At 37.2% G+C, this 141,767-nt stretch overlaps 13 protein-coding genes and 1 non-coding gene across 23 annotated transcripts in view; 8 read left to right on the forward strand and 6 right to left on the reverse strand.

Moving 5' to 3' along the window:
* LOC127790026 (uncharacterized) overlaps positions 1-4,163 on the forward strand; it is a 25,925-nt gene extending 21,762 nt beyond the window's left edge. Inside the window, 4 exon segments of the mRNA XM_052319249.1 lie at positions 2,074-2,130; positions 2,250-2,343; positions 2,517-2,657; positions 3,668-4,163. Coding sequence (XP_052175209.1) covers positions 2,074-2,130; positions 2,250-2,343; positions 2,517-2,657; positions 3,668-3,754 — 379 coding nt within the window. The 3' untranslated portion in view covers positions 3,755-4,163.
* Positions 4,164-6,493: 2,330 nt separating this feature from the next.
* Positions 6,494-13,641, forward strand: LOC127790080 (arginine biosynthesis bifunctional protein ArgJ, chloroplastic). Of its 2 annotated transcripts, none has more exons than XM_052319357.1 (17): positions 6,494-6,655; positions 7,063-7,188; positions 7,264-7,387; positions 7,584-7,657; positions 7,965-8,009; positions 8,219-8,269; positions 8,365-8,433; positions 8,577-8,635; positions 8,870-8,939; positions 9,376-9,456; positions 9,538-9,624; positions 10,311-10,433; positions 11,065-11,127; positions 11,581-11,658; positions 11,748-11,893; positions 12,510-12,580; positions 13,299-13,641. In XM_052319357.1, exons 2-17 carry the CDS (start codon positions 7,099-7,101, stop codon positions 13,379-13,381), a joined length of 1,314 nt encoding a protein of 437 aa, XP_052175317.1. In that variant the 5' UTR covers positions 6,494-6,655; positions 7,063-7,098; the 3' UTR covers positions 13,382-13,641. The 2 variants fall into 2 exon arrangements, with proteins under 2 accessions (XP_052175317.1, XP_052175316.1); XM_052319356.1 differs by lacking the exon at positions 6,494-6,655 and adding an exon at positions 6,662-6,826.
* Positions 13,642-13,858: 217 nt separating this feature from the next.
* LOC127790081 (uncharacterized) lies at positions 13,859-24,892 on the reverse strand. 4 transcript variants are annotated; one of them, XR_008020728.1, is made up of 5 exons: positions 24,371-24,892; positions 19,233-19,754; positions 14,511-14,882; positions 14,251-14,376; positions 13,859-14,148 (listed from the first exon to the last, which is right to left on the reverse strand). XR_008020728.1 is itself a non-coding variant. In XM_052319359.1 (4 exons), the coding sequence occupies exons 2-4, from the start codon at positions 19,689-19,691 to the stop codon at positions 14,365-14,367; spliced, it is 843 nt and encodes a 280-aa protein (XP_052175319.1). In that variant the 5' UTR covers positions 19,692-19,754; positions 24,371-24,892; the 3' UTR covers positions 13,859-14,364. The 4 variants fall into 4 exon arrangements, 2 of the variants coding, with proteins under 2 accessions (XP_052175319.1, XP_052175318.1); XR_008020727.1 differs by having other exon boundaries at positions 14,251-14,882; XM_052319359.1 differs by having other exon boundaries at positions 13,859-14,376.
* A 3,580-nt stretch (positions 24,893-28,472) lies between these two features.
* On the forward strand, positions 28,473-29,646 carry LOC127789528 (histone H2A). Its single transcript, XM_052318412.1, has 2 exons — positions 28,473-28,760; positions 29,245-29,646. Exons 1-2 carry the CDS (start codon positions 28,551-28,553, stop codon positions 29,482-29,484), a joined length of 450 nt encoding a protein of 149 aa, XP_052174372.1. The 5' UTR covers positions 28,473-28,550; the 3' UTR covers positions 29,485-29,646.
* Positions 29,647-32,286: 2,640 nt separating this feature from the next.
* On the reverse strand, positions 32,287-45,642 carry LOC127790857 (uncharacterized). The gene is made up of 2 exons (XM_052320582.1): positions 44,961-45,642; positions 32,287-32,681 (listed from the first exon to the last, which is right to left on the reverse strand). Exons 1-2 carry the CDS (start codon positions 45,545-45,547, stop codon positions 32,672-32,674), a joined length of 597 nt encoding a protein of 198 aa, XP_052176542.1. The 5' UTR covers positions 45,548-45,642; the 3' UTR covers positions 32,287-32,671.
* A 1,618-nt stretch (positions 45,643-47,260) lies between these two features.
* LOC127791230 (soluble inorganic pyrophosphatase 4-like) lies at positions 47,261-53,587 on the reverse strand. The gene is made up of 9 exons (XM_052321084.1): positions 53,412-53,587; positions 51,588-51,732; positions 51,459-51,487; positions 50,485-50,550; positions 50,294-50,401; positions 48,454-48,519; positions 48,232-48,352; positions 47,984-48,065; positions 47,261-47,776 (listed from the first exon to the last, which is right to left on the reverse strand). Exons 2-9 carry the CDS (start codon positions 51,721-51,723, stop codon positions 47,734-47,736), a joined length of 651 nt encoding a protein of 216 aa, XP_052177044.1. The 5' UTR covers positions 51,724-51,732; positions 53,412-53,587; the 3' UTR covers positions 47,261-47,733.
* A 4,243-nt stretch (positions 53,588-57,830) lies between these two features.
* Positions 57,831-64,922, forward strand: LOC127791118 (ras-related protein RABE1c-like). 2 transcript variants are annotated; one of them, XM_052320901.1, is made up of 8 exons: positions 57,831-58,132; positions 61,285-61,357; positions 61,457-61,557; positions 63,158-63,254; positions 63,516-63,606; positions 63,681-63,743; positions 64,026-64,118; positions 64,491-64,922. In XM_052320901.1, the coding sequence occupies exons 1-8, from the start codon at positions 58,069-58,071 to the stop codon at positions 64,572-64,574; spliced, it is 666 nt and encodes a 221-aa protein (XP_052176861.1). In that variant the 5' UTR covers positions 57,831-58,068; the 3' UTR covers positions 64,575-64,922. The 2 variants fall into 2 exon arrangements, with proteins under 2 accessions (XP_052176861.1, XP_052176862.1); XM_052320902.1 differs by having other exon boundaries at positions 57,832-58,132; positions 63,158-63,223; positions 63,509-63,606.
* A 6,650-nt stretch (positions 64,923-71,572) lies between these two features.
* LOC127790458 (WAT1-related protein At2g37460) lies at positions 71,573-73,872 on the forward strand. Of its 2 annotated transcripts, none has more exons than XM_052319985.1 (8): positions 71,573-71,835; positions 71,910-71,972; positions 72,135-72,251; positions 72,339-72,579; positions 72,672-72,833; positions 72,918-73,069; positions 73,218-73,405; positions 73,557-73,872. In XM_052319985.1, the coding sequence occupies exons 1-8, from the start codon at positions 71,624-71,626 to the stop codon at positions 73,640-73,642; spliced, it is 1,221 nt and encodes a 406-aa protein (XP_052175945.1). In that variant the 5' UTR covers positions 71,573-71,623; the 3' UTR covers positions 73,643-73,872. The 2 variants fall into 2 exon arrangements, with proteins under 2 accessions (XP_052175945.1, XP_052175946.1); XM_052319986.1 differs by having other exon boundaries at positions 71,594-71,666.
* A 1,675-nt stretch (positions 73,873-75,547) lies between these two features.
* On the reverse strand, positions 75,548-88,992 carry LOC127790459 (diaminopimelate epimerase, chloroplastic). Its single transcript, XM_052319987.1, has 9 exons — positions 88,619-88,992; positions 87,929-88,096; positions 86,946-87,016; positions 86,506-86,563; positions 85,912-86,091; positions 78,425-78,509; positions 76,533-76,592; positions 76,286-76,359; positions 75,548-75,923 (listed from the first exon to the last, which is right to left on the reverse strand). The coding sequence occupies exons 1-9, from the start codon at positions 88,901-88,903 to the stop codon at positions 75,807-75,809; spliced, it is 1,098 nt and encodes a 365-aa protein (XP_052175947.1). The 5' UTR covers positions 88,904-88,992; the 3' UTR covers positions 75,548-75,806.
* A 2,685-nt stretch (positions 88,993-91,677) lies between these two features.
* LOC127790600 (F-box protein At2g39490-like) lies at positions 91,678-94,250 on the forward strand. 2 transcript variants are annotated; one of them, XR_008020797.1, is made up of 4 exons: positions 91,678-92,162; positions 92,298-92,749; positions 93,410-93,587; positions 93,732-93,880. XR_008020797.1 is itself a non-coding variant. In XM_052320171.1 (4 exons), exons 1-4 carry the CDS (start codon positions 91,772-91,774, stop codon positions 94,155-94,157), a joined length of 1,428 nt encoding a protein of 475 aa, XP_052176131.1. In that variant the 5' UTR covers positions 91,684-91,771; the 3' UTR covers positions 94,158-94,250. The 2 variants fall into 2 exon arrangements, 1 of the variants encoding a protein (XP_052176131.1); XM_052320171.1 differs by having other exon boundaries at positions 91,684-92,162; positions 93,429-93,587; positions 93,732-94,250.
* Positions 94,251-94,374: 124 nt separating this feature from the next.
* LOC127790601 (60S ribosomal protein L23a-like) lies at positions 94,375-97,822 on the reverse strand. 2 transcript variants are annotated; one of them, XM_052320174.1, is made up of 4 exons: positions 97,731-97,822; positions 97,547-97,601; positions 95,499-95,865; positions 94,375-94,649 (listed from the first exon to the last, which is right to left on the reverse strand). In XM_052320174.1, exons 2-4 carry the CDS (start codon positions 97,560-97,562, stop codon positions 94,565-94,567), a joined length of 468 nt encoding a protein of 155 aa, XP_052176134.1. In that variant the 5' UTR covers positions 97,563-97,601; positions 97,731-97,822; the 3' UTR covers positions 94,375-94,564. The 2 variants fall into 2 exon arrangements, with proteins under 2 accessions (XP_052176134.1, XP_052176133.1); XM_052320173.1 differs by having other exon boundaries at positions 97,715-97,817.
* Positions 97,823-99,263: 1,441 nt separating this feature from the next.
* On the forward strand, positions 99,264-100,910 carry LOC127789600 (protein SLOW GREEN 1, chloroplastic-like). The gene has a single exon (XM_052318535.1). The coding sequence runs from the start codon at positions 99,361-99,363 to the stop codon at positions 100,453-100,455; it is 1,095 nt and encodes a 364-aa protein (XP_052174495.1). The 5' UTR covers positions 99,264-99,360; the 3' UTR covers positions 100,456-100,910.
* Positions 100,911-122,916: 22,006 nt separating this feature from the next.
* Positions 122,917-129,825, forward strand: LOC127790618 (uncharacterized). 2 transcript variants are annotated; one of them, XM_052320197.1, is made up of 5 exons: positions 122,917-123,254; positions 124,536-124,624; positions 124,776-126,929; positions 128,258-128,468; positions 129,020-129,825. In XM_052320197.1, the coding sequence occupies exons 1-5, from the start codon at positions 123,206-123,208 to the stop codon at positions 129,628-129,630; spliced, it is 3,114 nt and encodes a 1,037-aa protein (XP_052176157.1). In that variant the 5' UTR covers positions 122,917-123,205; the 3' UTR covers positions 129,631-129,825. The 2 variants fall into 2 exon arrangements, with proteins under 2 accessions (XP_052176157.1, XP_052176158.1); XM_052320198.1 differs by lacking the exon at positions 122,917-123,254 and adding an exon at positions 123,345-124,323.
* Positions 129,826-138,044: 8,219 nt separating this feature from the next.
* On the reverse strand, positions 138,045-138,118 carry TRNAR-UCG (transfer RNA arginine (anticodon UCG)). The gene has a single exon. It is a non-coding gene; the product is annotated as a tRNA-Arg (tRNA).
* Between the last annotated feature and the right edge of the window lie 3,649 nt (positions 138,119-141,767).

The following is a 141,767-nucleotide window of genomic DNA, read 5'->3' on the forward strand; positions in this document are numbered from 1 at the left end:
GCTTCTTCTTCTTCCTGTGTTTCTTCTTGCCGCTTTTGCCGTGACCTTGTGGTTGTCTAGTCACCGGCTTCTTCTTCTTTGCCTTCCCCTTCTTCGCCATTGCTTGAGCAGAGACGCGATGGCGGCGCCCTATGGCTTCGTCTTTCAGGTTTGCTTTCTTACCCACATGAATCTCTCTTCGTCTCCTTCGCTCCCACCGGGACCACAAAATGGCCCCTCCTTCAAAACCTAGGGTCGCGGACTCCCGTTTCTCTGTCTTTGTCACCCCTCGGCCCACTCCAACTCCAGGCGTCACCTCAGAATCCTGGGTGAACTTCAATGGCCGATCTCCATCCTTCCCCTTGCTCTTGCTCGCCTGCTCCTGTTCTTCCCATCTTGCTCGCATCCTCGCAAACTGCTCTAGCAGGTTCGCTAGGTGTCTCTCCATCGTTTGAAACCCACTCCTCACGGCATCATCTTCCAGTTGAATGCCTTCCATCCTCATCTCCAAATCACCGACTGGATCAGTCAAGTTCACCATTAGGATCGAAATGCTCTAATACCAAATTGATAGGAACCAAAAAAAGAAACACTGGAACTTCTATTCAATTCACCAACTCAATCTAATTACAAGAAGAAAACTGGGCATTTGAGAGGCCCTTAGCTCTCCCAAGAACTTAATACCAAAATCTCTCCCCCCATATTCTCCTAGCCTCTCTTATTTATAGTTTGTTATCCAGCGACACTCCCCTCCAACGGCCTCAGCTATCAGCCATGCTCCCTTGGCTGCCCTTCCCCCGCCCTTCAACCGTTTTTGTCACTTTCCCCCTCTCCCAATATCCTATTCTGCCCCCTGCTTCTTCCCTCATATTTCTTTGCTGGTACATATGACTTAACAAGGGTCCTATCAGTTTGATTGGGCACCTTTACTTGTACTGCAGTGACCTAATCATTTCTAGCAAAGTTTAGGCATCATTCTTTGTTAAACCATCAATAAAACCAAGGTTCGAATGTCAACCAAAGTATAATACTACTATAATCTATTTAAAAGCATATATTAGTCGGGACATTTTTGGGAGAAAAATTAGGCTTTGTGCATGTGGAATAAAACCGAACTTTTCTGGGTGTATTTGAAAGGTTCAGCTTGCATCATATGTTTGATTTACTTTCTAAGATTGACCACAAGTAATATCTGGAATTTAGCAACATTAAGTTGCATTTGGATTAGGTGAATTTCAAATGATGTTATTTGAGATTTGTAATTTGAAATACTTATATTTTGAATTTAATTATTTAGATAAATATAAGAAATGAAATGATTCAAACCCAGTCATTCTAAATTCTATTGGTTTTAATTGTAAAGACCTTATAAGGAGAAAAGGGCAAAAAGAAAAAAAAAAAAAAAAAGAAGCAAAAAGTATATGCTTAATTTTTATTTTTCACAGTACAGTTCCAATAAACAATATTTTACCAAAATGCAATAAAAAACCAGTATGCAAACAATACTAGAGTTTTCCTACAAGCTAAAATCCAATAAACAGTTAAAAAAGTAAGTTCCAAAAAGCATACATAACCAGTGAATTCCCTAATTTGAAGTACGCAAACAAATATTTAATTTCTTATGCATGTCTTTTATTGTTAGGATTTTAAATATTTTTTATAAGCTGTTAGGTAGGTTCTTTATACACCACTATAAAAGGAAAAATAATCAACAATATAAAAAATTTTAAATATTGAAATTATCATTTCTTTAATCAACATATATTTTAGTATAGTTGTTGGGTTTTTCTTTTGCATTGCATAGTTATATGTTTTATATCTTGTAAATTTATTTTGTAATATATGTATTCAAAATATTTTTAATATTAATTTTACTTTTATCTTTTACTACAAACCATGTTGAATTTCCTTCCGTGAATTCCCATTTCTTATATGTTGTAATGTATGAATTAAAAGCATGTTCTCTTTGATTAATTTTTTGTTGTATTGATTAATCATTTTGTTAGTTCAGTTGGTTTGACTTGTTGGTAGCTGTCTGATTTCTTATTTTTCTGTTAGGCCTACTAAAAATTTCACGTTTTGTTCTTAATGCAGGAGAAATATTTCTGGGCAAGAATTTGGTGGGATGTATTGTGTTGTTTTAATTGTGAAGTAAGCTCCACTTAACTTTTACAATTTATTTTCTTTTATTAATTCTAGTTTATTCTTTACACTTTAATTATTAGTTACATATTGTGATAAATTTTTGTGCCCCCAAAATGCATGCACAGGTCAGTTGTTGTATCTGCTGGTCTCCTGAGGATATTTGGGAGAGAGGTAGCTGAGCTTCCTATAGTAGCTACAAGTAGAGAAAATCAAGGAAAAGTAAGTATATTAACATTGAGCAGATAATTCCTCTTGTGTAGCTGTTAGCTGCACAGTTATTTTATTTTCCCTCATTTTCTGTGCCTGGGTAAGCTGGACTTATTTCTATATTCCCATCTCTGAGTTTGTATTTCTCAGGCATTATAAATTGTTTTTATGTCTTTGATTTGCAGGGATATTTCCAAGCATTATTTGCATGTATTGAGATACTGTTGTATTCGCTGAATGTCGAAAACCTTGTACTTCCTGCTGCTGAGGAGGCCGAATCAATCTGGACAAAGAAGCTAGGCTTCAGAAAGATGAGTGATGAACAGGTAAGTGCATTTCTACAACAAAGTTAATGCTATAAACAGTTTTTATCTTGAACTCATCAAATGTTTAGTTGCGTGGTTAAACAACACTTAATGGGATGTTAATTATCCCGAAATTTGATATGTTTGGGACAAGTGGAATTTCAAATAGGAATGGAATGAGGTATGTTTGCAATAAGTGGTTCATATAGGAACGTGTTTGATGGGCAAAGGAATAGGTACCAGTACCATCTGGTATTAGTATTATGTTGTACCAATGACAAATCCAGTACTTTGGCTAGTATGGTATTGACCTAGTGAATGATGAACATTGCTATGGACCAAGTTGCCAGCGCTGAATAGACCAGGCAGCAAAAATTGCTCAAAGTTGATATATATTGAGAGGTAGCATGGTGGTTTTCTGATCTGGATATGACAATTACCCTAAGTAGTCCATGAGCATGCAACACAATGTTTATGTCCCAACTTTTAATAGTTGGAATAAGGCTTTATTGAGTTGATGGGTCCAACTGTTAACTTTTTAACTAATACTGTGGGCTTCTTTTTGTATTTGTAATTTTAGTTTTTGCCGGCAATAAGGAAGTAGAATCTATAAATAAGTTAGCAAAAATGTGGTACCATTTCTGAAGTCAATATGTTGGCTAATAATGGGTGACTTGGTACCTTCATTGCCTGTAACAATCTATAGAGATTAATATATACCATATTCAGGAAAGTTATCTGATCTCATTAAAAGTACTGTTCTGTTCTAGCCTTTGCTATGTTTGGAGATATAAAAGATTCTAGAAAGGGCATTGAGCAATATAATGTGAACGGGGCATGAAGTGCTGTACGAGGAGAAATATAAAAATTGGTTGAATTTTTATTTTTAGTATAAAGTTTTGTGCTTATGTTTCCATTATTGATATTTATTCAGTTTGTTTTCTAGCATCTTGAGCGAGCCAAAGATTGACAGATTTTAGGCTTGACTGGCTGATACTAACAAATAAAACATATTTTTGGGGTTGAAGCAGATGTTGAAGTATACAAGGGAGCTTCAGCTGACGATCTTCAAGGGGACATCAATGCTAGAGAAACGGGTGGAGCAAAGAGCAGATTAGACTTAAAGAGGAAGAAGAAGAAGAGCGTCACTTTGGCCGAATGGGGGGTTCTCATTGCGAGAGCAAAAGGGATAGGAAGTAGGGATCCATTTGTTCATTCTTGTTTGCTTTTTCTGAGTTTTCGTCCAATGTATATTTTGCTGCCAGTTTGTTTGTTTCTTTGATCAGCAGCTAGCTAGCTAGCTAGCCCCGCCTCTGTTCAATGTACAACCTCTGCAAGCTGCAAAAGGGGAGGGAAGAAACTGTAACAGTGCATGCTGGTCTTTTTAATATGCATGCATGCATGAATGAATTCTGTTTTCTTTTCTTTCTTTTTTTTTTCTTTTTCTGGGTTTCCCTCCTGCTTTCGGATCTTCTGTTGCTTTTGGGTGGAATTTTAGATGAAAATATAATAATTGCTCCAGCTCCAGGTGTGCGCGCGCTAGTCAAAACATCAAACGTTACCCCCTGCAGCAGTTGTAAACATGTTGTTCAGCTCACTTTATGAAAGATGAGACTGATATTGTTCTTTTTTTTTATGCATTTAATTTAATGCAACAACAGTTGTTGGAAAAAGAAACGTATAACTAGAGATGTCAAAGGGCCGGCCTGAGTCGGCCCACGGGCTTTATAAAAAGGTCGGGCCTGGGCCCTTTTGCCATTGATAGGGCCCTGTTTGGCCCATGGCCCCCCTAAGGGGCTGGGCCTGGCCAGCCCGTGGGCTAGAGGGCTGGGTCGGGCCCTTAGCCCACAGGGCCTGGTGGGCCGGGTCCGGTGGGCCCAACTCTTTTTTTTCTATTTTTTAAATAATTTTTTTAAAATAATACATATAATATATATATATGAATATCAAAATGATACATATATAAAAATTATTTTTTTCTTTTAAAAATATTTTTCATCTTAATTCTTAAGTTTTAAATATTATTTCATTGTTTTATATTTCAAAATTCTATGTCTTATAAATTTTTTTGTGAATTGATATGAAAAATAATAAATTGATGGTTATTATTTATATATATTGTGAAATTAAATTTTTTAGTATCCAATATCAATAATTATTAAAGAATAACAAAATAAAAAAAAATGAGTAAGGGCTTAAATGATTGGCCTATAAGGGCCTCATGGGCCCGGCCCACAAGGGCCCAACGGGTCAGGCTGTGTGCCCAATTTCTCTAGCCTGGCTCGGCCCGTTTTGAACAGTAACGGGTCGGGCCAAAGCCCAGCCCGTCCCGGGATGGAGCCGCCCGACCCTTTTGACACCTCTACGTGTAACCTTAAAATACCCTAATCTTTTTGACTATTTGTGTACAAATAACAATTTGAGGTTTTTGACAATTTTCAAAATTTGTAACCATTTGTATCAGAGTCGATGATGCTTAAATTTAAAGAATCGGTGATTTTTTTTATATATAAAAATATCACATCAAATGTTATTCTTGAAAGGATTTTAGAGAGATTTTATTTCTAACTATCAATCTATATAATTCATCTGTGTGTGTGTGTGCGTTTGTGGCTAAAGATTTATCTTTAGTAAATAATGGCGTATATTGTATGGAAAAGGAAATGGGAAATAGATTTGATATGAAATAAAAATAGAAAAATAATATTTAAAAAAAAAATTGAAAACATAAAAAAATACGTAAATAAAAAAAATTGTAAATATGATTTTAATATAAAAAATAATTATTTAATTTAAAATTAAACATAAATTCTATAGTGAATTTAAATAAATTTTTAAAAAAATAAAAAATTTGAATTAGATGAAAAAAATTCTTTCTGTCTAACCGACTTTAACCGTGGACGGAAACATTTTTAAATCACAAACGGATTTTTGATATTTTTTAATAATATAAATAATCTTGAAATGTTTTTAAAATTATAAAAATTATTCCAAAATATTTTTCTTATATTTTTTCAAATTTCAAAAATAAAAACATTTCAAAATACCGAAACAGCCTTCAAAACTTTTTTATTGATCATAAAGGATGGGAAATCAATCTTTAAAGGCTAAAGGCATATCCAACTCCTTTCAACTCTCACCATTTAACTATTTAGTCCATTGAACTTAAAGGAATGACTTATTAGTCTCTCAACTTTCAATTTTGAACTTATTAGACACTTAGGTTAGCGCATGAGCTACATACCCGATTAAGATGCATGTAGCATCATCTTTTACTTCCTCTTTCCTAGCCTTTTTCGTTGCTAGAGACCTCTTACCTTTCACATGACCCATTGCTTTCTTCTTCTTCTTTCTTAGTCTTCCTTGTCGTTGTCACTCTCTAGTTCTCGCTCTTACTCTTTGTCAGTGGTCACCAGTAGCGTGAGAAACGACAGTATTGAGGGTTGATCAATAGCAGTAGCTAGATATGGGCGGTAGATCTGGGTCGACAACATAGGAGGTGAACAGTCGGTCAATCCAACAGCGACGTGGACGGGTATTGGAGGTTGCTATACTTTTTTCATTAATTTTCCAACAATTGTCCGTTGCTAGTCTGCTCCTTATATTACTGCGACAAGACACTTAACATGTTTTCATTGGCCTGGTCAATGTGGGGCCCATGTCAAATTACGCGTGTATTTCACGCGCAATATTTATTGGACTGTGGCATGTAATTGTTACAAAATTGGTAGCTAAGAGACACAATAAATTTAAAATTAAAGGAATTAATAGGTCACTTTTAAGTTGGAGAGACTAAATGGTTAAATAGTAAGAGTTGAGATGGCCTTTAGCCATCTTTAAATCTCCTTGGGCAAGTTGGCCAGCGAGATCATTATTTTTCTCTTTCAAAACAGGTGCGGGAAAATTATTCCCTGTCCGAATGGAGTCTGATTCGGAATCAACGAAAGGCCGGCCTCTCACATTGCGTAAAATCGACGTGGAAACCACATGATGACGTGCGATGCCGCCATTGATTTAAGGTAAATGCTACATTCACTTCCCACTCTCTTTGTTTGAATCACAAAATCCAAACCCTAGGGGAGGAGTGCTCTCAAATTCTCGAGTACCGATTCGTGGCTGCCGCAAAAGCGATGTCATATTGCGTTTCGCAGTTCGTATCGATCGGAGTATCTGATCTGAATCGCCACAAGGTTAGTTCAATGTTGACCAGATTGGTGAGTGTAGTTTGTGTGTTTACCGATCAATTTGCGGCTCGGTTGGTTTCCAGCAAACGCCGAAGGAGACTATGCTTCAGGAATTTTTGTTTCGTTTCTCCTTTTTCTCTATTAATTTTTTGTGTTGGACGGATCAAATTAAGACCTTTTAGTTATGAGACTATGCTTTAGAAATATTGGAAAATTCAATATGATCATCTTATATAATGCAGAGCTTGAGATCGTTTGGTTGTTCCGGAAGGAACTTTATGGTGTTTGCAGTTTCACAGACTGTAAATGATGCCTCGAACTATATGCCGGCAGCTCCAATATTTCTGCCTGAAGGGCCGTGGAAGCAGGTGAGAAATTTGGATTGTGGTTTTCCCATTCTTGCGGTTTAATTAGTAATAATGACTCGGTCTCTGCTTGTGTAGATTCCTGGTGGAGTGACAGCTGCGAAGGGATTCAAAGCTGCGGGAATGTATGCTGGGTTGCGTGCCAAAGGAGAAAAGCCTGATCTTGCACTTGTTACTTGTGATGTAGATGCAGTAGCTGCAGGTCAGTTTCCTTCTTCATGAAGTTGTACCAGTTTAAGGTTTTGGATTATGTTTATTTGGTGGTTCCCAGTTATGACGTCCTTTCAGTTTCCATGAATTATGTGGTTTCAAAAAATTGAGATCGTATCTAAAAGTTTATGAGGATTGGGTTTGCTGGAACTAACTGTTTTCATATATTTTTCTGGTCATTGCTCTAGGGGCTTTCACGACAAATATAGTCGCAGCAGCTCCAGTAATATACTGCAAAAAAGCATTAGAGACTTCACCAGTGGTAGGTTAGGGCAGCAAACTCATCTACTAAATCCAAATGTTTATCAAGTGATGTTGAACTTACGCATTAAAATCATCTTCTTACGAAAATGCCTCATAATTGACTCACTCAAATTGAAAGAATGTTTTGTGAATTCTTCAGGTCCATACTCTATAAGCATAACATATGGTTTACAGAATAGGTTACCATTACAATATTTCTTTCTACTATCAGCAACTTAATGTTCTTTAATTCTCAAGTAAATTTGCATGCTTGGACAAGTTAGAAAAAAGCTAATTTACTGATTTTCTTACATTTGACTTCTCAGGCACGTGCAGTCTTAATCAATGCTGGTCAAGCTAATGCAGCAACGGTAAGCTGTGTCAGATCTCAGGATAGCCAGATGTTTGGGATAAAGTTATTGTTCCCTCATGTGCTTTTCTGGGAGATTTGTGTTCCATTTTTCTTTGTTAATTTTTGGTTAGTTATCTTTGGATACAGCATGAGAATGATTGGTGTATGATACTTTTTGGTATAGAGAACTGTCTTATGTTTGCTCTGCAATCCTAAATTGGTTTCCAGGGTGATGCTGGCTACCAGGATGTGATAGAATATTCAAGTGTGCTTGCAGAGGTAAGCAAGTTTCACAATATTGAATGCCTCATTCACACGGGTCTTTCTGTCTTGGCATTGGCTTGTGGTGCTTATTACCATGTTACTTTTATCAGCTACTCAAATTGAAGCCAGAGCAAGTGTTGATTGAATCCACTGGTGTAATTGGTCAAAGAATAAATAAGGTAAATATGGACATATGCTGCTTGTTTATAGTGAATATAGTTGTGGAAATCATATTTATGTTAGTTTCTTGGAAGTCATTCAAGTGAGCTGTGAAAATCATGCCCTATTTTCTATGTGATCTATATGATGATGTCCCATGCAGGAAGCTCTTATCAGTTCACTCCCCAAGCTAGTTAATTTGCGTTCATCAACTGTTGAGGGGTTAGTCATTGTCTTTTCACTTTTTTAAAATTATACATGATTCTGTGTGACTGTGACCATGAAGAACTTGGACTTAGTTATGCCACCTTGGGATTTTGAAAGACAGTTTCATTTTTCTTTTGCTTGAAGTCATGCAGCTTCTATGTTCTCCATCGATATGAATTAATCTTATTCTGAAATTTATGTTTGGCTATCTTTGGACATATTTTTGAATCTCATTAATGGGTTTTGCAGGGCGGACTGTGCAGCGGTGGCGATTACAACCACTGACCTTGTGAGCAAAAGTGTGGCAATCAAGGCTGAGGTATGAAATGACACTTCTAATAATGTGTGTTAGTAATCCTCCAGTTAGTGACTTGGGCTGGTAAATACTAGAATTAATGTTTGGATACAATCTCATACCAGGCCATATGCACCATACTTTTTCAAAGAGTATTGTACAGCTAGAATATCAATATGCTATGTAGTGGTAACTGTATTCTTTAGTGCATTATTAATAAACTGTAGCATTAAGACTTGGTTTGTAACAAAATGATTAAGGGATTGATCTTGGTTAGAGATTTATGCATCTATTCAATATTGTAGTTCATATATTTTTTTAATGCTGCCTTCATGAAACCACCAACAGTATTAATAGTTAATACAATGAATCCAAACACTTATAGCACATAATTGAAATTCACAGCACACAAACCCTTGTTGTCTACACGGTCAACCTTTGTCTGTTTTGTGTTTACCAGGTTGGAGGGACTCAGATAACAGTTGGAGGAATGGCAAAAGGGTCTGGAATGATCCATCCTGACATGGCCACCCTGCTTGGCGTATGTTCTTTCATGATCTGCTCTTCTTGTTCTAAAAAAGGTCATGTCCGTGCTATAATTACAATTCATATTATCTTACAGGTTATAACAACTGATGCTCTTGTTACCAGCAATATTTGGAGAAAAATGGTGAAAGTCGCTGTTAACCGAAGTTTTAACCAAATTACTGTAAGTAACATGCTTTCAAAGGCCTAACTGTTTCGGAGGTGGAAATCACTGGTTGGTGGTGGTATATTTATGTTGCACTTGTACCTGTCTGATCTTGTATGGTGCATTTGATTATAGGCAAAAACATCAAGGTGCATTACTATATTAGTCGAAAACTCCAGAGGAAAGGCAGTTTTAGCTAAAGCATATATGATACATCCATGTACTTCCTTTTCCATCACTTAAAAACTCAGAAGGAAAGATAAGCTAACTACAAATGATGGGTTCATGTAATTTTTGAAACACCTCATGAAAGATCATCTATTCCCTTTGTAGCTCACTCTTTGTATTGTAAATCTGAAGTAGACTGGTCAACTGGCACAGCTTAACAAGTGAACAATGAGATATTTTATTTCCTGAAGTCTGTTAATGCTACTTGGAAATGTGTCATAATTTGAGAATCATGGTGAAAGATTTGCAGATTTGCAGTCACATGTTGATACCAGTGCACTGTAAAATCCTTTTTAACAAATTTTAGTCACAAATATCCAAATGGTCTGATTTATTTCCATAAATTATTACATGTCTGCATTAATTTTGAGGAAAATGTGCTTGTTGATAGCAAAGAGGCATGTAGTTTGTGAATGTTCTAAAGCCTGTCAATCATACTACGGTTGGTATGAAGTTTCTGTTATGGACTGCTGCAGGTAGATGGAGATACCAGTACAAATGATTCTGTTATTGCATTGGCCAGTGGGTTATCTGGATCAGTTGAGATTTCTAATATGGACAGTCCTGAGGCAAAGCAGTTGCAGTTGTGCATTGATGCAGTATGCTCGACTACTTCTTTACATTTATTCTTATAATGGAACAATCACAATATATGGTCCTCAAATTCTATGCAGAACTTCATACTATGGTTCAAAGTTTTCTACATTTAAGCTTTCTTCTTAGTGATATCATTTATGAGTTTGTAACAAGCAATTTTACATGCTTTTTAGTGTCAAAAGCACTTTTATCTTGTTCCATTACTGCCTGCTTACCTTTTCTGCATTTTTAATTAGTGAAGAATCTGTGTATTTCCCCATAATTCTCTTTTTGGTACTTGAAACACACCTGGTACCCCTGTCCGTATCATGTTGTGATTTGAGTGTTCTTCTCTGAATGAGAAGTGGAGCGTTCCACAAGTTTGATGGCACTAGTATTTCCCAGCAAGATAAAGAAAAGATTTTGTCTAACTACCACTGGCAATAAATTGCGTTTTTTCTTTCTTTTGTTTTCTTGAATAATATCTTCAACTGTGTAAAGGGAGTTGTAATTTCTAAAGGGCAGGCTTTAGCAACAATTCTGTGCTGACTATGTTGATTACCATCTAATCTCAAATGCTCCTCTCTTTGTCGATATTGTTTCCCTACTATGGGGCTACAAAGAATTTGGCATAATTTCTTGCTTTCCCCCCAGGTAATGCAGGGTCTTGCAAAATCAATTGCTTGGGATGGAGAAGGAGCAACATGTCTTATTGAGGTTTGCCAAGATGCATTACTTGATCTAATCTCTAACCTATATATGTGTCTGCCTGTACATACATTATGAGAATGGTAACCGGTATAGATTCAAGCATATGCAAACTGACTTATGATCAAATCACAGGCAAGCAGTGCAAAACAAAATATTCACATTACTGAAGCAGTATTGTCTTTATGATAAAGCTTCAGAAGCTCAGTCCTCACATTTTCTTTCTATATGTTCTCCTTGAAATTTCTTCTTTGTCTACTCCCCCTCCAAATAGTTTAGATGATCTTTCTGGAACCGTTATTTTATGTTAGGGCCTAAAGTTATAATACTTTAGAAACTGTTTGTTCTTTGGTCTGGCTGATTTCGGATGTGGTTACGTCTTTTTCTTTGTCAATTGCAAAATGTGAACGGAAGAATTTGATCGGTGCCATTTATGGGGGCGTAAAAGTTCTTTTTTTGCAGGTAATAGTAGCTGGTGCGGGTAGTGAAGTTGAGGCAGCAAAGGTTGCACGGTCAGTGGCATCTTCTTCGCTTACCAAGGTAGGATATCTGTATTAAGAGATCTCTCATGGTTCAACTACTTTATTGCTCCAATTTAGCTAATTCTGTGTGAGCTGTGATGTTATTAGGCTGCAATATATGGCAGGGATCCGAATTGGGGACGCATTGCTTGTGCAGTTGGCTATGCAGGTATTCCTTTTGATGTGAGTGAGCTCCGCATATCGCTTGGGGATATTCTGCTCATGGATAGAGGGCAACCACTTCCATTTGACAGGTAACTAGCAACATACTCATCCTCTACCCCCTATTTTTTTTTTGGTGGTGGGGCAGGGGAGGATAGTAACAATGTGGGATATTCCTAAGGTTGTTGGTACAATCATGTATAATCTTTCACAAGTTGTGTGAGAGAGGATTTAAACCATCTGGTTGTCCCCCTACCTACTATTCGACTTTATACCCCTTAAGTTTTAGTTTTTAACTTTTAACTAATCCTATCTATCTGATTTCGATGTTACTTGTTGGACTGAACATTCCATCTGGAGCTAGAAACTATTCTAATGATGGGTCAATTATTTAAAGAGCAAGGATGAGCTGGTCCTGTAACTCCATGTTATGGTGGATCACTCTTTGTTTTGCTATGTTCATCCAATCTTCTGATGAAACTGGAATTTCACCACTTGGCATGTTATTCAAACTATGAGCTAGTAAACACTCAACTTTTTTCTTTTTGTGCATGGCATTTGCATGCATATATCTGTGTAGTAACATGGAGATTCGTTTCCCTTTCTTTATTCCAGCTCTTTAGCATAGAACACCCACCCAGGGCTCTTTCCCCTTCTTTCAGATGGGTTTCTTTTTACATCAATTTGAGAATCTTATAATCTTTCCAGGGATGCCGCTAGCAAGTATCTTAGTCAGGCTGGCGAGACTCATGGTACAGTTAAAATTCAAGTAACCGTTGGTAAGCTTCCAAAAACCTGTCAGTATGCAAATTCTTTTCTATGTTTTGTTTATCATTTGTCATGTTCATTCAAATTATGGTTTGAACCAAAAAGTAGAAACCAAAAGAACAAAAAAAAAAAAAAGGACCTCATCCAGTGATATGGGGGGAATAGAAATATACACCCAATGAATCTAGTACCCCCAATGGTTGACTTGGTGGTAAGAAGTCATAGTTGCCTCCACAACTAGGGTGCAAACTTTCTTTGGGTGAAGCTCGCACGCAGAATTTTATGTATTTACCTAGTGTTCGTAATTTATGGGCTATTATTACTCTACTGTGTGAGTTTACCAATTCACAAGCCAAAAGTATTATGGTTGCGGATTCTCATGTATCCATGGATGTGGTGTCTGTCAATAGCTGCTTAATTAGTTTTGAAACTGGAGGGCAGTCCGCCATACGCGTACTGATTCCTTTATTATCAACATCACCGCCCTTGTGTGACCAGTCATTTTGCCAAAATATATAGTATGAAAAGCTAGTCAGAGAGATTTCATTCCACTTAAACCTACTGTTTTGTTCCTGGATTACATGCAGTTTGGTTAAATCCTGTGGGAATCTTGCATTTCCTTGTCATTCATTCGTTCCTGGGAAATGCTGATCATCTCTCATCTTGAGAACTATGCTCTCTCTCTCTCTAACTAAAGTTCATTTTTGCATTGCTAATTTACTAAAACAGGTGATGGGCCAGGAAGTGGACTAGCATGGGGCTGTGATTTAAGTTATGACTATGTGAAAATCAATGCAGACTACACGTCGTAGGCTGCGGAGTAGTTGAAGCCGTGAAGAGCAATGAAAATTCGCAGCATTATCTCGTTGCCACTTCTTGTTTACGTCCCCACTGAATACAAGTTTGTCAACCATTAATAAAGTTAACCTAGACCTATACCGACCCAAAATGATGGTTCATGGTTTCTTTAGTCTTCTCTTTTAGGATTACCTGCATTCTCAAAGTTGTATGCATCAGTATCCGAGGGAAGCAAATTGATTGATCCATTGATTATTTATCCATTTGGATATTCGTCTGGTGAATGTTCAAACTTCAAAATATATTTATAGTCTATTCCTAAAAAAATATAAATTTTTTAAATTTATTTAATGTAAATGATCAATAAATACTTACTTTAATAAATATTTAAATAAATAAATGAGTAAATAAAACTTATTTACCCATTCCCAGTCCATGTCAAATAAATAAGATTTGTAACAGGCTAAATTAAATTTCAATTGAAATCAAAGTAAGCAAAAACCAATCTCATTTTTTAAAAGTCGTCATCAAAAAGAACCTTAAAATAAATTGTACCTTAAGAACTTATCACCCCAGTACAAAGGTTATGGGCTTAAACCTTTTGACATTCCTTGGTGCTCCAGCTATCACTTTGTAGGGAGATCAAGTGTATATCATAGAAAAGCTCCCGCTTCTACAACCTATAAAGAAGGGCATCTTCCACACTCGCAGAAGGAAGCAAAGTTTTAATAACAGTAGAACCCATGCAACCCATAACCCATCAGTTGAAAGCCTCCTGTATCTTTAGTCACATACAATAGGCTCTAAAATATTAGTGTATAATAAAACATATTTAATAAATAAAGTACAATTTCATAATATATATGTGCATAAAACCCCACACCTCATGCACCCACTAGCAGCTGGAATAAAAGCAAGGATTGATCAACATGTACCCAATTGAGGTGTCATTGCAGGTAGCCACACCGCCATGCCATAGATTGTAAAGTTTCCAACTTCATGTTACTGCCTGTAATCCAGAAGACAAGACTTTAAACCTATAGTTATGTATCTACACCACTGCCGATTATAAGAAAGAGTGAGCAGCGGTTCAAAGACGGTTCCCTATGCAGCCTCAGCAAAAGATAAGTGCAACTCTCTCACCGATTTCTTAAGGAAACTACTCCCACAATACGAACCAGCGGCAAAATCCCCCAGTTCAGCACAAGGCTCAGCATAATCAAACACATCGTCGTAGTAATCCAGTGACTGGTAACACTTGTTACTCCCACCATGTTTTCGACCTTGCTTTTTATCCTTATTACTGCTGCACCCTTTGGAAGGTTTTCCTTTCTGTTTGCTCTTCCCATTCTTCTTGCTGTCACTCTTGGACCGAGGTTTCTTGTGTCTCAAGATTGTTGATGCTGATGGAGGAGGATCATACACATCAGGAGCCCATGTCACAGTCAGCTTCTTTGGTGGCGTCCCCAGTTTCTCACGGCTGCCTTTCATGGCAGATACAAGTTTTGAAGAAGTCTGCAAAGAGAGAACAAATGAATGTTAACAAATTGAATTGCAGAACTTTTAACAGGAAAACATCTGAATACGCAAGCCCCCCTCCCCCCATCCTATTCTTTAAACCAGCTATTGATCAATGATTGACAACTTTTCACCAAAACTGGTGCCTAAGAGGTTTGTTTGAGAGAGTATAATGGAATGGAAATAAGTAGAATGGAAATGAGTGGAATAGAATTTAAAATAATTTCTCCTTAATTTAGAAATAATAAGATGGAAAGTAACGTAAAATACTTTTTCCTTATTTAGGACAATGGGAATGGATGAAGATAATGATACTAACCCATAATTACCAAGTACGTTTCAGGTTGTGGTACAGAAATAAGTATGGTGTACGTTAGTATGATAAAATTGTGGCATGCAAGGATAGGCTTAATTGGTTTGTTGCTTTGGTCATGGTATGTCTTATAGTTGTACTAAAGTTGAAATTAGATGAATTGACATTTTTTTTGATAACCCAGGTGTTAGAACTTGCGCCCCACTATTCCTGGGGAGATGGGCCTCACCTCAACCCACTCCCAGGTAAATCATGATTTAATCTTCATATAACGCCGGTTTCAAACCTGAGACCTCAGGCATGTCCACCACCTGTGCTTGCCACTAGAGCCACCCATGGGGTGTAGATGAATTGACACTTTGCTATTACATAAGCTTGTGTTTTGTTTTGAAGGTTTTTATATGTTTTTGTGCAACTTATGCATTGAACATTTGGCATTCTATAGAGTCATAGTGAAATAGAATATAATTCAAAATGCACTAGAGTATAAAGTCAGGGAGGCAAGCTCTCTTCACTAATTTTCTTTAAAATTATTGTGACTTAAAGTTTTTTCCCAATTGTTTTAACCGAGTTCATAGATAGTTTGAGATCCCCATTCTTGGGAATCTGGATTGCATTCTGGCCCGCAAAAGAACTATGAAGAATGAACTCAGGAATGAAAAGGACAAACATTACAAGTGTCTTATAAGGAAACAAATTAACTCCGATTTCAAATATCTGCATATAATCTCAAATATATACAAACAATCAAACATATTCAGGTAGAGTTTCCTTGGTGTATGCTATGTGCTGATGACATTGTGTTGGTGGATCATAGATGAGATAAAATGACAGCATGAAAGATCGATATATAGAGAAATACTTTAAAATCTAGAAGTTCTGAGTTAAACCAACTGAAACCCGAATATATGGAATGTAAGTTTAGTAAAAGTATGTGCTCATAATATTATGGTAAAACTTGAAGATTAAGTAATACCAAGAAAAAGATCAGTTCAGATATCTTGCATCAATCATCTAAAAGATAGGGTTTTATTTATTTTTTTTTAAAGCTAACCAATGAAAAGGATGGGTTGATTAATGAGGATGTTACAATATGTTACCCATAGAATTAAGGCAATATAGTTAAAATAAAAAAAAGTGCATCTAAAGTTTTAAATGGTAGTAAGATTCTGTTAAAACTAAAAGGAAAATTTCATAATATAGTTATGAAACCAGCTTTGTTGTATGGCACAGAATATTGGGCAATAAACTACTAACATGAGAATAAGATAGATGTTTGCCCATACAAAAAAAGATAAAATTAAAAATAAAAATTATTCAAAATAAAGTTGAATTGGCTCTATGCATGAGACACAATTAAGATGGTTGGTTATGTGAGAAAACGACCAATAGAGGCTCTTATGAGAATGGATAAAAAGAAACAAGTATTTAGCAACTATGAAGCATGAACATGGACACAAGTACACAACATTTTTCAAAAAAGTATGACGTGACATAATCAAGATACGTAATTAATAAAATAGTTTTATATTTTTCATGGCATAATAAAATATCAAAACTATATTCCAAACTCATAAATATATATTTAAAATTCAGCAGCCAAAATTCCAAATGAATAACTCTAATCTAATAAGTAATCAACTCACAATCCAGTCTTTGTCCCTCACAATCTAGTCAATGTTTGAAGAGCTAGAGAATACTAGTGTCAAGGGAATGAAAATTGAATAGTCATACAATTAAAACATGGAAAAAGAAAAGAATCATGCAATTACCAAGCTGTAAAACTGAAAATTAAAAAGGAAAACCCTTGCATTCTCTTCAAAGTGTTTACAGAAGGGACACGCATGTCCTAAGTGTGTCCCCTCCCTTTCCTTAAAAATAAATTTAAGAAAGTGCCGGACAAGCCATGTGCCCAACACGCCAGTAACACCAGTATGGCAGCCCCTAAGAAGTAAAAGCAGGAAAAAAATTGGTATAGGACTCTTAGGTGTGATATGAGGTTAAAAAGATTGATGGACTAAAATTTATGTAGGCAACCTCAAATAGTGGGATTAATTCTTGATATGTTGTATGTCAAAGTAAAAAAATAAAAGAGGCACATAAATTCAACATTAAAGGATACAAATAAATATAGAAACTATTTGATGACATTCTTACAACATAAGTTACATACTTATCAAAGTTATAACAATTGTCGGTAAGATCTTACCAGAAACCAGTTACAGGTTAATCAAATCTCAGTACCATCTAATATTTATGGAATTTGGCATGATGAGAAGATCAAAATATTTCTTGAGACACTAGATAATATTATACCAAGATACTCCCCAGGACTGCACTGACCAAAACCACCGCCTGCAAGCGCATCCATATCGTGCCCCCCCCCCCCCCCCCCACCCCCCCAAACAGCATTTCTGATCGAATCCGTTCACTGTACAATCGCATACTGGAACAGAGAGGGACACCACTTGGATCAGCAAAAATGGTAATCCCATAATTATGAACAGTAAAGGGGCTGATAAACTGCTTTTTATTCATTCAAATATTTGTCTTCAATCACGGTTTTGTCAGACTCAAAATTATGAAATTGGACCTTATAGAAGATGGGATATTGATCCAAATAATGATAACATAGAGGATTTTGTTACCAGATTGGAGGAGATGAGATGGGGGTTCACTAGATGGTGAATATGTTGAAATGCCAAATAAAGAGGAAGCTACATAAGATTGCTCAAGGACTTTGCTTGCTGCCACATACAAGCCATCATCTAAGATTGCGAAACGAAGCAATTCTAAAGACGGGAAAAAAGTAAATTATAAACAAGGTGGTTAGGGATTTAGGTGCTGAGATGATTGTTAGCTTTAAATTTTTTATGCTAGCATTCATTTTTTTTCCCTTGTTTTGGTTCTACTATCATTGTTTTATGTAATTGCAGACTTGCTTTTAGTTAAGTTACCCAATTTTCATTGCAATATCTTATGAATCTAACAAAATTTTTCCTTCGAATTTTAATAAGCGTACCAATACATTATTCAAAGCAAACCATGAACCAAACTGGTGTACCAACTAATCCTAACCCCCCCCCCCCTCCCCCCCCAAGCATGTATCTAGCTAAGTTGCATACCTCGTACCCAAATACGTACCACGAATAGGAATGTACCACATTCTATATAACTATGAGCATACCTCACCCCTATAAGAAGCAATATCCTTTGTGAAGAAAAAAAATAATGCTTGAAACACTAAAGGTATCTCCCTACTTACCCCTCAAGAGTGCACTGGCATCCAACCAAAACTACCACATGCATATGGACCTGACCCTGTAATAAAATATAGGAAGAGAACTGACATCCTATTTCCCAGTAATACCTCTAACAATCTTTTGCATTACTACCAGGATGAACACTCCAAGCACTTCAAACTAAAGTGACACAGGCTGGACGGGCAGGGTGAACATGCCACGGTCAGATGGCCTGAAAACGGGTTGGATCTGCGTCAGAACTGTCATATCTAGACCCAGAACCGATTATGATATCCATCAAAGACCTAAGTTCCAATCCGGTTAACTATTTATGCATAATATATATTTTTATAATCTATTATATAGATTAAATTTATGCAAAAATATATATATTTATATAATCTATCATATATAATATGTTAAATATATAATATTTAACATTTTATATAATATATTTAATTCTGAACAGTTCTGGGTCATAAATTAAATCAAAATTGGCAGATCCATATTCAGACTGTTTATGTTACATGTAATTGAATCTGGTTCCGGGCAACCTAATCTATGTTTAATACCGGACCCAGTTAAATAGAACAAAATCAGTTTGGAACTGTGTCTGGAGACCCGGTCCATTGTCCATTGACAAACTCCATAACTCACTTTTATACACTTCACTATATTTCTTGGACCAAACCAGTAAAAATCAAATTATAAATTTTTTGAGTACAAGATTATGACATGACAATAAAGAAGATAAAATGGAAAAATATCAAGGTAAAAGTAGAGAAAACTTACAGGCAACAGTGTGGGTTGACGATGGCCTGGCTTAACCAACTCATAGCTATTTCCCTTCAACTTTGAGGCAGTTAAGTCTTCTTCCTCCTCTTCCCCATGCACTTCCTGTTTCCTGTGAATCCCATCAGCAGGCACTGGAAAGGTTTCTTTATCACTAGAGACTGAAAATGAATGGTGCTTGGATAGGCAGTTCTCAGAAGATACAATGGTCGATTCAGTCTGATGAGCCTCTTTATGTTCATCTGCCCCCTTCAGTCTGTTGCTCTTATCCTTCCCAGAAAAATTATGTATATTGGAGCTCAGCGCCACTTTATGGTCATCCTCAATATGTATTTCAGTCAGAGCATTCCCAAGGTCATTTAGAGATACACCATCACATATTGATGACTTTGTATACAACCAATTCAACCTGTTTAGATCTTCTGGACCCAATGCACCCACAGAAGAATTGGCCTCCATTCTTGAAGTCACAAGCTAATAGGAAAATTGCCAAAATCAAGCTAGCCAGATGACCAAGTACACCTGTAAACAAAATTAAATGAACAGAAGAACCCCTCACAATATGAGAAATTACAAAAGATTTTGGAACACAGCTAGTTGAAGCAACATGTGAACAATCAAAACACGTGGGATAACTTGTTGCATAAAATACATTACAAAGTGCATATATGTTCTCACAATGAATTGGCAGATGAGAACATCAATCAAAGCAAAAGACAAGTGAACAACCAATCAGCATGTCATATTTTACAAGCCATGTTATGAAGGGTGTAATATAGTTTTATGGAAGTGAATATTAGGCATTTTTATTGCACAGTTGAAACATCAGATGATGAGATTTTCACATCAAACACAAACTACGAAGATACAAAATGTATAACAAGGAAGTAAGGGCTCACAAACAGCCTCTTCAGAAGAATTTCACATAAATTGGTATAGAGCTGTGCAATAAGACAGCTTCTGCATCTTATGACTTAGTCACAAGATAAAAACACCCTTCTCAAATAAATGAAAAGGAATGGGAAAGGTACATAATGGCAAGAAGTGGAAAGGGAGGGAATGCTTTGTTTAGGGCAAGATATTTGTTGGGGGGGGGGGGGGGGGGTTAAGAAATGGAAGGCGATGAAAAGTAAGATAAAGTTTGTTACTCTCCCCCTTATTAGGAAAGAGAAAAAGGATGGCAATGTAACCTCACTTTATTTAGATAGAAAATGGAAGGGATGGAATAGGAAAATAATAAAAATAAAATGATAATTGTAGTTGTTGTATGCAAAATAAATACATCTATAAATTTATTGGGTGCATCAAGTTTTGAATTTCAATGCAACATATTATCGCTTATTACCAAGTTATAAAGAAGATTAAAAAATTGAATTTAATACCTTCTTCATTCAATTATATACTAGTCTCTAAAAAATATTAGTAACATAATAAATATATTGAAGACCTAATGAAATTATGATCTCCACATTTCATAAAAAATACATCTATGAGAGACCAGAAAAGAGATCAGATAGCATTTGAAAATATATTTGTATAGAAAGATTAGCGGGATATGGATAACGTTAATTTTTTGCAAAAATGGTTAAGGATCAAAATAGTTTGTGTTTCCAAATTGTACAGTCTGGTTTCACAATATTAACTACGTGATGTAATATGATCATATTAATTATCTTCATTCACTGTTATCTCATTAAAATTTTTTATATGAAGATGGTATTGGAACTCTATTGTCAGGAATCCCAGCCTGACTTGTGATTATCTTGAAGATATAATCAAGATAATAGGAGAAATAAGGTAGAATTGGACAGAATAAGGGAGAATAATAGAGAGCAAGGTGGAGGATTAGACAGGAAAGTAGAGAGAGAGGATTAGATGGGAGATGGGGAGAATTAGAGAGAAACCAAGAGAGAAAGGGAGAATTTCAGAGAGAAGGGGATAATTTTTTAATTCATCCAAAAGCATAATAAGCATTGTGGTTTACAACATTTTATAGAAAGCTAACCAACAGTTATTTGTGGCAGTTTTCACTCCTCCATTCGAGGAGCACTACACACTATAACTAATCTGTAAATAACTAATACAATTTTGCAGAAATAAAAAAATATATATATATAACTAGCCTAAATTGTAACATTCCCTCCCCTTTAAAAATTTCTTGTCCTCAAGAAATCTCGACCTCTAGCCCACTACTTCAGCCAATCCCTGCAGCATCTTTCCTTTCTTCACCTTCATCCAACCTTCCATATACAGCAATTGCCTTTTGCACTAACGGCCTGGATAGAATTTTTCTCCACAATTGTAGCACAACCCTAGTTGCCTCCTCTAATCCATGGCTAGGGATTTTGCTGAAGTATTAACTCTAGGATTCCATCCTGATGTTGCAGCCCCCAGATTTACTTCCAACTGCTGACCAGTTGAAGGTTGAATTTCTGTTGGGATGTGGTGCCTTTAAAGATTGCTTCCGATGCCATTTCTCTTGTAATATTGCCTTCTTAGCAACTTGCTTGACAGTTGCAGACTGCATCATCTTAATAACTGGCCTCAATTCATCAGATGAAACTAGAAACAAAATAATCTTCAGTTAAGGCGAAATGTATGTGCATTCATCATTAGAGACCTCAATTCTTCGAAACGGACTTGGTAGTCTATCACTGACCCTTCTTGCTTCAACTTATTAAACTCCTCAATTGCATCTGCCATAGGTTTCTCACCAAACCTTGCACAAAAGTCCTCCACAAAGTCTGCCCAATTTATCTCATCTCTCACTTTGTTCCACCCTTGGAACCATGCATCAGCCATGTCATTGAAGTAGGCTGTTGAAAGGTTTATCCTTTGACTTTCAGCCACATGATAATATTGGAAAAACCACTCACACCTCCTAACCCACCACCTAGGTTTAGCACCCTCAAACATGGGAATTTCTAGTCTAGGTAGGGGTGTGTGTTGGTGATTTGGATACAGTTCCCTTACCTGGATGGCCTGGTCTATTACTAGTTGTTCCTCATCTTGTTGTGACAAGGAAGCTTGCGGGGGAATGCCTGCTCATGTCAAGATCGGTTATGTCACGACTATAGGAGGGAAATCTTCTAGCAGGCTAGCCTAAGTTAGCCACTTCCCTTTCCAGCCACTGCACTGCTTCTCTGGTGGTGTGCTCTTCCCGGCAGCGGCTCAGTTCTTCCTAGGTCTACTGCAAACCCAATTCTATGGTGTCCAACCTTGATTCTGTCTGCTTCGTGTGAGATCCCTCTACCATTGCCTTGGTCCATTTCTTCTATCTTACTCTAACAAGCGATGAAACTACTTCCAAAAATTTAGTAACCACCTCAGATCTTATGCCAAAACTGGTAACTGCCTCTAATCTGTCTCCCAAATTCGGTAATTGTAACTGCTAGGATCGCTAGAGTCCACCCGAAAACTGGGGGCTCTGATACCAATTTGTAAGCAACCCGAGCCTGACTTGTGACTATCTTGAAGATAGAATCGAGAGAATAGGAGAAATAGGGAAGAATTTGACAGAATAAGGTAGAATGATAGAGAGAGAGGAGGAGGAATACATAGGAAAATAGAGGGGGGGGATTAGATAGGAGATAGGGAGAATTAAAGAGAAACCGAGAGAGAGGGAGAATTTCAAAGAGAAGGGGATAACTTTTTAATTCATCCAAAAGCATAAATGGCATTGTGGGGTTACAACTTTATATAGAAAGCTAACCAACAGTTATTTGTGACAGTTTCCACTCCTCCACTAGAGGTAATTGCTCCTAAACACTATACAATTATCACTAATTTGTAAATAATTAACTAATACAATTTTACATAAATAAAAATAAAATATAACTAACCTAAATTGTGACATCTATCTCATAATTTCTTGCTAGAGGGTTGCATTCGATGTAAAATTTTGCCACATTGTTCTTTTACATAGATTTGAATTATCAACATGACTTTTAGAAGTCAACTGACATTATAAATTCCATGCCATTGATGCTAACTTGATTAGGATAAGATGCAGTTGATAATGATGGCAAGACAATAGTAATGAAAAGGTCAAAAGTTATTTCCTATGTTACCACCCCCCTCCTTACACCCTAAATTTGGCTCCCCCTTCATTTAAAAATTGATCTTCCAAACAAAGATAAGGCCTTACCTTTCCTTATCCCCCGATGTTAATACTAACAAATAATAGTAGTGTTTATAAACTATGATATTGATAAACAACCAATTGATGAGTACTAATCACGTGAGATCTAGGTTAGCCAGTTCAATGGCCACTCGAGAAAGAGCATGTGCAGCCCTACCACCAATCAGTGCACCTCTTTCCCTAAATAAACCATCAATTTTTTAAGGTTTACACTGAAACCCGAATTACAAAATTTAGAACTTGCTAAACAAGACGAGCCAGTGGGTGGCATTAAATTGATTTCAAAAGGTTCAGTTTGCAAGTTTGGGGACAGAAGTATATTTGGCAGATAGAGAAAGCTAGCCTCCCAAATGTTGATGGCATCTTAACCAAGTAGTTTTGCACAAAGGGCATCAATTGTGCTAAAGTGACAAGGACTCCCCCCCCCCCTCCCCACGTGATCCCACTAGAAAATAGACGAAATAACAAGCAAGACTTTAACTTCTGATATTACAGGCAGCAAAATATTTTAGAACTTCATTCCACAGCTTTTTTTATAAGGGCCACTTTCATTTATTAATCCAAAAATTAATAAATTAGCACAACAAGTTACAAACATCCAGGAGAGATTATGTCAAAATTAGAACAGTGAAGGCAGAGTTAAATAAGTCTAACAAGAAGGGAGTCAAGTAGCAAATATTATTTGGTTTGGCACAGATACAAAATCAATAATTCTCGTAAGACATTTAACACAAAATCAATCAAAGTATTCCTTTAACTAAAACTGTTACAGATTATAAAGCAGCTCGTTACAGATCCCATTTGAAAACAATGAAAGCAACAGTTGAATTATAACGAGAAAAAAAAAAAAAGGATAATGATCAATCAATTGTGCAGCTCTATATAATCTCAACCGTTTTAAGATCAAGTACAAACTATCATGATTTACCTACAAATTTAAGACGAATTAAAACAGATAGTGTATAATTTCCACAGCACCAAATACAACATTAAATACCTTTTGCAACAAAAAGCAAGCGGAAGCCAAGTCCCAGCGCACCGCCAATATTTCAGAACCAATTCAGGCTTTGCAATGGCGCGCTCGCCGATTGGATACGACTATTTGGCGCTACTTTACTCGACAAACTTAGGTCAAGATCAAACAACAACAACAACGACAGGAAAAAAAGAAAAACGAACAAAAACACGTTAACTAAGGTTACCACGACGATCGCTCTTCTGAAGACGTTTGAAACGATGAAAAGCCAAGCCACCGTTTAAGAATGTCGAATCCGGCGTCATAGGACGAGTAACCAATTGAACGGCGGGTACCGAAGGCATTGTCCGATGATGCACTTCGAAACCCTAAATTTACAAACCCTACAGCTATACAGTTTATGATCGAAGATCCGAATGTGTATTCAGAATGGACTTCGAACTACGAATCGATCGATTGATACAAATTCGCGTTACCGATGCACGATCACCGGCATTCGTCGTCCGAAACCCTAGTCCAGGTGACAGCGGGAACTTCGTTTGTTCAACGGAATGAAAATGACATGTTATATACGCACACGAGCACATATATATATGCCATGCACGCGTAATGCACGTGCAGAATGTCCTAAATAGTAAAATAATCCTAACTAAATACTATTTTAATTATGTGCAAAACCAAATAAATGAATCATAAAATGCATATTTAAGAAGGTGAAAATTTGAAATAAATATTTATTTCTTAAAAAAAAAAAAAGAAACCACATGAATAAGAAAATCCATAAATTATTTTGCATTCTCGGAGAAATTTAAGTAAAATACTTAAATATCTATAAAATAAATATCCAATAAAACAAAAAAAAACTCTTTTTTTTTTTAAAGGATACTTTACCATTTCAAAATTCAAATATCAAAATGAGGTATTTGTGTTATATAATAGTGTTATTATTTAAATATAATAATAATTTTATTTATATGGGAGAGTGTTTCAATTAATTTGAAAGTGAGCAGTTTACAAGTGACCTGTAAAGAAAAATCGATTAAGGGTGTGATGACCTTCCATGCAAACCCTTTAATAATTAAGCTTATAGTCGAATGAGTGTAAAATGCAACGAAAGTAACGTTGTAATATGTGTAGAGTTGTGAGCTATATTCCTCGTAAAACATTTTGGACTCTCTCAGGTGAGGTCACTCATTTATCTCTTGATCTCAGTTATTCAGTCTTAGTTACTCGATTGATATCTCTCAATCATCTTATTACTTATTGCACTTGTGACTTATTTTCGTTAATTTATTTTTCTAATAAACTTTTGAACCTCTTTATATGAGCTTGGACTTCACTTTATTGAACACAATTAATAGAATATGTATTACTATTATATGTGATATCAATAAAATTAATTTTTTAATTTTTGAACGTGCATTGTGCATACCATACAAATTAGAATATAAAGGACATTGGTATAGAAAGATAAAGAGAATGTGCACTTATTTCGAATTATATAAATTAGAGAGTAAAAAAACCAATATACTTTCTTTGATGAGAAAGTCACTTTAATCTTCAATACAGAAAAAGTGCCAATTATAATTTAGTTAAACCTCAATATTGATGAGTTTAGTTTATTCACAAATTTGGTGGAAGCATCGTAATTGTCTATTTTCACTTCAAATAGTAGGTAAATGTACTAAAGATTGGATGATTATATTGGTGACGAACTAATGGTATCATACCTTTATACTTTATGTAAGTGTAAATTATTCTCAATGGTTTGTAGGGATGAACACTTGATCGATGTGATTATTAAACAAATTGAATTGTTCAAATCAAATTGTTTTAAAAAATCGAACCAAATCGACCGAAAAAATCTATTTTTGAAAGTTGAAGCCAAATGAGAACAAGGAAAATGATTTGCATATAAGAGTTCGTCAGCATTGAGTTGTAAAGGTGTAGGTCGAGCCAATCGACAATTGTGAGTTGCCAAGGAAAGAGATGAAAAACAGAAGAAAACGAAAAAGATGACGGTTGACAATTGTAATGGGCGTTGTAAACGACGATCGAGGTTGTGGCTAGTTGTGGGGGTGTGTGGGATGCTCGTAGTGAGTCAAGGTAAAAGGGATAAAACGGAGTCAAAAGACAAAAGGCCAAATGCAGAGATAAGGTGAGAAGGGACAGGTCAAGGTTTATTAGAGCAAATAGGATAAGGAAGGGTCAAAGTCACTGTTGATTGTTGGTCAATCAAAATTTAAAGGCAAAGGGCCATAATGAAAGGCAAAGAGGCAGGGGAAGAGTTGGGGTTAGTTGGAACAAAGAGGAAAGATAAGGGTTGGGGTCGGTTACATGTTGAAGCAAAGAGGAATAAGAAGGGTTGAAGTCGATCTCCAATTGAAGCAAATAGGACATAGAAAAGAAAAATGAAGGGTCGAGGTCTATTAAAGCAAAGAGCAAGGATCAAAAGGGATTGGTTGAAACTTGAAATTGTTGAATAACTTATTTTCCTCTTTTGTTCTACTAAACTATTGGTTTAAAACAATGTAGCTTTTGACATTTCGGTTGGTTCGATTATTTTAGTTTTTTTTTTCAATACAAAAACATAACCTAACCAAAATAACCAAAACACTTAAATTTGGACATTAATTCGAATCAACCTATAATTTAAGTAGAATTGAACTGATAAATTCAACCATTCAATTCGGTTATTTCAGTTTAACCAAAATATTACTCATTTTTAATGGTTTGATAATTATATTTTGTTTACTCATAATAAATGTTGGTGTACTCAAAAGTAATTATGGTGATGTTTCTTTATAACTTGTCGCGTTAATTAGTCATGAAGAATTAACGCGTGTGCATCAATTATAAATGTTTTTTTCTTAATTAATCACATGCTATGGTGGCATGTGTCATGATGCTAAGGGATCAATAATTTATATTGTACCATTTGATTTTGTTACCAAATATACTTTAACAAAATTATCGTATGTTCGAAACATTTTAATTATTTATCTATTTTTATTCGTTATATAAATTAGTTATTTTTGAAAAAAACATTTATGAATATATTTTCTAACCAATACGACAAGTTATGGTACCATGTGTCTTGATACTAAACGATTATGAATTTATACCTAATCTACTTAATTTGTCATTGAACAACTTTTTTTTTTAACATCCTATTCACATATTCGAAACATCTTAATTATTTTCTATTATAATTTCACATTAATTAACCGCTTTTAAGAGAGCTAGCATGCTCACTAATTGGATGTGCAAGTTCTCAATCATATGGTATACGTGGTTGGGCATTTATGGACATCTTCCTCAACTAATCACATGTTATACGATGGTGCCATATATCATGACAGCAGTTGAGACCGTACATGTGTTGGTCCAAAGAGTTTTGGATTCTAGTCGCTATATAGTCGGTCACAAGTCCTGTATTCGAATCTCGTTATTGGGTTTCGTGATTTATCTCTCCTGTAAAAATCTTGGAATTGAGTTGCGGGAGCACTTAAGGTAAGGGATTTCACATTTGGTCCCAAAAAAATCTATGTTGTACAATTTATTTTTATCACGTGTTCTTTTAACATTCTTATTGGAAGCTCAAAATCATCTTAATAATATCCCAAATATCTTAATTAATTAATTATAAATAATTTAATTATTTATTGTTTGATAACATACAAATAGTATGTAACATTTTTATTTCAATTATACTCATTTTTTTTACTAATATTTAATTAATTTTCTGGGTTTAATTTTTTTATATCAAATTAATTTTACATCGAACAAAACCATAATTTTCAATAATTCGATCTATTCACTATTTTTTATTTATTCAATATGACGTAAAAATAATGTCACAATTCAGTTCTTGACTCAGCAGTGACTGAGTTAATACCGGTAACTCAACTAGTTCACTCAACGATTCGAGTTTGTGAACAGTGTGCGCATGCATCGCCGTGTCGTTTGCTTATTGCCTGAATAAAGTGCGCACGGATCATGAGACAAACCAGGAATAGCCGTCGATGGAATTCCAATCCAACGATCAGAAATACACGAGCCACTTCGGCAGCAAGGAGTATTGGATCGCCACCGGGTATAAAAAGGGCATGCCCCCGGCTATCTCAATCACGGCTCTCTTACATTTCTCCGTTTGTTTCTCGGCGTATTTCTTGTTCGGATAAGTCTTTTTCGACTGGAGATGGAGACCGCCGGAAAGCCGAAGAAGGGAGCCGGAGGAAGAAAGGGAGGCGGGCCAAAGAGGAAGCCGGTTTCGCGGTCAGTTAAAGCCGGTCTACAGTTCCCCGTCGGCCGTATCGGCCGGTACCTGAAGAAGGGACGCTACTCTCAGCGCGTTGGAACCGGCGCTCCGGTTTATCTCGCCGCCGTCCTCGAGTATCTCGCTGCCGAGGTAAGTGTGGACACTTCCGTTGTTCTGAATGTGTTTATCAAGGTTGTTATGTTGAATTTCTAGGGTTCGTGTGCTCAATTCTGGTGTTCCATTCGATTCGCTTCGAGTTTCTGCATAATCGTCCGGTTTTGTTGTTATTGTTTCTGGAACTGTTCCGAGTAAGCTTGATACTGTGTCTGGTTTGCCGATTTGATCTTGTATTCCTCTGTGATTGCTCTCTTGTTGAAAATGGGAAACCCTAGCGGTACAACTAGATATAAGCCTAGATCAAGGGGAAAAATGTCCAGTTCTAGCGCTGGAAAACCTAGTAGCCATAGCTGCAACTGAATGTTTGCCCCTCGTGAAAATGCTTCATGTGAATTTCTATTTAGAAACCCTAATTGCATTGATATTATGGAGAAGTACTTCAAATCTTAATATTAAGCACACCAAATTAGTCTTTATTTTTTTTTAAAACAATCTGACGATGATTGTAATGGATTAGGTTTTGGAATTGGCTGGGAATGCGGCTAGAGACAACAAGAAGAACAGGATCATCCCAAGACATGTGCTTCTGGCTGTGAGGAACGACGAGGAGCTTGGAAAGCTACTTGCTGGTGTGACAATTGCTCATGGAGGGGTGCTCCCCAACATCAACCCCGTTCTCCTGCCAAAGAAAACTGACAAGGCGGCCAAGGAACCCAAGTCCCCATCCAAGGCTACCAAGTCACCTAAGAAAGCTTAACTTATCCGTGAACATCAAAAGGGCTAGCTTGGTTTTCCTTTCTGTATCTAATTTCAATTTATGCAGTGGTATGTAGCAAAGTTCCATGTAGTTCAGGAAATGTACTTCGTCTTCCCTACCCCTGGTTGGACACCAACACAGTGAATTCCTTGGTTCATCTTAGTTGTGAATTTGTTGGGTCTCAATTTCATATTCTCACGGTGCTTTGATTGCTTTGGATGAAAGTAAATATTTAACTTGAACTTGGTTGGAAGTGTTGGATAGGTTAGAGCCTTGGATGAAAGCAAATGTTTGGACAATGTTTTGTTTGGCCTAAGGGGGAGTATCCTAGGATTATGGAAACCTATTTAACTTCTTATTGTGTTGCCTCTTGATGGGTATAATGCATTTTATGGGATTTAAGGAATGAATATCTGATTTCAAAATAATTTCACTTTCCAATGTAAATACGTTTTATTGAAGTAAAGAAGCTTAAGCTTTGTCAATCACAATAGGAGTCACCAATTCTATAATTATTCTCAATCTACCAGCACAAACAAAAGGGAGAAATATCTTATAATAGGAAATAAACTTTCATTACCAATGTAAATAAAATTTATTGGAGTGAGCAAGCTTTGTCAATATGAAATCTAAAAATAATGCTCCATATGTAGGTGAAGTTCAGAGGAACCAAAAAAGTCCCTATCAATCAAAACATGAGTTGCCACTTGTATAATTATTCTCATTCTACAAGCATTACAAAAAGGGAAAAAAATGATAAATATGCAATGATAGAAAATAATCTTTTACTACCAATGTAAATAGAATTTGTAGAAGTTTTGTCAAGGTGAAATCTAGAAATACTTCAAGTTTATAAATTTGAGTTTAGAGTCTAGAATTTAGGATAAAAAAAATTTATCAATTGAAACATGAGTCTCTAATTATATAATTATTCTCACAAGCTACAAAAGGAGAGACAAAAAAGGGGAGAATATTTGATGATAAAAAAAATTCTTTCACGACTCATATGGTTAAAAGATGTGTTTAGATTTTATTTCTAATTTTGATTGGATAAGAATTGACTAATTTACTTTTGATTCTTTACAATTTTTGATTTTCTTATAAATTTAAATCAATTTTATTTAAATTTGTATCAGATCACATAACTTAAATTATAATTGTGCAATTCTAACAATTATGACAAGCATCACAAAAATAGGGGGGAGGGGGTAGAGAATATTTAATTATAAAAATATATTTTATTACGTATGTAAATAAAATATATTGAAATTAGTTTTGTCAAGAAAGAAACTAAAAATACTCGATATGAATGTGTAGTTCAAGTAGAACAAAAAAATTCACTATCATTAAAACATGATTTATTGATGAGTGCCTTATGTTGTATCTATCGTGATTTCGTATCCTACAATAAAAGCAACTTAAATCAGCATCTATAACATTTTTTCTAATGACAAAAAATACTCTTGATGTTGGGTTATTGGCCTTGATTGACGGCTACAAGCAAATCATCCTTAATGGCAGGCTCTATGCAAAAGTGAAGCTTGACTAGGAAAAAATTGATGTTTAGCTTATGTGAAAAATGGGAAAAACAAATATTTATATTGAATAGGAATTTCATAAAAGGTAAATTATATTTATATTTACCCTTAGAGATTTATGTAAATTATTTTTCTATTTCAAACATTCCCTTTATTAATTTGTCATACAAAGTTAAACTCAAATTAAAATATCAAAAAATACAAACGAAATGAAAAATAAAAAAAACATATAGAAAAGGAACTTATTCAATCCCCTGTTCAAAATGGCGGATTGTCTTCCTTCCACCTCAATCACATTTTCAAACTCCTTATTTTTTCAATATTTTTCCTATATCTCAAGTAATTTAAGTGTAATAAATAAAACTTAAATTGCATAAAAATATAAATAGAAACGAATACAATATGAAATAAAAAAGGAAATAATATTTTTTTTTAAAAAGTAAAAACTGGAAACATGTAATTAAAAAGATATAATTTTTAATATATAAAATAATTCTTCAATTAAACATAAATATAAATTCAATCATTCAATCTAGCAAATATAAACACAATTTATTTACTTTTGTCTCTAATGTAATTGTTGGAATAACAGCGATAAATAATTTCGTTTTAATATGATCCAAAATATAAAAACATATTTTTAATTTTTATTTTTAAATATTATAAAATTACTCTAAAATATTTTAAAAATCATAAAAACTATTCAAAATTATCTTTTTGAGTGTTGCTTGGCTTTTCGAAACAATAAATATTTTAAAAACAGCTAAACAATATTATTTCAATATTTTCGTGCATAAAAAAACAAAACTATTTTGTTTAAACCATTCTATCAATTGGATTCCACACCATGAATTTCTTTAATTCTCAAAATTATCCTAGTTGAAATTTATCATTTCTTTTATTTAAAAATAAAAGATAAAATCCTTATATTAATGTTATATATGTGAAAAAATTAATCAAAAGATTTTGATAAAAATATAAATTATGAAAGCAAAGGATAATTTTAATAGTGATATTTCCTTATAAATAACTCAAATAACAAAATTCAAATATAATTATTATTTTATAAATAATCAATGTTTAATAAATATTTTTAATAGATTAATATAATTTCAAATAATTTTATTTTTAATAATCAAACTAATTTTACTATCCACTTTCAACCGTCTCATAAAGACATACTAATTTTCTTCTCATGAGATCAAACGATTCAAATTTTTATTCATTTTATCATCGATAAATATATCATCACGAGCTCAAAACATGAATTAATTTATAAATTTTATTATGACAACTAAAGTCACAAAGTCATCATCAAACATGTTAAAAGAGTTCATTTTTCTAATTTAAAACGGAAATTGAACACAAAAAGATCAAAATGCGAGCAGAGGACCCTGGTGAAGGACCCTAAGGCTTTGCTTCCATGAGAAATCTACAACCAAATTCAGCTCATATGTATATATCCTTCAGAATTGGAACTTAAAAAGAGGAATAAGAAGACAAGAAACAAATGGGGGACACCCCCTCAAGCCTTTGAAGTTCAGAAAGGTCCACAAGATAAGATGGAAAATATTTCAATCTTAAAGTTGATGAATCGAGCCAGAATCTGTGTGCATAGCAAGTGCATCTTCATTCTTTCTCATTAGACCTCAGCTAAACCTGGGAATTTTAGAAGAGAAACCAAAGTAAGCATGGTTGTACAAATGCATGCTTAGCAAAACATATGGAGTGATAAACAACCTCAGGAACAACAGAGAGACGCACACATCATGGTGAAAACAATCAAGATGAATGATGATGCACTGATAGATGGAACAAACATGTAGTGCTTGTGCCGGTGCTCTACCAGATTCAAGCGAAGGGTATACTGCATCCGGAAAGTACACGGGGATTGCCATATAGAATCATGCTTCAACAACAACAATGAGAATAACATATCAAGCCTTATTAATCCTACTGTATGGGATCGGCTACATGAATTCTAGATCTCTAATAATTTCTATTTATGGTCTTATCTGGCTGTAAGGCCCTTAGATAAGTTGCTTAGAAACTCAGTTGTGAGATTAACAAAGTTCTTCTACTTAACAAAGGGAAAAACAGAGAAAAAAAATTTTAATTCAAAACTCAACTAGAAATTAGGCGGTAATAATTCATACCTATCCAACTAGGAAAGAAGTCATTTGTTAAGATGCTGTGAGAACATATATATCTTGGAATACCGAATAAATTAGTCACCATTAATTTAGCTATGTCAAGTATCAGGGCCCTGTATCCCATCTGATCTTGACACTATGAGAGCTATAGTCTGGCAAATTACAGCATAAACTTTGTTACCAGAGAATTCATAAGCATACGTCTCAATACATTTTACCAATTAGGAGAAGGAAGCAAAGCAAAGACTAGAGGGACTGATACCAGTGCTCCCCACTGTAACTTTGATTGCCAGAACTGGGTCATACGTGAACAAGCCATGAGACAGTTCTATGGTAACATGTTCAATCATTTATAAGCAGGAAAAATGGTTAGTGGCTTGAGTTTGACTAGGAATGGGAACACATGAAGGCTGCCTTTTATTATTATTAATATTGGATGTCGTTTGAATCTCAAAGATCAAAGGTCCAAACTCCAAACATATCACACCAATTTTAATTCTCATATGCATATAAAGTGCATGTTCTGGAATGCAATGGTAATGTTGAGCTGCCTGCAAGACTGGAGAACAAGGTCAGGGAGAAGATTGGAGCCACAACAAGAGAGTGACAGCATGCACAGAAATGGCAGGAAGATCACGATCTATTTAGGAGGGGGCCACCAGTTCACAAAAGGGGAACCTAAGAGACTAGTGACGCTATGAGATTGCACACCATGCCTTTCTATCCAACAAAATGGAGACTGCTTCTCATTCCAAGTGTCAGCAACCTGTCACTCAGACCACCATCTTTTTTGACGTGGATAGGTAGCCACTATAAATGAGGGTAGTGTCATGCGCGACTTTCTCTTGATGCACAATCTAAATGAGGGTTTGTCTATGTGCAGTGTGCTGCTTTTTCCTCGATGTGAAGTCTATCTCTCTCTAGGCCTGTTTAGCCAAGTCCCTTAGGGGAAGGGAAGGATGCCTTCACAGCACCCTAAATCTCAGACTGATTCGTAAGTTCCTTGGTACCCCAAGCAGAATAGATTAGGCAAAGACCCAAACCCTGGTTCAACCTAGGTTCTGTGTATCTTTAACACATGGCTCATGCGGATCTTTTAATTTCAGAGGAGAGAAGTGCTCGGTTCATTTCCATCAAGGGTGTTGTCCTATGCAAACCATGAATTTCAAGAATCATGCAAGTCATGTGTCACTTCACAAGGCTAACCCATGCTTGCCAGATAGAGATTGGGGACATATCCTGTGGTCATTGGTAGGTTGGTCTATGTGGCATTCAGAGGGTGGCTATCCTCACACACACACACACATATATATATATATATATGTCAGGAAATAAGGAAAATGGTTACAGATTTATAAGATTTATGATTTGCAGTTTTTTGTACAGTTATTTAGTTTGTTTTTCTGGTGTATGATCTGTTAGTGAGCTGGAGTTATGGCCCTCAAGTTGTGTTGTGTGTTCAGATTAGTAGTTAGGTAGTGGATCCTCAATTTACAGAAGTGGGGAGTGGTTTCTCCTAAACTGTATATATATTGTATGCTGGGAATAAAATCAAGTTTTCCTTGCCTATTCTTAACATGGTATCAGAGCCATAAAGGCGTCCGATTTCCGAAGAAACCACGTCTCAGGTTGAGATCTTAAGCCTAGCTACCTTGTGACTCGAGAAGTTGAAGTGCAATTCATCTGGGAGCTATGTCAACCTCAATCGAAGCAAGTGTTGCCTCTGAATCACCAGTTACAGCCACTATGTGTGAGGAGACTAAAAGCAATCCATCACTTGGAGAATTGCAGAATATCCAAGCAACCTATAGGTTGAATGGTAAGACCTATTTGAAGTGGTCTCAATTGGTTAGGACTTTTTTGAAAGGGAGAGGCAAATTGAGAGCCATCTACTCAGTACTGGCCCTAAGCAAGGAAATCCTACCTTTGAAGCTTAGGATGAAGAGGATTCTAGGTAATGTCTTAGCTATGGAATTCTATGCTTCCTAAGATAAGTGATACTATTATGTTTTTAGGTACAATTAAGGAAATTTGGGATGCAATCAAACAAACTTATTCCGAAGTTTGAGATGCAGCCCAAATTTATAAGATTAAGACAAAGATCTCAGCAACCAAGCAAGGAAACCGTTCGATCAATGAGTATTCCAATCTCCTACAAACTCTATGGCAGGAAATGGACCACTACCAGTGTATCAAAATGAAATGTAGTGAGGATGCTGCCCTACTTAAAAGGTTTGTTGAAAAAAGAAAGGATTTATGAATTCCTTGCTGGCCTAAATATTGATTTTGATGTAGTGAGAGTTCAGATACTAGGAAAAGAGGATTTATCATCTCTAAATGAGACTATAGCCATTGTCCAAGTTGAGGAAGGAAGGAGAAGAGTCATGCTTGAGACACATATAGTGGAAAACTCAGCACTAATGACAAGGAAGATCCAACATTCCAGTGCAGAATCCCAAGGAAGTGAGACTAAAAAATCTATACATGTGTCATGGTCAAACAAGGATCTCCTATGGTGCACCTATTGTAAGAAGTCTAGACACACTATAGATAAGTGCTGGAAGTTATATGGGAAGCCACCAACTGAAGGTAAAGCACCAGGCAAACAGAAGAGGCAGGAGCATGCGTATGTGGCTAACACACAACAGGTGAGGGAATTGGAGCATTCAGAACCAGTGATTGTTGAGTTCAAGAAGGAAGAAATCACTAAATTGAAGCAACTGATTGGATCCCTAGAGAAATCTACTAGTTTAGGTACTTGTATCCTAATCTCTTCAGGTATTTCCTCCTTTTCTTATGCACTAAATGCCACAGATACTGCTATCTCAAATGCTTGGATTATTGACTCAAGTGCTATCGATCATATGACCTGCTCTTCTCATAAATTTGTGTCCTATAGTCCCTGTCCTAGCAACTGAAAAATTACCATTGCTGATGGTACAACTACCACAGTAGCAAGCCAAGGGGATGTTTATAACAATGAACATCTTACCTTAAAAAATACCCTACATGTACCTAAACTTTTCACTAATCTTATTTCAATCCAGAAACTTACTTCTAATTTTAATTGTAGAGTGGTTTTTCATCCCTCCTATTGTGAAATTCAAGAGCAGGACACAAGAAAGCACTGTTAGAATCTTACGATTCACAATTCAAATCGTACGATTTGACTCGATTCATATAGAAATCGAGTCGAATCTATAGGGTGAATCTAAAATCCCTTAGAATCGTACGATTCACGATTCGAATTGTACGATTCGGCTCAATTCATATAGAAATCGAGTCGAATTTATAGGGTGAATCGAAAATCTCTTAAAATCATCTATGAATCGGACGAATTGACCGTGAATTGCATGAATAGCACGATTCGTCCAATTTGTGCGACTTCATCTGCATGTGCGCTTTAATCAAATATTTGTTCTATTTGGCTATGTTTGAAAACAAAGAAGATGATGAAAATGATGAAGATGGTGATGCTCTTGAACTTGAAGATGAAGATTATTGATAACTAGTGAAGATTATGGACAATGGAGTTTATTAATAACCTTATAATTGTAGGTTTTTTTTTTTTTTTCTAACTTGTTATTTTAAAAGTGGTTTGGTTTGGTGTAATTTGAATTTAAAGCCAACATGAATATACTTTTGCCTTTTGGTATAATTTTAAACTTAGCAAATATATTTAGAAGTTTATTTATCTATTTATATTTAAAAGAATTGATCATGGTAGGTATATTATTTATTTTCTATGGATATATATTATTTATAGTTGAAATTGAGAATGTGTACCGAATCTTACGATTCGATTCTCGATTCACGATTCATAAAATAAGAATTTCGATTCTCGATTCGAATATCGATTTAACAACTATGCAAGAAAGATGATTGGGCACTAAAGAGAAGGAAGGTCTCTATTTTCTTGAGGCACAAAGCAGTGGACAGAAACCTAGGCTAGCCAAAATATCTCCTATGACATGTATGACCGAATCCTCTGAATCTCACATAGAGAAGATTTGGTTACAGCATTTTCGTTTTGGTCATCCTTCTTTTAATGTTCTGAAAATTATGTATCCTTTATTGTTCAAAGGATTAAATGGACTAGACTTCCAATGTGACACATGTAAATTTGTGAAACATAGAAGGATCTCATTTCCAATGAATGTTAAAAGAAGTTCTTCTCCATTTACACTCATTCATAGTGACATCTGGGGTCCATCTCCCATTCCTAATATCAATGGGGCTAGGTGCTTTGTGTCATTTATTGATGATTGTACTAAAACCACTTAAATTTATCTTTTAAAGAACAAATCAAATGTTAGTTTTGTAGTTCCTATTTTCTAGAATCTGATCAAACCTCAGTTCAATGTTGCTATCAAAAGAGTCAGATCAGACAATGCTAGGGACTACTTTAATCAGTCTCTTACTTCCTACTTCCAAGAAAAAGGCACAGTTCAGTCTTCCTGTGTCAACCCGCCACAACAAAATGGGGTGACCAAAAGAAAAAATGGACACCTCCTAAACATCACTAGAGCCCTTTTATTTCAAAATTTTAAGGGAATGCTCCAAAACAATATTTTTTTTTTTTTTGGGGGGGGGGGGGGACTCATCTTATAAATCAATTGCCTTCAAGAAATCTAAGTTCTAAAAGGGGAGGGGGGGGGGGGGGGGGGGGGGCTATCTTGACTTCTACTCATCTTATAAATCAATTGCCTTCAAGAAATCTAAGTTCTAAAAGTCCTGTTCAACTGCTGTCCCAATTTTTTCCACAAGCTTCAATCTCTAGCGGTTTCATACCTAGAGTATTTGGGTGTGTTGCATTTGTTCATCAGCACTCTCAACAAAGGGGAAAACTGGATCCTAGGACTCTTAGATGTGTTTTTGTGGGGTATTCATCTACTCAAAAAAGGGTATAAGTGTTTTCATCCTCCAACCAATTTTTTTTTTTGTATCTATGGATGTTACATTTGCTAAACAAACTAAGTATTTTGTTCAGGGGGAGATCTTAGTAAGCGAGGAAGATGCTAGAAATTTGTTTTTCCCTGAGTTCCTTCTTTATTGTCTACTCCTATACAACACTTGCAGCCTACTGTTTCATCCCTACAACCAGCATCTAATTCTCAGTCCAAGTCTCAAAAACAGACATAAATGTTAATTCAAGAGGCGAAACCTCATCCACTTCAAGTTTACTCAAGAAGGAAGAAACCTACTACTCATTCAGCACCTATTCAAGTATTTGAATCAGCTCCTAAACCTGATCAGCTCCTAAACCTGACATTGAGCAAGCTGAGGTAACTACTTTTGCTACCATCTACCCTAATGAAATTGAACATGTTTTTTATTTGCCTACTTCAACTGATATTGACTTACCTATTGCCACTCACAAAGGGACCAGAACATGTACAAAGCACCCCATGCACTTATTCATGTCCTATAAACACTTGTCTCCCAATCACAAAACCTTTCTCACCAACATTAGCTCAATTCCTATTTGGAAACAGTATCTGAGGCATTAAGCAATGAGAATTGGAGATAAGCCATGAGGGTAGAGATGTTGGCACTTGAAAAAAACAAGACATGGGATCTAGTGACATTGCCTAAAGGAAAGAAACCAATGGGGTGTAGATGGATTTACATTGTTAAGTACAACTCATATGGGTCATTAGAAAGGTACAAATCAAGGTTGGTTGCTAAGGGTTATACTCAAACCTATGGTGTGGATTACCTTGAAACTTTTGCTCTTGTTGCAAAAATGAATACCATAAGGATATTGCTATCCCTAGCTGCTAATTTTAGTTGGAAATTACAACAATTTAATGTAAAAAAATGTCTTTCTACATGGAGATCTAGAGGATGCAATTTATATGGAGGTTCCATTGAAAATGAGTCAAACAAAGGAAAAAGATGCAGTGTGTAAGTTAAACAAATCCCTATATGGGTTGAAGCAATCCCCAAGAACTTGGTTTGGAAAATTTACCGAAGCCATGCTTGAATTGGGATACAAACAAAGCCAAGGTGATCATACATTATTTATAAGACATTCAGTTGCTTGAAAACTCACTGTCTTGTTGGTTTATGTGGATGATATCATATTGATGGGAGATGATTTGGAGGGAATGGAAAGCCTAAAGCAGTGTTAAGTAAAGGAATTCGAAATTAAAGAGTTGGGTAGGCTAAAATACTTCTTGAGTATTAAAATAACTCACTCTCAACAAGATATTTTTATATCACAGCATAAATATATTCTAGATCTATTAACAGAAACTAGTATGCTAGGATGTAAGCCAACTGAGACTCCTATTGAGCCTAACCATAAGCTAGGGAATAGTCTAGATGATGCAACAATAGATAAAGGTCTCTACCAAAGATTAGTTGGGAGACTTATTTATCTAGCACATACATGGCCAGATATAGCATATGTTGTGGGAGTGGTTAGCCAATTTATGCACAATCCTAAGAAAATTCACATAAAGGCTATTCACAAAATTCTGCATTATCTAAAGGACACACCAGGTGGAGGAATCTTATTCAAAAGAGGACAAGAATTGACCCTTGAAGCCTATACGGATGTTGATTATGCAGGATCAATGATTGATAGGAGATCAACATTCGGATATTGTACTTTTCTAGGGGGAAATATTATTATCTGAAGGAGTAAGAAGCAGAATGGGGTGTCAAGATCAAATGCAAAGGCTGAATTCAGGTTTATGGCACTTGGAATTTGTGAATTACTATGGATTGAGATAATTCTAGAAGATCTGAAGGTCAAATGGAAGGATCCTATGAAGCTGTATTGTGATAACAAATCAATTATTAATATTGCACACAATTCAATACAGCATGATCGTACTAAACATGTGGAGGTTAACAGACACTATATAAAATAAAAGCTAGAAAGTGGTCTAATTTGTACTTCATTGGTGCCTACAAGAAGTCAGTTGGCAGATCTACTTACCAAAGGCTTTCCTGGAATAGCCTTTCAGAGGCTAACAAGCAAGCTGGAAATGGATGACATCCATTCTCCAACTTGAGGGAGAGTGTTGAGAAATAAGGAAAATGGTTAAAGATTTATAAGATCTATGATTTGTGGTTTTTTGTATAGTTATTTAGTTTGTTTTTCTGATGTATGATCTGTTAGTGGGCTGGAGTTATGGCCCTTAAGTTGTGTTGCGTGTTCAAATTAGTAGTTGGGTAGTGGATCCTTAATTTAAGGAAGTGGGGAGTGCTTTCTCGTAAACTATATATATATTGAGTTGTATGCTGAGAATAAAATCAAAATTTCCTTGCCTATTCTTAACAATATATATTAAGTTGTATGTTGAGAAATTGTAACTGCATGCACCAAAATATACTTGAAGTACATGGTTGGTGTCACAAAGTTTTGTATTTCCTCTGTAGATGCAGATAGTCTCATTTCTAGTTTCATGATCAGATAGGACCTCGTCAAATACAAAAGCTACTTCCAATCTCCCAAGTTCATCATGATAATCCACTTTCTTGCCTAGGGAAGACAGGCCTTCCTTTGGCAAAAAGGTCTGCAGCAGCTGATTTTAAGAAGTGAAAAGTTGAAACCTAATGTTCATGTCTTTTTTACAGAGCTTCCTGGAGAATCCAATAGTAGGGAACTAAAATCAGTGATTCATTTTCATATCAAAACAGCAAACTTAGTCATATCCAGTTTTCCCAAGTTTTTGCGAATCTATTCCATAATGTTGCCTGAAACTAGGATCTATCAAATTCAATGGTTGAGAAAATAAATAGTAAATGTAATGACTTGTGCATATATCTTTTATGAAAAACCAAACTATTATCTATTATTTTTCTTCTCATTTTCCAACAAGATCACAAAAAACAGCTACTTAAGTCCTTCAATTTTCTTTCTTATCTTTTTATATTCCTTTCCATTTCCATCTACAATCCTAGTCCAAAAGTATAAATGTTTGTTAGGAGCAAAATTCTCAAACATAATAAACTGAAAGATTTACATATGATGTTTATAGATTTAGAAAAATGCTTACAACAAAGTGTAATGACCCTAGGAGCAATAGAGGGGCAAAATTGTAAAAGGGATATAAATAGTTGTTAGAAGATATTTTGCAATTTGTTAGGATTCCAGTTATACTGCACATGGGTGCATGGGTTGAGGCCAAACGGATTGCACATGGGTGCAAGAGCGGTGAGGCCATAAATAAGCCACTGTTGTGGGAAGAAATTATGTTTTGATTGATAAATGCTATTCTGGTTTCCCACCTCCAAATTCTCTCTCTCGATCTTTCTTTCCTTCACTCTCTATTCTTCTGATTCTTCCTATTCTTCTTCTAGATTTCCCCCTTCATTCTTCCAATTTTCCAATCCAATCCTATGTTAAACCCTAGGTACATGACAATTGGTATCACAGCAATCGTCCTCAGCTGTGATTTCATTTGATTCTAGATGTGAAGATGAGACAGAGGCAATTACGAAAACTGATAGTAGTTAGGCGAGTTCGAGTAGTGAAATTAACAACTCTCAAAACTTATCTAGGTCGATGCAGGTGGGTGAGACGAGCATGAGCCCATCGGCGATCAGTACAGAGGAACGTTCGCGATTGGTGAGGGAGTCCGTCGAAGGTGGTGACGTGGATGACCAGGAGGTTCACGAGTGAGTTGGACGAGGAAGTGGGAGACATGGTCGTTGTCAATTGCGGTTAGTGATTAGGCAAAGCAGGTTCGGCGATTTCAATTGTGATTCCAGCAACTCTTCGTGGTTAGACTCGAATTTTGAAGGTGCAATCAAACAGTTGCATCTTGGTTGTTGCTTTGTGAGTTAGGCGAATCAGGATAGGCAAGCGGCCAGTGACGAGATTCTGGTGACTTGGGACGCTGAGAGTAGGCGACCAGGAAGCCACAACAAAGGTGATCGAGTATAGACCCAGGCGATTTCTGATCGATTCTTGGCAGCAACAGAAACCAATTGTGCTTCCAAAAAGATTGTAGCAGATTAGGTTGGTTTACGGAAGATTTTCGAAGGGAATTAAACTGAGTCGATCAGGTTTAGCTGGTATCAAAACTTCAAATTTGCTATGCATACAGAAAAATTTCAAAACTTCTCCATCCAAGCTGTGGAAAAGAAGGAAAAAGGAATATAGGAAGGTGTGGAGGTTTGGCATTTCTTGGGAACAAGAAATGTTTTAAGGTGAGGGGAATGTCATGACCCTAGGAGCAATAAAGAGGCAAAACTGTAATAGGGATATAAATAATTGTTAGAAGGTATTTTATGATTTGTTAGGATTACAGTTGCAGTGCACATGGGTGCAGGAGCGGCGAGGCTATAAATAAGCCACTGCTGTAAGAAGAAATTATGTTTTGATTGATAAATGATATTTTGATTTCCCACCTCCAAATTCTCTCTCTCTCTCTAGATCTTTCTCTCCCTCACTTTATGTTCTTCTGATTCTCTCTATTCTTTTTCTACATTTCTCCCTTCATTCTTCCAATTTTCCAATCCAATCCTAGGTTAAAACCCTAGGTACACAACACAAAGTTCCTAGAAAAGTCTTACGGAAGATTTTAGAAAAGGGAATCCAAATTGCTTGTATGCAAATTATTAAAAAAGACATGTATCATAGAGCAAAAACACGTCTCAAAACATGTGGAGGAGACATTGAGACTTTTCCAATTATAATTGGATATATCAAGGATATGCTCCAAGCCTTTACCTATTTGCCCTAGTAATAAATGAATTCACTAAACATATCCAAGCAAAGGTGCCTTGTTGTATACTACTTATAGATGACATTATATTGATGGATAAGCCAAAACAAGACGTGAATACTAAGCTCAAGACAGGGATAAACTTTTAAAATCATGAGGTTTTATGTTAAGCAGATTGAAAGAATTTTAAGTTATGAAAAAAAAAAATGTGGATGATGTTATGATGAAATTGAAAGATTAAATCATACCAAGAAAAAGTCAATGTAGATATCTTGAATCCATCATTCAAAAAAGATGGGAACGTTATTAAAGATGTTACCCATAAAATTAAGGTAGTATGATTAAGATGGAAAAGGCCATTTAGCGTTTTATGTGATGGTAAGATTCTATTTAAGTTAAAAGTTTTACAATACAAATACAAGATCAATTTTGTTGTACAGCATAGAAAGTTAGACAGTAAAATACTAGTATGTGCAAAACATGAGCGTAATGGAGATGATGATGTTAAGATGGATGAGTATGCATACAAGAAAAGATAAAATTATAAATGAGGTCATTATAATAAAACCAAGAGTTGCTCCTATTGAAGATAAGATGCTTGAGATATGATTAAGATGGTATTGTAATGTGAGAATGGAATACTTTTATTCATAATTTACACACAAAAATACAACCCTAGTTATAGGGATGAGGAATTACAACATAGGAAAGATCATCTATACAAAGTTTAGGAAAGTATCCTAAACTAGAATTAAGAAAGTATCCTAAACTAATTTTAGCAACTTCTAAAAAACCAAAGATTATATTAGCTTCAAATCCTACTCCTTTTTTATCCTTTCCTCTGTGTATCCTATGGGAATCAACATGTAACGTGAGAAAAAGACTAATTGACAATCTGGTATGGAAGATCAAGACAAATTTTGTGGGAGACATTTATGAATAATATGTATTATAAGGGCATCCCAAAAGGTAAGACCATAAATAGAAATGACTGATGGGCTAGAATTCATGTAATTCACCCCCACATAATATGATAAAGACTTGATATGTTATTACTTATAGTTAGGATAAAGACTTGATATGTTGTTACTTATAGTAAACTAACTCTCTGGGTAGAAAATTTTGGACTGTGACAAAGAAAAAACAAACGCAAAAGAGAGTCATCTTGCTTTTAGAATATATTTTCACAAGGTCAATTTGAAAGAAAAAAAAATCATGTAATTTTAATAGATGTCTAATTCTTAAAACAATATTAGAGTTAGGAATATCTTATATCCGAACATTACAATAAAGAAGGTCAATGGTGCTCATATGAGGTACTGCCCACAAATTGGAAAGATCCACACTTCAGTAATCAGTTCTTGATGTAATATCATTTTACCATGGCAATAAATTAAACATCCTTCCTGACATTACATGTAGTAATAAATTATTGCAATTGCTTATCTTGCCTGCAAATCATAGTTCCAGTAAACATAACTAGCTAATAGAACTGGAAGGAAGAGACAAATAATCAACAAAAGGCATCCAAGGAAGAGACAAACAAATAAGAAAAGTTCATTTTCTCCTCCTAAGTAACCACAAACGGCATCTCCAATGTATGAGACTCTGCTTTGCAAGATTCAAGTGAAGTTGTTTCTAACCAAAGCTAGCGCTCTCTTCACCCAAACAACAGAACCTACAAAAACAGGATTTAAGGCAAAGCACTATCTGCTCCAAGGCTCAAGAATAATGGAATGCAAAACACTGCAAAACTAGTCACGAAATTAACAGTAGAGTCAGACTGATTTCTATAAAAATCTATTTTCTTAGTCCCACCATATCAATCAACTTATAAAACCGAATTTTGAGTTAATATTGAGTTTGATTTTGATCAACAGTCAATGCAGATTCTATTTAACCCATTGGAAATTGTAGTTCAAAGTATCTTCATAATTCACGCTTTTCATATCTGCCTAAACTTCCATCACATATTATTCCCCAGTTTGAGTAAATCATAATCATACATCTTCAACTCATTAAAATTGCACACAAAAAAAGCTAATTATCAAATGAATGTAAAGTTCCACAAATTTCAAGGTTATACTTTCTACACAAACCTGGCAGACCCAGCGTTAATATTCCGGTGAAGTATCCGCCCACGGCCCGAATCACCTGGTTCAATCAACTCCCTCAATCCCAAATTCCCCTTTTCCTCCTCATCACGCTTCTCACTAGTATCCTCACTAGCTACAGTAATCGGCTTCGCTCTCAGCCTCTCAAAGTAATTCCCGTATATATACTCCGGCGAGTACCCATTTTCCTCATCAAACAACATCAGATGGCCATGCCACTCCCAAACCCGGTAGTCCGACCCGGATTCTTGGTGAAACCCAATGCATACGTGGTGCTCACCTATCGCGACAGCCTGGCCAGAGTTAGGTTTTAGCGTTTCAATTTTGCCGCTGAGGATCGTCCGGATTATATCCTTCTCGAGTTTGGATTCCTCCTTGGCCAGCTGCGTTTTTCCGTTTCCGTCCCCGTCCTCCTCGTCGGAGTCAGAGAGATGGCCGGCGGCGTCGAAGAGGAGGTCTTCGAGGCTGAGGAGCGGCGACGACTGGAGGTTCGGTGGGTGGATTTGGAGCCTGCCCATCAGGCTCTGGAGCAGAAGATTGTCAAAGTTGGGGGTGTTACTGAACGAACTCATGGCTTGTTGGGATTAAATTCGAACGAATTTTCGAATTTACACACAGAGAGAGACAGAGAGAGCGAAGATGACGAGGGATGGGACGCTTGGGGGAAGGGTTTAAGGGTGCCTCATATGATACAAGAAGCTTAAATCTCGATCTAAAGTGACCGGGCGTTGAATGGGTTTTTCTGCGCTACATATGTTAGATGGAGACACGTGCCATCCTCGGTGAACTCTTGCTTAAATATCAAGGGGTGCTACTGCTACATGTAACCAATGGGAAGTGGACCAGTGGCACTTTGTATCAATTTAAGCTGACTAATCTTTTTCTTAAAATAAAAATATTTATCCCAAGAATATGAGAACCATAAAATCTTCAAATTTTTTTATGGAAAGATGTTTTAAAAAACAAAAAATAGAGGAGTCCCTTTTTTTATTATTTACATATTTATTTAATAAATATTTAAAATATATTATTTTTTGTTCAATAAATATTTTTATAGGCAGAAGTGTATGCAATCTTAAGTGACATATCTAATTTAAAATGCCATTTGAAACTTTTTCTTCACTTTCTAATTTTTCAATCTCTTTAAGAGTTGGTTTTAATTCACATTTGATATATCCATTTAAAGTGCATTTGATAGAGTTTTTTAGATATTACGATATGAGTTTTTATATTATGAAAGTCTAATATTTTATGTCTCGATTTGAGATAATTTTTTTTTTTATTTACTAGTGTTATCTTTGAGATATGTCTTAATGTTACTTGTGTATAGTTCTTTTTTTTTTGTTTTATATATTTTCAATTATAAAAAAGAAATATAATTTTTTTATATTTATTTTAATTTTAAATAGATAATTATGTCTTCTTTTAATAAATATTAAAATAATTTTTCACTTAGTCTCAAAACATGAATTTGACATAATCATTGTAACTTTTAATAGGTAAGACTCATTTATTGACCTATTACTATCTCTAATCACCAAGGCGACAAAGTGATAAAATAAAATAAATTTGCCCACAAGACCTGGTACACATACTAACACATGTATTTTTTCTCAATAAAAACACAATCACAACATTATATATATATATATATATTAAATAAACCCACCAAACATGCATAATAACTTATAAAACATGCAAGTGAAGTAGGTATATGAAATTTTCCGTGTGAACTCTCTAAGAAATGCTTATACCTCGACGACAAAAGAGACCACCATACCTTGTATTACTGGCCAAATTCATATTTTTGTTCATATACTTTTATATTTTTTTCGTATAATCACTTAAACTTTTCGTTGTTTTTATTATACTAGTATACCTATATTTTTTAATTAATTTAACTTGTATATTTTAAATTTTTTTGTGCGACAACCTAAATTTTTTGTTATTTCAATTACACTCATATATCTATATTTTTGAATCAATTTAATCTTTATACTTTGACTTATAAAAAAAATGTTAAATTGACTTATCTTATCTTTTTTTTTTTTTTTTACACATCAAGATATAAGAGTTAAATTGAGTAAAAAATATAAGTACAAAAATATAATCAAAATAATAAAAAATTTGAGTTGTTGCATGAAAAAAATATTAAAATATAAAAAGTTAAATTGACTTAAAAATGTAAGTCTAAGTACATAATTAAAATAACAAAAGTTTAAATAATAACACAAAAAAAGAGAAAAGTATAGAAACAAAAATATAAGTGTAGTTGTAGACACATGTACAAACATATTAAACAATCAATACATATACCTCTTGAACAATAATCAAAAGGCTTTATCCAATTACCAAACCTTTTACAGAGAATAGAAATTGACAAATAAAAACTCTCTAGAATGCTCTTCCACTATACTCTGAATTACTTCCTCTTCCTTCCATTTGAAACCACAGTGAGCAATCCGCTGTTTACATACCTTAATTTTCACAATCACAACTACAACAAGAACCCCAATTTTCTTTTGTTGTATCTACTATAAAGACTCACACTGCTCTGAGAAATAACGCTTTTCTTCTTCACAAGTTCCATTACAAAACACAGTATTCTTTCCCCGCCATTTTCATGAACTATGTAAGAAACAAGAAGAAGAAGATGTAATATAAGCACGCATTTGGAACCTTGTCTGCAAATGAAGCAAGATGCAGGATTCTTGAAGATAACTGTAGGATTGCCAGCGAGCAGGGGGTCGGGAAGAAACTACCGCCTCAAGCTCTCAACTATATAGTCTGCATAGAGATTCCTTCATGGTAAAAAAAAAACACAAAACAGATTAGCACTATAACCAAATTTGCAAACTCTGGAATTGGGAATGTTTGCAGTAGGTGCCATTAGTTGTAGGACGCGTGGGGAAGATGATCTTTATTGTTATTGGATGGTACATTAAAAGGCATGCAAATGAAGGCGGTAAGAAGAGAAAACAGTGAAGAGTTCAAAATTTATAGCTTACATAGAATGCTGGATTGCTTCGAATGCCTTCGAAGCTGGCAGAAAATCGTTCACTGCGACTTCCTTGTTCTCGTTTTTCTTGTCTAATTACTTGTTAAGAAAAATGACCAACATTTTTGTTTTGTATTGCAAAGACGAGAAACAAATGCATAAATGATATCATATACCTAAAAATGGTTATAGAAACATGTCATGGGCATCATGGGTGATCAATTATTTGATATATATTGACAGGTCTTAGAAGGATACAATCCTCAAAGAAGCGGCGGATTTCAGCCAGCCGATGAGGTGGGAGATTGTGGATGTCAGTGCAGTCTCGGTACTCAGGATCATCAGCACAAACTGCAATTATCTTGTCATCTTTTTCACCCTACATTCAGATGAAGGTTAAAATTCATCCAGGGTAAAAAAAAAAAAAAAGAATCCTTTAAGGATGAAAGAGAATTATCATGGCTGTCAGATCATGTCCACCTGATCAATCATAGGCATGAGGCCAATTGCTCTAGCCCGAAGAAAGCATCCTGGAAGAACAGGTTCCTGTTTATATTTTTCAAATTTGGAAACATTAGCAGCTAAGGTAACATATGCTAACCGTTACAAAATAACTATATCATTGAGAAACAATAATAATTCAAACAATGGAAAGATAAAGCAATGAAAAAATAGTCAGGGCTAACTAGTTGACATTAGCATGTGCTAGATAACAGTGAACAGGCACTACAGTCAAGTCAGTGAAGTTCACCCATAATGAGATTAAATTCCAATGTTACCTCATTTTTTATCCTCCAAATAATTATCCTCGACTGGCTAAGAAATCTCAAGTACAAAAAAACTAGTTGTCAGGTATCTCACCAGATTTCTTCAGTGAACATATTTTGCTTTGCTTGCTTGTTGAACCACAAGAAAGACAATTCTAGAACAGGGCAGCCCCAAGTGACCCATCAAAGCTGATGCAACTCCAGTATTACTCTAGTTTAGATCCTGTGACTCCAGTACTACAAGATTGAAATTACATCCTATCTAAGGACAAGCTACAAGAGATTTAACATGATTGTCTGTTAGGACCCCTGTTAGTCGCACTTACCAGTGACGTAAAAGGAGGGGGGAAGCAGGGACAACCAAGGAAAATGACTCAAGGGAAAAGAGTCACATTTGGTTGGGGAGGGAATAACCACTCACGTGGCTGCAACGGACTAAGGATTACATATAAAAGGGAAGGGGAAGGGGAAGGAGAGAGGAGGCATCTGGAAAATTTTGGAAGAATGTGAAGAAATCAATAACTGGAGAAAGTAAATCTCCTCAAAACAGAGAAGAGAGAAATGAAATAAACTTCTCTGAATCAAAATCCCGTTAAGTGTTCAAAACATGCGCCTACTAAACTATATATATAATATGACTGATCCTCTACATCCGGTTCTATTTAGATACATTGCTGCTGCTGCACATAAACATAAAGAAATCTAACTCTATTTGTCTAACAATATAACCAAGAAAGAAGTCGTGGGAGAGAGAAGGCCCTCTCGAATAGGCCGATTTTGCTTTCTTTTGTTTGTATTCGCTCATAGTTACTGCTGTAAGCTTCTGTAATCAAAGAATCCCTGCTGTTCTATTGCTAAATTCAATCAATTGTAATCCATCATTGTCCTAGACTCTGCATGGAAGCTAAAGCTTAGAGCGCATATCCCAAAATATCACCAATGGATCTGGCTAAGTTGCCTCGATTTGGGGTAATACATAAAAAAATCAGCTGGACACTATATGACAAGAATGAAAGTGAAATTCTCAGCAAGTTACGTACGTAAGAAGAACTCTTCTACAGAGAAATTTGTTAACAATGCCTTGGCTGAAAATCCAAACTTAATTATGACACTAAAACGTGCTAGAAAATGTTAATTTTGCAGGGGTTTTTCCAATTCCCTTTTGATTCTTTATCTTCAACATGGCAAGTTTCATAGTGGGACTTAACCTATCCAGCCACGAGATGATTTGGGCCTTTCAGGTTCATCTTTTGTGAGCAGGCACAATGACAATATTAGAACACCTAGGATGAGAAGGGGCAATTACATCAAACTGAAGTACCTATATCAATGATGGGGTCTCTTGAGAAAGAATATTGCCAAAGAAGTAAAATGATTCTCAAAGTGATCAGGAACAAAGCAAAGCAAATAATTCAATAGCATATGCATGAAACATTCGTTGGCAAAATCAAGGTCATACCAAGGCTCAAATTAATTCTAGTTGCATTTGGAAATGATATTTCAGGTATGCATAAATAGTTCAAAGAAGCATGAAATGCATATAAACAACATACCTGCATGATAACCAAAACATCTATGGGGTCATTATCCTCACACAAAGTTCGGGGGATGAATCCATAGTTATGTGGGTAAACAACTGATGAGTAAAGTACACGGTCAACCTGCACATATGCATTGGTTTTAGCAACTCATTACAAGCAACAAAACATACAAAGATGAAGGGTTATTTTGTATGGCTGAGTACCTTGATCATTCCAGTTTTCTTGTCAAGTTCGTATTTGACCTTGCTCCCCTTGCTAATTTCAACCACCTGAAATAATTAACCACAATCATATAACACTTCTTATCATGGAAGAATGACGGGACTTATGGAACGGCAGAAATGGGAGTTTGATTCAGACAAGGAACGTGTAGAATCAGAGGCAAATGGAACCATATAACTACGGGTAAAAGGCAGGTGCACAAATGTGATAGAAATTCAAGTTGCCAGTTTTAGGTTTTCTCTTAACATATATAACCGATTACTCATTCAACTCCATGATTATCATATGCATATAGGAAAACTTCTCTAAAGATTTAAAGAACCACAACTGCTTTGCGTGGAAGCAAATTTATCCCCTTGTGTTGTGATCCAAATAGGTGAGAGTATGGACAAACGTGTTGACTCTGCACCTATTAACAAAAAATGAGATATAGAGAAGGTACGGCTGAGGAAAGGAAAAACATTATGGTATTGGGAGTGTGTTACACTCATTTCTTGCCATCCCAAATTTCTTAAATGTAGGCCAAGCATCAGATGGAAAATATCACCAACGTCTCCAGACACAGGCAGAGTATATTACACAATTTGTATTGAACAAAAATGGCTTGGAACAGTTTATACAGTTTCTAAAGGGGGTTAATGAATCAGATGGTCGCAGTTGCCAGCTGGTTTCAGATTATTTTCATCAGGAACTATGGCACCCATTCCACCAAAGTGTTAGTGAGATGTTACAATAGCACATATGTGCATGTGATTAGGAGTATAATTTTTACTTTGTATGAAAACAGTATATCACAATATTAAGCTACCACTTCCTCCGAATGTCAGTACCGTGATTAACCATGTTGTTCGACTTGAAACAAATTTACTCTTCCTACAATCTATGAAAAAGAAGATAATTGAAGACAAAGGCGGCCACAAAATTTTGAGCTCTACAACGTTTCAGTATCCCTTACACAGTTGAAAACCACTGGAGCTCCAGGTCCTGTAATGAATCACAAAGATAGTTACATACCAAATGGTTACAAGATCAATAATGGAAAGGCATATTCTAGAAAACAATTCATCAGTTACAAATTAAGTACCTATTTCAAGGTCATGCCAAGGATGTGCAGCAACTGATTTTCTGGTCATAGATGAAAGTGTTCTTTCATTGAGAGGTAGATGCAAAGTTTTGTGAGTGCTGATAGCTTTGTTAGGATTCTCAATCGGTGGAGTCATATCTTCAAGCTACACACAAAATACACTAATAAATTTAAAGGAAGAGACATCTTTCAGTGAACCTACTTATGAATTTTCTGGCATTATTAAGTAACATATTAAATAAAATGTCAACAATTTGCTGTCCTAAACTTTAAAAGAAGTTCAGCTGGAGCATTTTTCCCAGATATTAGAAAACCAAACTGGTTACCAAGTAAAAATGAAAATCAGTGACACGCAAAAGAATTCAGCCTCAATTTGGAGTATGCTAACTAAAACAAATATCAAGTTAAAGAATGAAAAATGCCATGATCTACTTAAAACTGTTGAGCATTCAATATCACATGGATCTAGCATAAAGAAAATAATAAATATAAGAAATATAAGGATGGGAGTTAGATGGGTCCCATGTGGTTTATGAAATCCACAAATTCTAGTCCAAGGGCCATGGCCCCAAGGATTGCTTTGTGTTCTGTGCTTCCCTGACCTTGATATTGTTGTTAATAGTTACCAAGCTCATCTTTCTTAAGAGAGCCCGCCATACATAATAACAACACACAATTGACTACAATGCTTGCCCAATCACTTTTACCAAACTAGGGAAAAATTACATTTCATTTTAAACATCACAACAGTGTAGAAATTCAAATACAGCTTGAGCTCCAGCAACTTGCACAGCGTAATAAAGCAACCAGACACACGAGAAAAAAAAAAGCCTAGACTACAATAAAAATCCCTCAAGATTTAATTATAAAGAATTTAGAAGTACATGCGAGGACATAGCAACAATAAAACAATACCCATTGTGAAGAACATTGGAACACAGTAAAAGCCTCAAAATATTGGAATGTTGGATAGCATGATTATTGCCTAAAAATGCTATAAATTTATTTCGAGAGGTATACCAGAAGCTCACTTTCTTTGACATTTTCTTTGGACCTCTACCCATTTAAAAGTTTCCCTCTTTCAAATTATTGGAGCCAGCCATAGCTAAGGCTACAAGCACTTTGGATTTCAGAGGTTATTTACAGATTTCATGAAAGAACCACACATGATGAAACAGACAAGAGCAGGAACATAAATACCAAATAAATTTTTAACATGACATGCAAAAATGCACATTGCATATTGGAAACTACAGATGTTGTCAAACACAACTAGAAACTAAACGTATCGGTTATTCTCAGGTCATACAAACGTGTGTTAACAACAAAGTGATCTTCAATAGCTTTAAAATAATTATTGTTCTGAAGATATGTTAACAACTATAACCCAATGTAGGAATCTGCGAGCACCATGAGAACCTGCAGTCTGCCTTTTACAGCACAATTTGCTATATGTCAACCTTTTCAGACTAACCCAATGTCGAAATATTAACCCCGACATTTGAACATTGCCTTCTCTTCCCATTCATCCTAGAAACCAAAACTTTAGCGTAACTAAGGAGCGCAGATCTGAAACTCAAAACGTGATGTTGATTCCAAATTTACAACTAAATAACACCACACATACAATACGAACGGCAGCACATCGACAACGACAACATTAATTTCCAGAAACATAGTTATTCCAACATGAAACTATAACAAGCGAGCAAAAACAGCATCAAACGGGAAGAGAAAATACAACTTGAGATACACCAAAAAACAAAAATACACAAGAAAAAACGATCAATCAGTTAAAAAACTTAAAGCTGGCGATGAACGTACTCCGAAGGCTACGATCTCGAGACGATTCAGAGATTAGAAGACAGATGGAGAAAGAAAAAACCCTAGAGAGAGAGAGAGAGATTTCCAGAGGTAAAGAGAAAGCAGAAGCTGTACGCGTTCCCGCTCTGTGTTCGGACATCGCCATTTAAAGGCAAAAAGCCAAAGGAAATGGAAAATATTCTTACGTTCCTCTCTCTGTCTCTCTGTCCCTCTCCCTGCGCAAATAATATGCCATCTGTAATAAAAGCGACTGAGCCTGTAAACGGAACGGGTTTTATTTATATTAATCGGATTTAATTTATTTATATTTACAATTATTTAGTTGATGTGGAATCATTAAAAAAAGACTTATTTAAATGTAAAATTAAAAATTAAAGGGCTAATTTGGTTTTTTATTTTTAATTAAAAAATTAGATTAAATTTATATTCTTTTACGTTTTTTAATGATCACTTAAATTTTTTATTATTTACATTATATTCTTAAATTTAATTTTTAAGTAAATTTAATTTCTTTATTTTGATTTTTTTGTGTCAATTTAAATTTTTTATTATTTTTATTAGATAATTTAATTTTTATTTTTAATTTAATTTAATCATTATATTTTTATATGTAAATAAACAAAATTAAATGAGATGATAACGTCGCATTATATTTATATCAAATTATAAATATTAAATTATTTAAAAATATAAATTTATGAACATAATTAAAATAATAAAAAATTAAATTAACTTAAAAATATAAGTTTAAATATAAAATCTTAAATAACTATACAAACAAATATAAAAATATAAATATAAATTCGACGAAAAATAAAGTTCCAATTACTTCCTAACCCCAAAAACATTTTTAATTTTTTATTAAAATTGAACAAAAAATAAAGGTTGAATTGAATAGTATTTTGTGGCCCCCATTATTAATATTTTTCAACAAGTAATTAGTCCAATAGATTTGGACAGAGTTGACCGGCTGCTTCCGGTTCTAGAATCAGCTGAGACCCTGACCCGGTAAATGACAGGGCAATCTGGCCTGCCTCGCCTAATTAATTAATGATAGAAAATTACGATTCAACCACTATTTTTGGTTGGTTAATATAATTATTATTTTTTATTATAATTTCCTCACTTTATTTATTTTTATCAAAAACATTTGTTAGTTTCGTTATCACATGTTAAACCACCTTAATCATATTTCGTGCTTCGGATCAATTATCTCAATTTGATTATAAATTATCTTATTTTTAATTATTTAGCTGTGCTTACCATTGTCACATTTTTTTAGATGAATTATATTTATTGACTCTTATTTTTAACATTTAAATAAATTTATTAAATGATTCAAAATAGTTCATATCAATCAATAAAATTATTTAAATATTAAAATAAAATATAATAAACAATGTGTATTTATTGATATCTCAATACGTTATTTTTTATATAAATTTAAAATCATCAAAAGAGTCCATAATGAGATATCATTGATCATAAAGAAATTATAATTTTGAGTTCTTTGTATTGATTTAGGATTATTTTTTTTTTAAATTACGCACTATTATTGACGCATTTACTACGCAGCCCCTTGATTATAGTAAAGGGATTAAATCTCGAGAGGCGCGACTAGCTAGAATCAAACACAAAACATGCGGACTTTACATGAAGACTATGTCCCGTGTATAGTCCCAACTATTAGGGTCAATCGGGGCATGATTAACTTATTTTTTAATATTTTTTGAGTATTATGATTTGTCCATCTTTGGGACACATGCTGGGAAGAAAATGCCCTTAGCCCAAGAGGTTGTGATCCTGTGGACCACTTATTGACTTGCCAACAAAGAGTCGTCAACCTTACAAAACTTTTGAATTGTCAAGAATAAACTTCAAACATGTGTCCGTTACACGCTTAAGAATAATGTCACCTTGTCCATATACTTGAATCCAACCATAATATTATTAATTATTTTTGCATGAATGGGACCTATAGTTTGTTCTTGACAAAACGTGACACCAATTAACATGCATTATATTGAAGAATACGTCATGTACTTTTTTTTTTTATTTTAGTGTCCAATTTTTTGTTCAAATGAAAAAATAGACTAAATTAGATCAAAAAATCTAATTTGGTCCAAGACTAAATAAGTTAAATCTTATCTTTAATTTAAAAAATCAATCTTTTGTCCGGTCTCAATTTTAAATCAAAAATCAAATAAATTATTATATATATATAACAAATAACAATATATATCGTTATATTGTTACTGTAACATAATAATATTCACCTGTTATATGTACATATAGATTTAATAGAACCATATCAGATTAAATTACTTTAGTCTAGTCTGATCTTATGCCGTACAATCTGATATTTGAGCTAAGATTTTTATCAATTTCAATATTGGTTTGGTCCATTTTATTTTTAATTAATTGAACATTCTTAATTTTTTCGATTCTCCACTTAATTATTGTGCGAGGTATTGTTTATTTTGACTTAAAAAGTATATGAATGCACTCACATTATTTTTGTCCTTAAAAAACAGGCTTTCAGCATAACCATTGCTAGCTCACCATTGACTTTCACTAATGTTAAATTATAGTTGCTCAACTATGAATGCCCCTTGGCACCACTGAGGTAGTGATCCAGCAGTTGAAAGTGTGCTTGGTGAGCGAGGAGAACCTGTGTTTGAGTCCCTTTAACCCTTAATATTTTTCTTTATTAGTACCATGTAGCATGTCATCATTATTTATTGAGTTTAAGAGATAAAAAAAAGTAAATAATACTATCACTATCATCTGACAATAATATGACTTGATTTCTCGAATATTATAGTTGTGTGTGACACTTTAATTATAAAAATATTATCAATCACAATACTTAATCTAAAATGGTGAGATAAAAGTTGGGATATACTCACAATCAAACGAAAGTCTCACTCTTCCTAGTTGAGAGCGAGTTAGAGTATTGTCAACTCAAATGAGAGTTTTTTGATCCCAAGTTCTACCTTTTTAGTATTTAGTAAAAATAAAAAATTCTCAATCGATGATTATATATTTTCTGAATATAAATAAGTTGTCATGAGATTCCGATCTTGCCATAGATAACACCAAATGATATGGTTAGAATATGATTGATTTATGCTTATGATATATTTTTTTTATCTATATCTTGAATTTTGGACTATTTTTTATTTTTTTTCATTTTGAGAATTATTTTAATTTATGCCTTATACTTTATGGCTGACTTCAATAATATCCAATTTTGCCTAGGTGTACTCCACTGATATGGCGGATAAGGTGTCACGTTGATATAAAGGTTTAAAATGTTTTTATTATAATAATAATATATTATATTATTTTAATAGTATTTGTGCATTAAACTTTTTTTAAGAAATAAAAGTATCATTAAATGGCATATATTCTTAAAGTGAGCATTCGGTTAGTTTAGTTACTGAACTATTGAACAAATAGAAAAATAAAAAAAATTGAAAACCTAAAAAACCAAACAAATATGAAAAAAATTAAACCGACAACCAAAAAAAAATCAAAAAGAATAAAATATAAAAAAGTGAACCCCCACCCCCCAAAAACAACATCATTTTTTACATCTCGATTTGTTTGATTATTTTGGTTTTTTCAATATGAAAATCGAATCGAAGTTAAATAGCTTAAATTGTCAAATTTGAAAACTAAATTGAATTGAATCGAAAATTTCGATTAAACTGAATTTTTCTAATCCCCATATATTCTTTATAGGGATGTGAAAAAAAAAAACTGTCCAATTTGAATTGACCCTAACCGTCAAATTGTGATTGGGGAGTCGATTTTAGTTTTATAGTTTACTAATCGATTTGTAAAATTAATTGCACACCGTTTAGTTAAAACTAAAAAAAAACTCTTCTATAACTATTAGCCCGACACCATATTTAACAAAAAGAAAAAGGGCGATAACATTTTAATTTGAGTGTATGAAATGAAGTGTATTAAACGTATTGATATATTTTTTTAATTTTAAACTTTTATGTGTTTTATGATGTTTAGTATTTTACAGGATTATATATATTAATTATTGAATTTTAGTGACTATATTTTTTATATTAAATTATCGTTAAAAAATTTAATTTGGAAAACTCTTTTTAAAATCCAGCAAGCCAATGCAAATGCCAATTCTTGATAAAAAAAAAAAAAAACATATACTATTTGGCCTGCAATCTTAATGGGCCAGCTGCGCCTTACCGTTTGGCCCCAATCCAAGTCCACACATGTTATAATTAGTTATATTTTAATTAAAAATCAAAATTAATACCACGGGCAAACCTCAAGCGGGATCATTGGGAATGCACGGTTCGGATTGCTGCTCCTGGACATTCACCATGGACACGCCTGTATCCTAACATAACCCTCTGTCACCGAAAATAATAAATTCTTTTTCAACGGCCGACCGGAGCCGACGTCTCAGAGGGTCTCTCTCTGTTGCGCTCTTTCCCCAATTTAGAGACATCTCAGAGAACTCTTCCATCTGCCATTGAATTACCATTTTGTGTTCTTTTTAGCATTTTATTTGTTTATTTTTTGGATAATTTACACTTCGTTGTTTCGATTGAATGTTGTCGTAGAAGGACCTCGTTTCTAGGGTTTCTTCTTCTTGTTCTGTTCTGTAATTCAAATGGCCGCTCGAACCCGGGCTGATTACGATTTCCTCATAAAGCTCCTCTTGATCGGCGATAGCGGTAAGTTTCAGATTTTCTGTTTATGTGTGTGTGTGTGTATCCAGTTGTTAATATGTTTATGGATTTTCTTGTTTAGCGATAGATGATTATGTGGGTGCATTTATGTATGTCATGCTTGTAATAGTGTTATTTATGCATTTGTATAGCCTGGGTGGCGATCTCGTTCTGATTTATACATCTATGTATTATGAATATATACACAGCATGTAGCCAATGTTTGTAAAATGGCTCATGTTAATTCATCTTTATGGACTCTGTTGATGTTGTTTTTAATGCCTAATAGCTTGCTTCGAGGAACTTAGACTTTCCTTTAAGGTCTTTTAATTTCGATAAATAATGTCAGCAAAGATGTATGCATGCTGTTATGCTGGTTTCTATTCGGTTTCATTATAGTTGTTAGGTAATTATTTTCAGTACGAAATTTGAGATCTGATGCATTGCTTTCCGTTATTCCCACATTGAAAAACAGAAATAAAATTTTAAATTTCAAGGACAGAACAAAAAAGTCTGAAAGCTTCATTAATCGAAGTTGTGTTTTGGGTTTACCTTGTTGTTATGGATATGTTTGTTGCAGCACCATTTTTGTGGAAAAGGTGGAGATTGTTAGGATTTGGATGATTAAAAAAACAAATGGTTTTAGGTCATCTATAGTGGTTGATATTAGATTTAGTCCCAACTAGGATTTGAAATTTCTCTTTATATAAAAATTATTAACCAAACTTGAAACAATTGTTTTCTGAGTATTTCTTCCTATTTCTAGCACTAGGAGGAGGTGTTCCTATTTCTTAAAAAGAAGTATGAAAGCATTGATCTTGGGATGGTCCACCAATACTTGGTTTTTATGGGAATTAATATGGAATTTTGGCTTGCTTTATTCATCTAAGAGGACAACTTGTTCATCCACTAGAACACCTGATAAGTAAGGGCTGCTCCCACTATTTGTGATGGACCTAGAAATGTCACTGGGAGGAGGCCAATATAGGAATAATTTAAGCGGGTTAAGATATATATATTCATGTTTTCTGTGGGATGGATGAAGGCCCGTGTTATTATGATTTTTATGTTCTAATTTTTATTTTTGATTGTCCTCCCCCCCCCCGACTTTTTTTTAGACAGGGAACATATTTTATGTTATTTCTTAAATCTATGTGTTTTTAGATAAATTTTTGATTGTTCTTGGAGACAGTTTACTAAATATGTTCTCTTAAGTTTATTTGGTGTCAAAGCTAGAAAATAATTTATGAATTGTGCCATATCAAACCTAAAAGTTTCAAAAAGACCAATATATGAAATTGCATAAATAACTAAAATTTTACGGACATCTTGTTGGAAGATTTGTGCCCTTTTCTTCTTCTTTTTTTTTTGGGTTGTGGGGGGAAGTGTTGTGCTGGTTTCCAGCACAGGTCCACCATCCATTTTCCTTTGATTCTACAGAAGCTTGGGTCTTCGAAATTTGGAGATAACAAGCCACTGTCAGCAAACTTTGAATTATTATGTGAGCAGTTTTTGAGATTCAAGTGCATTAAGTGGTACAACTCATGTTGCTATTGCTTCACTATATTTTTAGTGGTATGAAAATACTCAAAATTTCATTGCCTGTAATAACATCATTTGTGACATTCTATGTTCAATGTGGTTCAGCTGATTATGTATGTTGTGAAACTTCTCTTCTAAGTTGCTATAGCTGGAATTTTATTAGAGCATGGAACTAGCCAAAAAAAGTCATAAATAGATAGGTGTTCAATTGGTTGGAGAAGGCACTAATAGATTGTTCCTATTATGAGACGGGATGAGGAAATTGGGACTTGGGTTTATTATTTCCATCTATGTAGAGCTAGCGGCTGACAGGGCAAGTAATAGGTGGGTTTTGCGGGAACTCTGTCACCAGAAAAAAAATGCAACAATAGTGTTAAAAAGTTGTCTTGAGTATAGGATAAGAAGATCAGTAAAAGCAGTGCATTTTGAGGGCCAATGAAGAATTAAATAGAAGTTTATATCCCAATCTGTAATTAGTGATAGTTGGGGGGGGGGGTTAAACTGTAAATATGTTTATATCTTCATTGGGATATCCGCCTACTCTATAAATAGAGGGCATGAGAATTGTTGCTGGTTTCATGATAAAGCTGAGAGGAAGGGCTGTGTGATTAGTATATAGCTTTTGTAATCTTGGGAAGGGCTTGTAATCGTGAGAGAGGGCAACACATGTACTGATCATTCTTTGAATCAAGGAAGGCTGCTCGTGAAGGTTCAAGACTAGATGTAGGGTTGTCCTAAAAGAGCAATCTGAACCAGGATAAAACTGGTGTTATTGTGGTTTGCGTTTCTGTTTCTGTTTCTGTTTCTTGTTTCTGTTCTGATTTGATTGCATTTATTTTCTGTTGTGATGTTTGTGTCCAAACCGAGAGGATTGTGAGTGTGAGAGTGGCAGAATTCCTGTCCAAGAAAACTGATCCAGTGACCCTAGGTATAACAAATAGGAAGCAACTAAAAGTAGAGCAACATGGAAGCTTGATGGGATTAGTCATAGCAAAGCCAGAGAAAATATAATACCACAACGATGAAGTCCTGACATAAATCCAAGAGAGCAGATGCTGCGGAAGTTTTTCTTGCAGGTGTTGGTAGGGATTGTGATAGATAACCGCATAGATGCGAGTAGTTGGTGAAATTCCCTAGCTTGACTTGGCCAATCATGGTTTTGTGTACTCTGATTTCAGGAGCTTTATGACTCTTATTAGGGAAAGCTCTGGAACCTCCTAGCAATTGATACAAATAAAAAACAGTAGATGCTGCTATCTTGATGGTCTGAGATTAATATTGATTGGTCTTGTTACAATAAGCTATCCTTCCCTAATACTACCAGAGTTTGGTTGCTGGATACTTGATCCAATAAGAAATCCTTGCCTGATGCTAATTGGAGAATACGAGAGTTTAGTCTAGTCAATGTTGATTGAAGTAGATCAGTGTGGCCTTTTGAAGGTAACGTTCAGTTGTTGGTATCATCAGAATTACCTCCCCTTTTTAAATATGCTGCCATGCCATCAGTAACTCTCATTAATTAAGATCTAAATTTAGGTAATTAACATGGGTCGTTACACTTTATCTACTTAAAACTGGAATGCAGTGGTTTATTTATCTGCTTTCTGCTTTGGCAGGTGTGGGTAAAAGTTGCCTCCTCTTGCGCTTTTCAGATGGATCCTTCACCACTAGCTTCATCACAACCATAGGGTAAGTCAGTTCTATAATCAAAATGCCATTATAGGCCCTTTTCCATGTTTTCTTCTACAAACTGCTTATGATCTCACAGGTTTGGACCTTCATATACAGCATTGATTTTAAAATAAGGACCATCGATCTTGATGGCAAACGGATCAAACTGCAAATCTGGGATACTGCTGGTCAGGAGCGCTTCCGAACAATTACAACTGGTATGATATTAGGGATTCCATGTAAAAGCATTTTATTAAGAGTGCTGCTGCTTCTTCTTCTCCTCCCCTTTATTTTCTTTTTGTGTGTTTGGCGTGGAATATGTGCTCATTTAACACAATGAAATCATTATTTTGGTTGGTTGCCATGTCAAACCTCCACTAAAATTGTTTCACTTTCTACTTGAGTGAAACATCTCTGTTTTAGTCTTTTATGCATGTTTTACCTCCCATTTTCTTATTTCTTGACACCTAGCTATTTATTATAAAAAAAAAACCAACGTGTCTTTTAGTGACCCAGTGGCTTAAGCTGTATGTCTCAGGATAGAGGCTCAAGATCATGTACCTATCAATAGTGCATATGCATGCTGCGTTTACACTTTTAAAGTGGGCTTAAAAAAAAAAGGAAACTGGTTGGTCTGCATGTAAGCTATTCTAAAAGATGATTATCTGATTTCTTCTTTCCTGTTCATTTCTTTGTTTCCCTTCCTGTGAAAGCAGGAACTTTTTTCCTTGCATTTTGGTTATTGGAGCTGCAGAGTTAATGGGGTTATTCAAAATGCAAATTTGATCAAGCATGCCTTCTCTGGCAATGCCTTGTGGCCTTGAGCACAAAAAAGACATCTTCAAGCTTGTCTATTATTAGCACCAGCTCTGATGTTATTCCACCATTTTTACCATTCATCATGGCATCCCCATACTACAAGGTTTAAATTGAGAAGCTTAAAATGATAAATAAAGAACTAAAACCGGACATTGGTTGTTAAGAAAATTAAATATATTGCTGTTAAATAGAATTAAAAATCCGATTTGTTTTGCCCTTGTTAACCTGGTGTTCGTCTTCTTCCTTTTGAATCACCATTGATTAAAAGTCTGAAGGATGGTCACACTGAAATTATTCTTTAAACTAGAGCTTAGGCGGGATAGTCTAATGTGCTTTCTGAGGAAGTTTTTGCAGCTAACAGTAAATGAACTTGGGAAAGACGTGCTATTAGCTTAAATTATAATGACTGCTTTTTACCAAAAAAGGAAAAAGGAAAATGGAAAAATTACATTGCTGTCTCTGTAGAATAAGAAAGAAAAAGGAAAAAAACACATGGACGCACTCAAGGGAACAAAGATTAAGTTTCTGATCAGACTTGGGGAAAGAGAATGGTTACACAATTCTTAAAGACCTTGAAATTATTCAGTTTTGTACACCTTTGTCTTTTTCTTGCAAAATTGTATATTGGGAGTTTGGTCATGCATACAGGAAAAGTTGACACATGCCCCTTTATCTATGGATTTGACTGATTGACTCTCTCTCTCTCTCTCTCTTGTGTATTCATGTCAGATGATATGAACCATGACAAATACGTTAACTGGTCTTGATTGCAAGATCACTTTCAGTAGACTTGCCTAGCATTCTCTACTTCACATGCATTGAGACTGCTTTCTTGATTGCGAGATTATGTTTGAATGATGAATTAGTTGTTGCCTTCCTTGTGCAAAGTTTGTCTAGTTCATTTATTTGGCAATAAATGTAGTTGCACTAATTTTTAGAGCATCGTATTCATTTTTTATTGCTATGATTTTTTCTCAAGCAGCTCTTCCTCTTCTGCAGCTTACTACCGTGGTGCCATGGGCATTTTGCTGGTGTATGATGTAACTGACGAGTCTTCTTTCAACAGTAATTACTTTATCCAGTCTTACAATTCAGGGTTTGGACTGCATGCTTTTCTTTCTCTTTGTTTAGTTCCTCTCTTTTTTGTTTTTTTTTTTCACTAGTTTAAATATCTTCTGCCTTCATTGAATATAAGAAAACCGCCCACTTTATTTGATTGTTTCTGATATCTAAACGTCAAACTTCCTTTCCGGAGAATTGCTTTTCTATGTTTAAATATATGCTGGTGGATGATGTTCCATTTGTTTCTTATTCTTTAGTTTATTGAGCTGACTCCTTCCCATGTTTAAGACATTAGGAATTGGATTCGTAACATTGAACAGCATGCTTCTGACAATGTCAACAAGATACTGGTTGGCAACAAGGCTGACATGGATGAAAGCAAAAGGGTGCGCCTCTCTTTTTTTTTCCCCACATACACATATGTGCAGGACACATATTGACCAGACTGTAATCTGTCTAGGCTGTTCCTACATCAAAGGGCCAAGCACTCGCTGATGAATATGGCATCAAATTCTTTGAGACTGTAAGTTTGTTGCAGATTTTGCACTTTGCAGTGATATGCTGGTGATAATGTGATCATTATCATCATCACAAGCCTTAATCTCACTACATAGTGTCAGATACATGAATTCTAGCTCTTCAATTTTTGTCCAGAATTCATGCTATGAAATTTTTATGCTGGTCGAGGTTGGGACCAGTTGTAATACAAGGAAATACCTTCGACACTGAAATTGTTAATGGCATTATGTAATCCATAGGCTGCATTCTAGTGATAATGTGATGCTAAGTTTATTTTATAATGCAGAGTGCAAAAACAAATTTGAATGTGGAGGAGGTGTTCTTCTCAATAGCTAGAGATATAAAGCAAAGACTTGCAGAGACAGAGTCCAGAGTTGAGGTATGGCTCTGCAGCAAACTTCTCTATACAACTTCTAGACGTTTCATGAACACTCATGGTTTTAGTTTGCATGTGTAGCAATCAGGCTGCTCCGGCCCTTTTGATTCTTCTACTTTCAATATATTACTTGTTAAAAGAGAAGAAAAACAAAATTTGTTTGTATGCATGAAAGTGGGCTTTGTGAAATTGTCTTTGACAACCAACTATAAAATGGCAGCTTCTGAACTTGGTAAAATTTCTCTGTTCTAGTAACTCCTTGTATTGTTGCAACAATACAAGATTAGAGAGAGTTTTTTAGGTGCAACGGTTTCTTTATTCTTCTAGTGATTGGTTTTTACTCATAACTCTGAACCACACGGCGCTTGCTCGCAGCCTCAAGCCATCAGGATTAACCAATCAGACCAGGCCGGTGGAGCTGCCGAGGCTGCACAAAAATCAGCTTGCTGTGGCTCTTAAATTTGGCTGTTTGTATCAAACATGTCATATGGGTACGCCTAAGCTTACCCTTTTGGCACAGAAGACTGATCTCATCTAGGTGTTATGCTGTTTCTTGTATGGTTCTTGCTATTATTATTGTTTCCTCTTCCTCCTCCTGCTGCTGCTGCTGCTCATTTTGTGTTTTTGAATGGAAATCGCATTTGAGAAATGATAAGTAATTAGTACTTACCAAACCAAAAACAAAGTAATTAGTACTCCATTTCTTATTTGACATAGGAAGAAGATTTGCTATTGCCAGACTCTCTTGTTCTAATTCTAAATATTTGGGTGGAATGGAAATGTTTCGCAGCAGCATTTTCGTTTGAATGGTTTATACATTTGGGGGATAGCCAAAACTGTAATATTAAGATACCCTTCTCATCAATTGGTAGAGTGTTGGAGAAAATATTAAATGTAATTGTGAAATATCATGGTCTAATAAAATATTGTGACTATATTGTAACGAGTGAAGCTAAAACTCTATTTTAATGTGTTAATATGTCTTGAAAGGCAACTAATGTTAAATAACATGGTAAAATAAACTATGGAAGTTAATGGTGTGATATAATTCTAATAATTGTTAATTATAAAAGTACAAAGAATTAACTAAAGAATTAGAATGCTAACATTAGACAATTTAAGAATTTTCTAATATTTTTCCTTAAAAAATGGATAAGAAATTCTCAAGCAAGACATTGATTTTTGATTATAAATAAAAATAATTAGTGTTAAAAAAGTTGACATCTCTATCTACATGAAGATGGTGACGTCTTTATTTTGTTTCATAATACTATTCTCATCGACTAAAGTTGATTGCATTATTAAGCAAAAGCAATTATTAGACACCAATCCTTTGATTAATCAAATTTTATAAACTTTAGTTTACGTTTGGTTTGGAATAAAAAAACACAAAAAAATGAAAAGAAAAAAAAATGGACGGTGCATTATGCAGGTAATGGGGAAATAATAATATTTTAGACACTAAATGCCCGTCATATTGACTTGCTTTTACTTTCTTGGGGATTTAATCAAATCCATGTACACCTTCAATACAATCCAAAATAGGGGGGAACTTAACATCTAGCTCAAAAAGTTGGCCAAACAATTGGACGGATTGGGTGAAATTAGTGTTTGTAAAATTGGATTGCACCAACTGCTGCTTGATGAGTCAAGATCATGAGTCTGAAAAAAATAGGTTTGATTCAGTTTAAATAAAAAGAAGTGATTCTCAATCGAGCTATAATTGAATTGGTAGTCATACAAAACGGTGTGATTCATTCAGTTCACTTTCAAAGGTTAACAATTACTCAAAACGTTGTCAATTGAGCAATATAAATAATCTAAAATCTCGTCTTTTCTCCAAATCCTAACGCCACAAAGACATTTCGAGAATCCACAACTCTTGAGCTTTCAACTCCCGTTCCCCTCTTCTTTTTTCTCTTCAATCTTTCATGTTTTTTCTTTTTCAATTTTCCTTCTTCTTCTTGCTCTTCAATCTTGGACGTTTATTTTTCTTCTTTCTTGCTCTTCGATCTTCCAATGTTTTTCGAATTCTCCAATCTTCTATTCTTCTATTTTTTATCGTTGTTCTTCTTCTATGATCTTCCCTTTTCTTCTTCCTCTTCCATTGTTCTTCTTCTTCTCCATTAATTTTCAATTGTCGATCTTCCATTTTTGTCTTCCCTTTGCTCGCTAGCCGTTCATCTCTGGCTGTTGCTCACATCTCAAGGATGTAACTAAAATATATTAATATATTATCATTAATTATGCATTTTTTTTATTAATTTATTTAATAAAAAATTAAAACGGCCTGCCCTCTGTTCAAGCAATATTGGACCCTGAACCATTTCCTTTTTTGATTCAATCTGGTTTGGTTATGAAAATATTGGGTAAAATACTCGGTTCTTATTAGATAAAATATGCCCATTTCATCCAATAAAGGTAAAATAATTACTCATTTACTCAATCCAATTTAATCAAACCACTCAAATTGTTCAAATTTAATCGACCCAAATTGCCAAACTACAATCTTTGATTTGGGCAGTCGATGATGGTTTGAATTATTGGAAAAATAGATCATGGCGGTTAAGTTCGGTTTCAAATTTCGATAAATTAACATATGAAATCAACCATTCATATCTTTTAATTTAAACTCAAAAAATCCCTACAATCACTAATTCTTGATGATAATGACACTTTAGATGCATTAATACATGATCGCGTCTTTTAATTTGAAACTCTGTGTCTTTTAACTTTTAGTATTCGATAAAATTGTTTTAATTTCATGTATATATGCGATAGAATGGGATTCTCCCACTCCCCTTTTCCTCCCATCACCACCCACCAGCACTTTGATTTGGTTTTTCTTTTTAGATAACCCAATTTGATTTGGTAACAATAACTTGTCTAAATAAAATATTATTATTATTATTTTGCTATGTACCCAAATAAATTATTCAATAATTGCAGTTGGATTTGGATAAGAAGATAATTTGATTGATATAATCAGCCATCCATGCAAACGTAAAAGAATAGAATAAGAATAAGAGAGCATAATCTTAAAAAATAATAATCAATATGGACAAGAAGTTTGATGCTTTAAGAGAAGTACAACAATAAATGGAATATTAGTAATGCTAATTATTCTTGATATCACTCTCCAATTCGTGTAATAATCGTGCTCTTAATTAATTTTTTATTTTATTTTAAGATATTTTTAATAATCTTTGAGTAAGAAGTTATTTGAGACTCGTTTTATCTACAAAAAGATTGTGGGACTTGGTCTCTCGATGAAAGTTCTGATGCTCAAATCAATTATTGTATTTAAGGCCGAATGATGTAATAATGATACAATTAATGAGATACCTCATTTTTTAAAATTTATGTTTTATACAAGCTTATTGCAAGGTTAATAAAGGATTAAAATTATGCTACGTGGATAGTTGGATTTGATTCCTTGGGTGAGTTTGGTTTGCTAGCGAGAAGATAATTGCATGAGCTTGGAACGAAACCCCTTTATGTCGTCTTGGCTTAGATAACTTTAAGGTTAGTTTCAAATCTTGACTTAAGTTTTTAGATTTAATCTTCTTAGGCCTCCAAATTAAATCTAAGTTAGAGATATTTTTCTATTTATTTCTAAATATGAAATATCGATAATCAATTCTCTCTCTATATATAATAATATCAATAAGGGCAAAAATTGTATTCAAGAAGAATCCCATTACATAATGACTTAAAAATTGAGAGAAGAGCATATTTTACACAATTTTATTTATATTTTGCAAAGTATTACATCTATGATAGAATTAGAAATATTCAATATGGACACGATGCCAAAGGAATGAAATAGGTACTTACTATGTTGAGGGATAAATAGCATAAAAGAAAGCCCTAATCTACAAAAATCATGGAACTGGGGTGGGTAGAATCACACTCCCTAGCTTGTCCATCAAAAGGACATTCATAGCTAAGGATTGGGCTATTCTGGTTTGGATACCTGGCCATCACATCACACATATTCCTTATTATGTATATGTGTGTGGGCATATATTATATATATTCCATGCCCATTATGTAACACATCATTGATGACAGCTTCTGTTTTTTCTTTTTCTCTAACTTATGAGATATGGATGGAGAATGGCTATTTTGTTAGGGTATGATGACCTAATCCTTAACTTATTCCGGTAATCTTTAACATGCTATTAGGATAATTTTTAATAGATTGTAATATTTTATTTAAATTTATAAATTATATAACGTGAGGTTGTTCAAGAAATAATAAAATTTTATACTAAATTGATAATCACTTATAGCTTATTAGGGATCATTTTTATATTTTATGATGTGAGGTTGTTCAAATAATAATAAGGTTCCATATGAAATTGATGGTAGCTTCTACCGGATGAATAAACTTGCAAATGTGCTAAGCAACTCCATATTTTTGTTGTTAAATGTGATTTATATGATGTGGGATTATCCAAAGAGTAACGAAGCTCAACAAGAAATTGATGATAGTTTCTATCATATTAGGAACCCCTTTTAGTGGTGCTGCTTAAAACTCATGTGTTGCATGACGTGGGACAATTCAAACAATGACAAAACTCAACACGAACTTAATAACTTCTATCAAATGAAAAAACTTCCAAATGAGCTAAGCAACCATTGCAAAGCCAAGACTTATGTCTAGCAGAGCCAATTTTTTCATATAATATCATAATATAATAATTAAAAAAAATTATACTCATACCAAATTACCAAAACTCATTAAATTAAGAAGTCTATACAAAATTTTCAATCAACTTTTCATTTTTTTCATATTTAGGTGGGGGCAATTTCAAAAGGAGGGGGGATGGAGGATTTTAAAGAAATTTTAACAAAACCATATCCTAAATGTAATTTTTCAAACTCAAGGGGCAATTGTTCCCTCTCCAAGTCAATTTAGTGTGAGAAATCTAAGCAACCCCCCGCCCCCCTCTTTTTTGTTTTGTTTTAGATTACACGCTATATAACATGAAATGAGATATACATTCTATACCATTAGAACCTCTTTTTTATGATATTATGGTTCTTCTCTTAAAAGTTATATTCCTCAATGACGTAGAATTATCTAAACACTAAACTCTTCACAACCCAGATGAAGAAACTTCCAAAGGAGGTAAGGAAGTCCATAATTTCTTGTTGGATGTAAAGGAATCCGCCTGGACTAGCACCACCACAAAGAGACAGAAAGAGCGAGCTTCCACATCCCCATATTGCTTTGTTGGGGCTATGGGAATCCACCTGGACCCCGATGGGATTGTTTGTCTTTCACATAGCAGCAATGTGGCTAATATATCACAGAAAGGACAATCAAAACTCCATGATTAAAGCTTTTCACCACTAAAAGTTTCCATGATGATCAAACACACATACGTCCCTACCTGTGTGAAGAGAAGCTGTTTCTGTGCTTAAATGGAGTAGCCTTGCTGTAAAACTACTTGTTCCATTGTTGATAGGAAGCTACTTCAATGACATGCTTAGTTAAGTGTGATTATTGGGTTCCTCCTCTTAATTCTTAATTCTTGACATCCTCGTTCAGTTAGAAATCTATATCTCAATCGAATCAAACGAATATCAAAACAGTTTGTTGGTCGACGCCTACTCGGTACTGATCTGTATGAGTTAAAAGTAACTGTTAAGTTTTGTAAGACGAAATTATATATCCAAATAAACTGATGAGGTGGAATTGGGTAATAATAACACATCCAGATGCACAGGCAAACAAACATGATTGCAGCTGCAGGCACTTGAAACAGAGAGTCTAGCAAAGATCAGCCATATCTCAAGAAAAGCAGCTCTTTATAGAAACGGATCCTCAGCAGCAGCCAAAAATCAGCAAGTAAAGTGGCACACAGAAATATGAAAGAAGAAGAAACCCTTTTCCTCTTTTGGAATTAAAAATGGGCTAAATATATTATATATACAAGCAGATGTAATGGATTCCGAATAGGATGTGAGATTCCCGGCGCCAATAATAAAGCATAGAACAGAAAACAATTAAAAAAGTGTGAATTATGGATCTGGAATTTGACTTGTTTCTAGTGCATAATGACTAACGGTTTTAGCCGTCGAATATGGCTAAAAATGAAAGGGGCCAAAGCTACAAAGTAGTTAATAAGTGGGGTTTTTGTATTGGTTGATGTAATGTCAGCTATGGTAATGGCAATGATGAGAAGCTGATGCAAGAGCCTTTTATCCAATCCCCTTCCTCTCTCTTTCCCTCAGAAAATTTGAAGTTGAGATCTTCCCAACATGGATGAGGGTGCTGGGCTCACACAGATGTAGTTTGATCCATATGCTGGATTATAGAAGTAGAGGTAATGGAAATCCAAATTGGAGGTGGATGCCTAGTGCCGATGACAAAGCAAAAGGCACAAAAAAGGGTTAAATAGCATTACTTAGTGGGATTCAAATGGCTAGCACCTAGGATCTTAACCATGGTCCTGGCCTCACAAATAGAAATACCAAGGAACTGGGAGAACATTATTAAGCAGCATTTTACTGTCCATTGATATTTCATCACCTTCAAAAAAATTGTCTATCTTGGGAGGACCGTCCTTGCGCGATCTTCGATACTCGTGCCCTTGATTATGGCAGGAAAAGTAAATTACAGGTGTGAGGTTTTGGCTCACTGCACAAGGTAAAGATCAAACTTATGACCCACTAGACTGACACCAGCAAATCGCTTGTCTAATCGCTCAACTTATGCCCTGGAAGCTATAAAAAAGTCCTTTCTTCCATGAAAATCTACTTAAACTGTGAGATCATACAGAGAAGACAACAAGACCTGTGTGGCTGCATATGAAGACAAAAAACTAGTGTGTCTCTAGTGCATAAGGCTTCTCTATATGCACGGGTTTGACGAGAGTTGTTTTTGTATGTAGTCTTACTATTAGTTTTTTTTTTTTTTACAAAAAGACTATTTCTACAACTCGAATTTATGACCTTTAAGTAAAAAAGAAAAAAAAAAACTACCTTTTTTTCTACTAAGACTCGCTCTCGCTCACATAGTGACTTTGATATGTACTTAATATGTGAACAGTTACAAAGCTATGGAGTTCAATCCCATGCTATACAAGATCTTCAGCACTGGAAATTCAGTTAAGTGGTTTGGTGGTCTAAAGCTTTGCAGTTAAGCAAGAACTTGGTTGACCAATCGCAAATCAATCCAAGGGAATACCCTACAAGTGAATAAACTACTTCATAAACCTTAGTGGTATCAGTCAAACAAATTTGACTCAATAAGTGAACAGATCAATAGATTATTTGTGCCAAAATGTCCCATTTGATATTTATTGTCATACCCATTAATCAAAAAATCCAGTTTTAATTAGTAGTGGAATCCCCAGACACAATGTATGCTGGAAATATTTAACTGCCATGACAGCCTTTAAGAAAAGCCGACTTGACACAACTATAAATTTGGATGCTATGCTGATTGAATTCCCATTTCATTGCTCAAGTTGCCAAGTCTCGAGCATTGAGCAATGGAAAACCAGGAATCCGATCAGCCTATAGGTAAACTCTATGGTAAGTTGAAGCCTTTCTTGGCTGTCATCTTCTTGCAATTTGGGCTGGCAGGGATGGATGTGCTCTCCAAGGTAGCATTGAACGAAGGGATGAGCAATTACGTATTCGTCGTCTACCGCCATGCCATTGCTACCATTGTCACGGCACCATTTGCAGTAGTTCTGGACAAGTCTCTCTCTCTCTCTCTCTCTCTCTGTATTTTCAGTATAAGAGATGACTAAACAATAACTAACATTTCAACAGGAAAATAAGGCCGAAGATGACACGCTCAGTCTTCGTCAAGATCATGCTGTTGAGCTTACTCGAGTAATTTCTCAAATTATTATTCTTGCACAATATGATACAAGTTATAAAAATTTTACAAAAGATAAGATCATAAATAAAAATAACTACGGAGTTAGATTCATGTAGTCAATCCCACATAGTGACAAGCACTTCACTAACTATGCTGTCTCTCTATCTTTGCAGGCCGGTTATCGACCAGAACCTGTATTTTCTGGGGATGAAACGCACAACGGCAACATTTGCTGCAGCCATGTGCAACATTCTTCCAGCCATCACCTTTGTAATGGCTTACATCCTAAGGTAAGTGACAATATGCACCTTATTCATGGATGTACACACACATTTTTTTTCTGAAACATGTCTAGGAAGATGATTTCTGTTGTCTAGGCTTGAGCAGATAAAACTTAAAAGCATCCGAAGTCAAGCAAAGATAGTTGGGACTGTAACTAGTGTGGCAGGGGCCATGCTCATGACACTAGTAAAGGGCCCTGCCATTGACCTGATTCGGACAAGAGGAAGGAGCAGCCATGAAGCTACACAGAGTGGGATAAGTCCTCAACATGCAGTTAAAGGGTCCATAATGATTACGATCGGATGTTTAAGCTGGGCATGTTTCATGAATCTGCAGGTAAGTCACTCTATGAACTGCCAGACAAGAGGATTAAATTGACTAATTGTTGCCTGAAATCATTAACACCCTTTGTTCTGTTTCTACTCTAGGCAATCACCCTTAAGACCTATCCTGCTGAGCTCTCCCTCACTGCTTGGATTTGCCTATTGGGAACAGCTGAGGGAGCTATAGTGGCATTAGTGATGGAAAGGGGAAATCCTGGTGTCTGGTCTATAAACTGGGATACTAAATTGCTTGCAGCTGTCTACACTGTAAGGACAATAAATCTTGCTATTGGTCTTTCACCAAAAGTACTAATATTTTACAGCTATTGCTTAACAAACATGTCTGCGCAGGGCATAGTATGTTCAGGCCTTGCCTATTACATTCAGGGAGTGATTATGAAAGACAGAGGACCTGTCTTTGTCACAGCTTTCAGCCCTCTTAGCATGGTCATTGTAGCGGTCATGAGCTCCTTCATTTTAGCAGAGCAAATGCACCTGGGAAGGTAACTCTAAAGCTAACTTTCAAGCAGATGCTGAGTGTGTGTGCGCGTAGGGGCCGAATGGGGTTTCCGGTTTGCTGCTCCGTCCGAATTTCCGGACCGAGCAGCATTATCCTAGAGCAAATAAGCCAACCAGTGTTATAATGTACAGGGTGATTGGTGCTGTCGTCATAGTCGGAGGCCTTTACCTTGTTGTGTGGGGTAAAGCCAAGGATCACAAGTCCACATCCCAGCTGCCTGAGAAGGAGACAGCAACAGCCAATCAAATGATTGATCCAGCCAAGAATGGAATTGGACTTTGCTGTCATGAAGTCATTACCGTCAATCCACCTAGTGAAGGTAGTGCAACCACAAAAGAACTGAAGTATCATAAAGGAAACTGGATTGTGGGCTATCTTATGAGTCCTCCAAATTGTTAAAATCAGTACATTTTCTGAAGTATTTTTCTTTCAAATATAACCTTCATGAATAGTAACTTTTTTTTTTACAGAGAAACAAGGGTCTGAAAGTGACACAAGGAAAATGATGAAGCAGACAATCAGAGCCAAAGAAGGAGAAATCTGCAGGAAGGCTTAGCTAATTTGTACAATAATGAGGTTTTCCAGATTTGAAAATGTTATCAGATGACACCAATTTTTTGTATTTTGATCCATCAGCTCTAAAGCAATCTTCTCAGTAAGTTGATTATGTGAGCTGTCTGTGAGTGCTTCTGAGTTGCTTACTTGGAACTTAATTGGTAACTAATGTCTCAAGTGCTAAACCATTGAGCAGCCTACAACTATACAACTTTCTGTGTAGGTTTGTAACTTCTCTTCAAGAAAAACAAAATTGTAGCATTCAATGCTTTTATTTTCAAAGCATGTCATACATCCTGTCACATTTGATTTCACAAAATCCTAGATGGATTGATGGAGAATTCTGGTTCTTTCTTGTCCAATGATGTGACACATAAAATTTTTCACTATTTCTCTGTCATTCATTAAATCCATTGCCCATATCCATTCACAAGACAAAGAAAATTTTCACCCAGTCATATTTGATAAAACAGAAGTCTCAAGACCAATCTATTCCCACTGTAAGCTGAAGTTGTTATTGTCCCAAGGATGAACTAGATTGGAATAATACACAAACCTGTGCAGCTAACTTAATGATTTCAATTACCATAAGTATTCAATGAAATGGAGTAAGTGTGAACTTAAAATTTGTGCCAATTGATATTTGATATGAGTAGTTGACATGTGGGGATGAGAATTTGTATCCAATCAATTAATATTTGATAAATTTGATTCATTTAAAGTCAGTATAAACGTAAAATTTTATTTAACAAATAGGGTATAGATGAAAAGAAAAAATTCTTAATCAAGTATAAATAGAATGATAGTATATAGGTCTCAACCCATAACTCGCAATATATATTTAATAAATATATATTTTTTTTATTTACCTTACAAGTTAATTTAAGCATTAAGTTTGGCTTTTAATAATTTCATTTTATAATATGATCATGAAATATTCATGCTAGAACAGTATATAATAATAATAATAATTATCATTTTATTTTTTTTAAGCATAATTACAAACATTGTCATTATTATATTCCCTTTTTCTTATTTTACTGTTTTATCTTTTTATTATTTTTTTTCCATCTCCGTTTTGAAAATTGTTAAATGCTTGATTTTAATTAAGAATAAATTTGAAATATTAGCTACAAAGCAATAAAAAAGGTTACAAAAAATATTATAATGGATCTTTTTTAATTTTATATAAATTAAATAAGGACAAATCTCTACTGGATAATTATTACTTGACAGAGATAATAAAAGAGAACTAAATATGTTAATTAAACATCGTAAACATCACAAATATTAACACACATGTGAATATGCCACTTTAATGCTTGGGCATAAACATATATTAGTAGTTATAAAATTTAGTCGTGCCTTTCTCAAATTTTTTAGATGAATAATCGAGTGTCTATATTACCAATATTGACACTCACATAAAAAACCTTTAAATTTTTTAAAAAATTTGCCTGATAATAATTACAAGTTAACATTTCTGTGCAATCTTTTAAAAATATCCTCTAATTATTGTACATAAATTGTATAATTTTTTTTTTTTTTTTTTGTTCCTTTGCTTAGAGGACCTTTCTTTGTGTGCTTGTTAGTCATTTATTGTGATGTTCGATATGAACATAAAAATGTGGGCACTTTTATAATTTTTTGTTTAATAAAATTCTTATTTACAAAAAAGAAAAAGAAAAAAGAAACATGTTAGCCAACGAGCGAATACAAGCATAAGAAGGGATGTAGGACAAAGATGGAGGAAAGGGTCCTTAAGTCTATATTCATTCCATTGCCATTTATATTGAGATGATAAACTCAACCTAGTGAAATCCTGCTCCTATAACCCTTAACAATTAATAGAAAAAAGTAAATAACGCAAATCAAGAACAATAGAGAGAATTAAAGACCATACCGATCAACAGAAATCATTAAATCCACTTACATTACCAGGTGTTTAAGGAATGGCATGATAATCTAAGGGCCAGAAGGCATTAGTTCAAACAAATCCTCATATCCTTTCACAATTCAAAGAGTATCTAAGATTCTAAAGGCCAAAAATCATAACGGAGCACTACCTCTAGTCAATCTAAGCAAACAAACATACATGTTTTAGTTTATACAAAATTCAGGTGACATATCAATTTCCTTCCTTTGTCAAGGCTTTGAGGAAGCTATTATAGAGGCACTGATCCATAGAACACTACCTCAGCTGGGCCTGTCATATACACACGGTTGTCTTCCTCATTCCACTCAATATCCAATGGCCCTCCAGGCAAATCAACAGTACATCTCTGTTATCACAAAAAAGAAAGCCAGGCTAAGGAAATCTGAAAAGCAGGCAACAGAAAGCCAAAGAAAGGAGCCCGGAACCTAGAGGAAAATGTATAATTTCTTTTTTCTTTTTGGTTTTTTTCCCCCTTTTCCCTTTTCTCTCTTTGTGCATTAGGGTATGAAACAACTATCAATAACCAAAGGCAATGCTAAATTGAAAAATTGGATGGGCACAGAATCATCCATGAAGAGAACCTAGAGAAGCAGGTGCAAGAATATTGCTTGCTTGAAATGCAAACTTTAACACAAGGGATGGTTTCATTTCTCTTAGACCTACACGCTGACTTTTATGCATGAATGCCATGGTTCATCCAAAACTCACCCTTGCAGCCCGACCTTCAAGAACTGCGGCAACAACAACTGCACAAGCTCCAGTTCCACAGGCTAGAGTTGCTCCTACAACAGCACGGCAAAAGCTTCAGCATTAACCAACAGAAAAGCATCTGACTTCCAACGACAATGGGAATATGTGTGAACATGGCTGTGTGTGACAGAAATGTTAATTTGTCTAGATTCAAAATATTTATTAAGCAGCATAATGAATGCACTGAGAAGTAAGAAGCACTAACCCGCCCCACGCTCCCAAACACGCATTTTTAAGTGTGAACGAGAGAAGACTTGCACAAATTCTGCAAAATCAGAAAATAATGAAACCAAAACAGGCAATTAGAAAAACAGTACCAACAAAAAAAAAGGGCATGAACTTCAATTAGAAGAATTATATTATCATTCTCTTAACATTACGTTTTCAATACTTCAGGGTTTAAAGAGCAGTACAAGACAGTCTCATAAGATTAACAAAGGTAACCTATTATATTATGTAAATATCAAAACTAAGCAAGAGATCCATATTAGATCGGTAGATCCATATTAAATAAGTAAGAACAGAGTGGCAACAAACCAAAAAGACAAAACACCTACAAGTGAAGGAATTTAGGAAACCAACTTGTTTTCCTGAGCATTTACTTATATTCTACTAAGTAAGGCCAGTGGATGAAATTAAAGAAGTTTGTAGCAAAAGAGGTAAAGGAAAACTGTAAAATTACTTTATGAGAAATATTTAGATATGACACGTGATATAACGGTCATACAGAAAATATAATCACTGATGGAGAATATGGGAAACTTAAATTCATGTAGCCAACCCCGCTGAATCAGATTAAGGATTGTGATGACGATGATGATCATCATCTTTAAAAAGATCTCAATGAAGTTAACATGCAACTTCAATTTAGTTAGCATTGGATTTCCATCCAGAAAATGTTAAAAAAAAAATCATTACTTTCTACTCTTTATTTCACATGTCATTCAGTCCAAGAAATACTCAAATATGCCAAAGCAAGCAAAAGAAATATAAAAGGTTAATGCCTCTTTAAATTTGTGTTAGTTTAAAAAAAATTTGTTCATTTCCAAAATTTCAACATGAAAACTGAAAGCCATGTTTAAATTTGTGTTTGTTGTTAAAAAAATGACTGCACCTTATTCTAATCAAGTTAATCTTGGTGGCATGATATTCATAATGTCAATTGACTTCTAAAAGTCATATTGACAATACAAATCCATGCATAATAACAATGTAGCAAAATTTTATGCTAGATGTTCATTTTGATGCAACTCTCTAGTAAGGGAATGATGAGATAAAGTTTCAACACCATCTTTATATGGAAAAGTTTCATGAGATGAAAATAAATAAAGATAATTAATATAGTCATGTTTCATCACATAGTTAATATTGTAACCAACCTGTACTTACACCCTTAAAAAAAAAAACCCAAGTCCAAGAAAATGGCAAAAACAGAAATGCCCAAAACTTCTCTCTCTCTCTCTCTCTCTCTCTGTGTATATATAAAAATAATATTTATTTTATATTATAATTTTACTTATAATAATATGATTACAATGATAATATAAAATAATATATTATACTAAAAGAATTCAATCATTAATTACTAATAACATAATTATATTTAAAAAATAAAAATAAAAAATCAAACGGTATTTTCAGTTTCAGTATTTCCTTTTTTGACAACTGATATCAAAATCAAACGGTAGATTCAGTTTCCATTTTTTGATTTAGGAATTAGGACTCCTGGATCATGGAGTGACACAGGCACTGGAGATATAATGAAAACTATACAAGGAAAATGTTCCTGGAAAGTGAAACCAAAAACTCATTACCCAAATTCCTCTAGCATAACAAGTTTAGTTAAGATATGGAAGATTAAGCATGCATTCATGGGATAAAGGTACAGTAACAAGTTTAGTTTAGTTAAGATATAGAAGATTAAGGATGCATTCATGGGATAAAGGTACAGTAACTTTCATGGGTCATTTACTTAATGGATTAGTCTGTTGGCTTCACACACACAGATGACAGAAGGGGGCAGCTAATTACAACTTCATGCTCCTGAAACTGACCTCAAATGCAAAATTACATGGGAGGCAGCGGACAAAATCTGACCTGTGTTAGTTCGGGAAGGGAACATCTCATGATGCTCAAATTTTGGACCAATTTCTGCCAAATTTAGTTCATCAACCTGCAAATTCTGCTTAGAGCAGAAACGCTGAATGCAATTAGAAAGATAAAAATGCGAAAGGGATAAGATTACCACCAACAAGAGTCATATTCATCATTAGTTCTTCTTTATTTTGTACTCAATAATAGGGAACAGTTTCTAATTACTAAAGACATTGACAACAGCAGACTAGGAAAGATTATTAGCTAATTGCAATGTCAAGGAGAATCTCACTAAGATAATTACACCACCAAGTAAAACATACCAACTCTACCCTTTCATAAAATACTCATTTGCATAAACTAATAGTTGAAGCATATACATGTCAGATCCTAAAGAATGATAGAAACAGAGGAGAGGGAGAAAGAAGGAGAGATTGAGGGAGAGTTGAGAGAATTTGAGAGAAAGAGAGGGAAACAGAAATGAGAGAGAGAATGGTAGAATGATTCAATTCAATATTCTTGATAGTTCCTTACATGTGCTCGGGGTCCTTTATATATAGGATCCCGCGAATACATTCCTACCACCAAGCTTATTTACATATGTATCCCCTTCTAGAATTAGCTAACCGCTTCCCTAATTGCCCACACATGTATGCTAGACCCCCTTTACATGGTATATTCTACTTCTACATATTAAGACCGTGACAAATCCCCCCCCCCCCGGCTTGAGACAATTCTTGTCCTCAAGAATGCTAAGTAGGTTGGCTACTTGGGGAAATTGCCTCAGCAAATCAAGCAAGTATTCCCAGGTGCTCTTGTCTTGATGGAAGTTCAACCACTTTACCAACACTAGAATGATAGGAGCCCCATGCTTGTATAATACACTCCAGTCCAGCATAGAGCCGGGCTCTGCTGTGACATTTGCATCTATAGACAACTATGGTAAGTTGGAAGACACATGTTGTGTTTCCCCTGATCTCTTGAGAAAGAGACGCGAAAAACCGGGTGAATTCTAGACCCCTTAGGTAGTTGTAGTTGATATGCCACCCTTCCCACCTTGGCTTCAATCAAATAAGGTCCATAGTACCTAGGGCTTAGTTTGCTCACCTGACCTTTAGCAATTGCCTTAAGGTGTGTTGGCCCGAGTTTTAGGTATACTCTTTCCCCCACGTTGAGCTCCCTTTCGCTCATCTTCCTATCAGTGCACTACTTCATGAGGTTTTGGGCCAATGCCAACTCTTCCTTGAGCTGTTGCAAAACTCTTTGCCTCTTCTCCAAGTATGCCTCTACAATGGCCATTGTGGTGTGCTATCCCACTACTAGAAGTAGTGGAGGCTGATACCCAAATAATGCTTCGAAGGGTGATCTCTTCGATAAATGCATGGTGGCTGGTATTGTACTACTATTGTGCCAGGGAGATCCACTTATGCCACCCTTTAGGATGCAAGAAACACAAACATCTCAAGTAGCCTTCCACACATTGGTTAACCCTTTCATTCTAACCATCCGTTTGAGGATGATAAACTGTAGACATTTTAAGCTTTACCCCTAAGGATTTCATCAATTCCTGCCAGAATAAGCTGGTGAAGATCTTGTCCCTATTTGAAATTATCGACTTAGGAATCCCATGCAGCTTCATCACTTGATCCAAGAAAGTTCTAGCTACTTCTTGGGTTGAGTAGGGGTGGGTTAGGCCAATGAAATGTGCAAACTTAGCGAACCGATCAACCACCATGCAATCATTCCCTTCTAACTTAGGTAGACCCTCAATAAAATCCACGCTTATACTTTCCCAAGCCTGTGCAGGTATGGCTAAGTAGGGGCGAAGCCAAGAAATTTTTTAGTGAGGGCTAAATTTTTTCGAGGGGAGAGCCGACGACTGACGAGGGCGAGCGACGACCGAGGGCGAGAGCGCCAGGCAGATGTGGCGCTAACGAGTGACGGAGCCGAAGAGAGGCAGCAAGGAAGAGCATCTAAGTGAGGCAAGCGACCAAGGAGAGCGAGCGAGTCAACGACCTTAGCGACGATCCGAGTCGTCTGACAATGGCATGGAGGCCGGAGCGAGTGAGAGCGAGAGATAGGCAGCCTGCAACCCACAGTGAGCGAAGCTAGAGAGAGGGAGAAAGGTAGGGGGATGGGCGACTGGGTGAGGGGGCGCTTGAGCGAGAGAGGGACTGAGGGAAGGTTTCCAAATTTTATATCGGGCCTGAGTGCAGGCCAAAATTAATTGTTGGTCAAGGCCCGAACTGGGCCTACACTAGCTCCGCCCCTATGGGTAAAGGCTGTAGCAAACCTGGTTGGGCCACGGTTTCGTACCTGCATCTACTGCACACGTCACAAACCATTACATACTCGGTAACATATCGTTTGAGATGAGGCCAGTAAAAGATTTGTTTCACCTTATGATATGTGTTCTGAATTCCCAAGTCCCCCCCCCCCCCCAATGGAGACTCGTGAAGGGAAGTCAATATCTTCTTCCTCAATATCTCACTTCCACCGATATGACTCTTCCTTTGTACGTCATTACCCCCTGATGCAATGTATACCCTAGCTTCCCATCAGGATTCAAAATCAATTGCTCCAATAACTCCTTTATTTTATCATCTCCCTCATAGCTAACCTCTACTTCCCGACACCAATCAGGGTGATAACAATAAGGGCAGCCGATTCTCCTTCTTCTAGGCACCTAGACAAGGCATTAGCAGCAACGTTTTCTCTCCCTTTCTTATACTATATGTTGTAGTCTAGGCCCATAAGTTTAGCCATTCCCTTCCTTTTGAGGTGTGTTAGAACATTGGTACTAGATTAGTGTAATTAGATATCAGGAAATGTTATGTAAAATTAGTGTTGTTTAAGTTATGTCTTAAAGGTTAGATAAGGCTTCTAGAAGGATTGTTTCTAGAAGGACAGCTGGCCGATTGGTTATGTAACGGTCAATTGTGGGGAGTTTTTCTGTTGTATAACTCCCGCACCTATGGCTTATAAATAGGGGTCAGGAGCGAACTTTAGGAGGCACTTCATTTTATGCTTTGTGCAGAAATTCTATCTTGTGCGAGAAAGGGTATGTGTTGGTTGTGTGTGGAAGAGTGAGGCGGGTATTGCTGTGTATACTCTGTTTAGGAACTCTATAGTTTTCAAGTTATATGGGCTATGTGAGAGTTCAGTCAAGAGCATATGTAACAAACCTATTCAAGATAGTGAAGAAGTGAAGACCAAGCCAGTTTGGATGTAGGTCTCAATTTGAGACAGAACCAGGATAATTCTTGTGGTGTTCTTATTTCTATTTTGTCTCCGTTATTTTTGTGTTTTGTTATTTCTTGTTGCTATGAGGATTTGAGAGATTCTATTTGTATCTTGGTGAGTGCAAGTGTCAAAGAGAGTGTTGCGAATCAATGCTAACAAAGTGGGTATGAAGCTTATGTTGTAGTAATAACTTAAGGTTCTCACAGTCAGTTCTAATTATGAATTGACCTCCTTCCAAATAATACCTCCACCTCTCGACCGCCATTATTATTGCCAAAAGCTCCTTTTCATATATACTTAACCCCAAATGTTTAGGGGACAAGGCCTAGCTAAGATAAGCCAATGGTCTCCCTTCTTGCATCAAACACTGCCCCACCCCCACCCAACACATGTCAGTCTCTAGTATGAATGGCTTATTGAAGTCTAGTAATCCAAGCATTGGAACCTTGCTCATAGCCCCCTTCAATTGCTCAAATGCCTTCTCAACCTCTAGCCCCCAATGAAATCTCTCATTTTTTAATAACTTAGTCAAAGGCTGGCAGATGATACCATAATTCTTTACAGACCGCCTATGGTACCCCATCAGCCCCAAAAACCCCCCTCAAGGCCTTAATGTTAGTAGCCCTTGGCCAAGCCACCATAGCAACCACTTTTCTCGAATCTGTACTCACCCTGGCAACCGAGATAACATGCCCCAAATACTCTACTTACTTCTGACCGAAGGCACATTTGGATTTCTTAATATACAATTGAAGGCACATTTGGATTTCTTAATATACAATTGGTTATTTCTGAGAACCTCAAATGTAGTCCTTAGATGTTTCAAATGTTAACTAAAGGTTGGATTGTATATCAAAATATCATCAAAGAAAACCAGAATAAAATGGTGTAGGTAAGGTTCAAAAACATGGTTCATGAGCGATTGAAAGATGGTTGGGGCATTGGGCAGCCCAAGAACTCATAATGGCTGTAATGGGTTCTAAAGGCAGTCTTATGGATTTCATCAAAATTCATGCGAATTGATGATATCCTAAATGAAGGTCTAACTTGGAAAAGTAGGTAGCATTCTTTAGTTCATCAAGTAGGTCTTCGATTATAGGGACGGAAAATTTGTCCTTTATGGTCAAGGCATTGAGTTGACGATAGTCAACAAAAAAATGCCATGATCCATCCTTTTTCTTGACAAGGAGGACAAGGGAAGCGTAAGGGCTTTGGCTATGTCTGATTAGGGACTGTTGAAGCATGTCCCTAACCATTCTTTCAATCTCAATTTTTTGGTGTGGAGGGTATATATAAGATCTCACATTAACAGGTTTTGAGTTAGGTTTAAGGTTAATTAAGTGGTCAAAGGCTCTTTTGGGAGGTAGGGAGTTAGGTTCTACAAATAGGTTCTCATACTCAAAAAAAGCATATTAAGTTGGTGTAAGAATTGTACCTCCAAATTGCTCTGGTCTGGAGTGTTGGCCATCTACAACTCCCCTTCTCATTCCCTTCCATCCTCCATTTCCTCCACTGTCTAGATATAAAATAATTGGGCTAGTCGAGCCCATTTACTCTTGAGCAATCTTTGACGTTTCCTCCCTGTGATCATCTTGCAAGTACCACTCTCCCGGCTGCCTATAAAGGTTAACTTTTTTCCCTTTTTTTCAAACGTTACTTCCATCTGGTTAAAATCAAAGCTAATAGGGCTCATCTATTTCATCCAATCCACCCCAAGTACTACATCACAACCCCCTAGTTTAAGCAACCTTAGGTTAGCCTAGAACAACTCCCCTTTCTTTTGCTAGCAAAATCTAGTGCAAGTTGATTTGCTTAGCACCTTGTTGCCATTGGCAATTGTCACGGTCAAAGGTTGGGTCCCCGTAGCCTATAGTGGAGCCTTTTAGCAGTACCCTCGTCCAAGAAACTGTGGGTGCTCCCACTATCAATCAAGATCATCAAGTTGCCCTCTTGTACCTTCCCTTCCACTTTAATAATTTTATTGTTTGTTAGCCCTTTAAAGGCATGCAATGATATTTCTCTGTTGTCATCCCCTACTACTTCCATCACTTCTTCTACTCGCTCTTCTTCCTTTTCTAATTCTTCATCCTTCCCTTCTAGCAAGAGCAATTGCCTCTTGCATTGATGTCCTGGGACATACCGGTCACCACATCTGAAACAGAGCCCTGCTTGCCTTCTTTGTTCTATCAGTCTCCCATTCTAACCTGTTGAGGAATTAACAAGTGCAGCTACTTCATACTCTTTTGTCTCGAATTCACCCTTACTATCTCATTACTGTACCCCTTCGCCACTAGTACTGCAGGCCCTATTATATTGACTCCCTTATTCTGCTACCTCTGCTTTTTCATGATGGCTTCTATCAAAATCTTTTGTAGCCTAGCATCCTAGGTAGCTTGTCCACCGTTTCCGAACATAACATCTTGACCATAGGTCTGAGCTCCTTACTTAACCCACTCATGAAGCTGGAGACAAAGCAAGCTTCAGAGAGATGGGGGTTTAGGGTGACCATTATTGACCTTAACTCCTTAAATCAAGCTTGATAAACTTGTACTCCCCCCTCTTGCCTGAGCTTATTGAATTCCTCCACCACGTCCATTTTATTTCTATCTCCAATCCTCTCACACAGTTTATCAACAAACTCCTCCCATGGACATTCTCCTCTAACCAACGACCACCCTTGATACCAGGCATCTCCCGCATCATTAAGGCAAGCAGCCCTTAGTGTTACCCTACCTTCCTTTGAAACAATGTGCCAGCCAAACATTTGCTCACATCTCCTCACCCACCGCCTGGGATTACTCCCATCAAATAGGGGAATCTCTAATTTAGGCATAGGGAACCCTTGTTGATTAACTACAATTGGTCCCTCTCGCCTTAGATCTACTCCAATATCCCCTTTTTTCTCTCAGAGCAGCCTCAATTTAAGAGGGCCCAATATTCCCATTCCTTACTCCCTGACCAGTCATAACTGTTTCTATCTTTTCTCTCAGGGAAAAATCAAGCAATAAACTTACTTGGTTTTGGCATGTAAACATCACTATAAAATTCTGCAGTTAGTCCTTGATTTGAGCTCCAAATCCTGTCCAACCTTCTCTCCAAACCCCCTAGAGATGTGTCCATCTTTTGATCCATCCCCATGATCGCTTCACGATTGCAATTGGATCCAATCCCTAGCAATTTCCATTTGAACTTGTAGATCAGTCACCATCGAATGGAATTGTTGTACCTAGGGGTGTTCAAAAAAACCGGTGCACCGTGGAAACCGGCCAAACCGAACGGTTTTTTTTTTTTGGCGGTCGAAAACGGTTTGGATTCTGTCCAAACCGCACGGAACCGCACGGTTTGCGGTTTGGACAGTTGGCGGTTTGGTTTTAAACCGAACTACCCAAGAAAATAAATAAAAAATTATTATTATAAAAATCTAATAATTGGCAGCCCCATCCTATTTATTTTTTATACTATTTTGTCTTTATTTTTTGCTCCTATTTATTTATATTTAATTGTCTTTATTTACCAATATTTGTGTCTTTATTTACCATTTTTAAATATCTTTTTTAGTGATTTTAAGTAGCATTTTAAACCGCGGTAAACCGCACTAAACCAAACCGCGGTTTGGTTTAGTTGAAAAATCGCACTAGCAGTTTGGCATGCTACAAATGATTTAGACCGGCCAAACCGCACCGCGAACACCCCTAGTTGTGCCTGCGACTCCAAATTCTTCATTCAGGTCCCTTCCTCCATTGCTACCTACCAAATACCCTTGGCCTGGACTTACTCTAATACCAAATTGTCAGATCCTAAGAGATCTTACGGTAACTCTCTAGAATTCGATGAAGAATTCCATAGAATCCTAAAGAATGATAGAAACAGAGGGAGTAAGAAGGAGAGATTGAGGGAGAGTCGAGAGAATTTGAGAGAAAGAGAGGGAAACAAAAATGAGAGAGAGAATGGTAGAATGATTCAATTCAATATTCTCAATAGTTCCTTACATGTGCTTAGGTCCTTTATATATAGGATCCCGCGAATACATTCCCGCCACCAAGCTTATTTACATATGTACCCCCTTCTGGAATTAGCTAACCGCTTCCCTAACAGTCCACACGTGTATTAAGACCTTGACAATACCTCTTTATGCAATTAGCATTATCCAAATTTACATAAAAATAGGTCATAATCAGGAAAAATACAGTTCAATACAGAAATGAACTTCCACAAAAAGATGTAAGAGAGTTGTCTAAAACACATACCTGTATTCCTTTTCCACCAAATGTGACACAATGTGGGTTTCCCATGCTAACACATGTTACATTCCAGGTTACTCCATCTACATCAAGTTCTGATTTTACAACAGAGTGTTCTTTATTTGCAGGAAGTTTTGTAGGGACATCAGAAGCTTTCAATATTGGTTCACCCATATCAACTCTGACCTACAAAATCCAATAAACAAGGTATCAGAAAATATTATTTATGGTGCAAGAAATGATATAGAGCTGGTTTATTATGACAGAGAAAAAAATTCCAATTTTTTATCAAAGTCCTGCCTTTTGGAGGAATTTCAAGCAGCGTTGACAGCATTGTCAAAAGGAATAACACAAACAGAGTAGATTGATGACCATGAGGACATGAGGGAAGGAACTGTATGTGATACGACAGTAGGGACTCGGGTGTGGAAATGCATGAATGAGGTTTTGGGCCTTCAACTAAATGCGTATGTATGAATAAAAAGTAAAAATTATCAAAAAAAGGACTTACATTACATGCAATTAGAAAAATATTAGATTTTTCCTAGCAACAAATCAGGATGAACTCTTATAAATTCCCATAGACTGGGATGAAATTACCTTTCCATCATCTTGAATTTCAGGAACAATCAGACCAGCACCTGTATGTATTGTGAAACTGCAAAATCAGAGAGAATGTCAAAGCACGTACAAAAGTTTATTGGCTGACCATGTTCAACTACATTTTTTTGGGAATGTACACAGATTCATGCCCAAAGAGTCCTAGTATATTCAGCATTCTAATGCAACAAGCCATTGCTGTGTCTAATTAAGGAGAAACAGACTCAATGAAAGATGAAACTTTTAGTAACGAATTAATTAAATTTTTCTAATTGATGAGGAAAATAAGAGATAAAAGAATCCCGTGTAAGAATGTTGAAAATAATTATCGAGTTTCTACAAGGGAAGGGGGATTTGTAAGCTATAGAATCACAACCTAAGCACAAAAAGAAAGAAAATATCTCTTCAACTGCCACAAAGACACTGATAACTGTCCATACCTATGCCTTCCATGTAAATTATCAAGCTCAGCAATAAATCTAGCAAAGCACCGGACTCCATTACCACACATCTACAAGAAAAGATAATCACTGTTTAATCAAAGCACTATTTTCATCTATCAGAGCTAATAATCAAGCTTAACACAATCAAGCACGATTATGTCAAGCGCATGAACAATAAATGACAAACTAGACCAACAAACAACCTAATGCGAACAATAGTAAATGATATTCGAGTCAAGCCCCATGAGCACTTTCTAATTATCTGGACCACATCAAAAGTAGTGAAAGCGTGCATCTATTTCTGTTACTGTTTTGCCTAAAGTAATTGAATGCTGGATTTATCGAAGAAATCAGGAAGATATAAAGATGATTTGGCAGTAGTTAGTTAATAGGACATAAATGTAACTAATTGTTTTATTAAGGGTAGATTTGACTTTTATAAAGTTAGTTATTTCCCCTTAGGTATTTCCGCCCCCCTAGTCTATAAATAGAAGGGTGCAGAGGCCAGTCTTCATCATCAGTCATTCATATCTTTCATTCCTTGGGTTCGGATACAGTGAGTGGCGAGAGTAAGAGCTGTGTGATTCTAGTTCTTGTTGTCTTCATTAGAGTATTGTATTTGAGAGGCAAGGTGGTGTGGAAGAGGGGTATTCTTGTACTGGTTTCTGATTTGTTTCTAGTGGATTGATTGCTTCTTGGATTGCTGGATGTAGTGCCATGTAAATGGCATGAACCAGGGTATATCTTGCGTGCTGCAATCTGGTTTGATTTTCTCACTTTTTAATTCTGTTTTCATTATCTACTTTCAGTATTCAATGTTGGTTTGAATTCGGTGAGGTTCTTGAGTGATTCTTGAGAGATCATAGTCTCGGTTTTAACAATTTCATTTGGTAGAAGAACTTGCTTATAATTGTGCACATACTTGATCAGAATTTCTTAATAACAAAGCACAAAATAAAAAACTGTAGATTAGCACTTACCTCGGGTTCACTACCATCAGAATTGAAAATCCTCATGCTATAATCAGTGCCGTTGATTCCCAGCATAGCAAAGATCACGCCATCAGCACCAATCCCGAAATTCCGATCACATAGCTTCACTGCCTGCTCCGGGGTAATTTTAGGCTCCATTGAATCACGGTTGTCAACCTAAAAATTAACAGCTTACAATAATGATACATTAGGAGTGATCCATTGCATAATGATACATTAGGATTCACATAAAATACAAACTTAAGCTAATCAGCAAAAAATAAAAAGGCAAACACTTGATTGTCAGCATCAAAAGAAAAAGCGTAATGCTTTTGGAGTGCTAATTCAAAAATGTCTCAAAACTCGCATTTCCCATTTCTCTCCTTTTTCATAGGCAACCAAGCATGGTAGTTTCGGACTGCATTGGGTTATTTTTCTCAAACCTGATTTTCATTTCCACTACAGAAAACCAGAGAACGCATCTTGTAAACCATTTCTAGAAACTTCTTCGATCAATTTCTTCTCATAAGACAGTTTTACTAGAAAAAATAAAAGTCAATTTTGCAAAAGCTACAGGACAACAGTGATGCACCCGAAGTTTCTGTTGCTTCCATTCTGAATCCAGCGAAAACGAAGAAGAAACTCAAAAACGAAAACTTCGAAAATGCAACCAAACAGGGCCAAGGATCGTCGCTTTACCAGGATGAAGTCGTTACCGAGGCCGTGGTACTTGACGAAGTGAAGGAATCCACTTTCTTTGCGATCCAGGAAGGAAACTGGAGAGATTGCATCGGAGGCTTCGATGCTCATTGAAGAAGCCGAAATGCGAAGGTTAGGTTTTCGGAGAGCGGTAGCGGTTGACCTGAGATTGGACGGCCGACGAGAAAGAGGAGGAAACGAAGAACAGCACGATCCAGTGCCGGAAGAGGCGGAGCGGCGAGTGGCGGCTGAAAGAGATAGAGAGATGGAGGTGGCGGCCACCATTGCCGTCGACTGTTTCACCAACTTTCACCGCTCTGCGCCGTCTCGGTGGACTGGAGAGAGAGACGGCTTTGAAAGAGAAAATGGAATGAGAATCTGAATAAGGCTGTTTATGGACTTGATGGGCCTGGGCTTATCTTGGGCTCAGAGCCCATCACGGTTAGGTCAGAGACTAGTCCAATTCTAAAACCACCCCTTCAGATCTAAAATTCGAGTTGGGATCTAACTCTCTATATGACACAATTGTGGTCTTCTCCTTCCTAACCTAAGCCTATAAGAAGGAACAAATCTCAAAAGACATGTAGGTCATTTTTATTGTGTACTCATTTGGCCTTGCGAGATAATGCACGAAAATATTTCGAGACGCTCTTTTGACATTTTTGAAAAGTTTTCATTTTCGAACTGTCATAAAATATTTTTGAGCTATTTCTATAATTTTGAAAACATTTAGGGATTTTTTCTAAATTTTTTTTGAATACATGGAGTTCATTTTTATTTTTAGATTGAATAATTATTTTTTTATAATTTTTATATTAGAATTATATTTTAAAAAATTGTATATATTTCTTTTATTTACACTTTTCTCTAGATTTTCATTTTTTACTTTTTTAAAAAATATTATTTCTCCATTTCAATTTTTATCGTATTCATTTTTCATTTTTGTTTCCATATAACCTAATTTGCAAATGTGAGAAAGTCTTGCATTGGCGTGCACTCAAAGATAACTACTGGATGTACTTGATTTTAAATAAACTTGATGTTAATTGACGTTGATCATATTTGATTTGAAAATTTAGAAAAAAAAAAAAATAAATGTTTCTGGTTGTCTAAGTTCATGTCATAATAAAAAAAAAAATCAAGTGCAAGTATTATGAAATTTTGTTAATAAAATGTTTAATTTATGATTTGGTTCATAAATTAGGAAACCTTTCATTGTTTGATATTTTTAGCTGACTTTGTTTTTATTTTGTTATTTTTGCTTGTGCTTGACTTTTGTTATTATAGTTGACTTTTTATCATTTGTTTTAAAATAAATTATATTCAACATTCTTAAAATTTTATAAAATAAAATAAAAATGTTAAAGTTAATAAAAATGACAAACACTCCTTTCATTAAAAAGTAAGTAAAAATGCCACATTACCTTTTTTTTTTATTTCTTTTTTTCATATCTCTCTTTCAATTACAAAGACCATAATTTTTTATGACCAAAGAACCAAACTCTCTCGTGATAAATGATCGTTGGAAATGGATTGCAAATGCCATGTATTTTTCCTCTTTTTCCGTTCTCATTTCATATCAATTATTATATAACCCATTTCACGTATTAACATAATGAATTTGTGCATTTCTTGTTGGTGCTTGGGATTTTGCCATTAATTTTCTTTCTAGGTTGTGTCAACATCATTGAGACTTGAGGGTTGACTTGTAGTTTGAGAAATGAGAAAGATGAAAGGATTGAGGAACAAGAGAGAAATTATGGTAGCAGCGACGATGATAGTATTTTTCTATGACGGCAAAAATGGTGCGTCTCTCATCTTCTCTCTTATTTTTAAACCAAAAAATATATCTTTGTAAAGTATCCAAATTACATTAGATTTGTGTGCAATTCACTATGTTCTAACTGCAATTTACTATGTTCTAACTATAACCACATCTAATTAATGTATGTATATAGCAAAATTGCTATAAATGAATCATATTAGATTGGGTATTGTTTGGCCTAACTAGTAATTCTATACCTTATTTATTAAAAATCAACAGGATGACTCTTAATAATTTAATTTTTTTAAAAATAAATGGATCATACATCTTTAAATTTTAATTTAGGCACTATTTAAATCCTAAAATTGGCCTTATTAATTTTTAAATATTTGAACAACTGAAATTTAATAAATTTTAAAATTTAAATAATGTAGGGATCACAAAGCAAAGGTGGTCCAATCAATTTATTTATTTATCTTTTAAAAGGATAATGTGAAGGAATCAATAAGTTGGGCCAGCCAACCGTCCATTGGCTGTTGGCCAGTTGTGTAAAGCAAAAAGTAGGCACAGATAGGGGTTTTTTAGCCTGAAAAACTCAATTACACTCGGACCATTCTTATCATACATATTTCAAATTTTATAATTTATCTGTTTAATAATTTTAGGTAAACAAACAAATTCAATGCAAGTCGAAGTTGGAGAGTATAATCGATTGTACAGTCTTATAAAAAAAATATAATGAAACTCACAATCTTATAATATTTTAAATTTCTAAATTTGCCCTTAAACATGAGTAGACTAAAGAGAAAAAAAATCAAAACTGAGTGGGACTTTAGAACTACCGTCCGGGGCTGTAGGGTCCCTCTTTCTTCCAAGTTGCCAAGGTGGGCAAACTCCAATTGATAGCATATTGGCTGTTTGGCATGAGAGGCCCACACATCATTGACATGTAGAACTTATATCTTTTTATAAACTTTCATATAAAATATATCTTTCATTGAGGATTGGAGTAAGTGTTCTGAGACTGATTAAGGTGAGTTTATCACGATTCAATTTTTGCTGTACATGATTTGATCATATAAATTTTAAAATTGTTTTTAGTCTGTATTTTTGGGTGAGATCTGAGACCGGTGTTACCAAAATATAATAACTATGCTTTCACAATTATAATAAACAAACTAGTGGGCTGCACTAAGAAAATGGAGAAGAAAATACTAAAAATAAGTAAATATATGCCAAAGTCAAGGACTAAAAGATATATGACACATAATCAGGATTACCAAAATGGCTTGATTAATATAATAGAGCCCCCCAGCCAATGCTATGTCCAACAGCTCAACAAAGCTTGTTTGAACCAAACAGTTTGCTTTGGAAGCTGAAAGGCAGCCATGGAAGAGGAGAGCTTTGCATCTGTGAGCAGCTTGCCAAGAGAGATTCTGCAGCGAATTGTTTCAATGATGCCACTGATAGAGGCGGTAAGAACTAGGGTTCTTTCATCTTCATGGAAGAGCCTGTGGACTCCATTTCAGGTGGGAATGGACTTTGATTCAGACCAAATAGTCTGTAATGAAGCCAGGGAGAAAGTAAGCCAGATCCTGGCTGTGCTCTTGAAGCAGCCCTGTGACAATCCTGAGCTATGGAAGTTCAGCCTCAGCCGGATCGGGTCGGGCGAGGAAGATGTGATTTTCTTGGCCACCAAAGGAGCAGGAAATGAGCTCCATCTTGACTTCCATGGAGAGATGCAAATAAGCAGCAACTTCAACTGGGTTTTGGAGCAAAGTCAGGACTAAGGAGTTTAAGCCGGCTGTTTCGTGCCATTTTAGAAAATCTTTGATTTTGAACGAGTTTTAGAGTTTCTTATTTTATATAGAGTAATTTCCCAAAAAACTGAGACTGTTTTCCACAACTTAATAGGGCCAAACCGACCCACCTCGTGTGGTGCTCTTGTAGAGATGGGTTGGTATTCTTCTCTCAAGAAACTGCATCTGAGATCAGTGAACCAGCTAGCCAAAGACCTGGTTTCAAGCTTGCTGCTGAGCTGCCAGTTCCTTGAAAGCTTGAAGGTGGAGAAGAGCAGTGGGCTGGAAAGCTTGAATGTCAAAGCAAATGCCAGCCTCAAGAGCTTTGCCGTGGTGGACTGTCCAAGATTAGCAAGTTTGAAGCTAGATGCATCTGGGCTCAAGTCATTTTGGTACAAGGGTTTCCTCCCAGTGATTCAGATTCATGGCTGTTCAAGCTTGGTTGATGTGGTGCTTGACTTGAGAGAAGGTTTAGGGGGCAATGAGTTTGACTGTGAGGACATCTTGCCATTTATGGCCTCTCTCAAGGACATTGAAACTTTAATGATCAGTGGCTGGCTTCTTGAGGTACACACTTACATCTATTTATGTGAACATACTATTCTAGCAACCTTCATTTTTTGGACTCTTTTTAGGAAAAAAGCAAATTTTATGGCATTGACATGTTTTAGTCTGCCCTTTTATGATATGGTGACCAACTAGAAAATTAGATAGAAACTATCTTTCGACTAAAACTATGAGGTTTCCACTAAAACTATGAGGATGGCTTGCATTAGTTATCTGCTAGTTGATAACTAGTTTTGGGGTTTCTGACATAAAAAAAGCTTATCCGGCTTGACTTCGCTATCGCTTATGATTTGTATTGTAGTCATAGTCTTATAATCGACTTTGTATAGACCATTTTTACTACCATCAAAATAGATAATTCTTTCAAATACTACCTTACAAGATATCTTGTAGAAGTTTATTATTTAAGAGTTGATCAGCTCGGAAAAATTTATAGTGGTTTTCTATTTATTTAATACACATGACCTGTTAAGAAATTAAATACTAAAGTGAATTATCTAATATATGTTGAAGGTAGTGACAACTGCTTTTCATCGCTAATAAATATACATATATATATATAAATATATTTTTATGTAACACTAAAACTAAACCTGATTTTAATGGGAAGAAAGCAACCCATCTCCTTTTGTTGTTTTGCCAAATGAATTCCTAAAATAGGTTGCTTTCTATCTACAAGTGGCTGTGCTCAGCAGGAGTGATTTTTGGAAGGCTTCAATTCCAATTCAACAAGTTGAAAGAACTGTGCTGGTTTGATTCTTCCATGAGCTGGTCCAAGAGGGATTCCTTGGCTTGCTTCTTGCACATTTCACCCCTCTTGGAAAAGTTGACCATCATGGTAATAATTTTTCTCCCTCTTTATATGTCACTTGATTTCATCTTCAAAACAGCTCATCTTTCCAGAAAGAAAATATTACTATTTTAATTTTTGAACTTTATAACAACAGTAAAATTGCTTCTTTATGACCGAAATTTTGTGCAGATTGATCAGAACCTGGGTACCATTGCCCGGCCATGCTTCTTCCAGTACTGGCATGAGCCACACTTGCTAGTGGACCATGCAGCAGTGAAGGCTAATGCTTCTGAACTTGGGCATTTGAAGATCATTAAGCTGGCAGGTTTCTCAACACAAGATGATGAGCTGCTACTTCTAATGGACCTTTTGCTCAAGATGTCAACTGGAATCTTAGCGTCCATGACTGTAACAACACAAGATAAGCAACAATCATGGGGGGTTTCAAAGATACCCAAGAGCCAGATAAACCACATATCTGGCTGCCCTGCTAATAGGATTCTAATTCCATGTCCAGACAGTGACTACTTTCTTGGACTAACAGAAGAAAGTAACAGTTTTTGCCCAGCCACGTTAGGGATATCAAGAATTGATCCCTGCCAAGGTCAGTTGTAACCAATACTCGACTAACTCCTAGTATTGTTGTACTACAGAAACTAGAGTTGAGATTCATCCAGATTGAATAAATTACTTGGATACCAAAGTGCCTAGCTTGATCTTTCTTAATCAGTATCAAAGCTGAAAAATCTTGTCATTGGGAGTCAAAAACAGCAGAACTGGGAGAAGACATTGCTTTGTAAGAGCACGTTGGGGCAGTCAAAACACAACCAGAAACCAGAACACAGAAAGCAATCCATATCTATCGAAATTAAAAGAGAAAATCCTCCTCACCAAAGGTCTCTCAAAACAAATGGGATTCAAAGCCCATCGAAGACCAAAATCCTCTGCCAAATGTTTCAATTCTAATGAAATTGCTTTAGATAAAATCATACAACTGGGATGTGAAAGGTTGACTACCATATTTAAATTATTCCAATCTTGTTTGCCACATCCAACGCATCATAGTCAGGTGTAAGCCTCACGTAGGCTTTCTTTGTTCCATCAGGCCTGAAATTCAAAAGCAGACAAAATGTTAAGAATAAGTCACCCGAATGCGTTATATTCAATAACACTAGCTGGGCATGCAGATATCTACAGGCCTGGCCACTGTTACACGTATAACAAACAATTAAGATAGTTATATACTCATTGAAGCATTAGATGAATCCCCTAAATGCCACATTTGACATAAAGAAATGGGAGAGAACCAGCCATAATATCAGTGAAAGACAAGTTAAACTGGACAGAACTATAGGAAAATTACAATGACATTCCATTAGAAAAGGAAATGCATTACATGCATCAATGGACAATCACAATATCACGTTTGCCACATCATGAGATCAGAACGGCCCCATTAAGGATTATAAGTTGAAAAATGCTATACAAGTGTATGGGTGTGTGTGCACGCGCTGTGATGACAATGAGGTAATTACATCAGCATTAATATTCTTTTTTATGCAGATTATCAATGCTGATATCTGTAAGCTATAAAAGATAAGTAAAAAATAAACTCTGGCACACCCCAGATGTATGGATGCCATTTTTTTTTTTTTCAACAAACAAGATAGATTGCGAAATAGAGGAAATGTGTAGCAAAAGAAGAAGAGGAGGGCCTAAGAAAACTTGGGAGGAAACCTTTAGACATGACATAATATGATGGCTTTGTATAGGATATGGCCAAGGATAGAGATGCACGGAGATCTAGAACTCATGTAGCTGCCCCCACCTAGTAGGATTAAGGTTTGTGATTGTTGTTGCAGAAAAAGATAGATTGGAATATTTCAATACAAAAGAATGTACTACCATAAATGAATATAATCAATCCCAGAAAGAAGAGAAAAGGTAAACTTTTACCTAATCAAGGTATTCACTTTCTTGGTCTGGATGTCATACATCTTCTTGACTGCATCCTTGATCTTCTTCTTGTCAGCACGGATATCCACGATGAAAACTAGTGTGTTATTATCTTCAATCTTCTTCATTGCTGATTCAGTGGTGAGTGGATATTTTAGGATTTGATACTGATCAAGCTTGTTCCTTGGGGGCGCACTGATGCGAGGGTACTTGGGGTTCCTATCCTTCTTCAATGTCCTCGGTCTATGGAAAGTAACTGATGTTCGTATCTTCTTGGCCTTCTTCTTAAAGACTGATGAACCAGATTTCACAGCCTTGGCAGCTTTCAAGGCCTGGGCTTTTTGGTCAGACTTTTTAGTAGTATCAGCTGCATAAGGAAGTATTGATTTTTAAATAATAATATGACCATATTAACCCCTATAAAAAGAAGATCCACTGCTCGGTAAGATGGACAATATTGAACAAGATAAATATTAGGTGCATGTGACTTATGGAAATATGAACTGTGTGAGAAAATCAGATCTACCATCACATACTAGGTGCAAGACTTAAACCTCTCAGCTTTGATGTCATTCCATTGGTTAGATAATTTTTGCACAAAACTTATTTTACTCGAGTTTTAAGTTAAACGCTATGTACAGCCTGCATATCCCATGGGTGCAGGATGCTAATATGTTGAGGATCAGACTTGCTTGTTATCTGACTCCAAACCTCGGATAGTAAAATCCAGGACAAAGCTCCACAGGCTTGGTGCAAAACATGGCCTCAGTCATTTTTAATTTTTGATAAAGTTCCTGGAATATTGTTACCACGTGGTTTTATTTTGGCAATATTGCCCCCTCTATGTGATTTTGACGATTCGGATATAAATGAGTCAAAAACAGCCAAATTATCCATATAACATTACCAAAAATTTAAATGTGAAAACAGTTCAAAATTTATCGATCCAACTGTGGTCTAACCATTTCAACCATTCTATCAAATTAGTTATAACTTAAATTTTTTATACAATCAGTTGGTTACATATCATATATGGTCAAAGAAGTACAAACCTATATAACTCACTGGACACCACCTATTCTGTCCAAAAGGTCTCTATTTGAGTCTCACTAGGCTCAACAGTTCAAAATGTTGGAGACATCATTGAAGGGAAGCTCTCTTAATTTTTTATCCAGTTTGAACCATTCTCAGAGGCCAACTGATCTGTCAATTTGAGTATGATAACTACCTCCAAAGTTCTGATGGCACAAACAAGCAGCTCTACTCGTCTATTTCTAATCTTAATATTTTTCACAATAGCAATTTAACATGAAACAAAGGTTCCATGAAATGGACCGTAAATATTAACCTTTCATGAAATATAACACCAAAACAAAAGTGTAGGGAGTATAACTAAAACTAATGAGACTAACAAGATGGAGCCTCAGCACTCTTGACACTTTTGAAGGATCAATTATTTCTCCACCTCCAAATACACCACATTAGTCACAAGGTAGCCTTAGCCCAAGCTCACTGAATTCCTTCAATTTGAATTTAATCTCAAATATTTCTTCAATTGTATCATCTTCAATCTCAAAAGAACACCCTATAAATTGAATAGGGGCATGCCCATATAAAGTTTGCTGTTTTTGTTTCTAAAATTTTGAAAATTGAAAACAAAAATCCAAATAAACCAGGCCCGACAAATCTATTTTCTAGATGCCCTACGCTAAACCAAAATGGAGATTTGTTATCTAAGAATCGGATATAATCTTATTGCCACCCAGCCGCCCCTTCTAATTCAGAACTTACATTTGTAAAATCTTCTTCACAATCACACCCCACGTACCAAAAATTAAAATAAGTCGTATAGTGAACTCACAGGGAAAAAAATTCCCTGTGCCACAGTACCCGAAACCATGCTTTATAGTCTCCAAAAGCTCATTCGGACGAAATGCAAACTCTTAACACAATCAAGCAACAAGGAAACGCGCAGTAGAATTTTCCAAATGATAAATCAAACCTTAGAAAGAGGTGTGTATATATATTATGAGAAATAATGTGCGTACCTTTAGCGGGAGCCATTGTTGAGCAAGGTAACCCTAAATCCTGACAAGCCTTTACCTATCAAACAAACCGAAGAATCTCAAAAACAATCCTAAGAAATAGAATTAGCGATGTAAAATTGAAAGATGAATTCGATTAACTGAGGCTCAATATGGCATAATTATCAATACCAGCGAGAGAGAGCACCTGCCGCGAATCGCCGATTTAGGGTTTCCGAGAGGGGAAGTAGACAGAGAGAGAATTTATACGGAGCCTCGCACGCGCCTGTCACGTGCGGGCATTGCCTGCGTCTTTTCTTATTTTCCTCTCTTTTATATTTTCCTTTTCTTGTTTTATTTATTTTTTCATAATTTGATTTAAGAATGAAATCACTAAATATACGTATTTTTTGTTTTATATTTTATTTTTCTCCAGGGAAAAAAATTACAAAAACTATTTAACATTAATTGCTTCAAATATTAATCTTAATAGTAATTAGTAATTTATAAATGTTTTTTAATGTTAAAAAATAATACCTTTAATCACTTTATTTCTTCAAGTAAGAGTTAAATTGATTATTATAATTCAATTTAGGGGCTAAGCATTCAATTAAACTTTAAAATAAGTCATTAGCCTTTCATAAATGGGACTATACTAATTAATCACGAATTATTGTTATACCACAAATTAAGTCTATAACATCTTCAATAATTATTTATTGGCTGCTAAATTTTTGTAAAGAATGTTGTTCATTATTTATTTTTTTTACGTATGAAAACATTCGACAAGGTAAAATATACATTTGTTTATCACAAAAAAATATAGTAAATAATTTATGAGTAATGGGCATTTGAAAAATATCAAGATGATAAAATGCTTGATAAATCTATCACACTAAAGTAAAAAGATATATAAGTACATATATTAATTTATTTAAACACTTGGCGAGTGAAAGTGAATTTCTTTGCATGTTGTAAAAATCTTCTTCTTGATTTTTTTGGTGCTAGCCAGGCATCAACTCCCGTACATGATCTTAAAACTTTACATAAAACTTGTGTTTTTAATAAACAATAGCCCAATTTTAGTCATTGTGATATCTTTTGTGAGGCGCCATCCCTTCTCTTGAAATTATAAGATTATTTTGTTGAGTTTGTTAGAAAGAGTTGTTTTGCACCACTAGATATTCTCTATTTTTTTACCTGAATTGACACTTTTAATTGTTTAGCATCCTTATATAAAAAGAGACAAAAAAAAAAAATGAATAGTAATTTTTCATGTCCATTCCCACTAATTAACCACTACAACTTGAGATTTTAGATTTTTTTAATGGAAAAGTGTTAAATTGGCTTTAAATTTTAAAATGGTCCAAATAAACTTATGATTTTTTTTTATAAATAAAATCACGTACTCGACCATTAATTATATCTAACGATGGTAAAATAAAAACTTGATGTGTAACTAATTTGATCTTATTTATAAAAGTTTAATGACTTACTTGACTTATAGTCTATTTGACATCTCATCTTTTTTTTCCCTTATCAAATAATTTATAAACTACGTGTATTCTTAAAAAACAAAAATAAAAATTTGCATTTAGTTTCTTATTTTAATCGAAAGAAAAAAAATAAAAAGGGGAGTAAAAATAGAGAAGCACATAAAGGAAAATGGGCCTGGCCCGGCCCATGAAAAGGTCCAGGCCCATTTGAGGGTTTAACAAATCAGGCATATTCTTCTTCTTCCGGATCCTTGTCCTGTCTCCGATTTCTCCCCAGGGTTTTAGCGCTCTGTTTGTCTCTTCCCTCTCTACAGCCCTGAAGAAGAAGAAGAAGATCCATCCATGGAAGCTGCTGCTGCCGCTGCTGCCGTCCCCCACCGTCACCGGCCAGTTCACAGCTCGGTTTATCACCAGCGTCCGTCATATTTAAGACCCATTTATTTGCTCTCCTTCAGAGCCCCACCACCACGGCTATCGTCGTCGTCGTCAACGAAATCGTCACTGTCAATTAGAGCATCCTCATCTTCTTCTTCGTCGTCATTTTCGGACTCTCTCTACCCAAACCCGAAAAGCCCTAAACCCCAATTGACAGAAACCCTAAAACCCATACCGGTTTCCATCCTGAAAACCGCCGTTGCAGCTGCGGTCGCCGCCACTGCCGTCTTCTTTGCCCAATTTAACCTGAAAGCCAACGTCGCCACCGCCATTTCGCCGCCTCCCGTCGTCGAGACCGGGAATAAGGAGACTGTTTCGGGCGAAGAAAACGAGAGAGACCTCGAGGAGTATTTGAGTTCTCATCCGGAAGATGTTCAAGCTCTCAGGAACTTGATGGAGGCGAAGATCAAGAACCGGAAGGTCGACGAAGCGATTGGCATTGTGGAGCAGTTGATCAGGCTCGAACCGGAAGACATCGAGTGGCCACTGATGAAGGCGCACTTGCATATCTACAATGGAGAGCTTGAGGTGGCGAAAGTCGGTTTCAATGAGATAATTGAGAAAGACCCAGCTAAGGTCGAGGCCTATCACGGGCTGGTAATGGCGGCTTCGCAGGCCGATTCGGGCCGGGAATTGAAGGAGATTGAGAAGAGGGTTGGGGAGGCAATGGAGGTGTGCAAGAGGGAGAAGAGAAAGGGGGATTTGAGGGACTTTAAGCTGTTAATCGCCCAAATTCGAGTTATAGAAGGGAATTACGACGCAGCATTGAGGGTTTATCAGGAGCTTGTGAAGGAGGAGCCAAGGGACTTTCGACCCTATTTGTGCCAGGGAATTATATACACTTTGCTGAGGAAGAATGACGAGGCAGAGAAGCAGTTTGAGAAGTATCGAAGGCTTGTTCCCAAGGGACACCCCTATGCACAATATTTCGATGATAATATGATTGCAACAAAAGTGTTTGGCCAGAAAGTCGAAAATGAGAGGGCGTCGTCAAAAAGCTGAGAAGATGGGTTACTGAGTGTAGTTTATTGATGTGGCTTGCCAATAGCTGAGTTTCTTCCTTCATTACTCTGCTCCGCTGTTATTTCATATTTGTTCTATACAGCAGTTTGTTTTCGTTAGGTGTTGGTAGGGAGGTTAACAAAGCACAGAGATCACAGGGAAGTTTTGTAGTTGGTTGAATGGTGAAATGCTCTCAAAATTTTGGCAGACCGACTACTTGGGAATTCAGTATGTAATAGCTTTTGTGATGAGGAAATAGTTATTGCCCCTTCATGACACCCTTCAATTTTGTTGTTGGATCCAAATTGTTGAGAGTGAATTGTTGTAATTGAGTAACTAGGGATGCTTGTATCACCCTCAAAATTGAATTGCCTCTCCGTTTAATATGTTGCACTGTATGTTCCAATTTAATTGGTGCTATCACCATGATGTATTGGATGACGATGATTTTCGCATATGGTGTTTAAAATCTACGCAGCTGCTACTTATGTTTGGTTTATTATTATTAATATTGTCTTTATTGAAGGCAGCTGCTTCTTATGCTTGTAGAGCTGCTTATACAGGTCTATACAAGTAAATGAGATAGTATGCCTAATTCAAGCGATAACCTTATTCCCCATAGGCTGCCACAAGGCCCACAACTAACAATCCCCTTCTGTAACTGTGGGATATACCATGGTACATTATATCCGTTTTTCTTTGTATAACATGTGTTGTTTCTATACCCATTGTTCATAAGCTTCTGCATTTAGTACTTTTCATTTTTAATGTATTACATTAGGTTGACTTAGCCTTCGGACCCTTCAAACTAAGTTGCTCCTTTCTTTTGCTTCACTCATGCCATATCCCTTGATAAACTGACTCAGCTGCACGAGGTCTACTTTTTTTTTCTTCTTTGTACAAATTGGTTAGCTGGAGCACTTTAGACAGTTTTCAGCAACTTCCTTCATCATGTCTGTATCAGTGCATGGCTGCATTGTTTCTCAGAGCTATCTGATTTCCTTAGAAGTAGAACATTGAGCAGACGCCTACTTAAATGCTAGATGGACCAACAGCCATCCTTGTTTTGAGTGTTATAACCCTAACAATTCCTCCCAAATCTGACTTGGTTTTTGTTTCTTGCTGCCTTTCCGTTCCTTAATCTTTTAATAACCCCTTTTCTCCCTTAGTTGGCCAATATAGTTGGACTTCTCATTGAGTTGATCTGGGTAAGAGAGAAAAAGTATGTACATATTCCATCCATCAGATAAGCCATTAAAATCCTCAAGTTCCATGACTGTGGCCTTGTAATATTGATTTAGTCAACTGGCTAAGCCTTCTAGCTAGTTTTGGATATTATCAATATTCTTTCAGAAAGCTATAGTCAATCTCAATTGTGTGACATCTGTCAGAAGAATGAATGGCGTGGTTTGTAGTTGTTTTCATATTAAAGCTTGCCTGATGCAACAAATGATGAAGAAATCAGGGTTATTCTTTCTGCTAGATGCAGATCTCAAATTTGTGAATTTTGTATCAGAAGGATGTCCTTTTACAGGTGTTTCTGCATTAAAGCTTGTGCATTCCATCAATGGTAGAGAAGTTGGGATGATTTTTCCCTAGATTTCTGAGTGCGAGCATGTCTGGAAGAAGATTAGAAATATCTTAACGAGGTAAGAGAACTAGCCTTTGATGATTTCTGAAACTGAATTCTGTGTGTTAAGGATTAAAATGATTCCCAAGTCTAGGATCTTGTTAAGTAATAATAGAAGCAATTATGCCATTCTTCTGCTAGGCTTGATATTGAGATTTCTTCTGCTGCCAATTGTTGGACATCCGATGCATAGATTGACAATGCTGAGAGAGATTTTGTATCACTTCTAGCTGAAAGGTTAGGCGGCCGAGAGAACAAGTATGCCCATTATTCCGCAGATTTCACTCGTATTTGTTGTTACACCTCTTTCCTCGGTTATTCAAATGCAAGAGTGACCAAATGTTGGCAAATTTTATGTGTTTGGATTTACAGAATTTTTTTTTATGTGTTTGGAACTGTTGATTATGTTTGAGTTACCAGCTTCTATTTTATTTGCTTTCCTGAGTTGAAGCAATTGAGTAAAAATTAAGTCCAAACCCTTATGCCAATCTCTGCTGATGACGTAATGTCAGTTATGGGGAAGCAACGGTTTTCAGAGAACAACTACCTGGTGGTTCTGTAAGGGCGAGTTTTGGTAACAATTGTAAGGTTGTTTATTTGTGACTGGAAGGTCACAGGTTGGAGTTATGAAAATAATCTCTCTGCAAAAATGTAAAGAGAAAGCTGCTTACAAATACGACAATCTCTTGACCCTTGCGAAGCCGGCAGCTGGGAACCTTGTGTGGGGGAATGCCCTTTTTAGCCACCTTCGGTTCTCTCTACCCTCATAAATACCACTCAGAACTTATGCATGCATGATTCTTGTAGCAAGTGTTGTGAAAATCATGTTCATGCATGTCGTAATTACTCTGTGTTAGGGCTGTTTACAGCTTATTATTTATCTTTTATATATTATTTTTGCAGTGTCTCCCTTGATCCCTATATTTATAATCTCGATATCTCTTGATTATTTCACATTTTCTGAATGTTTATTTTAATTTTAGTTGTAAGGTAACAGAGACATACCAAATAGTATATTCCACCCTCAGGCCTATACCAGACAGAGATTTGCACATGCTCTCAGGATCAAACTTGTTTTTTTGTCCTGTTAGCAGCTCTCGTCATTTGCTTCTTTTTTTTTTTTTAAATTCTTTGATCTGCAATATGGTGTTGTAGTTTCTTAGTGCTTACAGTTGTTTGTATTGACCCTTGGTTTCTGTTTTTTGACAAGTAAAAAACACATGTAGAACAAGAAAACCTCCGCAAGCAAGCAAAACCTAGGTTTTAATATTTTCACTTCTTGTTGTATAATTGTATTGTTAACGTATTTACTGTTATGAAATGTAATTTTGAATAAAAATCATGTAATGTGTTACTCTTATACCGTGTTTGATTTGTATATAAAACTGCTATTTGAAATGATGTGGCAATACACTTAAAATTAGAAGTTTTTTTTTTTTTTTTTTAAAAAGAAAAAATAAGGAGGGACATGTCATGGTTTCTGTCGACGTTTGATTTCGGCCGACCGTGATTCGTTTTGGGCCGCGGTGAGTCAATCCAAAAAAATACCGAGAAGGAAGGAAGAAAACCCCCCCCTCCCCCAAAGTTCCAAGCGTGTACACCAGAATCTTTTACGTGGTTCGGCCAGAACGATGCCTAGTCCACGGCCGCCCTCTGATTATTCTCCCAGAGTGGCGGTATCTGATTATTCTTTTTTCTGTCCCTCCTCTTTGCTCCTCATGGCCCCCTTTATTTCCATTTTTCTTGAGGGACTTTTACAATCTAGATAATATATAAAAATACAGTGTTTGTATAATGGGGGACAAATAGTTCTTACCGCCTTCGCAAGACCGGGAGTGGGATCCTCATTACGAGGGGCATGGGCTGTTACAGATAAAGTGATCGGACCCTACCTCTGACTTCTCAGCAGCTTTGCCGCTCATGCGAGCTGGAGATTTTAGGCGAGCGACCTGGATGGCCCAGCGATCTGGAGGATATTTCAGGAGCTCGTTAGTCGATTGCTCCGAGCTCGTTGGGGGATTACCGGGAGCTCGCCATACGCTCGCTTTATGAGTTCCGGGTCTTTGATGGAGGCTGGACCTTCCTTGACGAGGTCGTCCGGGCCTTCTTGGCCTTGGGTGATTGGGCCGGTCTATCGGACCGAGTCTGGCCCATGCGGGGAGATGCGGGAAATACATATAACATAAGCCCCCCAGTTCGCGGTACGATCTTCGTGCTGGGAACTGACGCGTGCCAGCTGTTCTTCCATCCCTCCAACTTCTGTCCAATCACCTTAAGTCTCGTCGTTCCACGCAGCACGCTTTGTCGGCAGCGCATTTAATGCGCGCCCCCTCCCCATTTCTGCGCATGATTAAACTCGTGGGACCCACAAGCTGTTGTGCGGCCGCTGGATGCCGAGCATGTGATAAGTCGTCATTCGATCCGACGGTTGGGATGCATCAGGCCGTCAGTATAAATAGTGGGGAGTGTCCACCCGCTTCTTCTTTCACGCTATTTTGAAACTCCCTCAAACTTTTGCCTCCCTGCTTTCTTGTTTTTTCTCTCTCGAGGCCTCCGTTATCGCCGTGCTTTCAGACGTCTGCCGTTCTCGTCCGGTGCTTGGTACGAGTCCCCATTCAGTCGTCAAGCGCAGCTTTTAGGTAAGTTTGTCGTGTCTTTTCTTCTTCTTTTAGTGAGGCCGTCCACCGTTGGTTAGCCGTCGGTGGTTTCTCTGGCTTCGTCGATCGATGTCGTTCTCATTTTTGGAGAAACGGCACGATTCGGTTTGTCGTTTGCTGGGCCTTTGGGTCCAATGACCTTAGGATTAGCTTTTCATGGAACACCGGGCTTGCGGCTGCAGCCCCTCCGCCCTAGGCGGTACCCCTTTTTGCGAAGCGCTCGGCCTGGAAGACCTAGGGGACGTTTTAGGGTTTTTCTTCTAGTTTCTTGAGGTCTGGTTCGCGACTTGCGACCTGACTGTTCTCTCTTTTCCTTTGTAGATGTCCGACCAACACCGTGGAAATTCAGGTCAAAAGCGCTGCAATTATATCGTAGGAGAAAACGACACTTCGAGCTCCGAAGATTGTCTCATTATGGAGGGCCAAAATCTTGGGGGTGCGAGCTCGGGGTGCAGGGAGGTCGCCGTCCCGACCTCTCGGGAAACCGAGCTGAAGGTTCAAGATCAGATCGCTGCTGATCTTGCGGTCTTCAAGAGATTCTCGTCCAAGGCCAAGCTTCACGAGGTGATGACTTGTGCTCAGGAGTTTCGTCTCCCCAGGACCTGCCGAGTATACATCCCTGCATCGAGCTCCCATGCAGCCTACCCGCCAGCCAATTTCGTAGCTATTAGCCCCCAACACCTCGAGTCTGGCTTTAGGTTCCCAATAGCCCCGTACCTTATCGCCCTCTTGAACGACGTCAAGCTCGCCCCCTTCCAACTAACACCGAATTCGTATGCCCAACTTACTTCTTTGGCCGTTTTATTCCTTATAAACAAACTTCCTCTCCCTTCCCCAAAACTGATAAGATTTTTATTTTCTTTCAAAAATGCCAAGGACGGGCTGTATTACCTGGCGGCCCGTCCTTCTCCGTACAAGGCCGCCCTTCCTCAGGGTAAAGCAAAGGGGAAGTCCAACGTGGGCGATTACAAGTCCAGTTGGTTCTTCGTGTCTTGCCCTTCCCTTTCTCTACTTAGGAATTGTAGCTTCGCACTGACCCCTGGTAAGAGAAGATGAGCTCTCACGAATCTTTCCTTTGTTCCGAGAGTGCTTGTTTTAACTTGCTCATGTTTTGATGCAGATTTTGGGGGGAAGAAACCGATTTTATCGGCCGAGGAGACTGATATCCTTGGCAAACTTGTGGCTGCGGAGTCGAGCTCGGAGATTCTTGAGCTTTCGGACGAGCTACTTCGCGAATACGAGCTCGCCCCTCCTCTTGGCACCGAGACTGTCGAGGGAGATCATTTCAGGGACTTGGGTGCGGAGGTTCTCTCTTCCGGCTTACAGCTCGCTGAGACGAACAGTTCAAGAGGGGAAGCCGACCAAGACGATAATATGGTTGATCTCGAGCTCCTCCAACCGAAGCGTCATAGGGCAAGGTCGAGCACTACGTCTTCCATAACCCCGAGCTATAGCTCGCGGGATGGCAGGTCGGAGCAGCCGCAGCCGCAGTCACGCCCCCAGCAGCAGCAAACCCAGCAGTCGCGGGGGGGGGGGGGGGGCAGCAGGAGCAGCGGCAAAGAACACTGCCCCGTCAGCCCCAACAATCAAAGCAAGCTCATCTGCAGTTGGGGCATCGGCCACCTGCCTCCCGAGACCATGGTTCGAGTGGAGCCCGTGGGAAGGAGGTTGCGGTGGAGGTTCGAGACGCTCCTGCTGCCAGCTCGAAACGGAGATCGGACCAGCTGCAACAGGGGGAGGATATCAGGGCCAAACGGGTCAGGGTCCGTGAGAAGGAGCTGGCCGTGGAGGCCCTGCCAGGAGGGGTCTTTGTTGGTCCCCTCCTGGATTCCGTGCCCGATTTCCTGGGTCCGAACTCCAAGCCCCTTGACGACCCGAAGTTAAAGGGAATCCCCCTTTGTGATTTTGTCGCCCGTCACAGCCTGGTGGTAAGTAGGAATTCTTCGTACCTTGGTTTCTTAACCTACCCCTTTGGTTTTTTAATGAGCTAACATTTCTTCTTTTGCAGACTTCTCTTGCTGCCGTGAAGCTCCGAGCTCAGTACAAAGATTTTGAGGAGCAGCTTCAGTCGGTGAGCACGTCCCGTCAGGCCGAAATCGCGAAGCTTGAGGACGAGAAGAACGCCCAAAAGGCCGAAATAACGAAGCTCTCGGACGAGAAGAAAGATCTCCAGGTCGAGCTTCTTGCCACTCAAAAGGAGGTGGAGGGTTACTTGACGCGTCTGAGGATGGAGATCCAGAAGAATAAAGATCTCGACGAGGAGCTTCGCAGATCGAAGAACATGTGGGAGCAAGCCAACTCCGGGCTCACCGGCGAGCTAAATGGAGCGAAGGCGGAGTTGCGGAGGGCTGAGGAGCGACTCAGATCAACCGAGGCCGAGCTTAGGGAGGCGAAGGAGGAGCGGACACGGGCGGATGATCGTGCCGTCCGATGCGAGGAGCTTGCCAAGAGGACCATTGACGATATAAGGGCGGAGGTCGGAGAGCGGATGGACGCGGCTCGTAGGGAGACCAGATCCGACACCTGCTCGGCATTTCTGTACACCCTTTGGGTGAACCATTCTGAGATGGATTTCTCCATTTTCGGTGCGCAGGCTGTCGAGGAGGTGGCTCGGTATGCTGCCGAGGCCGCGGAAGATGCTGATGATGCCAATACCCTTGACTCGTTTTTTGTCGCAGCGCAAGCTCCTCAGGTCGGGGCCGAGCTATCCGGGGTCGCCGCGGCTCAACCTGGTGAGACTGCCAAGGAGCCTCCTGTGGAGGTTGCCGAGGTTTTCCCAGCCGGGATTGTCGAGGTCGATCTCCAGCCGACCATACCTACTGAAGCTCGCCCTGTCGAGGTTGATTCTGCAGAACCAAACGCCCCTCTTAGCTAGGATTCCCACATGTATTTTTTTTTTTTTTTTATTTTATTTTTTTGTAATGTGACCTTCATCTCATAATAAAAAATTGGCATTTTGTGCACGTTGCCTCAGATTTCCTCGCGAATTCAAGTTATCTCTGATGACGATTCTTGAATCATGACTTGAAAGTAACTTCTTCACGGTATAACTTGAAATTTCTTCAACAAAGCCCCCGTATTTTTGAAAGGTCCACTGATAAGGAACTTTTGAGTATGTAACTTGATAATAAACTGTTCGAAAATAGGTCCAGGTAGATCCGGAGTTTTATTAGCTCGTAAACTAACGCTCTTTAACCAGCTCGTTGATGATAGTTGTAATAATCAGCGCGAACACTCATACCTAGGCAATTTCCAGGAAACCCCGTTCGGCATGTTTTGACGAAATAACGAGAGCCTTCCCGAGATATATGTAAAGTCGGACGGCCTTGTGATCTTGTCTAACATGCGGTGGCTGAGAAGCTCGTTATAGGGCGTGTGCCTGATAGGTCGCGAATGCTTTATTTTTAGCCAAGTTAAGACGGACCTCAGCTGATAGGGTCCAATACGCAAAGTTTGCTAGGGTATGAGCTTATGCCATGGCCTCGGCCGGCATGTTGAGGCTTTAATAAGTTTTCAATAAATTGGGAGCGAACACTCAGGTAGGTCGCAGACCATGGCTTTAAGCCAAGATAGGAGGACCCCAGCTAGTGAAAGCGCAGCCTGTAGCACCAAGTTATATGTTCAGGCGGGTCATAGAGTGACCCCAGCTAACACACCATGGCTTGTTATTTCGTTTGACTTGTACGGCCGGGATATGTGTCCAGGTAGGTCGCGTTACGTCCTCAGCTAACACCCAGTGGCTTCTACAAGTTTTATTTGAACTGAGAGGGAACACCCAGGTAGGTCGCAGACCATGGCTTTAAGCCAAGATAAAAGGACCTCGGCTAGCGAACCCAAGCTCGGGGTTACTTGTGGAAGTGGTTGCTCAGTAGGTTCCGAACCATGACATAAAGTCAAGATGACTGGTTCTCAGCTCGCAAACCACGACCTGATGGAGGGACCGAGGTAAATGCTCGGTTAAGCCGTTGACCGTAGCGCCGTGGCTAGGTTATTTAGGCATCAGCTCGCAAACCATGGCTTCTCGACCCCTCGTTACGGGGGCATTCAATCGAATACCAATAAGAATAAAGTGTAATGAAAGTTCATAAATTCTGACCAGAATCATGAAAGTCATTCGTAATGAAAAAGACGGAGCATAGGCAAGAACGATTACATTTATCTGAAGTAAGGACGAAGATGTTCTGCGTTCCAAGCTCGTGGGAGAGGGAGACCGTCCATGTTTGCCAGATGGTATGCTCCGTTATTCAAATTTTCTTTGATGATAAATGGACCTTCCCAGTTAGGCCCTAAGGTGCCATCGCTTGCCGCCCGTGCTCCTGGTAGTACTAGGCGTAGTACCGGATCTCCGACGTTGTAACGTCGGATTCGGACCTTCCTGTTATAGTATCGTGCCACTCTTTGTTGATAAATTGCGATCCTCACGCGAGCTACATCTCTTGATTCCTCGAGCAGGTCCAGATTAGCCGCCAGTAGCTCGTTATTGCGATCTGAGCTGAAGGTGGCCCTTCGGTGGCTGGCCACTTTATTCTCAGCGGGGATCATAGCCTCCGACCCATACGCCATTGAGAATGGGGTTTCTCCAGTGCTGCTTCGGGCTGTTGTTCGATAGGTCCATAGCACTGTTTGCAGTTCATCCACCCAGGCCCCCTTTCTAGCCTCAAGCTTTGTCTTCAGGGTCTGCTTGATTATTTTGTTGACTGCTTCGACCTGCCCATTGGCCTGGGGGTGATCAACGGCGGTGAAACTCTTTTGAATCCCCATTGACTCGCAGAATTGGATGAATTGCTCGCTGGTAAATTGGGTTCCGTTGTCCGTTACTATTTGCTGTGGCACTCCAAATCTGCAGATTATGTTATCCCATGTAAAAGCTTGTGTCTTCGCACTGGTGATCTGTGCGAGCTCTTTGGCCTCTGCCCATTTGGTGAAGTAGTCAACTGCCACTATGGCATGTTTGCATCCTCCGCGAGCCGTGGGCAGCGGCCCGATTAGATCCATGCCCCAAATGGCAAAGGGCCAAGGGCTGCTCATCTGCTGCAGGTAGGCCGGCGGAGCTCGCGGAACCTTGGCGAACCTTTGGCACTTCTCGCATTTCTTGACCGTCTCTATGGCATCTTGCTTCACGGTGGGCCAATAAAACCCTTGTCGGAGGGCCTTTTGTGCCAGAGAGAGTGCCCCTGCATGATTACCGCAGTGGCCTGCATGAATTTCTTCTAGCACAGACTGGCAATCGGTGCCGTCAATGCACCTCAGGAGTGGGGCTGAGAATCCCCTCTTGTACAGTCTTTCATCGTAGATGCAATATCGGGCGGCTTGAGCTCGCAGGCGACGTGCTTCCAGCTTGTCTTCCGGTAGTTTCCCGTCTTGCAGATATTCCAAGATGGGGGTCATCCATGAGTTTTGGGGCACCGTGATCAGTAGCGTTTCATCTCGTTGTTCTGTGCTCGGGGTGGCCAAAAAATCGACAGGTATGTCCCCCAAGAATTCTGCGTCCCGGGCAGTTGCTAGGCGAGCCAGAGCGTCCGCATGAGAGTTCTGGGAACGGGGGATTTGATGCATTTCATATTTTTCGAAAGTGGCTAAAAGTTCGCGTGCCTTCTGTAAGTATGTTGCCATCTTCGTGTCTCTGGCCTGGTATTCTCCCCGCACCTGGTTGACAACTAGTTGAGAGTCGCTGAAGATCTCCAAGAATTCAGCTCGTATTTCCTTTGCCAGGCGGAGTCCTGCTAGTAAGGCTTCATACTCGGATTCATTATTGGTGGCTAAAAAACCGAACCTCAGGGCGCAGAGGATTTTGTGACCTTCGGGGCTTATTAGCATAACCCCGGCTCCCGCTCCTTGTTCGTTCGATGATCCATCGACGTATAGTTCCCAGGACGGTCCTTTCAGGTTTTCCGGCTCTTCGTCAATTGGCCCAGTAAACTCGGCAATGAAGTCTGCCAACGCTTGACCCTTTATCGCCGTCCTTGGTTTGTACTTTATGTCGAACTGAGCGAGCTCAATAGACCATTTTAGTAAACGACCTGAGGTATCCGGTTTTTGGAGGATTTGTTTCAATGGGTATTTGGTCAGGACTTCGATCTCATGAGCTTGAAAATAGGGTCGCAGCTTCCTCGACGCCACTATTAGACAGTAAGCTAATTTTTCGATTGGTGCGTACCTTGTTTCTGCATCGATTAGGCTTTTGGAGACGTAATAAATGGGGTGCTGCACCCCTTCTTCCCCCCGAACGAGGGCCGCGCTGAGAGCCTGTTGGGATACTCCTAAGTACAAGGTCAACCTCTCTCCCTCCTTAGGTTTGGCGAGCAGCGGGGCCCGTCCCATGTACTCCTTTAGTTGTTGGAATGCGAACTCGCATTCTTCTGTCCATCTGAAGTCTTTCTCCTTTTTTAGAAGCTCGAAGAAAGGGGCACACTTGTCAGTTGCCTTTGAAATGAAACGGCTCAGAGCCGCGACCTGACCATTGAGGCTTTGCACCTCCTTCTTTCTTATAGGCGACCTCATGTCGAGCAGAGCCTTAATTTTGTCTGGGTTGGCTTCAATGCCTCTGTTGTTTACCATAAACCCAAGAAATTTTCCAGAGGCTACACCGAAGGCGCACTTGAGCGGGTTGAGCTTCATCTGATATTTCCTGAGGACTCCAAACGTTTCTCTTAGATCGGAAACGTGGTCCGTCACTTGCTCGGATTTTACCAGCATGTCGTCAACGTATACTTCCATGGTTTTTCCGATCAGTGTTTCGAACATCGTATTGACCAGCCTCTGGTAGGTCGCGCCAGCATTCTTCAATCCAAAGGGCATGACCTTGTAACAATAGAGCCCCCGGTCGGTTATGAACGAGGTGTGCTCTTGGTCCGTTGGGTTCATGGGGATTTGGTTGTAGCCTGAATAGGCATCCATGAAACTGAGGAGGCGGTGACCAGCCGTTGCATCTACGAGTTGATCGATTCTGGGGAGGGGAAAGCTGTCTTTAGGACAGGCCTTGTTCAGGTCGGTGAAGTCGATGCAGGTCCTCCACTTCCCGTTTTTCTTTTTTACTAGGACCGGGTTGGCCACCCAGACCGGATAGTGGGCTTCCTTGATGAAATTATTCGCCAAGAGTTTGTCCACTTCTTCCTTAAGAGCGGTATAACGCTCCGGAGTCATTGGCCTCCTCTTCTGGCGTACTGGCCTGTAGCCTGGATCTACGTTGAGCCTGTGTGACATGACTTCTGGGGCGATTCCCACCATATCTTCGTGGTTCCATGCGAATACATCAAGGTTAGCTTTAAGGAAATCTGTAAGTTGGGATTTTACCTCGGGGGCTAGACTCTTGCCTAGCTTGAGGTGCCTTTCCTCGTCTGCCTCGCCGACTGAGATATCTTCGAGCTCTTCCATGGGACCGGTGGGCTTTTCGCAGTCGACCTCGCGTGGATCCAGGTCCTCCCATCGGCCGGTTGATCGCGGGCCGACTTTTGCGATGATATTTACTTTCTTTCCCTTTGCTCCCATTTTCAGGGCGTCCTCATAGCAACGTCTTGCGAGGTGCTGCTCGCCTCGTACACACCCTACACCGTCGGGGGTCGGGAATTTCACCGTAAGCGACCTGGTTGAGGTCACTAGATCCAGGTCGTTCATCGCCGGCCTTCCGAGTACGACGTTGTATGCTGAGGGGCAGTCAATTATGAGGAATTCTGCCAAAGTAGTGGCCTGGCGGTTCGCACCCCCGATGGTGAGGGGAAGGCTGATCCGACCGACGGGAATCACTGCGTCTCCCGTGAACCCATAGAGTGGCTCTGGGGACGAACCCAACTGTTCCGGTCCCAAACCCATCTGATCGAAGCATGCTCTGTACATTACATTTACCGAGCTGCCCGTGTCCACCATTATCCTCCGCACTTCGGAGTTGCCGACCTGGGCTCGTATAACGAGTGCGTCGTTGTGCGGCCAATGGACGTCTCTGGCGTCTTCTTCCGAGAAAAACATCTTCTCTGGGATTGGGTTACCCCTAGGCCGCTTCGCGGGAACCGGCTGTTCGCCCGATCTCGCTAGCAAGACATGGTTGGCCTCTCGTATGTATTTGTCGCGGGATTTGTGGGAGGAACCAGCGAGGTGGGGCCCGCCATGGATCGTGTAGATGGTTCGTACAGCCGGTGCTTGGTCGTCGTCGGTGGGAGGCTGCTGCTGTACCGGCGGCTGGCTTGGTTGATTAGTCGGCCGCACCACGTAATCTTTCAAGCGACCTCTTCTTATCAGATCTTCGATGGCGTCCCTTAGGGCCCAGCATTCCGAGGTGTTGTGACCCGCCTCGTTGTGGTACGCGCAAAATTTTTCTTTGTTTCAGAATTTGTTTGGGGTTCTTAACGGGTTGGGCTTCCCGAATTCCTCTTTGTTCCTTTCGATGGCGAAGATCCTTTCTTGGGGGTCTGACAGGGCACAGTAGCTGTCAAAGCGCTGTGATCTATGAGGTCGCTCATCTCCCTCTGCCTTCCGAGCTCGCTTGAACACTTCATTGCTCGAGCGCTCCCCCTGAGCTTCTCTTCCGGCGTCTCCGTTGTGCCTTTTCTTACTCTGGCTGGAGCCCCCAACTTCTTCTCTCGACCCGACGGGCTTCTTCGTCCCGAAGGCGTCTTCCCATCGGATTTCCTTGGAAGCTCGTTCATAGAATTCCCCCAGGTCTTTGACCGGGGTTCGGTAGATGCTCTCGTAGAGCTTTCCGTCTTTTCGGAGGCCGGCGGAGATCGCCGTTAGGATACTTTCATCAGAGGGATCCTCGATGTTGCTCACCTCGCGCCTGAACCTGGCGATGTAATCCCTTAATGGTTCGTTTGCTTTCTGGAATACGGTGGCGAGGTGGCAAGGTGGCGCGAGCTGCCTCCTTAGAGCCCTGTATTGGTTAAGGAACCTCTGTTGGCACTCCTCCCAGCTGTTGATGCTACGAGGCGGAAGGCTCCTGAACCAAGCTCGGGGGATGTCTCCTAAGATTGCTGGGAAGGCGCGACATTTAGCCAGCGAGCTGGTTGTCTGTAGATCCATTTGCACGTTGTACGCATCCAGGTAATCATAGGGGTCGCTGTCCCCATGATATTGTGGCATGCTCGGGACCTTAAACCTCCGGGGCAGGGGTTCAAGCTCAATTTCTCTGGCGAACGGCGTCCTATCTCCACGGCCATTATTCTGGCTGCGGACTCCTTGTCGTTCCTCCAGCTGTCGCACCCTCTGATACAGCTCTTCCACAGTTGAGTCCGGTCCTACTGGTTGCTGGGCTTGCGATCGCCTGCTTCTTTCTCGGACTGGGGAGCGGTGAATTGGGGACGGGTAGTTATCCCCGATATCTTCTTCCGCGGGTGGGTGTCTCTCCTCCCGCGGTTGGCGGACCCTGCGAGGCGACGCCGGTGGGTCGTGGACAGCCCGTGCTTGAGCTTGGGCCAGAATTCTGACCGCGTCAGCGAGTTGCATTACCGTATTCTCCAATGCTTCCTGGCGCTGTTGCCAGTCCCGGATCGTCCCTGTCCCGGTGATTTGGACAGTAGGCTGGACAGGGATCCGTGGTGGTATGCCGGGAGCGTCTCCGGCGGGCGGCGGCAAAGGAGTATCGGCTGTCGGGGCAATGGGTCCTCCATTTGGTGGTAAGTCTCGTGGTCGGTCGTGGTGATTTTCAGGCGGGTCTACCGCCGCCTCGGAACTTCTAGTATTCCTTCCTCTAGCCATGGCTATTGATCAGAGCGGCCCCTTCCTCTAGCGCCAAAATGTCGACGTTTGATTTCGGCCGACCGTGATTCGTTTTGGGCCGCGGTGAGTCAATCCAAAAAAATACCGAGAAGGAAGGAAGAAAACCCCCCCCTCCCCCAAAGTTCCAAGCGTGTACACCAGAATCTTTTACGTGGTTCGGCCAGAACGATGCCTAGTCCACGGCCGCCCTCTGATTATTCTCCCAGAGTGGCGGTATCTGATTATTCTTTTTTCTGTCCCTCCTCTTTGCTCCTCATGGCCCCCTTTATTTCCATTTTTCTTGAGGGACTTTTACAATCTAGATAATATATAAAAATACAGTGTTTGTATAATGGGGGACAAATAGTTCTTACCGCCTTCGCAAGACCGGGAGTGGGATCCTCATTACGAGGGGCATGAGCTGTTACAGATAAAGTGATCGGACCCTACCTCTGACTTCTCAGCAGCTTTGCCGCTCATGCGAGCTGGAGATTTTAGGCGAGCGACCTGGATGGCCCAGCGATCTGGAGGATATTTCAGGAGCTCGTTAGTCGATTGCTCCGAGCTCGTTGGGGGATTACCGGGAGCTCGCCATACGCTCGCTTTATGAGTTCCGGGTCTTTGATGGAGGCTGGACCTTCCTTGACGAGGTCGTTCGGGCCTTCTTGGCCTTGGGTGATTGGGCCGGTCTATCGGACCGAGTCTGGCCCATGCGGGGAGATGCGGGAAATACATATAACAGTTTCCTTTTCCTCAAAAAAGAAAAAATTTTTGGTGGCATATAATATGAGGTAAAATATGTATACAAATCACCCTTTGTTTGACAAGTAAAATAGTAGTTTCTTTATAAACTTTTTGAATGCCTTCTGATTCCCAAAACATAATATGTATTAAATGATTCAAATTGCATTGCATCTATGATGGTAATCCATTGAGTAGAACTTTTACAGAGAATAAATATTAATATTTTTTATTTATGATTATTTCCTTGTGGTTGTATGATAATTGCATTGCTTCTTGCTTAAAGATAGGTTGGCTTTGATTGATATAGCTTCCTGTATATGACTTCTATTTGCTGGTTTTGGGGAAAGGGAGAGTGAGTTTTGCACAGAAGATGGAACTGGAGCCCAAGTCCCCTAATACACCAAATCACCCCCCTCCTTTTTTTGATAACCTAGAGACTAGTTCTAAGGAGAGACATCTTCTCCCTCGGTTCGCTCTTCAAGTAAATCCGGATACAGTCATAATCTATACATACATAGGGCAGGGCATCTAGTTCACACCTTTAAATGGAACAAATGTCACCAAGAATTTAACCTATGATATTCTTTATGAAATTTCATATGTTTTATCGCTTTGTGAAACTCCATATGTTGTGGCTGAACCATCCCGGGGGGATTTCCCCATTTCTTACTTTTGCCAGGTATGTGTGAATGACTGAGAGACTGCTCGCAAGAGATCAAATTTCGAACTTAGAAGAGTAGATTTATGTCTAATTTCTATTGCTGGGTTTCAGGTAAAGTTTAACCTTTCCTTAAACCGTTTCCCCATTCCTTTCTCTACTTTGTGTTACTTTTGTGTTCGATGCAGCCATCAGCCCTAATTGTAACATTGATGGTCGGTTCCATTTTTGCAGGGGTTGGTACTGAACCCGCTGGCTTGTGATGTTTGACACAAGGATTCGCGATGGATGGAAAATCAAAGGAAAACGACGCAACTCGTGTACTTCATTTTGGTACGTAGATTCAAACATTTGTGACATGGCCACGGTTCATGAACCGCCGGTTCCGGTTCATGAACCGCCGGTTCCGGTTCAAGAAATCTTTGAACCTGAACCGAACCGCCCAAGGGCGGTTTGGGACGGTTCGGTTCCGGTTCCGGTTCGTGCCGGTTCGGTCAACGGTTTGGACCGGTTCGGTCAACGGTTTGAGCCGGTTCGGTCAACGGTTCCGGTTCAGGTTCAAACCGAATTTTTTTAATTTTTTTTAAATATTGTTGTATTCAATTTTGGTCCTTGTTCCATTGTTCGGTTCGGTTTGGTTTCGATTTTTAATTGTTAAATGTAATTGTAAATATAAATATTCTCAACCATATTTTTAATAAAAAAACACTACTAAAAATTGAAGAAATATAAGTAATAATTTCATTAAAAATAATTAAAACAACTAAACAAGTATGTAATATAAGTAATTAATTTTTACAAATGTGAAAAATAAAAAATAAAAAATAGAATTAGACTTAATTTCATTAAAAAATAATTACAACAAAAATGTAATACAAGTAATTAATTTTTACAAATGTGAAAAAAAATAAAATATGGACTTGGATCCTACGCATCTTCATTGGAGTCGGAAGTCGCCGTTGTTGAACCATCATTAACCCATTCGTCAGATGATGATGAATGGATAAGTTCTTCTTGACGTCGCATGTTAGCTCTTTCCCAATCATCGAGGCAAACTTGAGCTTCCAATGATTCTGGAGCCAATCTTGATCTTCTTTCGTCCAAAATGTTGCCTCCACTACTGAATGTTTGTTCAACGGCTACAGTTGAAGCTGGAACTGCAAGAAGTTGACTTGCAATAATTGCAAGAGTTGGAAATGTCTCCTTGTGCCTTTTCCACCACTCCAAAATTTCAAAATTTAAACCTGTATCATCACCAAACTCAAAAACTGTGGTTAGATAAGTTTCGAGCTCCGAATGTGAGCTCGATCTAGGTTTTTTCCTCCTTTGATCTAAAAATTTATGACCCCATTTCATTGGTTGGGAGGAAGAGGAATGCGGAGCCATGGATGGAAATGATTCTTCACTACTAGGAGCAATAACATATGCTTCATATAATTGATTGCATAAAGTTCTAACCTTAGAAATTATAATATTCACATCAATTTCTTCATTATTTTCTAATCCTAACAACGAATAATAGTTAGACAAACACTCAATTAAACCATCAAATTTACACCTAGGATCAAATACCATAGTAACAAGAAAAATTTCAGGAATAAATTGATAATAACGTAACCATTTTTCTCTCATTTCTAAAACAGCATGACAAATTTCTTCAACATTAATTCCTTCCATTAATACACCGGCCACATTCATTGCTTCTATTAAAAATTGATGTGAAGTTGGTTTATAAACACTACTAAGTGTATGAGTAGCATCATTAAAAATTCGTAAAATATTCAAAATTGAACTACAAACATTCCACATAGTTGGAAAAATAGGATATTGTGGAATATAATTTGCTGCAAAAGAACACAATAAATCTTTATATTCAAAAGATTGATTAAGTAATTTAAAAGTTGAGTTCCAACGAGTAGGGACATTTTTTGAAAAACGTTTTGGGGTTTGACCATTGGAGGTGCAAAAATGTGCCCATGCTTTTGCAGTTCGAGGGTGTACCCAAATATAAGAAATAACATTTCTAATTGGATCTAAATAAGAATTAAGTGACTTAATACCATCTTGAACACATAAATTTAAAACATGACATGCACATCTAACATGAAAAAATCTTCCACCAAAATTTGGTTGGCAAATTCTTTTCAATTCATTAATAGAAGCAGTATTAGCCGATGCATTATCAAAAGAAATTGAAAAAATTCTATTAACTAATCTATATTCTTGTAAAATTTGTTGAATTAATCTACAAATATTTTCAGCATTATGACTTTCATCAAAACATCGATACGCAAGAATTCTTTTTTGTAAAACATAATTTTCATCAACCCAATGACAAGTAATACCCATATATGAATGAGTTTGCCAATGATCACTCCAAATATCACTACAAATAGAAACATTAATATTATTGTTTTGAAAATATGTTATCAATTCAATTTTTGAGTTTTTAAACAATTTTAACAAATTCCTTTTCAAAGTATTTCTAGGAATTGATTTAAAACTAGGATTAACAAAGTTTTGACAAAATCGAGTAAAACCTAATTTTTCACCAAAACTAAAAGATAAATGATCAATTGCTACCATTTCAGCTAAACCAGACCTACAATTAGCTTCATTATAATGAAATAATTGAGGAGAGTTTGAAGAGGTAGCAAACCCGGATATTTGTGTTTGATCGCGGCTCAATCCAACCTTGAGCGGGTGCTTTGTTTGCAAATGTCGGGCGAAAGTACCATATCCACCTCCTTGCTTGAATTTGTATACTTGATTACAATAATTACAAGATACATCAAATTTACCATCTCCTTTTGGTGTTTTCTTGAAATGAATATTAAAAATATCAGAAGTAGAAATTTTTCCACCTCCCTTTTGTTGAGTTTCACTCTCTTGTGTTTGAAAATTTTGAGCTTCAAACTCAACATTTTCAACATTTCTACCTTCACTTGCCATTTTTTTGAAAAAAGTATGATAATAAAAAAATATAATAATGATAAAATAATATAGTAACAAGTAATAAATAATTAATAATATAATTGAATAAATTGATAAATAACAAAATGAGAAGATTGAAGAAATTGAAATTAAAATATTAAATGAGAGACAAAATTGAGAGAATAATAATAGCTTGAGACTTGAGAGAGAGAGAGAGAGAGAGAAAGTGTGAAAAATGAGTGGGGGAGGGAGGGGTATATATAGATAAGAATTATAAAATTTAAAAAAAAAAAAAAAAGTTTGGGGGGGGTCCAACGGTCCAATCCAAATTGGACCGTTGGGGGGGGGGGGGGGCTGTCCAACGGTCCAATCCAAATTGGACCGTTGGGGGGGGGGGGGCTGTCCAACGGTCCAATTTGGACCGTTGGGGGGGGGGGGGTGCACCGTGCGCGGCCTTACGCGCACGGGGGGAGGGGGGGTGCACCGTGCGCGGCCGCACGCGCACGGGGGGGAGGGGGGCCGGTTCCGCGGAACCGGCGGTTCCGGTTCTCCGGAACCTTGAACCGGAACCGGACCGAATTTCGCCGGTTCGGTCCGGTTCCGGTTCCGGTTCCGGTTCGGCCGGTTCCGGGTCCGGTTCCGGCCGGTCCGGTTCCGGTTTGAACCGCCGGTCCGGTTCAATTTTGGCCATGTCTAATCATTTGTCTCTCTTTCCTGTTCACAAATGCTAGTTCTAGATTTAGCAAAAAGGAAAGTTTAAGTTCAATGCAGCCTAGTGCATCTAAAAAAGGAGATGAAATAAAGGGACAGGTAGTTCTTTATGAAGTGACAAAAACGAGACACGTGACAAAAATGAGACACTTTCTATAGAGTCTCTCCTTGATGCTTCAAGCCTAATCTCCATTACATGGAGATTAGGGCCTGCTAAGATCGACACGGGTACAATCCAACCTTGATTATAGCCCATAAAAAGGCTTTATTGATGTGGATTTGGACCTACTCCACTCTTTAGTTAAGGCAATTAAGCTTTTGCTTTCTCTTGTATTGTTAGCTTTAGGTCAAAATTATCCTGCTAAAGTGGCTCCATCCTTTCCAAAGAAAGCAAAACCCTAGCCACTTTACCCCTTTTTCTCTCTAGCATCATGTCATGTACCAGATCTTATCTGTCTACTACAAAAAATGAAAGTTGCGTTCTCTTTGTTATTTTCAAGTCATTTTTAGTTTTCAATTTTTTAAAATAAAAAAAACTCGTTCTCTTTACTGTTTTTAAAAATATATTTTTGAAAACAAAAAAAAAAAATTTACAAAGAAAACTCAAAATAATAAAAAGTTGTTTTGAGTGTTTTCATCTAAAACAAACTCAAAATTTAAAACACATTTATTTATTTATATTTTATTATTATAATAGGAAAAAATATTACAAAATTCATTAACTTTAAAATGTATATATTTTTTAATAATATATTAACATTAAATATTTTTAATTTACCGAATAATCAAATTTATTGAATAAAATATTATTAAAAAATTATTTTCAAAAGTTTAAAGAGAACACGTTTTCTAATTTTTTGTTTTGAGAAATAGTTTTTCAAAATAAGAAAGAGAACGTGTTTATAATTTTCTAAAAATAGACTATCAAAACAGAAAACTAAAAATGAATTCAAAACTCAAAACTGAAAAGCAAAGAGAACGCAACCGAAGTTTTTACATAATTTTTATATAGAAACTGTCACTAGAATGACCTAGCCATGAAACTTATACAATTATGAATACTTGATAAACTTTTTTCCCTATTTGGTCCATAAAAATACAAGAACTCTTTTAGATTTAACACTATATTTAGACATTAACGTAATGGTCCAAACTCATTTTTCACTGCACTTGGACAATATAACTTCTTGTCATAGGGAGCGTTACACCCTAATGACTTCTCATTTATTTACAATTCATAATGTTTGATTTGACAAATTTTATATTAAATATTGACTATCTAATCTACCATAACATCTGATACTTTATTTAGCTTTGGTTATAATTTTTTTTTTATATAAAAGTATCATTCAAGCAACATTATTCCAAGACTATTCCTCCTAATCCCTTCACTATGACATGCAATTGCTACCAAACACTGGGCCCCTTTGCTTGAAAAGCAGCTGAGAGAACAACAATTAACAATTATAACACACAATTATGAAGCATTTGGGAGTCAATGGACAGGAACCAACTTTGATTTACTTTAAGAGTTGGCATTGGAAAAGTTTGGAGGCATCAATGCTCCACCTGTGTTCTATAATAAAGCCTTTTTGGTTTGGTTTCATGTACACTGAAACAGAGGTGCCTGTACCAGGCCAAACAGAGGTGCCTGTACCAGGCCAATCCCATAAAATAAGGAAGGATTTTGCTTACTAAATTTGCTGGGTTCACAAATTCAGTGTGATGGTACATCATGTGAAAATTTATTAAACCTTAACAAAGTTACAGTATCCAGATGTAAGATTAGGGATCAGCATTATTGGGTTAAAATTGAAATTGGTTATTTATAATATTGGCTCACTATAACCCTAGGTTGATATATATCACAATAACTGCCCTTAACTAAAAAAATGTCTTAATTATCATTGAACTTATTCACATTAATGATTTTAATAAAGTTTCATTAATTTATTTATCAAATCACTCCCAAATAATCTGGACTAGTATCCATAGATAATAACAACAAAGTATAGGTGATTGAGTCAAGATATTAGCCAATTATTGTCCAGCCTCTGGCAGGCTACAATGATCCTGTTAAATAGCCATGTCCCAGAGACCTAGTCCCCCACACAATAAAACAAGAGGCAGAGTCAAACTTAACTTGTCAAAGAAAACAAAAGCCTAGAGATTTTACTTGCCCCCCACCCCTACGACTAGTTCTCCATGTAGGTGTAAACTTCTAAATATGAAGATTCCTTACTTTGTTCCTCTCTTGTCACTTTACCTTTATCCTGCAAAATTTGAGTGTTTTCTACTTCTAAAAACTTATTTTAAATAAATTTATCGTCATTTATGTGTTATTAAGTCACCTTGAGGGGTGATAACTATATGGTTCTTGAAATTACGAACCCCAACATATGTTATGCTAGAAGAGAAAAGTAGAAAAGTTAAAAATTTTGGTAAAGAATTCTCTTCCAAGAGGCTTTAGTCAATCTTGCCAAGATCCAAGCAACATATTTTGTCCATTTTGTTGGGATACATCAAAGGGAGAGTCTCCCTGTCCTATTTACCCATATGGTTACAATTATAATTTTGTAAGTATGCTATTTGGCCAGATGTTCCGAATTTTGTGGGTTTTGGGTGGGGGTTGGACTGTCCTATCCACCAGATCAGATTGTATGGCTCGATGAATAAATAATTAACTTTATATCTTTATATTATCTTTTTACCAAATTTTATAAAATCCCAAATTAAAATTGGTAAGCTTCAAAATTAATATTTCAGTCTATATATGAATTGATTATTAATTAATGTGAAAATACTATTTGAGCACTTTATTATATATTTGGTTTATACAATAGACCATATAATACATTAATTAATATATGAGTATCATTATATATTTGAAATATGCGTGCATATATTTAAGGATGTTATAATATTAAAAATAATAATATGTATAGTGGTAAATGAATATGTCACATTAATAAACCATCCCTGGAAAAATAAAATAGTTGTCTACCTGACAGTTGTCACTTTATTTTCTAGAGGCCCAACAAATTCCAGGATTCTAAGACCACAAGGCTAACCAAATTTAGCCAATCTCCAAAATAGGACAATGATCGCTTCCAATAAGGGCATTCGAAGAACATATGACTATGTAGATAGGGCATACCTATTTTGTTAGCTGTGCTGTGAGCTTTTTCATAAATGATGCTTTTAATAAATTGCTAAATTCACAAAATTCCATTGAAATTTGGATTTGATTTAGAGATAGGAAATAGTTAAAAGGTGAATTTAGAATTATTAAAAGGATAAAAAAAATATTCATATTTATTAATCATCATAATAATTATAATAAAAATACACGCGCGTGGCGTAGAGCGAAAGGACTATGCAGCCACTGGCCCGCGCAGCGGCTGGGCTCTGTATATGCCAGTATTTCGGTATTTTGAATGTTCAAAAAAACCGCAGCGGCGACGTTCGCTCGCTTGGCTTGGCTTGGCTTTGCAACTGCGGGACCGCCATTAATGCTTCAATCACTACAGTCTCTCTCTCTCTCTCTCTCTCCGTTTGTGCTCTCTAAAACTCTAGCAGATGTCTCTCTGTGCCTAGGTTTAGGAGATCTGCAATGCGGTTCTGTTTCTGCGTGAAGTTCGTGCTTCAATTTGGCTGAGAACCTAGGGTTTTCGGGAATTTCGTTTTCGATTTGCCTTTCTCGTTTTGGTCTACCTTGAATGAGTGGAAATGGAGAGGTTTCGGCAGAAGAGGTCCAAGGTCCCTACCGCCAGTGAAGGTCAGTCTCTCTTTCTCTTTCATAAATGTATGTCCCTTTGGTTGCTAAGAAAACCAATGAACGTGGAGGTTCTGTCTCTATTTCTGTCTCGCGCACACGCACGCGCAGAAATGTGTCTGTTTGGTTGCTGAGAAAGTTGAGGAAAAATTCCAAAAAAAAAAAAAAAGAGAGAAAAATAATAGTTTTTGGTATTTTATTTATTTGAAGTTAGTTTTTATGTATCAAGGAGTTGAAAAGTTTTGGCCTCAAAGAATGCGGAGAATCGTTTACTGTCAATTTAGTGAATTGACGAATTTTTTCCCGAGTTTTTTTTTCTCGCTTCAGCTATTGTTTTATTCACAAAGAGGCTTGACATATAAATGCATGTCTGTTTTAGTTGCCAAGATAAACGCGGTATCAAGAGTCTTTTTCTTTCTCCGAATGTATGTCTGTTCGTGTTTAGTCGCTGAGAAAGCTTGCTGAAATGCAAGGGAAATAAGGATTTTATTCTGGGTTGTTATTTTTTATGAAAATTAGAAGTTAACCTCAAATACGGCGGATATTGATTTTGCTCACTTCAGCTATTATTTTGTTAAAATTAATGGTTCTAATATGGTGGCTTGAATTTTGAATGGTTGGCCACTTGGCCTTCTCCATTTCCTCATGAACCTATAGGAGCCTTTATGTTAGTTTATTTCTTGTTCGCCCCTTTGCTCTTTTGGAGCAGGGCGCTTGTGATTTTGGTTGAGTTTTGGCTTTGCTTGTGCTTTTGCTAAAGTAAACTTTGTTTGCTGTTGGAATTGAGTAGTGCCTTTGTTAGTGGTGGCCTCAAAATGATTTTGTTTGTTCTTTATTAGTGTCATGATGAATTACAATATATTGCATTAAAGTTTCTCGTGCTTAATTTGCTTTACCATTTCTCTGGGTTTTGATTTAGAGATTTCTCAATTATTGACTTTCCTTTATTATCTGCATTCCATTTTGTGTCATTACCATTCCCTATGGTTCAGTCAGAAAATCTGGCCTGTTCTATTCCTTTTCTATTATTATATCTTGAACATTTAATTTTTGAGTAGATCTGGGATTCTGGGTAAGCATGCCTATTAATTTTAATATCTAGATGCTATTCTCTCTTAATTTTGTTTTTCTACAGCATGATGGTTTTTGTTTTGGCCATTTTAAGGCTTGTGCATCTGTAGCGTGTGGGTAATCAGTGCACCACCATGCAGATTGTAGAATCATTATGAATGTATCATTTTTGAATGGGCATGCTGTAATGCTTTTATCTGTATCCATTTCCAGGAAAGAGGCAGACTGAAAGGCAAAGAAATTTACTAAATTTGGGCTCAGACTCTAGTTCTTCCAGCAGTGGTACCATTAAGGAAGATCTGGTGTGCTGATTTCTTGTTTGTGCTTATACTTCACTTTTATGATGTATCATTTTCTATTGAAAATATTTACCCTGCTGCCTAGTATTGTCTACTGATTCTTCCTCTTTATCTGTGCTGAATTTTGAATTTGAAATTCATTTGTTCTGTGCAGTTCACATGTGGGTTGGGGCGGAGCTCTTCCAGACGGGTCCCTGGAACCCCAATGAAGAAGTTATTAGCGGAGGAAATGTCAAAAGAAACTGAGCCCAAGAGACGAACTCCTAGTGTTATTGCGAGGTTGATGGGTCTTGATGGGCTGCCACCTCAGCAGCCTCTACATAGACAACATAAGGGGTTCTCTGAAACTTACCAGCAGAGAGCTGCTTTCTTAGTGTCTGACAGGAATGGAAAATCACGTGAACACCGATTGAATAGGAAAGTCTCAATGGACCAGAAAGAATATAAGGATGTGTATGAGGTTCCGGAGATATCAAAAATTGGCAGTGACCCAGCAAAAGGGATTTTAGATCCAAAGCTTTCTGGATCACTGGTGGCATTCACTCAGCCAAGGCTCATGGATGCAAAATGTCCTTCCACAAATGAAAGGCTTTATAGTTCTAGAGAATCTTGTGATACACTTGACCTGCTTAATGCTAACAAGGATCAGCAACCAGATCCCTTGTTTAAGAAGCATCTCCTCGATCTGCAAGGTTCTGCTCCCAGATCACAATGCAGTCGCATATCAGTTATAAAGTCATCAGATTCTGAAAACTATGAAAGCAATACCATTGGCTGGAAATCTGATAAAGGGACATCATCTTGTGACACTAGCTCTTATTGGAAACATGGTCGCTCAACCCACTTTGGCAATCATTGTGGTGCTCAGGAACCTTTTCAGTTATCGAAAGTTCAATTAGAAGGGAAGCATAAAACGGACATTCTCCCAACAAGGATTGTTGTTCTGAAGCCAAACTTTGAAAAGGTGCAGAATGCTACTAAATTTGTTTCATCACCCTATTCTTCAGATAGTAGCAAACACATGGAGTGTCAGAATGTTGGCACTGTAGAGGCAGGATCACAAGTTAAGAAAAATTTGCCATCAGATTTGAGTTTTCTGGAATCTAAGTCAAGAGAATCCAGGAAGATAGCAAAGGAGATTACAAAGAGAGTGAGAGAAAGTCTGGGTAGCGAGCTGGTTGATTTATCTTCCATACTTAGAGGATATGCTGGGGATGAGAGCTCATACAACATGTCTGGAAGTGATTCTACAAGTGAATCAGATGTGACAATGCTGTCTTCCAGACAGTCCTTTCATAGGAGTAACCGGAGCAAACCTCCATCACTGAGTTCACCGGAGTCATGTTTAACTAAGGAGGCTACTAATAGACTATCAGAGAGATGGAAGACTTCCCAGAGATTTCAGGATGTTGAAGCAATGGGTAAGGGCGGCACGCTGGGTGACATGCTTGCTATTTCTGACAGGGAAATGAGCCCGAAGAATTTGGGTCCAGTGGTTGGTTCAGATTGGTTAAGTGACAAATTTTCTGGTAATGAGGAAAATGCAGAGTGGGATAGCCCTTTGGGTATTAGTAGCCGGGATGGCTGGAAGGATGGATACGTCAGAAATTCCTCCAGGTTGAAATCGATTTCTGCTTCATCTGTTGGATTTGGTGGTTTACAGGCGGGCACGAAATATGGAACTCTTGACCAGGATGGGTATTTGATGCCCGCAGAAGTCATGAATGAGGTTAGAAATAATGGAATCAAGAAAAGTTTCAAAAAGAAAGAAGATTATGCATCCAGAAACTTTAGAGCCTGCCATGAGATATCTCAGTCCCATCGTCGCAGCTTTAGTGATAATCCCAACTTTTTTTTGGAGGAAAAGCAATTTAGCCACTCTCAAATGAAGAGATCCTGCAATAAGACATCTCAGTCCCATCGCCGCAGCTTTAGTGATAATATCGACTCTTTGGGGGAGAAGCAATTTAGCCACTCTCAAACGAAGAGATCCTGCAATAAAACATCCCAGTCTCATTGCCGCTGCTATAGTGATAGTACTGACTCTTTGGAGGAAAAACAATTTAACCACTCTCAGAAGAAGATCAACCCTGGGAGAAAACATCCACCAGAGCAACCTTTGGCTTCCAAGATGCCAACTAGTAATGTTGACAATACAGGTTTGATTACTGATATAGAGGTGGATGCTAAAAGTGAGGAAATGACCAGGTTGTCTGAATCTCCTATTGTGCTGCCACCAAAACCATCACCTTGTCTGTTAGGAAATTGCAATTTCCCCACTCCTGTTCCAGAGGATTCAATATTACAGGTTTGATTCACTTTCTACCACTCTTTCAACACTTGATGATGTAATATAGGAGTACTAATTAAAAGGTGGTGACTTTACCCTTTCTAGTACCTACGAAAAGAAAAAGGGCCTAATCACGCTTGTTGGCCTAAGGTACTTTTCAGTCTTTCCCCATATGACAGGACTGGACCTTGCTAGCCATGGTTGTTGGCCTCTGATGTCTTTTTCTTGTTGGATTTTTTCGGTTAAATGTGTTCAACTGTTTGTAAGCATGCTTAGTTCACAACATATTATGACAAAAGATGATTACTTTATAGCAGATTTATTTTGTCCTTATATTAATCTAGATACATAATGCATGTAGGTGGCTACTCCAAGCTTTTTTGGCATTTCTTTTGAGGAATTCTAGTTTTTAATTTCCTTTGAAAAAAATAAAAAATATTAATACTTCGAACTTGAAACTTATAACATGGAAGAGGTTTCCTGTGACCCACTATTGCTATTTAAGAATGGGATGAGGTAGGTCTAGAATGTAAGTCTACCTTGATTGACTCAATGATCGGCTGGTTGCAGGAAATGAGTGGTTTTTTTTTTTTTTGGGGGGGGGGGGGGGGGGTTGGGGGTTGGGGGGAGGAAGGAGAGGTTTTTGCTCTTTTTTTTTGGGTTAGGTAAAGGAAAGAGGTTTTTGCTTTTGTTTGGCCTAGTTTTAACTGGAATATTTCATAAAGACTGTAAAAATAACCAAACAACTAATTCTGTACATGTGAAGCCATTCCCAATTCAAACTGATGTCTTGGTGGTGATGTGGAGTGCTATTATGATTCGTATAAAGACTAGTGGATTGTTGGTTTATAGAAGGTCAATTCATTTTCGTGTGTTAACTTCTTGAACTTAAGATGACTACTTATAGGTTGATGGCATCATTTAGTGAAATGGTGTTTATTATGTACCTTTACAGATGACAATAATGAATAGTCCTCAGTCACAAATCTCTTTTTTTCTAACCGTTTTTGGAGCTTGAAAATGAGTAAATTGCTAGAGTACAACATCATAATTAACTACCCCATATAGCTCTTATTGAGCCTACCATGAAGTTTCCATGAATTTGTGTTGTCAATTGTGGTATTCTTTGATTGATTTCTTTGTTCCTTAAGCAATTGTCCATCACTTCCATGTTTAGAGGAATCACAAAGGGTCCAAAAACTCTTCTTATTAGTTGGCTTTAAGGGGCAAATATTTTTTGACTTGAGAAGCATGTTTTAGTTTAAAGTCTGGAAAGTATCAGTATATATTCTTGCACTAAGGGGCAAATTGTCTTTTGTTATTTCTCTTGGTACATTGCATTTCAGATCCACCGGAACAACACTGAGACAACATTTCTTTCTCCTGGACCATCTGAAGAATCAGCTCCGCTACAGTACCCAGTACCTGAACCATCATCTCCAGCAAGCTCAAAGGAGGCTGTTCATCTGAGTCCAGATTCAGTCCTGGATATTCCTTTCACAGAAGAAGTATTATCTCGTTCTGAGTGCTTTGAGAGAGTCAGTGCTGATCTTGATGGTGAGCCTTCAATTTCTTTAATCTTATAGGAGGTTTTGGAACTGTTGAAAGTTTACTACGCATCCAATTTTAAGTAGAATTTTATGGCCTTAGGTCCATGTACAAAATCATACTGCCGAAAGTAGATTCAAGCTATTGAGAAAGAATGATAGCGTTGGAATACAAGGACCCTTATTAAGGAAATGCAATAATTGCAACAAATTAACGTTTATCTAGTATTGAGTCTGATAATACTCGTTCCCTTTGAAAAGAAAGGCTACAACTTAGCAAAACTTAATAGTTTATACAATTTATCCAGGGTTAGTGACATAATTCTCTTTCGGCATATCTCATGCTTGGAAATTGTGACATATTCTTCACACGCTGAGCTCAAATTCTTGTCAAATTTTAAGCCATACCAATCATATTCTGAATTAGGTCTCAACACCCTTACTGTCTTCTTGACAAATGGTCTCAATCAATTTGTTAGCTACCTATTCCATTATTGGGTTTCTTTCTCCCACATGGCTGTTTTTGTGCTTCGATTTCTCCTAATGCTGTGTTACTTGTAGAGCTCCGAATGCAGCTTAAGCTTCTCAAGATGGATTCTGGAGGATATTCTGATGGTGGGGTGCTTATTTCAAGCGATCAAGATGTTGGCCAACAATCTCTCTTGGTCTCCGAAGAAGAGGCCATATTTGAAGACAGCACCTGGGAGTCATCTTACCTAGTTAACGCGCTAATCGACTCTGGACTTGATGATGCCGATCCTGATACCATTGTGGCAACATGGCACTCTTCAGACTGCCCCTTGGGTCCCTCAGTATTCGACAACCTTGAGAAGCAGTATTGCAGCGAGCCATGTTCTAGGTCCGAAAGGAAGCTGCTCTTTGACCGCACGAATTCTGGGCTCCTCGAGATTTTCCAGCCCTTCATGGATCCCTTTCCATGGGTGAAGCTGCCGACCAGGAAGCTTAGCCATAAGTGGCCAGACCGGGGACTCAAATACAAGCTGCGCAAGCTGCTGGCCAGGGAAGAGAAGCGATCGAGCGAGGGCTCGACTGAGGCAGCGCTGGACGGGGAGATGCAGTGGCTGGATTTCGCAGATGACATCGATGCCATTGGTAAGGAACTTGAGAAGCTAATAATAGATGAGTTCATAACCGAGGTTGCAAATATGTAGGATAGATGAACCAGAACTGCATTTTAGGGTAGCTGCATGCAAATGAACGAGGCAATGGTAGGTCCAGAGATTGATAAATAAAACACTATTTTCCACCATATATGTTGCCATTTCTTTTACAGTATGTTAGCTGTTAGCAAATCTGGGTTTAATCTTATTAGTGGATATGTCTGTATAAGAATGGCGTTTTCTATCCGTAGCCACTGTTCTTTGGTTGCTCGCTTCACTTAACGAACTCGTTACATGTGCACTTATGTTGTACGGAAACACCTCATAAGAGCCGTTTTTTCATTTTTAAAACATTTCCGAAATGTTTCATATTTTTGTTTCGGACCTTATTTATGTTTATTTTTTAAAAAAAATATCCGTTTCCACGTTTTCATTTTTTATCAAAAACCGTTTCCGTGCAACATGGCTATGCACAATAACATATATAAAACCATTAGGGAAATTCTATTGGCAGCCTATGAAATTGCTCTTCACAGCCCACACTATGCAAAATGCTTCCCTAATTTTAAAATTCCTATTTTAGCCTCCACAGTCCATAGCAGAGAGAGACAGAGTCGGCTGCCATGGCTGACCCACATACAGACATATATATATATATATATATATATACATACACTCACACACATGGAAGCCATGACAGAGAGAGAGAGGGGGTCGGCCATGGTCGACTTCCACACACACACACATATATACACACAAACACACACACATATATATATATATATATATATATACTCACACTCACACACACACACCCACCCATGGTTGCGGCCATAGAACTTAGCCATGACAGTAGTCGGGGAACCTAGCATTCCTTGACTCGGGGCGATCGCGACTGACGAAGGCAGCATCAGCGTTGCCGGGGTAGGGTGGGGCAAAGGTCTCAGAAACCCCTGCACCTCGTGGTGCGGGAGTTTCTCAAATCTTCGCACCTGGCAATGCGGAGGATCCTCAAACCTCCGCACCGCGAGGTGCTGCACATGGCTGCGGTAATATGTGTGTGTGTGAGAGTGTATGTATATATGTGTGTGTGTGTGTGTCTGGGTCGACCATGACAGCTGACCCACTCTCTCTCTCTTCTCTTTGCTATGGCTCGCGGCCATTATGCAGAGAGTGAGAGCGAGAGTGTGTGTGTGGGGGGGGGGGGCTAATGGCGGGTTGGCAGTCATGGCTGTCGCCTATGTGTGTGTGTGTATATATATATATATATATATATAAGTATGTGTTTGTGTGTGTATGTGTCTATATGGTGCGGCAAGGAACGAGAGAGCTGTGGGGTTAAATTAGGAATTTTAAAATTAGTGAAAAATTTTGCATAGCATAGACTGTGAAGAGTAATTTCTTGGGATGGATATAGAATTTCCCAAACTATTATCAAAAAAGCTAGTCCGTTGTCTTAACCCTACACCACAATTAGTTTCATGTTTAAAGATTCGATTCCCTGACCTAGAAAAGCGAGAAAGATCTCACTAACTTAATTACCACCTTGTGATTATTATATAATTATATAGCTACAATGCCATCTATAATCTTTTTATTTGGCATGTTTTTACATATTATTCTCTCTTCTTTATAAAAACATAAGATTGAATGATCAAGAGACTCTTTGCTTACTCTATGTTGCTACCCAAATTGGAGAGCCACTCATGTGGTTTAAGTGGTCTAGCAACGTAGTGGAGTTCATATAGACAGATAGTATTCATATGTCATTAATAAATTTAATGATACTCTCTTTAAACTTTTATAATAACGTTATTAACTCTTCTTTATTTTTTTTTAACTCCTTAAGCCATGGTAGAATGCCTCCACCCCACCACACCTCATAGGTTTTCTGGAGACCTCTCATTTTTGGATTTTCCCAATAAAGAAGCACATATTGATAATTTTGACGGTCAAAAATCTTTTTAAGAATTTTGTAAATTTTGTAGAGGATAGAGCTTATCTGTTAAAAGTCTTAATCCTAATCGGTTGTAAAATATCAAGAATACTTATCTTGAATTTTCACGCTTTCTTATAAATAGATGAGCCCTCGTTCTAAAATAGGTATATTTTAAATATTAATTGAAGTCATACATTAAATATTTTAACAATTTTTAGTGTTTGAATTAAATATCAAAATATTTGTACAAGAAACATCTTATGCTTTCTAATTATTCTTTTTCTTGCAATTCTTGAGCGGGCTTGACTGCAAATTTTTTGATAAATAAATTTATTATAGTGTTTAAATAAAAATAAATCCTAATAATAAAATTATAAAATTCAATTACAATGTTAGATTATAGAATTCAAACCCATCATGAGATAACTCAATATAAAAAAAATCAATCCCAACAACGATGGGGTTGTAGAATTCGAAGGGGTTGAAAAGCCAGTGTTAATCTAATCACTAAGGTTTTTATAAAAAAATAAAAGATCGTTAAATTTATTGTGGGCTTGCCAAGCAGGGAATTAAGAACTCAGGCCCAATAATCTGTTGGTTTGGGCTTCGGCTTGGGCTGTACAAAATATGTAGACAACAAATTTTTTGATCAATAAACGACACCAAACCCTAATAATAATGAAATTATAAAATTCAATTCTATTGTTTGGTTATAGAATTCAAACCTATCATGAGATAACTCAATATAAAAAAATCAACCCCAACAACGATGGGGTTGTAGAATTCAAAGGGTTTGAATTCTTCAACCCAAAAGCCAGTGTTAATCCCATCACTAAGGTTTTTATAAAAAAAAAATAAAAAAATCGTTAATTTTATTGTGGGCTTGCTAAGCATGGAATTAAGAGCTCAGGCCCAATTTCCTGTTGGTTTGGGCTATACAAATATGTAGATACCTGCATTTCTTTCGTCCTTTGGGGCAGCTGTACTGTATGCAAATGAATGAGAATCGAGGAATTTTAGGGTACCTCGGTGTCTTTTATCTATTGGAAATATATATATATATACCCAAAAGTACTACTCTAGACTAGAGGTCCCCAAATAAGCAGTAATCTTTCTATAAAGTAGCAAAAGGATCCAAGATACCCCGTTGGGTTAAGGGGGGGCTCTTGGCTTGGGGGACTCTCTGGACAGACTCACAAAAGAAGTCTGTAGGGCAATCTCTCCAACATTTCTTTTTTTTTTTTTTATATATTTAAGGTAAATTATTATTTTAATATTTTATCTTTAAAAATCAAAATAGATAATTCTAAAATTACGAATGGGATTAAGTATGAGATAATCTCTCTCTCTCTCTCTCTTTTTTTTTTTTTTTATAATTTTTGATAGCTCTAACTTACGAATGGGAAGATTTACGTAAAATTAATGTGTATTTTAAAATTAAAAATAACACATTTTATAAAATATCATATAATAATAAAAATATTCAATGATAACACTAACGGTGTGTTTGATTGCTAATACGGAATTTGGGTGGAAAGAAAATATTTTCTAGGCAATTGAATTGTCTAGAATTAAATTCTAAGGAAAAAGTCAATTGAAAATGTTTGATTGGCTTAAATTTCTAACTAGAAATTATTAAATTTCTTTAATTTTAGTGTTTGATTTTCATATATATATATATATATACGTATATATATAAAATTATGGCTGCAAATGTCATGAGGAAGAAGACGAAGGGGAAGGGCCGACGTCACTGCTATTGCTGCTTCTCCTTCGCCATCGCCGTTGAGCTTCCCCCATCGCCATCGTTGCCGAGCTTCCCCCTCTTCCATTTCTGTGCTTCTCCTTTGCCATCGCTCCGCTTCTCCTTCACCATAGTCGTCGAGCTTCCCCCATCGCCATCGTTGCCGAGCTTCCCCCTTCGCCATCTCTGTGCTTCTCCTTCGCCATCGCTATCAAGCTTCCCCCTTCGCCATCTCTGTGCTTCTCCTTCGCCATCGCTATCGAGCTTCCCCCATCACCATCGCTGCCGAGCTTTCCCCTTCGCCATCGTTGTCGGGCTTCCCCTGTCGCCATCGCCGTCACTGGTCGAGCTTCCCCTATCGCTATCGTTGCTGAGCTTCCCTCTTCGCCATCGCTGCTGGGCTTCTCTTGTCGCCATCGCCTCACTAGCTCAGCTTGCCCTGCCTCTCGTTCGATCACCTCGCCCTCTCTCTTACTCAAGATTTTAGTTTGCTTGATTTTCTATTTATCTGGAAAATCAATTCTAGCCTTCCCCCAAGGAAAATGTTTTCCAGCAAAAGTGACAAATGGGCATCACGTGACTGAAAGTGGGAAAATAAGTTACCTGGAAAATTTGGCCAATCAAACACCTCAAAAACTAGAATTTGGGTGGAAATTAATCATTTTCCATGAAAAAAGTGTGCAATCAAACACACAAACACCTCAAAAACTAGAATTTGGGTGGAAATTGACATTTTTCCATGGAAAAAGGTCAATTTCCACCCAAATTCTAGTTTTTGAGGTGTTTGATTGGCCAAATTTTTCAGCTAACTTATTTTCCCACTTTCAGTCACGTGATGCCCATTTGCCACTTTTGCTGGAAAACATTTTCCTTGGGGGAAGGCTGTAATTGATTTTCCAGAGAAATGGAAAATCAAGCAAATTAAAATCTTGAGCGAGAGAGAGGGCGAGGCGATCAAATGAGAGGCAGGGCAAGCTGAGCTAGTGAGGCAATGGCGACAGGAAAAGCCCAACAGCGATGGCGAAGAGGGAAGCTCGGCAACGATGGCGATGGGGGAAGCTCGACCAGTGACGGCGATGGCGATAGGGGAAGCCCGACAACGATGGCGAATGGGAAAGCTCGGCAGCGATGGTGATGGGGAAGCTCGATAGCAATGGCGAAGGAGAAGCACAGAGATGGCAAATGGGGAAGCTCGGCAGTGATGGCGATGGGGGAAGCTCGACGGCGATGGTGAATGAGAAGCAGAGCGATGGCGTAGGAGAAGCACAGAGATGGCGAAGGGGGAAGCTCGGCAGCGATGGCGATGGGGGAAGCTCGACGGCGATGGTGAAGGAGAAGCGGCGATGGCAGTGACGACGGCCCTTCCCCTTCGTCTTCTTCCTCGTGACATTTGCAGCCATAATTATATATATATATATATATGAAAATCAAACACCAAAATTAAAGAAATTTAATAATTTCTAGTTAGAAATTTAAGCCAATCAAACATCTTCAATTGACTTTTTTCTTGAAATTTAATTCTAGACAATTCAATTATCTAAAAAATATTTTTTTTTCACCCAAATTTCATGTTAGCAATCAAACACACCCTAAAACTAATACTAATATATGTGTCTTTAGAGTAATGATTAAGATTCAATCAATTCACAAGATGTATTATTTAGTAAAAGGATAATTTTATTTCATTTCCTCTGGCTGCCGGAGGTCAATCAGACGGCCCAGATGGAGGCACAGGAACACTTTAACCAAACATCGGAACGTGGCCAGGCGGCGGCGGGTGGTCGGAGCTGCCCTTAGACGGCCCAGATGGAGGCACAGAAACACTTACACCAAACACCGGACCGTCGCCTGGCGGCGGCGGGGTGTCGGAAGTTCTATTAGATGGCCCAGACGGCGGTACGGGAACGCCTTTGGGCAACATGGCCCCCAGTGATGGAGGAACTGATCCCCTGGGCAAAAACCCAACCCGTATGGCCTCGGCATTCCCGGCGAGAAAGCCCAGAACCAGCATGCTCAAAACCGCCATTTCCAAAGGCTTCAAGTTGGCCTTCATCGTCTCCATCTTCTTCTTCCCCACAACGATGGAATATTGCATTCTTAAGCTGCAATCCACTGCCCAATTTATACGTAAAATGTCTGATCAGATGCTGCTATAAGATGGAATTATGCTGTAATTATGTTCTTAATTAAATATATTATTCTGAAATCTCATTCATTTGGTATGTTCTTAATTAAATATTATTCTTCTTTCCTAATTTGAAGCTGGCATTTAATTTGTTTGGAATATTGCATTGAATTTGCTGATCATATATATATTCATTCATATATCTGCCTTATTAATATATTCTTTTTTGGTTGGCTTAAATGGTAAAAATTCATTAAAAGAAAATATTAGGTTGCATTCTTTTTTTTTTTTAAGTTATTTTTAATTTTTTAAAATAATAAAAACACGTTTTTTTTTCTATTTTTAAAATAAAAAATTATAAAAAAAATAAAATAAAAAATGTTGATTTTTGATATTTTCATCCAAAATAAACTTCAAATTCAAAATAAGAAAAAACATGTTTTATTTTTCGTGTTTTAATATTTTTTTTCTTTTTTTCTTTCTTTTCAAGCCATCACCACCGGTTATCGCTTCATTCTCTTCATCTTTTCAAGCTAGATTCACCATCACTGCTGGCCACCGCTTCCTTCTCTAATTCTCTTCAAGCCATCACCATTGCTGGCCAGATCTACCGCCATCGCTTCCTTCTCTTCCTCTCTTTTCACGGTCGTCGGCCTTGACAGAAGCAAACGACGGCCGACAACAAGGACCAACCTCTTGGCTACGACTTCGCCATCCGTCGGTACGCGTCGATCCACCAACTTCTCTGCCCCGATCAATTCTCTATCGTCGGATTCAAGTCACAAGAGATATGAAGGCCAAGAAAACAGGGCCGAACCTTTCATGAGGCCCATGAGGCGGTTGCCTTAGGGCCCATGAAAATTTCATTACTTAGGGGCCTAAAAATTAAAAACATCCATATTTATAAGGCCCATTGCCCAGGCCTAGTTGCCCACCATTTTCTTCACAACCTTTCTCCCTCCATTTCTTTCGTTCGCTGCCCTAGCCCTATCTCTCTCGCTCTATCGCGCCTCGCCCTCGCCTTCTCCATCGCTGTCAGCGGCTCGCCCTCGCTCTTCTCATTGATCCGTCGCTAATCGCTCACTGCCTTTCTCTCATCTTGTTGCTCCTTTGCCCTTCGCTATCGCCCTTTCCCCCCCCTCTCTCTCTTTCCTCTCGCTGCTCAGTCGGCGGTCGCTCGTCCTCGACGGCTCGCCTTGCCCCCGTGGCCGGTGCTTCGCTGCTCCGTCGCTCGCCCAGCAAACGTCGCCTCTCGCTGCTCTGCTCCATCGCTCGCTCTCGTGCTTGTGGCCGGTTGCTCGCTGCCTTTTGCTCTGTCGCTCACTGTTGCTGGTGTCTCACTGCCTCTCGATTGCTGATTGGCTTATTAGATTCAATCTTTCAGATATGCTTCTCTGAAGCTCCAACTCTAGTCTCCAGATCTGCTTCAACTTTCAGCAGTTAGTTACTCCTTCACTTGGTTTTGTTTATGATGCATAATGCATTTGGAGATTTGGATGGCTTGCCTATCTATTTTATTGATGTTACTTTCAGCAGTTAGTTGCTCCTTCACTTCATTTTGTTTATGATGCATAAAGCATTTCGTTTTGTTTATGATACATAATGCATTCAGAGATTTGAATAATTTGCGTATGTCTATTTTATTGATATTGGCTGAATTTGGAAATTATGTCACAAGATTGGCTATTGAGAAAAAAAAGTTCGAATTGATTGATATTTTTGTTTATTAAAGTAATTTTTAATTGATAATTTAATTTTTTTTAAATTTTATTCTTTAATATGGTGTAAATATTTATTTATATTTTATTATAAAAAATAAAATTTGGATGTACTAGGGGGTTCATTTTTACATTTTATTTCAGGGCCCCCAAATTTCAAGTTCGACGAGAAAGGAAAGAAGATATGAGAAAGATAGAGTCAGAGAAGACATGGGTGGGTTTCTTGGGGGAGGAATGGGGTTTCTTGGGCAAATAGAGGATTCCAGAGGGGAGAGAAAAGTGGGGGAGGGATTAATAATAATATGTATAATATATTATTTAATAAATAATAATAATAGGTATATGTGTATATATGTTAAATAATATATTTATTTTATTATTTTAATTTTTGAATTATGTTTAATTTTAGTATTTGTATTGGTCAATTTGGTAATTGAATGGACCAAATTATTTAAATCGAATAAACTGAATCTGTGTTGAAAATTAAATCGAACCAACCATATAAATTCTCAAACTGAAAAAATCAAACTGATGAAAAGACCGAAATAACAAAGCGCAAAGATGACATTTTTTTAATATTTTGATCGATTTAATTATTTTAATACAAAAATCAAATTGAACTAAAATAACTAAAATTGACAAACCTAACAATTAAATTAAACCGATTTGAACTGAATTAACTCGATAATTTTAATTGATTTCAATTTAACAAAAATATTGCTCACATTTATTGGAGACATCCATTTGAGTTACAGCGTGGGCTTGGTTGATGATCCAAGCTGGGGGTAAAGACCATAGGCCCAATATAATGTTGGGTTGGGCTTGGGCTGGACAAGTCCTCCATTTTCACAACTCTACTTTCCCGAGTTTTTCCCTCCCTTTTTATTAAAAATAAATTTAGCAGTCATAGCTTCTTCTGAAGCTGATAAAAACAGTTGGCGACCACAGTGGGAGTCGAACCCACGACCTTCTGATCCGAAGTCAGACGCGCTAATCCACTGCGCTATGCGGTCGTTGTTCTGTATTGACTAATTTGAAATATATGTATCGACGTTTGGTTTTTCATTGTTTTAAAAACCGGACCAGACCAACCGGTCGGACCGAAAAAATCGGGAATCGGTGGCCTATCTGGTCCGATTTGACATAAAAAATCAAATCTTCATCAACCCGGTCAAAATCCGATCGAACCGGTGAACCGGGAACCGGATTGACCCCGATTTTTTTCACCCTCACACTTATTTTTAAATTTTTAATTCTTAATTAATTTTTTAACAACATATATAACAATTATATATAAAATATTAGTTGTATATTAGTTAATAATAGCATTTCTCATAATAATATATAGAATATTAGTATTTCAAATATATATATTATTTAATTATAAAATATATATATGACATCATTCGGTCGGACCACTCCGGTCTAACCGGTCGGACCAACTGACCCGTGACCCAATTAATAGACCGATTCGCTATCCGGTCCGATTTTTAAAACATTGGGTTTTTCTGACTTCTGACAGCTGTCCCTGGGTAAGTGAAGTGAGTTAATTTGATTTAATTACTTGATAAATTAGTCTACTCGAGTTGAATTGAGTTTTAATTATATATATATTTGATAAAATTCTTAACTTAATCCATGTAAGGCCCGATTGGACGGAAGTCGAGATGATTTGAGTTTAGTGTATTAAGATAAGTTTATAATCGGGTTGAGTTACATTTTAATTACAATTATTTAGTAAAATTCTTAACTTAACACAAATAGGGCCCAATTTGGGATAAGGTGAGTTGAGTTTAGTGTATTAAGATAAATTTAATTCAAAAAAAGTTTCATAAATTGAGTTGAATTGAAATGTATCAAACGTAGTGTTTATTATTTGGGATTATTGTTTTTACATGGTTTCTTGTTGTTCGTGTTTTTAAATTTAGCAAAAGAGGTAAATTGCATGTAAAGGTTTTATTTTACTGCGCAAACAAATAAATCGAATCTATAATCTATTGATATGAATGCAAACTCCCACGAGTTAATGCATTGACACTGACAAATGACAATCTCAAGGTCTTCTTCACAAGCTTTGCCATTTTAATGACATCTTCACTGGCTAACTTAGCCGTGACCATTTCATTCTTGTGATTAGTTTTAATTCTCCTAAAGGCTCATGTTATGTGACCATTTCAAATATATCTCTCATGATTCATAATTCATATCCCATTACAAAGATTATTAAGTTAATGAAGAGAGTTTATGCCAAAAAGAAGAAAAAATTACATAAAAATTTATTTATAAATGACTCAAATTATAAGGAGTTTAGCATTAATTTATTAAAAAAAATGATCAAATCTATATTTTTATTCACTGTACTTTCACTTCTTTTTTTGGTCATGTAACCACCCAAACATTTCATTATTTTGATTATACATTTAAACTTGATTTTTGACTCAATTTAACCTATGTACTTTAACTTTTTTTTTTTTTTAAGTATGACAATTTAAACTTTTTATTGTTTCGATTCACCCTTAGATTTGTATTTTCGAATCAATTCAATTCTTGTACTTTTATGTATATAAAAAAAATAAAGTAAGATGATAAAGTACATGTTACACTCTATTCATGTCAAAATACAATGATTAAATTGACTCGAAAATATAAGTTCAGAGGTGTAATCGAAACAATAAAAAATTTGAGTTGCCACGTAAAAAAAAGTCAAAATACAAATGTCAAATTAACTTGAAAATGCAAATTTAGAAGTGTAATCGAAATAATAAAAAATCTTAATAATCACACAATAAAAATCTAAAAGTACATAGATAAAAATATCAATTTAAAAAAAAAAAAAACTAATGATAGAGGCAACTGAGATGATAAAAATTTCCATTTCAGTTGACAAAACTTTGGCTTCCACCTTAGGAATGATTAAATTAAGGCAAGGCCGAAGAAGAGAAAAAAATTGAAAATGGATCCCTCATCAATTATGCAATTGCAGTCCAAACTGCATTAATTAACCAACCAACCCTCTACAATCGGTCAGAAAGCAGCCACATCCCAACGACAATATTTTATGCTAACCAGAAGAATCTTCTTGACATGTACCATTTTAATGCCTCAATTTAAAGTCAATTGGGCCGGTGCCCATCTCATTAAATGAGATAGATTAGATATGATGTGCCTTTTCAATTATATTTATGTCACAAAATTAAAAACCATATTTTTTAGAAAAAGTATTGAAAACTAGATAGACTTATTGATGCGGTTATTGAATGAGGATAAAAAGATAAAATTGTCCTCGTCCACTTTGCAAATTTACAAAATGGGCATTGCCCTACTCTCTACTCTCTTTTTCCATTGCCGTTACCTTCGCTTTATAGTCGTGCCTCTTTGCCATGCCGTCATCACCTTGTTGCCATCGTCTCACTGAGGAGATGGCAGCGAGATGACGAAGACGAGGCGAAGGCGACAGGGATGCGGCGACTATGAGAGGGAAAATGAGAAAGTAAGGCAGTGGTCCATTTTGTAAATTTGTAAAGTGAGACAGGGTAATTTTATTTTTTTACCCCTATTTTGTAAGCCTCTTTGTCACATTCTTTGGCTCTGTAGAATATCCTATTTTCTATTCAGAGATATATTGGCACTGATCACTAGGTAGTTTCAATGAAAAAGAAAAATGAAATAAAAGAGGGTATTATTTATAGGGAGATTGTCATAATCCGATGATATTATCAATTATTATAAGGGTTGTCTGTCTCATTAGACACAATCAATCAAAATGATATGATATATTTATGTGTGTTCATAATAATGAATGTGTGTTCATAATAATGCAAATAAAACATATCCATCTAAACCAACAGTAGCCCTCAAAATAGCAAAGAACCAAAAAATACTACAACCTCAAAGATCATTTCAAATAATATCCAAGCAATCATATCCTAATCTCTGCCCGCCCAGTTCCAACTTAGCCATATATCATTGTATGCTTTTCTTAAATTGGTTTTGGTGTCTACTATTAATTTGTTGTCTCTGCTGTGATGTCTTGCAATCTGAAAGTTTTTTGAGTCTATTTTTGCTTTCTTCTGGGCCCCTTTGGTTTGGCTTGCAAGTGCCTCTCTCTTTGTATGGTTTTTATTGTGGGTATCACCTCCATCTTCAATGCTAAGGGAAAAAAGAATTTTAAATTTCTCCAATTTAATGTCCCCAAATAAGCACACTTGGGGTTCAAAAATCAAACCACAATAACGGTTTAGTTGATGGCTATGTGATCATAATTTGTATATTTCATAATCACTTAAACACATAAATATGATTGTAAAATTGACATGATTTGATGTTAGGTTATGTATTGTTAAAAATAAAATTATGTACCAAAGTTGATTGATGACGAGGATGTCATCTTTAAGATTGAAGAATACATTTTTTTAAAATGCAACTCGAATTCAGTTCAATTAGTTTCTCTCTCCTAATCTTAAGTACATAAATCATTAGGATGAATTATTTCTTTTGTGTTTTTTGTCAATTTATAAGAAGAGAGAAGATCGATAAACGCTTAATGTAGCGGTTGTAGGCAGTTCTTCCCATTAAGATAATCGTTGCCATCTATTATCCCACTTAATCAATCCACATAATGGCCTTTTATTTTACATTCTCCCACTTGACCTAATTATTATA

Source organism: Diospyros lotus, chromosome 14 (genome assembly GCF_014633365.1).
Source record: "Diospyros lotus cultivar Yz01 chromosome 14, ASM1463336v1, whole genome shotgun sequence".
Taxonomy (NCBI): Eukaryota; Viridiplantae; Streptophyta; class Magnoliopsida; order Ericales; family Ebenaceae; genus Diospyros; species Diospyros lotus.

Bases quoted from the DNA above. Each gene is read 5' to 3' on its own strand.
- LOC127790080 (XM_052319356.1), top strand. From the start codon at position 6,767: ATGTCATATTGCGTTTCGCAGTTCGTATCGATCGGAGTATCTGATCTG. The intron at 7,388-7,583 runs GTCAGTTTCCTT...TCATTGCTCTAG, and splicing joins TGTAGATGCAGTAGCTGCAG to GGGCTTTCACGACAAATATA. The intron at 11,894-12,509 runs GTAACTAGCAAC...TAATCTTTCCAG, and splicing joins CAACCACTTCCATTTGACAG to GGATGCCGCTAGCAAGTATC.
- LOC127790081 (XM_052319358.1), bottom strand. From the start codon at position 19,691: ATGGAGGCCAATTCTTCTGTGGGTGCATTGGGTCCAGAAGATCTAAAC. The intron at 14,883-19,232 runs GTAAGTTTTCTC...CTCTCTTTGCAG, and splicing joins GTCAACCCACACTGTTGCCT to ACTTCTTCAAAACTTGTATC.
- LOC127789528 (XM_052318412.1), top strand. From the start codon at position 28,551: ATGGAGACCGCCGGAAAGCCGAAGAAGGGAGCCGGAGGAAGAAAGGGA. The intron at 28,761-29,244 runs GTAAGTGTGGAC...GTAATGGATTAG, and splicing joins TCGAGTATCTCGCTGCCGAG to GTTTTGGAATTGGCTGGGAA.
- LOC127790857 (XM_052320582.1), bottom strand. From the start codon at position 45,547: ATGAGTTCGTTCAGTAACACCCCCAACTTTGACAATCTTCTGCTCCAG.
- LOC127791230 (XM_052321084.1), bottom strand. From the start codon at position 51,723: ATGACTCCACCGATTGAGAATCCTAACAAAGCTATCAGCACTCACAAA. The intron at 50,551-51,458 runs GTAAGGGATACT...TAATTATTTCAG, and splicing joins CTCCAGTGGTTTTCAACTGT to GTGGTTGAAATTAGCAAGGG. The intron at 48,353-48,453 runs GTGGACATGATC...ATCTGAATGTAG, and splicing joins TCATGCCTATGATTGATCAG to GGTGAAAAAGATGACAAGAT.
- LOC127791118 (XM_052320901.1), top strand. From the start codon at position 58,069: ATGGCCGCTCGAACCCGGGCTGATTACGATTTCCTCATAAAGCTCCTC. The intron at 58,133-61,284 runs GTAAGTTTCAGA...CTGCTTTGGCAG, and splicing joins CCTCTTGATCGGCGATAGCG to GTGTGGGTAAAAGTTGCCTC. The intron at 61,558-63,157 runs GTATGATATTAG...CCTCTTCTGCAG, and splicing joins CTTCCGAACAATTACAACTG to CTTACTACCGTGGTGCCATG.
- LOC127790458 (XM_052319985.1), top strand. From the start codon at position 71,624: ATGGAAAACCAGGAATCCGATCAGCCTATAGGTAAACTCTATGGTAAG. The intron at 72,252-72,338 runs GTAAGTGACAAT...TCTGTTGTCTAG, and splicing joins GTAATGGCTTACATCCTAAG to GCTTGAGCAGATAAAACTTA. The intron at 73,070-73,217 runs GTAACTCTAAAG...TATAATGTACAG, and splicing joins GAGCAAATGCACCTGGGAAG to GGTGATTGGTGCTGTCGTCA.
- LOC127790459 (XM_052319987.1), bottom strand. From the start codon at position 88,903: ATGGTGGCCGCCACCTCCATCTCTCTATCTCTTTCAGCCGCCACTCGC. The intron at 88,097-88,618 runs GTAAAGCGACGA...GTTAATTTTTAG, and splicing joins TCGGTAACGACTTCATCCTG to GTTGACAACCGTGATTCAAT. The intron at 78,510-85,911 runs GTATGTGTTTTA...TGCTCTAAGCAG, and splicing joins TTGGTGGAAAAGGAATACAG to AATTTGCAGGTTGATGAACT.
- LOC127790600 (XM_052320171.1), top strand. From the start codon at position 91,772: ATGGAAGAGGAGAGCTTTGCATCTGTGAGCAGCTTGCCAAGAGAGATT. The intron at 92,163-92,297 runs GTCAGGACTAAG...ACAACTTAATAG, and splicing joins CAACTGGGTTTTGGAGCAAA to GGCCAAACCGACCCACCTCG. The intron at 93,588-93,731 runs GTAATAATTTTT...AATTTTGTGCAG, and splicing joins TGGAAAAGTTGACCATCATG to ATTGATCAGAACCTGGGTAC.
- LOC127790601 (XM_052320174.1), bottom strand. The intron at 94,650-95,498 runs GTAAAAGTTTAC...TTTGAATTTCAG, and splicing joins AAAGTGAATACCTTGATTAG to GCCTGATGGAACAAAGAAAG.
- LOC127789600 (XM_052318535.1), top strand. From the start codon at position 99,361: ATGGAAGCTGCTGCTGCCGCTGCTGCCGTCCCCCACCGTCACCGGCCA.
- LOC127790618 (XM_052320197.1), top strand. From the start codon at position 123,206: ATGGAGAGGTTTCGGCAGAAGAGGTCCAAGGTCCCTACCGCCAGTGAA. The intron at 123,255-124,535 runs GTCAGTCTCTCT...ATCCATTTCCAG, and splicing joins GGTCCCTACCGCCAGTGAAG to GAAAGAGGCAGACTGAAAGG. The intron at 128,469-129,019 runs GTGAGCCTTCAA...TGTTACTTGTAG, and splicing joins AGTCAGTGCTGATCTTGATG to AGCTCCGAATGCAGCTTAAG.